At 41.1% G+C, this 144,179-nt stretch overlaps 2 protein-coding genes across 4 annotated transcripts; one reads left to right on the forward strand and one right to left on the reverse strand.

Moving 5' to 3' along the window:
* Window positions 1-6,456: 6,456 nt before the first annotated feature.
* On the reverse strand, window positions 6,457-35,940 carry NUDT5 (nudix hydrolase 5). Of its 2 annotated transcripts, XM_075208646.1 has the most exons (11): window positions 35,836-35,940; window positions 31,854-31,916; window positions 31,471-31,538; window positions 22,051-22,103; window positions 20,612-20,719; window positions 20,131-20,226; window positions 9,338-9,439; window positions 7,982-7,990; window positions 7,835-7,888; window positions 7,103-7,230; window positions 6,457-6,739 (listed from the first exon to the last, which is right to left on the reverse strand). In XM_075208646.1, the coding sequence occupies exons 1-10, from the start codon at window positions 35,860-35,862 to the stop codon at window positions 7,121-7,123; spliced, it is 690 nt and encodes a 229-aa protein (XP_075064747.1). In that variant the 5' UTR covers window positions 35,863-35,940; the 3' UTR covers window positions 6,457-6,739; window positions 7,103-7,120. The 2 variants fall into 2 exon arrangements, with proteins under 2 accessions (XP_075064747.1, XP_075064748.1); XM_075208647.1 differs by lacking the exon at window positions 7,982-7,990.
* Window positions 35,941-36,066: 126 nt separating this feature from the next.
* CDC123 (cell division cycle 123) lies at window positions 36,067-90,455 on the forward strand. Of its 2 annotated transcripts, none has more exons than XM_075208645.1 (13): window positions 36,067-36,413; window positions 37,335-37,406; window positions 40,641-40,695; window positions 44,004-44,036; window positions 44,165-44,260; window positions 46,982-47,088; window positions 71,691-71,739; window positions 74,413-74,488; window positions 76,751-76,873; window positions 78,888-78,916; window positions 84,415-84,531; window positions 85,833-85,970; window positions 89,853-90,455. In XM_075208645.1, the coding sequence occupies exons 1-13, from the start codon at window positions 36,271-36,273 to the stop codon at window positions 89,886-89,888; spliced, it is 1,074 nt and encodes a 357-aa protein (XP_075064746.1). In that variant the 5' UTR covers window positions 36,067-36,270; the 3' UTR covers window positions 89,889-90,455. The 2 variants fall into 2 exon arrangements, with proteins under 2 accessions (XP_075064746.1, XP_075064745.1); XM_075208644.1 differs by having other exon boundaries at window positions 36,072-36,413; window positions 40,641-40,701.
* Window positions 90,456-144,179: the final 53,724 nt, after the last annotated feature.

Raw genomic sequence — 144,179 nt, forward strand, 5'->3', positions numbered from 1 at the left:
CACTAGATATTGTCTATACCCAATAACAAAATATAAAGACATTTTTACACACCCAATTTAGTTTACCATAGAATTTATTTATTGCATATAAAATGTAATTTATTTCTTTTTAAACAAAATTCAATTTGTAGTCAAATTTGCAATTAAACACAAACCTATCGAATTTGGTCAAAATGTCTAATTAAATGATTTCTCTGGCACTTCGACAATTGCAGTTACACAGCCAATTGTGTATGTACCATGACATGCATTGTTATTATTATTATATAGTATTTATACAGTGGATTTTATATTGTACTGTAATTAAAAGGTGAATAGACCTAACATTCATTCACAATGGATAAAGAGAGCCCTGTTCATGAGAGCTTACAATATAAATGTAAATCTGAAATGAGATGTGGGTTGTGGAACAAGCTGGCTTGTTTCTATTTTTTATTTTTTAAAGGTTGAAGCCCCAGAGCAGAGTCTAATTGAGTGAAAGATAGTTGCCCATTTGTGAAGCTCTAGTATTGTTCTACAGATGCCTGTAAGAACGTAGCAAGAGGTTACATAGCATTGATTCAACCATATTGTTCTATTGGGAGATCATGATATACAAAGTGGGGTGGAATTGTGTATACCTTTGCATAATAGGGGTGTAAATTGTAGTGTACTCAATGTTAGCAAGGAGCCAGTACAAGAACTGAATAAGCGAGGTAGCACAGGGTGTGCAGTTGGTAAGATGAATGTCCTGTCAATAGCATTTCTACAGGCAGGAAGGAGGTGACTGTAAAGATCAAGGCTAGTTCTTATAGAGCCATATAGTAGTCTACAAGCAGCATTAGAAGAGGGAACCAATAGTGGAGAACTGTGTAAAGAGAATAGTGCAAAATGTGAAAATGGCCAGATTGACTCTGACGTATTTCAAACTTTTAAGCGTGGAGTTAATTCTTGCAATCTCTGAAGTTGTCCATTCACCTACACTTTGTGAAAGCCTTGTAGTTTCCATGCTATTTCCCATGTTAAAAAGCTTTAAGTCTAATGTTCACAATTAAATTCAATGCAAAGTGATTCACCAAATAGATGTTAATTTGATTTCAGATATACGAGCACTGGTGCTGCAATAACTCGCTCAAATAGAAGAAAACAAAGATATTAAGAGGACATCACTTTCGGACACAGTAGTGCTCATTGTATAACATTCATTTTGTCCCACACAGGAATGAGATGCTTCTACACTCTTTATTTAAAAGGAGGTTATAACCTAACCAGTTGTGGACACCCCTTCCTATGTATACACCATATAGAGGGGGAGGTTCCCCCTAGGCCGTTCTTTATTTGAAGCAGAGTGCTGCTTTCTGCTACTGTTCTCACCATCGGCAAGCTAAGCTCTTCAATATAGCTATGGACTGCCTGCAGTGCAATTGTTTTCCCCTATTCCATCGCAAAGACACTGCAGTGTTTGTTTGTTTTTTATCTCAAAAGGTTTTTATTAAGCTTTTAGTAAAAGAATATGTAACAAACATAGCAGTTACCACAGAGTACAGTGCATAATGTAGATCCAATAAATCAGACAGAACTGCCCATACACAATCAAAAAAAGTAACAAAAAAACAATAACACAGGAAACATTCAAATACACAAAAGACAAAGACATCAAGAGGGAGGAGGAGGGAGAGACAGGGGGGGGCATGAGTGGGACACTGGCCATATTGAACCCAGTCAACCATAAAAGCACATTTTGAAGGCAGGACATCTACCCTCCAGAGGGGTATACAGCGTGGGAGAGTAAGGTGGCAGACACAGGTCTATACGTACCATGTAAACCATTTAACCAGGGGCGAGAAAGCCCTTGAGGTATAGTTATGTTGAACTTTGCTGATAATTTTATTAGTAAGAGATGGAATCAAAGGGGTTTTCCAGCTTTGAGCTATTGTGGCTCTGGCTGAGACGAGTATGTGCCCAGCCACATAGTGGTTATGACTCTGAAGATGAGGGGGGTATAGGTTCAAAAGCACCATGACCAGGGATGGTGATAAATCATCTTTAGTGACCTGGGTAATTAGCTGGAAAATTTCAACCCAAAATGGTTGTAGCTTAAGGCAGTTCCAAAAAAACGTGTATAAGCGTACCAATTTCCTCACAGTTTCTCCAACAGTACTTAGTTTCTGACGGCCAGATTTTATGCAGTTTGTCTGGCGTAAGATACACCCTGTGAATCATTTTAATAAGCATTTCTGAATGGTTAATACACTTTTACATTTTGTATATATTCTTACAGATTTTCGCCCAGACCTCTGGTGAAATATCTAAGTCAAGTTCTCTCTCCCAGATCCCCTGCACCGAGAGCTCTCTGCTGTCCACAGGAACCATCAAGAGTCAATACCAAACTGAGATGCCTCCCGCATGAGAAGTGGGAGAGAGAGACGACATAATACCAGGGGGAGCCGGTTTCAAGGCTGGTGGGGATGAGGGATGAGAATGTACCCAATGTCTAATTTGGAGGTACTTGTAAAAGTCACGTACTGGGACATCATATCTCTCTTGAATTTGGGAAAAACAGAGAAGTGAACCTCCTTCCATAAGGTCCTGCACCTGGCTAGCCCCCTGCCTATCCCAAAAGCCAAGGCGCAGTTCTGAAATCAGTTGGGACAGTGCAATTGTAGAAAGGTTAGAGGAGGGGAGATGAAATTCTGGCAGGAGGATCAACATCTTGTCCCAGACAGAGAGAGAGTCTCTGACACTTCTCAGGGCTTGGGAAGGACTCTTTCTACTTGGCTTATCTAACCATAGCAAGTCTAGTAGTGGGAATGTGAAGAAACTATGTTGCTCAATGTCAACCCAAGGCTTCCTTAGCTGGGGAGGGGCATGCCAATCCCTAAGCTGGCCTAGGATAGCCACAAACTGATATGTTTCTAGTTTAGGGGCAGCTAATCCACCCTTTACTTTAGCCCTAAACATCCTATCTCTTGAAAGTTTAGGACGTGTTACTCCAGCTAAATTTAAACGCTATAGAATAGATTTTTTTAAGCAAAGACATAGGCACCAAATAAGGAATACAACAGAATAGGTATAGTATCTTCAGAAGAAGCATCATGTTTATGGCTGCTACTCTCCGCACCCAGGAAACCTCAAAGTTAATCCAGGATTGTGTGAGTTTATCAAACAAGCCTAACAGTGGTTGGTAATTAAATTGGCTAGTCAGGTTAGGGTCAAACGGTATACATATGCCTAAGTAAGTTATGGAGAGGGAACACCAATGAAATGTATATGTAGACTTAGAGCTTCAAGGCGTCTCGTTGTGAGGGCCACACCCCCAAAGCTTCCGATTTGGTAGTATTAAGCTTATAATAAGATACCACTGAGTAATCTTGTAAAGCGCGGGATAGGGAAGACTCAGAGTTTGAAACAAAAAGGACATCGTCAGCAAATAAACAAATTTTATGCTGTCGAGAACCAATGACCGTCCCAACCACATTTTGATCCATTTTAACTTTAGCCGCCAGGGGTTCCATGGCAAGGACAAAAATCAGGGGGGATAATGGACAACCTTGTCTGGTACCATCGCTAATCTGAAAGGCAGAGGAGAGGAACCCATTACTGAGGACTCTAGCAGACGGAGTAGTATATAAGGTAGCTATAGCTTGCAGAAAGGAGCCCCCAAAACCAAATTTAGTAAGAACAGCCATCATATACTTCCAGTGGATTGTATCGAATGCTTTTTCAGCATCCAAGGAGAGCAACGAGAGGGGCACAGAGCTAGCTGGATGCGTCTCTATAATGTTCAGGACTCTCCTCGTATTGTCTGGAGCCTGTCTACCTGGAATGAAACCTACCTGATCCATATGGATTAATTGAGAGAGGATAGGGTTTAAACGGTTAGCAATCAGCTTGACAAAAATTTAAAGATTTAAGTTAAGGAGCGCTATAGGCCGGTAGTTATGACATTGTGTGGAGTCTTTCCCCGGCTTTGGGATGGTGATTATCTGCGCCTCGAACATTTCTGCAGGTAGGAATCTATCCTTAGTAGCAGAGTTAAATAGGCTAGTTAGTGCTGGGGACAGTTCAGACCGGAAAGAGAAGTAGAAGTCTACTGTAAATCCATCGGGGCCCGGGGCCTGCCCTTTCTTCATGGATTTTATAGCAGCGTGGACCTCATCCTCTGTCCAATCCGAACATAGTGCTTCAGCCTCCTCCGGCGGCAGGGCTGGGAGTGAAATAGAGGCCAAAAAATCATTAATATTCTCCTGGGTGGGCTGAGTCGAGGTTACATCTGTCTTTAGATTGTATAAACTTTCATAATAGGAAGCAAATCTATTAGCTATAGAAAGAGGATTGGATAAATGGGTACACCGTGCTTTACAAATGGATTTGATTCTATTAATAGCATTCTTACCATGTGGTTTACGGGCAAGCAGTTTAATAGCTCTATTCCCCAAGGTGTAGAATTTTTGGTTGAGCTTAGCTATTGCAATGTTAATTTGCAACAGAGTAATTTCGATATCACTTCCTAGGAAAATTACTAGATCAGCTTTAACTTTAGTATCCTGAGGGACACTGCAGTGTTTTTAAGCGTTCTTGTCTGTCCATGTATGAATTTACCAGTTATCGAGTTATTTATATAGCACATATCTTGCAGCGCTTTAAAAGGGCTAGCACACATCAAGGTTAATTTTGCCAGAAACCAATTAACTTATCAATGTGTATTTGGATTGTGTGACAAAATCCATACAGACAGTGCCACCAGGGCCATCTTTCTCATTGGGCATGCTGGGCAACTGCCCAGGCGCCCCTCGGGAAAGGGGGCCCCATAGGCAGGGCTCTGAAATAAAAAAAAAAACAAACAAAAAAACAACTTACCTTTTTGCAGTCATACGGTGGCAATCCAGCTCCCTCCTCTCTGCTGCGCTCGCATTGAATGTCGGGCGTGACGTCATCACGCCCAACATTTTCAGTGAGGAGCCACGACGCGACAGAGAAGCAAGCGAGGAAGAAAACAAAAGAAACAGAGAAGAAGGTGATAAAAAGGTAAGTGACGGGGGAGAAATCGGAGAATAATGGAGGGCACAGTATTTGATACAGGGGCAGACCAGAAGCATGATGAAAGGGGACAAATAGGAGCATAATGGAGGGCACAGTTTGTGAAATAGTGGAGACTTGAAGGGGAACAAAACCAACTGATGGGGACGTAAGGGGCATATGGAGAGATCTGATAGGCATGCAAAGAACATTTAGTTAGGTTTGTTGGCATGTGGAGTGATGTTATGGGTATGTTGCCCATTTATGACTTTTTGCAGGTAACAAATATAAACTTACTTTTATTGCCAATTTACATTTTTATTCCTGCGAGTGGTTGTGTCGGTAGGGGCCCCAGTGCACTGCTTTGCCCAGGGTCCCATAATGTTGTTAAGATGGCTCTGAGTGCCACAGAAATACACACCTCATTGTCCCAGAGCAAATCAAGTCAATTACTTTGTCTACTAAGTTACAAAAAAAAAAAAAAAAACCAAAGAAAAAACATCCTAAACACTGCAACCTCCCACAGAGGAGTGAACGAAAGCATTATAGCAATATTTAACCAAATATAGCAACACGAAACCTGCAGCTGACGGACCTCTGTTCTAAAAGGTCAGTTGTGGCAGACTAACAGCTGACATAATTACAGTTTCTGGACAAAACTATAAAGACTACCAATTTTTTTTTTTATTTTTAGGTTAACAAAATCATGTTAGCTTGTTTTATGCCAATACAGAAAGTTAGTAGTAGTTAAGTTAGTAGTTACATACATTGTCTAGCACATCCTTAATCTACTTCTTGGAAACAATTCTTAACTTCCTTTTACATTTCATAACATTTAGAGGTAGTGATTTTGTTTATCACAAAACTGAGTTTGTATGTAAACTATATAAAAAGCAGTAGCCCTACCCGAACCCTAATTGAGCAGTTTTTTATTGACTTCCAAAAGGGGAATTGTAATATGTATTAGTGTTTAAGAAATGTATTTTTCCCTTAATTAAACATAGAAATGTACAAAGTTATCCTAATCTCCACAAAGTGAGTGACTTTACAGTATGTTGTACATGGGGGTAGAGTACTAAATTCCAACAGTTAACCTGTTGACGAGAGAATGTCAGCAGTCTAAATCCGCTGGTCCCATCAGCATTGGTCTTTTAATGTGTTTAATTGTGACTGTCGACATTTTCAGGCTGTTCCCACAATGGAAGTGTCGGAATTCAGCCTGCCGACAGCTTAACTAAAAACACTTCCACTGTCGGTATTGTGACCGCATCCGGTAAATGAAATGCATTTCACTAAACTTCCTAAAAAACTGTAAGGGAAAGGGCACATCTTCTGCGGAGAAGTTCATAGATGGCAATATTGTAACAAGCTATGCATGTCCTGAGACATTTTATTTCAAGCAACCCATATGCATCAGTTATGCAAAAAAAAAAACCCCAAAAAAAAAAGCCCCACAAGTTTATAAGACAGTATTGTCAAAATAGTCTATTTCAGGAAAACGTCATATCAGATGCAATTAGGCATCCTATGGATAGGGAATTTTTTTTCATATTTTAATATAGCCTTACAAAATTTATTTCTACAACTGCATGCAGCAGTTACAACTTTTTAAAATACTTATGAAAGAGGCCATATCATATTGGCTGGGTCATGGAATGAAGGTAAAAATTAAGTGCTATACATAGATCATGGTTATACACTAAAGAATGATGTAAACTTAAGTTCCCATTTGGGGTACACAGATTTAGGGGCAGCACAGTGGCGTAGTGGTTAGCACGTCTGCCTCACAGCACTGGGGTCATGAGTTCGATTCCCGACCATGGCCTTATCTGTGTGGAGTTTGTATGTTCTCCCTGTGTTTGCGTGGGTTTCCTCCGGGTGCTCCGGTTTCCTCCCACACTCCAAAAATATATTGGTAGGTTAATTGGCTGCAATCAAAAAATTGACCCTAGTCTCTCCCTCTCTGTGTGTGAGTGTGTGTCTATAGTAGGAAATTTAGACTGTAAGCTCCAATGGGGCAGGGACTGATGTGAATGAGTTCTCTGTACAGCGCTGCGGAATTAGTGGCGCTATATAAATAAATGATGATGATGATGATGATGATGATTTCTGAGAAACAGCCTTATCCCTTCAGGAATGGTAATTCATAAGGTTTAGCGACGGCATGCTCCAGAGCCAAGGCATAAGTATAAACTCTGGCATCAACCACCAACTTCTCCTTTGCGATGAGTTCTGGAATTACATATAAAACATGTCGTTAGAATAGATTTCAGTATCATACACCCAATTGCCAAAACTGTCACGTTTCTTCTCTTACAGATGATCATGGCAAATATTAAAGCAAAGTTTTTGGGGAAAGAGTTTACCTGTTGTTCAGCCCATGGACGTTTCCATTCTATGTGGGCAATGTGTACTTTGCCATGCCAAACTAATTTAACACTATGTTAAGTTTTAATTATCTTCTGTACAAAACACACTATTTAGAAAAATACTCTACATATAGTGCAATCTGCCTTCAAAAATGTATATAAAAAGCCAGAGATGCATTTTAAGATTGTGAAGCGCAAAACAGTTTGTGGCACCTTCCAAGTCAAAACATAATAAGTTTTCATTAGATGACAACCGCTTTAGATCTCCATTTTAGAAGAAGTGGCATTATTTATTCTCACAATACTTTTTAAAAAAAAATAAATAATAATAAAGTTTTATTAAGATTTTTCAGAATAAATCAGGGAGGGGAGGGGGTACAGGAAGGAAAATTGGAATAAAATTAACATTACAATTTTAGATTTCTTGAACGTGAAGAGGAAACACAATTTATGGGACCAACACATACCATCAATACTTTTGCGCAGTTCAAGTTTTGGTACCAAAATAACCTCTGTAAATTCTGTAAATAAGGAAAACATTCAGAATTTAAGCGTGCAACTTTTTTTTTTTTTTTTAAATGTATAAAGGGGTTTCAAATATGTGACATACATACCTCCATGTGCTAATAGGGTAAAGGAAGAGAATATGAGGGGGGAAAATAAAAGAACATTTAGTATTGAATTGTCAGCATGCAATTTATGTAAAGAGTCTTCTTCCATAATTGTAGCATTGTGTATTACAGTAACTGTAAAGCTCCTGTATTTTTTGCTTATTCCAAAGTACCATCACGCTAAAACTATTACCTTTATTACAGTAATAGTGCGCATAATTACCATTATTACAGTAGTTCTAACACCGACATTTTGCTCGCAGCTCCCTGAGTGGGTTAATATTACCGTAATAACAGTAATAGCTATAATGCGGCGGTACTTCGGGGGGAATTCAACTGGCCACATTCTTGCTAAAAGGAATGGGGCCTGCGTTCTATTACAGTTAATACTTTAATATTAACCCAGATTTCTGAACATTTCAGAAATCAGCATTAAACATAACCATATTAATGGCAATAGTGCACAGACCGCATTATATTCGGCAGTAAAACGGCCAATTGAATTTTCCCCTATGAGTTGGAAAAACAGATGTTATCTTATTTACATTTTAAGACATGCATTTTCTCAAATACTCTATATGGAAATGACATCTTATGTTTGCTTGTAGTTTAGTTTTTTTCCTGTCCAACATAACTTCACAAAGCATGTGATTTCATACAGGTATTAGCCAAACACCCCTTAATAGGGCGTTAGATTACCCCAACAGCATAGTACAGCTTGTGTGCGCTATGATATTGAGTCTACCAATTTCTGACTGATGCTGCTATCCTCCTGCACATTCTCTCAAAAGAACGTCACTCAAATGATGCCTGCTTGGTGGTGGACATGCTGCAACAAGGAGTAAATATAAGTACTTTGTACCATTAGATAGGGATTAGCATTGACCCATTTACAATGGAATGTGTTACACTACATTACGGGACCACAGAACATTTTAGTGTAGGAAACAAACATTCAGGACTACACTCGTTCATTTGTCAAGAACATGAAGGATGATTGATCAGAGAAGATCACTTTTTTCCACTGCTCAGTAGTCCATTGCCTGAGCTCTTGGCAAAAGTAAAACTCAAAATTGTGCATTGCCTGGTGCAAGTGGTCTATGCACTGCATTTAACCAGATTTTTCCATTTTGGTGCCCACCACCCCTAGAACATAGATGCACAATCTGCTAGAGTCCCACAAGGTCATGTCTTGTGGCCTGCAGGACCAGCCTTGGGAAAAGCAGGTGCAGTGCATGCTGCCTGAGAGAAGAGGTGTGATCATGAAGACCAATAGGAAGCTTTTGGCCTGAAGTCCCACCTCCTTTAAGATTGCATATGCCCCAGCTATAGCTAAGGTATTACCAAATGTTTACTCACCAAGCTTGGGTTTAGGTTTGTTGTTTACAGAGTTATCCCCATTAATGTGCACAGTTACAACATATGTTGTACAATTTGACAATCCAGGGTCCAAGCAAGACACTAAAAGGTGCAAAAAAAGGACAATGGATTGTATAAGTAAGTGAATAGCTGCCAAATCTTAAAAACTTTGAAAAAACAAACAAAACAAACTTAAAGTCAAGATTTTAACACTTTTAATTGAAGCCACCCTTTATATTGTGTTTCTGTCACATGGAATTTATACCAATTTTCTAATGCAATATCTTTAAATAAATGGATTTACACTTTTCCAAACTTACCCACCATTCAAAGCATTAATTGAAATATTAGGCGAGACAGGACCCCATTTTAGTCAAAGAGGAATGCATTACATTTACTACCTAGAAGCTATTTTATTTAAATGTTTTGATAAACAGAGTCATTGCATTACCCCAAAATCGCAGTAAGAAGTACTAAATACATATCATCTGAAAATGTCCAATTGAAAAGAATACAGACCAAGAAATCTATGTATATCACAATTCCAAAATAAGGTCCAGGTGTAAAGATCATATGTTAGCCATACTAGTAACTCATCAATCAGGTAAAATAAGCAATTATACAAATTGATAAATTCATTTCCTTTAAGTACTCCACCATTTCGAGGTTAAACGTCCTGGTTTCCTCTTTAGTTTCTCCTTCTACACTAACAAATGACTCCTTCACAAACTAATCCATAGATTCACATGAAGAAAGTTCTTGTATACTATCCAAATCTATACCCATCTGAGACCCAGCGGATTTGAAAAGTGGAGATGTTTCCTATAGCAACCAATCAGATTCTAGTTATTTTGCAAAATGTACTAAAATGATAACACAAATCTGATTGGTCTATAGGCAACATCTTCACTTTCCAAACTTGCCGGAAAATCGCAGCTTGATACATTTATCCCCTGGTCTTATTAACCCCTTGACATATTCATATTGTTCAGGGAGTTGCAATGAATTTTATGTTAGAGGAATGCAGTCCACACCTAAAGCCTCTTTATAATCAACAGGTAAATGCTTATCACATGTTCCATAAATGCAAGCAAGCTGCAATCAAACTCATCACTTTCCATTAAAGTGATGACCTGGAAGGGATATCCTCCATTGGGTCAAGTTACTTGAGAACGCAACAGCATGCATTGTTTGAAATTCCTCTGTTAAACAGAGTACCAAGTTACCCGCAATAACTACCTATTGGTAGTAAAGAACTGTCCAGGGAGTCACCCCTGTCCCGGTGGGCATTCCCATAGGGAGAGACAACGGGACCTTCCAGATCTTTCCTGGAAATCATAAGTAAGCCCACATACGCAACTAAATAAAAAAACAAACCTCACTACTCTCACTCACTCTGCCTTACTCAGCTTTGAAGACACAGGATAAAATAAATAAATAGAGCCAATGAAGGAAAGAGTCACACTATACACCTTACAACGGTATGCGCTTTCATTCCTGTTGTCACGCAGCTGACCAAGATCAACCCATTCATTAGGACTGCCATAGTGAAGGAAATTGGTGCAGTATAATATTTGATACCTTATGGGCAGATTACCTAGTCACCAAATTGAAATGTTACTATAATGCTAGTATTGAAATTAGTTTTGGCGACTGTACCATGCTTGAGACGGTGTTGCAAATGTGTGATTAACACCTTGAATAGAATGCCATTTAAATATACAGGCAGTAATTCATTCTGTACTCTACTATAAACAAGAACTCCACTAAGGAGAAAGCACACCTGATACATTTGTGTCTTCAGCCTATAGTGAAATAAGAGGATTTATGTACTTACGTTAAATCCGTTTCTCTGATTCCGTCTGGGGGACACTGCTTACCATGGGTTGTGGAGGGGAGCTTGGGAGTTGGCACCTAACTAGTTAATTTTAGTACTGCTGGCAAACCCCTCCACTCTACAATCCCCCTGCCTCTTCCTGTCCAGTTAGTTTTAACAAGCCCAAAGATAAAAAGGGCAGTCACACAAGAGCACACAGAAGAAAAACAGAAGGGAGGGATCGCAGTGTCCCCCAGACGGAATCAGAGAAACGGATTTAACGTAAGTACATAAATCCTCTTTTCTCTTTCATCCGGTCTGGGGGACACGGCTTACCATGGGGACGTTCTAAAGCAGCCCCTAAGGGTGGGACTACTCTGAAAGCCCTGCTCGTAAGGCACTACGAGCGAAATTTGCATCCGCAGAGGCAAATATATTAAACTGTTAAAGGTGTGGACAGAGGACCAGGTGGCTGCCCGAAACTGATAATGAACTGATCCCACCGAAAATCTGAGAAGGGACTGATGGTGGATCCAAATGGGAATATGGAGATACGCGTCCTTTATATCTATGGCCGCTATGAACTGATCTTTCTCTAGGCCGTTTATCATTGACCTTAGAGATTCCATCCGAAACTTGTCCACCCTTAAGTGAACATTGAGGCCCTTTAGGTTTAGGATAGGGCGAAAAGGAGCCGTCCGACTTGGAGACTAGGAATAGGTTGGAATAAAACTCTGTTCCTATCTGGCAATCTGGAACCTTGCAGATGACCTTCTGAGCTAGAAGAGAAGCTACACAATCCTGTATAGCCTGTCTTTTTAATGGATCTCGGGAAAGAGGGGCCTGGAAGTAACGGCGTGGAGCCGGTCCTTGGAAAGGTCTATTTTGTACCCCTCTGAAATAATTTCCCGAATCCAAGGATCTTGGGAGGACGCTGCCCACTGTTCGTAAAAACAGAGACAGACGTCCCCCCACAGGCGCCCCCTGCAACACATGGTGGTCGTCAGGACGCAGGCTTCTCCTGAGATTTAGGGGCCTGGCGTTTGGATGCAAACGAGGATCTCCCTCTGGTAGAGGAGCCTCTGGAATTGGATTGCCTGCCTCTAAAGGGCTGTCCTCTATGGGGAGAGGCCCCACGAAAGGGCTGACGAAAGGAGCTATTCCTTGGGGTGCGGCTCCTGTTAGCATAAACTGGCAAGAACGTGCTCTTGCCCCCCGTGGCCTGGGAAATAAGGATATCTAATTCCGGGCCGAACAAACCGGCAGCCGAGAAGGGGATAATTTCAACGGACCTTTTCGATTCCGCATCACCTTCCCAGGATTTCAACCAAAGCGTCCTTCTGGCTGAAATGGAGGCCGCCTGAATGGAAGAGGAGACTGCCGCTGAGTTATGGGCTGCTTCATAAATATACCCCGAAGCCTCCTTTAAGTGTAAGGCTAGGGGAAGAAATTCGGAGTCCTGTAAGGCCTCATCTAGCTGGTCTGCCCATGCCTCCATGGCTCTAGCCACCCAGGCCGAGGCAAATGTGGGTCTAAAAGTAGAACCCGCAGCCGCAAATATGGATTTGAGCTGGGATTCAACCTTGCGGTCATTGGCGTCCGGAAGGGACACTGAACCCGGGGCTGGGAGCAAAGTATGTTTTGCCAAGCAAGCAATAGGAATGTCCACCTTGGGAATACTTTTCCAGCGAACCACTTCTTCCTGTAAGGGATACAGGGAAGAGAACCTCTTGGGGATAGAAAATCTTTTATCGGGATGTTTCCATGCCCCTTCAGCGATATCTCTAAGTTCCGCGGAAGGGGGAAAACGGCTGGCCTTCTTCTTGGCCTTTTTAAAGAGACTTCTGTCTCTGGGGGTTACATCTTCCGGTTCCGGGAGATCCAACGCCTGTCTTACCGCTAAAACCAAATCGTTTACAAATTGGCCCCTAGACACTTCTCCCTGCTCTGAGGAATGACCTTGGTCAGTGTCCGAATAAATTTCCCCTTCTTTCTCAGACTCCTCCTCAGAATCTGAGAGGGTCAATAGGGGATTAACATATCTAGGCCTCTCTTTTAGCAGGCGGGGTACTAGAGGGGTCAAGTAGCTGGTTAAGCTTATTCAGCCCTCTGATAAAAGCTGTAGACCATGCCGGTTCTGTAGCAACCAGGGCTGGGTCAGTCTGTAATGAGGATGGTCCCGGCAAACTCAAAGCACTAGAACCTGAGGAAGCCGGGAGGTCTAACTGCGTATTAGCATTACTAGTCACCGAAGTTGCCACAGTAGTCAGCAACTGGTTAGACTGAAGGACCATTTGAGCTAAAGAGCTAACCGACTGTGTAAGGGAGGTTACCCAGGCCGGTTCCACCGACGGTGGGACTGAAAACTGCTGTGTCTGTGCAGTGGAAGCCTCTGCTTCACATGTCATGCAGAGCGCCAACGGGTCCCTCTGGGCACATAGTAATGTAACATTACATTTAGAACATGTGAAATATTTTGGCATAGGGCCCTTTCCCTTATCTGTCATATTTATAAAGGAAGGCACACCAAGCACACAGACTAAACAAAAATCTAGCTGAATATACAGATAGATAATAGAGAGAGAGAGAGGGAGAGAAAAATACGTAATGAACAGAGTAATACCAAGTAATCAACTGATATATTTCTAAAAGTTGTACTTGCAAATAGTAAACACCAAAAATATCTATGGCTAGCAGGAAGCTATAGTGTAAACCTGCTAGCCCAGTATTACAACATCAGATATGTGTGTAATTAAAGGTGATACTTAGCCCAAGGGCCACCAAGGGGAGAAGATCTGACAGCAGTCTGTGTTTTCTCCTCAGCTCTGTTCCTCTTCCCGGGCTTGTGCTGGCGCCAAAAGACCTGGGAAAGACCATCTCTCTCTCTGTAAGGAGAGGGGGAACTCTATGTATTAGCTCCCCCTTCCTATAGTTCTTTTCCATGTTCTTCTCCTCAAAAAACTCCAAAAGAACTTGCATAATTGTGGCAGAGTGGTGGAGACCTCTAGGACAGAGGTCTCCGCAGCAGAAGGTCTCCGACGCCCCCCTCCTATGTCTGAGGGGGGAATCTGGTTTTGCCCCCTTCTCCTCGGCGCTGCAGCCGAAATCCAAGATGGCCACCGCCATTTCATTATCCGATAACCGGCGCTCTATGCCTGTAATGGCAGCGCCGGTTATCGGGGAGGCTATAGGAGTGCAGCGGTCCATGAGACCGCTTGTCACTCCCTTCAATCAGGCACTTTGTACTTCAGTCCCTGTCAGTGAGAACCGCTGGCTCTCAGCTGACAGGGGAATGCCTGCGCTGCCAAGCTGTGAGTGTGTTCTCTATAGTAGAACACACTCCAGCACTGCCGCCTGAAAAAAAAAAGTAAAAAATAAAAGAAAAAAGAAAATTTCTTAACATTAAACTAAGCACTAAACAAAAAGGCTGCCCAACTCCAGGGCACCTAAAAAAAACTGACAGGAAGAGGCAGGGGGATTGTAAAGGGGAGGGGTTTGCCAGCAGTACTAAAATTAACTAGTTAGGTGCCAACTCCCAAGCTCCCCTCCACAACCCATGGTAAGCAGTGTCCCCCAGACCGGATGAAAGAGAAATGGGAGAATTACACTTCCTAGTTTATATATTATGCAGCATGGGGAAGCTAACAGGCTAAAGAATAAAAAGCCCAAATTCCTGATATCAGTGTGATAAAGGGACCCGATACAGACATACCCTGTATTTGCTGTGGGGAAGGACATTTCAAACTATATACCTGGAGGCGGCCTCTCAACCTGTCAATCATGAAGAATGCACCAGTCACACAATAGACATGCTGATTAGACACCACTATATTTAAAGACGGTCCAGCCCATGCCTGATATTTGTTGCCATTCATCCCTGAAGAAGCCCTGTTAGGTTGAAACGCGTTGGTTACAACTTATACTTCAACTACGTTTATTTCCATCACAGCCACTTATAGTACGGACTTTACTGCACTGGCCGGCGAGAGCAAGTACGGCTCACTTCCGCATTATACATGCGCACCGGACATGCCAGCCAGCCGGGAACTTCAATCGACAGCTGTTAGGAGAAGATGGCACTGCCATCTTTAGCAGGAAAGGAATTTGAAGACCGCAATACCCGGGGAATCTACTGAATCAATGGTCCCAGACCACCGATCAGAGCCGTAACTTAGAATTCTAACTCCTGGGGCGAGAAAGACAAATGTTGCCCCTCTAAGCACTCAATTTTATCCAAATGAACCTAAAATATTCCTAAATTGCACCCCCCTTAAGTGTTGCGCCCTTGGCGATCGCCCCTGTCGCACAGCCCTAGTTACGTCCCTGCCACCGGTAATCGCCATATCTTACCTGGTTGTTATCCATGTTCTGGTTTTATTCAGAAATTAATTTCATTTACTGGATTAACAGTTGTGCAAATTTGCGTTGTTTGAGAACAAACTGTAAGCTCCGGTCTTATTTCAGATTAACATTTTGGACTCTCTTCCTATCACGACTAATTGATGAGCTTGAGGAATATTATCCACATATTTGTTTGTTTTCCTGTACTTAGTACGGCATATTCATCGTTTGTGTGTAACAAGATCAACTGCTTTGCTGGATTGGCTTAATACATGCTGTGTATTGGTTTGTTTTTATTATTTCAGTGATGACTATTGTATATGCATATTTTATGTATTTACTGCATGTTTTTGTTTATAAAGCCTTTTCATAATTGCTTCAACTCTCGCATTCCTTCATTGCGCCAGGGACTCATATTTTTCCATATTCTCTAAATGCAGTTTAATCTACTTCGATAGGCTTTTAGGAAGAATAAGAAACATTTACCTTCAAACTTTACACAATGCTGCTCTTGTTATTACATATATGTCTGGGTCTTTGTTGTAGTCATATGACTTACACTTTATAACAAACTAGTATGGAGGTGGCCAGTAACTAAGAAAGGATTTGTGTACCAATAGGAGCCCATGCGCATGGATTCATTTTTTTTTATATTGGAGTTGTGACAGATTACTAAACTTCCATGAACAGAATATTCCTTTTGTCAAAACAACAAGTTCAGTTTGGTCCTTCTATTAAAGAAATAGACTACTCCTGCTGATAAAAACAGTGTTGTACCTCCTTGCGGACCTCTAGAGACTCTCGTCATCTCTGCTCCCTAATAAAGCTGTATGATCTCTATGACTCTTGGCGGGTCTTGAACTCTTCTGCTCGTGCATACACACATTTCTCCGTCCCCCACAACGTCCATACACGCATTGACATGATTTTCACAGATAAATCTTCTACCTCCTCCCTGCGCTCTTCAGATATAATCCCAGTTATCTGGTCAGATCACGCTGCGGTCTCTCTTAATGTCGATATCCTTCCCGCAGTCCGCCCTCATCGATCCTGGCGCATGCATGACACCCTTGTCACCAAACCGGAAAACTTACAGAAAGTGTCTCAGTCAATCGAGGAATTCAAGAACTTCAACTCCTCCCCGGATATCTCGCACTCTGTTATATGGGAGGCACATAAAGCCACTATCCGAGGCCTCTTAATTAGCATGTCATCAGCCCAGAAAAAAGTTCACTTAGCTCGGATTCAAGGTTTCGAATCTGAACTTCTCTCCCTCACCAAGAAGCATCAACGCTACCCAAAACGCAAAACTTATCTCAGAATCCTAGCTGTAAAAGCTCAGTTACAGCAACTCTTGTCCACTAAAGCAGCCAATACCCTGAAATGGCTCCGCCAAAGATTCTACGAGAAAGGAAATAAAGCTGACGCCCTCTTGGCCCGTAGTTTACGTACTAAACGGACTCGCAACAGAATTATTCATATTCTAGACGCCTCCTCCTGTAAGCAATTTGATCCACAAAAAATAGCTAACCGGTTCCAGGAATTTTACTCCAAACTGTACGACCTTCAATCTGACGCTCCCCCCCCTAGAGACCTCAGATTTCGCATTAAAACGTTCTTAAATACTTGTGGTCTACCAGCGCTAAGCGTATCCCAGTCTACCTTACTTAGTCAAGATATATCTGCGGACGAATTGAAACTTACGGTCAAATCTCTGAGAAATACCTCCGCCCCGGGCCCGGATGGTCTCACGGCCATATATTACAAAAAGTTGCTCCCTGTCCTTTCACCCATGCTCCTAGATCTTTTTAACTCGATCCTCAAGGGCCAAAAGTTTGACAGCGCCACCACCAGAGCCAATATAGTGGTGATCCCGAAGGAGGGTAAGGATCCTAGCCTGTGTGCAAGTTATCGCCCAATATCATTACTAAATACTGATTTGAAACTCTTCGCTAAGATTTTGGCAAACCGCTTGGCCGGTGTGATCCCCTGCTTGGTCCACCCTGACCAGGTGGGTTTCATTCCCAACCGCCAGGCAGCCGATAACACAAGGAAAGTCATCAACTTAATCCATGCTTCAAATAAACTCAAAACCCCGGCTCTGGTGCTCGCGCTTGACGCTGAAAAAGCCTTTGACCGGGTTTCATGGCCTTTCATGCGCGAGGTTCTCAAAGCATCAAACATTCAAGGTCCCTTCCTCAATGGAATTGCCTCTCTCTACTTCAACCCCTCAGCAACGGTCCTGGCTAACGGATGTGCTTCTGCGGCTTTCTCAATTCGGAATGGTACCAGACAGGGATGCCCCCTCTCTCCCCTCCTCTTTGCCCTGATGATGGAACCTCTGGCCTCCAGGATTCGCCTCAACCCTAATATATCCGGCATTTCCACAGGTTTAAGATCGGCAAAACTAGCCCTGTATGCAGACGACGTCCTTCTAACTCTTACAAACCCTCATGTCTCTGTCCCGTCTGTTTTTGCTGAAATTAACGAGTACGGTCTCCTTTCAAACTTTAAAATCAACTCCGATAAGACTGAAGCCTTAGCCCTTAATCTCCAACCGAACACCCAAACTCACTTACAAGACACCTTTAAATTTCACTGGCAACCCCATAACATTAAATACCTAGGTGTCAATCTCACCAAAACATATGATCGTCTATTTTTGGCCAACTTTCCCCCACTAGTAGCCGCCCTGAAGCGCGATCTTAAGTCCTGGTCCCCAAGGTATATTTCTTGGATTGGTAGAGTGGCTTCAGTTAAGATGAATATTTTACCAAGGATTCTTTACCTTTTCCAGACTCTCCCTGTACGCGTCCCATCACTCTTTCTGAAAGATCTCCAGGCAAGTATCTCACAATTTATATGGTCCGGCCGTCGTCCTAGAGTTCGTCTCAAAGTTCTCTTTCGTCACGCCCGGAATGGTGGTTTGGGGCTACCATGCCTCCATAAATACTACCTGGCATCACACCTCACCCAAGCCGTTCTTTCTCATTCTCCCCCCCAAACTAGGCTTTGGGTCGACACAGAGGCTGACCTCCTCCAGATGCTATCTCCCAGCATTTTGTTCTGGTTAGACCCTAAGGACCTTCCTCCCCTGCACTCCCTCCCCCCTACAGTTCGCTTCTCTATTGAAATTTGGAGATATAGCACCCGCACTTTTAAACTCTTGTCTAACCCCAAGCGGATGTTCCCTCTTTGGCATAACTCCTCTTTCCCTCCAGGGGTCAACCCAAAATCTTTCTCCCAATGGACAAAACAGAATATTTTGTTTCTTTCCGATATTGTCCCAATGGGTTTTTTTCCGACCTTTGCTGATCTTCGTAAGCGTTTCCATCTCTCGTCCTCCGTGTTTTACCAATATCTTCAAATTCGTCACTTTTTCTCCTCCTTAATAGACCCTCGTGCTCCTCACAATCGCTCCCCCCTAGAAACCTTCTGTAAAAACAAAACGTCTTCTAAAGGTTTGATATCTACCTTCTATTCTCTACTAATGAATCATAATCTGCCTGACAAGGAGACTCATGAGCTTCGCTGGGAGGTGGAGATGGCCGAGTCTCTGGATCCTGAGGAATGGACTGAGATACGCGAGGCAGTCGCCAAATCCTCCATCTGTACTACCGTTAAAGAAAACTCCTACAAACTATTATTCCGGTGGTATTTAGTCCCTTCCAGACTGAAAACAATCTATCCGGCATCTTCGGACCTCTGCTGGCGCAACTGTGGCCAGCGTGGCTCCCTGTCCCACATCTGGTGGAGCTGCCCAAAAATTATCCCCTTCTGGAAAGCGGTAGCTGACCTTATTTATAAAGTGTCAAATCTAAGATCTCCATTCCATCTTTCATACTTTCTCCTCCCTCGACTACCCCCCGACACCCACAAAACTATGTGGTCACTCCCGGGCCATATCCTGACCGCAGCCAGATGCTTAATAGCCAAGAAATGGAAACAATCAGAGAGCCCTTCTGTTTTGGAACTAATTCAAAGTGTTTGGCAAATACACAATCTAGAGCACATGACTAGTGTAGCTAATGATCGCCCTTACAAATTTCTCTCCACATGGCACAGGTGGCAAGATTACTTCTCTGCTACACCTTCCCCTTCTTAAAAAATGAAAATAATGTTTCCTTGGTAATTGTCTGAGCTAAGTCTTGCTAGGTTCTGCCTCCCCTTTCTCCTTCTTCTTTGCTTTTCCCCTTACTAACATTCCTTCCTTCCCCCCCCTCCCAAACTGCCTCCCCCCTATGTTTCTCTTCCTCTATTTCCTCTCCCTCTCCCCCTCATGGTACTACGGATATCTCATAACCATATCTCTTGACTCTCGTTTATTTGCATTTTACTAATCCTGCGGACCATTACGTTTGTGGTAGTTCCGAGTTCTATGCCTCACCTGTTTTGCAAACTATTGTTGTTAATATTGTTATGAATTTTTTTTTTTTTGAGCATACCAAATACTGTACCATTTATACTTGACAAAAATCTGAATAAAAATATATTTCAAAAAAAAAAAAAACAGTGTTGTAATATCAGCAAGGGAAAACAAATAACCAGTTAAGGTCTGTAAAACATAATACTTTGTACAAACAACATTTAAAAACACATTATTGGTGACCTGACCACAAACAGCAACTCAACCCACCAGGGGAGCATTCCATGACTTCTCCTTTGTACCCAGTTTCCTCCTCCAGTTCCCGAAGTGCTGCTTGTTCTACAGTCTCATTGTCATCAATAAGACCTGGCAGGAGGAATCCAATTACACATACATACAAATGGGGAAAAAAAGAAGAAGAAAAAAAAAAAAAAAACACATCAAAATTAAAAACAGTCACCTACAAGCCTCAAAAGTAACACAAAAACAATACTTTGCAAAATATTGGTGAACGTGTTTAGAAAGATGAGCAAATCAGGAAACGACCAATAACAGGTTAGTTTTTCTACTGAAGAAAAAGATTACTTTAAATTAAATCGTTAGTTGTGTCATATCATATTAACACTATTGAACATAGGCGTCCTAAACCAGGGTACAAAGTCTTATCTATGACAAAGTATTATATAGCCATAATTCATACATTGTAAATAAGGAAAAGGAAGCAAAAACAAACTACTTTACCAAGACTGACCTGCAGGAAATTCCAGACAGTAGCAACCCAAAGGAGGTCGAAACTGTTTAATGAGCACCATACATTCATAATGGAGTGTTCTCTGCAATACTGATATAATTGCTACACCTATCGAATAACAAAAAAAGAAATATCCATATTATTCTCTCTCAAACGTAGCAAGTACGACACTGCTGAAAGCAAACAAAGGTTGATCGAGCCAATCCAGACAAATGCTTAGTTTTTGCCTCACAGTCTAGATCCAGCAAGACAGCGCCTTACCTGTCTGGTAAGTAACTGCGGCCTCCCTGTGACAGACACCACACATATTAACCTCATACACAAGTGCAGTCTGCATAACATACACTAGTACTACCAGCTATAATACTAAATAATCAAAAAACAGACATGCCTGCCTGTATGTTTTGTGCACTCTCTCTCTGCCTATACTCCCAATGTCTAGTTACCAGATCAACCATGTAAAATCAGACACGCATAATGACACACTAATTGACTGCACCGCAGTTAGTTTACATGCCTGCAGTTTTTTGTTTTTATGTAAGCAAATTGCAGTTCACTGAAACAGCATGTATAACTGATGCGTGTCTGAAATTACATGGCTAATCAGATAGCTATGTTTAAAGGGCACTGTTCACCCCATGTCAGCTGAATGTACTGTGACCCCATGTCTGAGCGAAAAGAATGCAATACTAACATGCACACATTGAGACAGATAGTCACAAACAGCCAAAACAACTATATTAATACAGGAGGAGAGAGATTACATGTTCAGTAACACACACTTATGGTTACATACAGAGTAACGAACATTCACACACACACACAGTGACACAAGTTTATACCCACCAACAGCGACTTATAGAAGCATAAAAATATTAAAATAGAGGCACAGATATAAATGCTTGCATGCATATATACACCATACTTGCCAATCTTTAGGATCTCACCTCTGGGAGATCCCAGTGAGGAGACCCTGCTGCTGACTGCGGGGTGTGTGGCTGAGGTGATCACATCATTAAGCCCCGCCCCCCGTTGCTCAAATTCCACGATTCGCTTCGCAGGAGAATACAGCCGGGAGCAGGGCTAGGATGACAAGATTCACAAGTGGGCAGATGTAGGAGTGAATACTGCTCATCTGGGAGTCCAGGAGAACTCCTGCAAATTCAGAAGTCTGCCGGTCACACACACGCAAAAACTCAGCATTATAAACCTACAAAGAAATAGACACTAGGCACACATGAACAAAGCTGTCACTTGTGCTCACACGCTATATGAAACACACACTTGCAAAGACACACAGATAGATACAGACCAAGTTCAGTTTCTCATTAGAAAAAAACTGGGTCCATTTTGCGAATATACTTGGAAGAAGAAAAAAATTACTTTGTATGTAACAAAAACTAAAATCACTTAAAAAAAAACAAAAAACAGCTGCTCACCATCTGCTGCACTGCCTTCTCTTCGTGTTGTACGTTTCACAGTTTCCCATGTTCTGGTGGATGGATTACAAAAAAAAAAATAAAAAAAAAAAATGCTAAGCATAAAGGATTAAGAAAACACAAACAAAAAGTAGAAAAACATCCTTATCAGATATCAGAAAACTTTCAAAATGTATACAAATAGCATCAGCAAGATGTAATATGTTTAAGTGTTTTTTTTTTCTTTGATCTATTCGTATTTGTGACACATACATGTACTGATATTGTTATTATCATTTCTTTCATCAACCAGATTCCTGTAGGACACCCCTTCTATTGATAAAAACCAGCATAATATGGGATAAAGATAGCGGTCACCATGCTGCTATTAAAACTCATTGTGATTATTTATTAGAAAATGCTGCAATTGTATCCATTAGGCAAACTGATAGCTTACAAAAATGGCACTAGTTATAGCAAAAAAATAAAAAAATAAAAAAGAAGCCTACTTAGACTTGGCTAGATAATTTGTATATGACAATGCACCAGTCATAATTTAAATAAAAAAAATAAAAGCAAAGGTCAATTGCAAGGAAACTTGAGAGTGATCATTGTAATCCCACATCAACTATTGCAAGTACTTCCTTACTGGTCTTCCCAAAATCAGACTTGAACCCCAACAATCGATTTTACACACAGCGTATAGATTGATTTTCCTTGCAAACTCCCTCTGCTGAGCCACTCTGTCAGTCTCTTCATCGGTTGCCTGTTTTTCAACAAATATAATATAAAATTCATCTACTAACATACAAGGCCATCAACAAAATTGCACTAACATACATCTCCTCACTTGTGTCAAAATAGCTCCCTACTCGACACCTCCCATCTGTACAAGATTTGCGTTTCTCTTCCACCCTCATCACATCCTCCTATTCTCGGTTACAGGACTTTATTCAGGCTGCACCTACTTTGTGGAATTTACTCCCTTGCACCACAAGACTTTTCTCTAGTCTTCAAACCTTGAAGTGCTCTCTGAAAACCCACCTCTTCAGACAAGCTTAGGATATTCCTCAACCAACATCTTAATCTCCCTAGGTTACCCTATTATCACTCTCTACACAGCGAACACAAGACAACAATTGCTGTGTGACTGATTACACAGCCCACTCAATATTTTTTACCTTTGCATTCTAGCTGAACCAATGTGATTATTTATGAATTATCAGGGAATAAAAATGTATAAATGACGTTATTTATCCAATGTATATTTTACAATGTAATATTTTTATTGAATTTTTCCAAAGGTATATGGGGTACTGAAAAAAAAAGGGAAGGGGGGAAAGGAAGTACAGACATGGGGAAAAACACATGGGAATCCCCACGCAGGGGGAAGGAGGATCACTAAGTTAAGATAAGGCACATAATATTAACAGTATACAATTTAACATAGAGAAATGTTGCAGGGCATGTCAAACTACATTTTGGCATTTTGGAGGCTTCTCCACCATGGATAGACTAACAGCAGATGCGGGCTGATCGGCTGGCCGGGGGGATTCTATAAGAGCCGCTGGAGAGTGGTCTGATGGGAAACCAGAAATATCCTGAGGAGACCCAGGGCCACCTAAACCACTTCATGATGGGAGCTGATGCAGATGAGGCGTAGGGCGTGTCTGTTGTTTCTAGGGATGTGCACCGGCGACTTTTGAGGTCTCGTGTTTTGTGTTTTGGATCCGGATTTTCGTTATTTTTGGGGTTCGGATTTGTCTCGCAAAACACTTGACGAAAGGTCTCGGTTCGGATTTAAGGTTTTGGATTCGGATTTTTTTTGAAAAAAACATAAAAAGTTTAAAAATCAAGTTTTTGGGCTTATTTTCACTCCTAGGCTATTATTAACCTCAATAACATTCAATAACAATCATTTCCACTAATTTACAGTGTATTCTGAACACCTCACAATATAGTTATTAGTCCAAAACGTTGCAACAAGGTATCTTTCTGGACTGCGTAGAGGAGTGGGTCACCACAATATATATTAAAAACCCTGAACTTTTATGAATCGCACCAATAAATGTACCTGGACTGCGTAGAGGAGTGGGTCACCACAATATATATAATAAGAAAACCATCAACTTGTTTGATTCGCACCAATAAATGTACCTGGACTGCGTAGAGGAGTGGGTCACCACAATATATTAAAAACCCTGAACTTTTATGAATCGCACCAATAAATGTACCTGGACTGCGTAGAGGAGTGGGTCACCACAATATATATAATAAGAAAACCATCAACTTGTTTGATTCGCACCAATAAATGTACCTGGACTGCCTAGAGGAGTGGGTCACCACAATATATATTAAAAACCCTGAACTTTTATGAATCGCACCAATAAATGTACCTGGACTGCGTAGAGGAGTGGGTCACCACAATATATTAAAAACCCTGAACTTTTATGAATCGCACCAATAAATGTACCTGGACTGCGTAGAGGAGTGGGTCACCACAATATATATAATAAGAAAACCATCAACTTCTTTGATTCGCACCAATAAATGTACCTGGACTGCGTAGAGGAGTGGGTCACCACAATATATTAAAAACCCTGAACTTTTATGAATCGCACCAATAAATGTACCTGGACTGCCTAGAGGAGTGGGTCACCACAATATATATTAAAAACCCTGAACTTTTATGATTCGCACCAATAAACGTACCTGGACTGCCTAGAGGAGTGGGTCACCACAATATATATTAAAAACCCTGAACTTTTATGAATCGCACCAATAAATGTACCTGGACTGCGTAGAGGAGTGGGTCACCACAATATATTAAAAACCCTGAACTTTTATGAATCGCACCAATAAATGTACCTGGACTGCGTGGAGGAGTGGGTCACCACAATATATATAATAAGAAAACCATCAACTTCTTTGATTCGCACCAATAAATGTACCTGGACTGCGTAGAGGAGTGGGTCACCACAATATATTAAAAACCCTGAACTTTTATGAATCGCACCAATAAATGTACCTGGACTGCCTAGAGGAGTGGGTCACCACAATATATATTAAAAACCCTGAACTTTTATGATTCGCACCAATAAATGTACCTGGACTGCGTAGAGGAGTGGGTCACCACAATATATATTAAAAACCCTGAACTTTTATGAATCGCACCAATAAATGTACCTGGACTGCGTAGAGGAGTGGGTCACCACAATATATATTAAAAACCCTGAACTTTTATGAATCGCACCAATAAATGTACCTGGACTGCGTAGAGGAGTGGGTCACCACAATATATTAAAAACCCTGAACTTTTATGAATCGCACCAATAAATGTACCTGGACTGCCTAGAGGAGTGGGCACTGGGCACCACAATAAAATATATAAAAAACCTTCAACAGGTCTGCATTACACTACACATACGGCTGCTCCTCCATCCTCTCCATCATATACATGTTGGAGTTTTAGCGTGTGACAACCTCTTGTTTTTGATAATGTCAGTGCATTTTGAATATTTTTCAATTTGCCCCACACCACTGAATGTACTTTATCTATGATACGCATCTATCTATCTTGACTGCGTAGTGTGGTGGCCCCGGTACACAATTTGGTACCGAGGCCACAATATAATTAAAAAATTGGGCATCAACTGTCACCCTTGTTTAATATCTGATACACCTAAATATGGACTGCACAGTGGAGTGGCCCCGGTAGTAAATTTGGTGCCGGGGCCACAATACCTCCTCCAACTTCCAAGTGTAGTGTTTATAAAGACAGACAGCTTCAAAGTGTTATTAGTTGGCTTTCTTAACCCTAAAATTGTCCCTGTTGCAAATATTCGTGCAATGGACAGTTACTTTTTTATTGAAAGACTCAAGCTTTCAAGTGTAGTGTTTATAAAATATAAACAACAATACTGTAGTTTTAGAGCACGTCAATACCTCTTGTTTTAAATTATGACACGGCATTTTACTTTTGGTTTAATTTCTTGAATTTTTTAAAATTTGGTTTTACTTTTTGAACATGGCAAACGACTGTTGATTGGTCATATAATGCCAAAAAAAAAGTTCCAAGATGGAATTGTCCTTGGGCCCTCACACCCACCCTTATGTTGTTGAAATAGGACATGCACACTTTAACAAACCAATCATTTCAGCGACAGGGCCTACCAAACAACTTTGGCTGAAATGATTGGTTTGTTTGGGCCCCCACACCAAAAAAGCTATTCATCTCTCCCTGTACAGACTAAACAGGCTCTACTGAGGCAAGATGTCGTCCTCATCCTCAACCTCTGATTCCTCTCCCCCTACAGTGTGTACTTCCTCCTCATCACACATTATCAATTCGTCCCCGCTGGACTCCACAACCACAGGTCCCTCTGTAGTATCTGGAGGGCAGTGCTGTACTTCATTGAGGAATTGATTATTCATTTTTATAAACATCATTTTTTCAACGTTGTGAGGAAGCAACCTCCTTCGCCGCTCACTGACCAGGTTCCCCGCTGCACTAAAAACTCTTTCCGAGTACACACTGGAGGGGGGACAACTCAGGTAAAATAGAGCCAGTTTGTACAGGGGCTTCCAAACTGCCTTTTTTTCCTGCCAGTAACAATATGGACTGTCTGACATGTCTACTTGGATGGTGTCAGCAAAGTAATCATCCACAATTTTTTCTATTGTGACAGCATCCAATGCAGCGAGAGTAGACATGTCTGCAATGGTTGGCAGGTCCTTCAGTCCGGACCAGATGTTATCAGCATCCCCCGCCAGTGCCTCTTTTGGGAAAACTGAGCTTTTTCCTCGCAGCCATAGATGTGGAAGAAAATGAGGGTGGAGCTGTTGGCATGTCACGGTCCTCTTCAGAGGACAATCTCCTGACCAGCAGGTCTTTGCACCGCTGTAGACTTGTGTCCGCCGGAAACAGAGACACAACATACGCTTTAAACCGAGGATCGAGCACGGTGGCCAGAATGTATTCCTCTGACTTTAAAAGAGTGACCACCCTCGGATCCTGGCAAAGCGTACGAAGGGCTACATCCACAAGAGCTACATGCTTGGTGTAATCGCAATGGCTTACCAGCTCCTCCCTCACTTTCTCCAGCTGCTTCTGCAACAGCCTGATCAGGGGAATGACCTGACTCAAGCTGGCAGTGTCGGAACTGACTTCTCGTGTGGCAAGTTCAAATGGCTGCAGAACCTTGCACAACACGGAAATCAGTCTCCACTGCGCTTGACTGAGGCGCATCCCCACTCCTTTGCCTATGTCGTAGGTGGCTGTGTAGGCCTGAATGGCCTTTTGCTGCTCCTCCATCCTCTGCAGCATATAGAGGGTGGAGTTCCAGCGCGTCACAACCTCTTGTTTGAGGTGATGGCAGGGCAGGTTCATGCTTTTTTGATGTGCCTCTAGTCTGCGGTAGGCACTGGCTGAATGCCGAAAGTGTCCAGCAATTTTGCGCGCCACCGCAAGCATCTCCTGCACACCCCTGTCACTCTTGAGGTAATGCTGCACCACCAAATTAATGGTGTGGGCAAAACATGGGACGTGCTGGAAATTGCCCATATTTAATGCCCGCACAATGTTACTGGCATTGTCTGACACCACAAATCCCCATGAGAGTCTAAGTGGGGTAAGCCACTGGGAGATAATTTCCCTCATTTTCTCTAATATGTTGTCAGCGTTGTGCCTCTTATTAAAGCCTGTAATACACAATGTTGCCTGCCTTTGCATGAGCAGCCATTTTGTAGATGCTGCTACTGATGCAGCTGTTGCTGTTGCTGCGGAAGGGGATGCATCTACCCAGTGGGCTGTCACAGTCATATAGTCCTTCGTTTGCCCAGAACCACTTGTCCACATGTCCGTGGTTAAGTGGACAGTGGGTACAACCGCATTTTTAAGAGCACTGAGGACACTTGATCGTACTTCTCTGTACATTTTTGGTATCGCCTGCCTAGTGAAGTGGAATCTCGAGGGGATTTGGTACCGGGGACACAATACCTCCATCAACCCTCTAAATCCCACTCCACTGATGGCGGACACCGGGCGCACGTCTAACACCAACATTGCAGTTACAGCCGCAGTTATACGCTTTGCAATAGGGTGACTACTATCGTATTTTGTGGTCATGGCAAACGACTGTTGGACGGTCAATTGTTTTGTGAAAGACTTAGCGGTCTTACGACTTCCCCTCTGGGAAGATGACCGACTAACAGCAGCAACAGCAGCAGTGGCAGTAGTAGGCGTACCGCTGCAGGATTCCTCGGATGAATCCCGTATTGAGGAGGACTCAGTCTGGCTGCTGACTTGGACTGCAGGACTGAATCTGATGGAGATTGTGGAGGAAGTTGACGAGGAGGGTGTTGCTGGTGTGTATCCAACTGGACCACGGGATTTAGGTGTCCCTGTACCGATGAGGGTCCTAGCCCCAGTTCCTGAACTAACCACTGAACTATGAAGGTTATTCAGGTGACGTATAAGGGAGGATGTTCCTAGGTGGGCAAGATCCTTACCCCTGCTTATTTGAGCTTTACATAAGCTACATATGGCCACACATTGGTTGTCTGGATTTGGATAAAAATAACTCCAGACCGAAGAGGTGCATTTTTTGGTCTTCTGACCAGGCATGACGATGGGCTTTTTCATCCCATGGACATCAGCTGTTTCCCCCCCTGGTGCCTCATTTACAATAACCACATCACCATCCTCATCATCAAGTTCCTCCACAGCGCCAGCTACATCATCAATAGCCTCCTCCCGAGCCACCTCTTCCCGTACAGTGATGGGAAGGTCAGGCTTGACAACCACCAACATCCTTGGACTCGCCTTGTGGATTTGTGATAATTTCTCTTTAGAAGGCAGAGTTGTTTGCTGTTTTGTTGCTGACAGCATAACTCTCTTCAATTTTTTGTAGGGGGGGGGAGGAGGAGGAGGGCTAAGATCCGTGGGTGAAGCTGAACCACTAGTCATGAACACGGGCCAGGGCCTAAGCCGTTCCTTGCCACTCCGTGTCGTAAATGGCATATTGGCAACTTTACGTTTCTCCTCAGATGATTTTAAGTTTCTCTTTTTGCTACTTTTTCTTAACTTGGGCTTTTTGGATTTTACATGCCCGGTACTACGAGATTGGGCATCGGGCTTGGAAGACGACGTTGATGGCATTTCATCGTCTATGTCATGACTAGTGGCAGCAGCTTCAGCATTAGGAGGAAGTGGGTCTTGATCTTTCCCTACTTTATCCTCCAAATTTTTGGTCTCCATTATATGTAGCACAAGATACTGCAGAATGTGTGAACTTGGTAATATTGCAGTACCAATGGACTTATACTGCTGTATTGGTTTTGCAAATTTGGTTATAATTATTATATTTTTTTTTTTTTTTTACTTTTTTTTTATTTTTAAAAAACTTGGGAATAGTGGGGAAATAACTATGCCCTTAGAAGCACAGAGCACAGGACACAGCACCACTGGACTGAACAGGACACGGCACAGGACCCAGCAGCACTACGGAACTCAGCAGGACAGAGCACAGGACACAGCACCACTGGACTGATACTGCAGAAAAAGGCACAGCACAGCACAGCACAGCACAGCACGAGATCTACCAGGACAGAGGACCACCTAACACACCCTTCCTCTACCCTGATCAATGCCCGAGTGAAGATGGCGGCGACTAGCGGGGAATTTATAGGATCCGAGTATCGCGAGATCCGACAACGGGATTATGAGTCAGAGCCTCAGTTTCACATTTGAATTTGGCGCCAATACCCTGATCTGTCTCGGATCCGACTCGGATCCGCAACGTTCGGGTGGGCTCGGATTTCATAAATCCGAGTGCGCTCATCCCTAGTTGTTTCCATCTCAAAGCTGTATTGTATCTTTGAGATGATACGAGCAGTGGTAGGGGGGGTCTGAGACTTCCAATTTTGTGCTATTGCTGCTCTAGCAGCAATCAAAATGTGTCCCAATACATAATGATCGTGCTTTGGAATAGAAGTCGGGTAGATGTGAAGGAGAGCTAAAGCTGGGTCTGGAGCAACAGGAGTCTTCAAAACTGAAGAAATCAAAGCAAATACCTCGCTCCACAGTGGCTGGATCACTGGACATAACCAGAATACATGGAAGATATCTGCTATTTGGGCACATTGACGCCAGCACAATTTTGATTGGCTTGGCCAGAACCTGTGTAGCCGTTCCGGGGTAAGGTATAGCCTGTTGAGAAGTTTAACCTGCATCTCGGTATGGTTAATACATTTAGACATACGATGGGACGTTACATAGATTCTCTCCCATTGTCGCTCAGTGAGCACTAACTGCACATCCGTCTCCCACTGGGTTTGTGTAGGTGTTTTAGTTGGGGGGGGGGGGGGATCAGGGAGTAAATGTAGTGGTACCAGAATGTTATTCCGCCTCTCCCACTACCCTTCGTCAATCTATCAATGACATGTGTTGGGAGTGAAATAAGGGAGTGGGGGGTCCTAGAGACAGTTCTGACCCAGTGTCTGATTTGCAAGTACCTATATGTCTCTGAGGATGGCAAACTATAACGAGCTTGGAGCTGTGGAAAGGGAAGAAAGAGGTCTTGGGCAAATAAATCTGACATGGAGGTAATCCCTCTAGCTTTCCAAACAGCAAGATTTAGGTCTGGGATAAGCTGAGCCACTGCCTGTAGGGAGAGATTACGAGACAGGAGAACAAAGTTTGGATGCAGCCCTATAGTTCTATCCCACACCTGCATGGCATCCGAAATGGACCGTAGCCTGCATAGAACAGATGGACGGACCGGCCTAAGTGTCCAAAAGAAGGTCCAGCAGCGGGTAGCTGGGACACAAGGCTCTCTCCAAGTCCACCCATGGCTTAGAGGTGGGGGGGAGGGCCCAGTCTCGCAGATGGCTCAATATACAAGCCTCTTGATAACTAGATAGGTTAGGAAGCATCAGCCCCCCACGTTGTTTAGATAGGGCCATGCGTTTATGGAAGAGGAGGGGGCGTTTCTGCTCTGTGGTAACTTTTAATGTTGGTTTGATAATTTTCTATGTGCAACTAAATAATGGGCATCCACACCCAGCCTTATTATAAGCAGCAACATATACAAAAATACATTTTCATCACCAACTCCACTGATTTCTAGTCTAACATTTACTCTGATTGAAGAGCAACAGAAAGGGATTATGTTTAAAGCCGATTTTTTTTTTCTTAACCATGTATAATTATTATCAGCTAACTACTATTAAACCATAACACTACTAAGCATATGATGTTAATTATTCTCTTATGATCTTATTCATGGACCGAGTGTCTATGCATTTACTAAGGTGCCCTATAAGCACGAGACATCAATGTGAAAGTAAATATGTGAGCTCTGGAATTAGTAAATGCAAAATATTGTGTATTAATGATAAACATTTTGTATTAGTGATGTTATGTTAATGTTTTACACCAACCTGGTTTGACCTTCATGATCCACATATGTTGTTTCCTGAAGTTGTATCCACTTTCCTTTCACAAGTGTCTAAAAGACAAACACACTACTATATACTGAAGGCTGCGTTTGTGTGGCGTTTTCCACTTTCAGAAGACTGTAATTGATTGGCTTATTGATATCTGCCTCCTCTCTAGTATCTAACTACCAGATTTTGGAAAACAAAAATAAAAATCCTAATTTGCTGCCTCAAGGGCAACCTAAGAACAAAGGGTACACCTCCATGCCCCATTGCCAACAAAGATACTATTCACAAGGACATCAGCAGATATGCTGCAATCAGAGTTTGTGTATAACAAATAGGTTAGATCAGTTTTCAAAACATGCAATAGCACAAAAAGTTACCTCTTCTTTTATTATGGTGTCTTTAATGTTAGAGGGGTCGTCCGATTTCTGATTTTCCATTATCTAAGAGTTAAAAGTGAGTCATAAATACCATCAATAAATTACAGTCAGAAAATAAATAACTTCCATCACCCAAGATATTTTCAGCTTTAAAGAAAACTATGAATTGGGAAATGATAAACAAAATTTAAAGTAAGAATAATCCCTTTAAATAAGATTTATTTTCCTTCTAAGTATGGGCATATTTTATTGGACAGAGACCCTCTTGTTTTCCTATTTACAGTAACACAGGGAGCTACTATAGGAGAGATAGAACTGGTATAGCAGCTTAGTCACTAGCACGGGTTTCATAGTTCTCCTGCCTGGAGAAAGCTTATTTGTATCAGTACCTGGGGTACCTTCAAAAAACTGAAAGGGTCTAGGACACCAGCCGGCCGGGATTATACTGGCTGGTAGGAAGGGGAATTTATCTTTAAATATTTATTATGGGTGCATCTTTCTATTTACATAAGTCACATGTGTCATGGTAATTTTTATAGTGTCTCAATTAAAATCAGGAACTGTTCCCTTAGTAGCATAATACAAGGGTTGGTAGCTGTAGCAACTGCACCAGGGCTTAGTGCTGTTTGATTCTTTGTAACCACAGAAACTCCTTGCAGTCTTTTTAGCAGTAATTTGAGGCTTTAGAAATCAGGAGAACTACGTAGTGACATCACCACATAGCAATTCTATGAGAATTCTAGATCAGGAAGTCTCCAATAGTTACAGCCCCCACTGGTGTTTGCCCATTTTTAGGGGCCCCAGCTCAGATTTCGCTTTACGTCATAGAGCCCTTTAGCTACACCACTTCCTTGCAAACAGGTCATTAAACCATATACTGAATTTATATGTGTATGCAATATAGCCTTCCACTTGGGTGACTGAAGATTCATTCTGGCATTAATCAGTAGACTAAATCAACAACTTGAAAGGGCACTAAATACAAGGGTTTTTGTTGTGATTTCACAACAGTTGTCAGACTTCACTAACATCTTGATTAGTGGTGGAGAACCTGCTACACCTCAACGACCTCTAACTTACAAAAGCACTGCACATTACCCATGATCAATAATAAGTTTAACCAATACATTGAATGAAAGAGATACCAATCCCCAATAACGTATTGCAGCAGATATTTTAATATAAGGTAAATAAAAGTTACGAGCCATCACAAACATATGCCAATCAAACATGTTCTGCACCAGCTTTTGAAAGCTATGTTTAAGGATTGAACAGGCACAATGCTATTTTTCACAAATGTTTCCATCCGCTAACCTGTTGCACTTGTTTTTAATGTGCAACATGATGGAGATTGTCTGTGGAACCAAAAACAGCCAACTCTGCAACACACTGATGCACCATAGGACATGCCTGAAAATACCTTACCATGCTTTAAAGCAGGAATAGCACAGCTCTTTATTGCAAAGGATAGAGGGAGATCCTGTGATACAGACTGCACATCTCTCCTTCTTTGATGTGCTGCTGGCACTGTGTGATCTCCCCACTTATGCAGAGGATGTTACATAATGTGGTGCTGGGTAAAGAATAAACTCAAGTTCAGTCTTGTTCACCTTTTTTGACCCACCAACCTGCACCCACTGCTCCAGGTTGTACTTAACAAAAGCTGAGGCCATGGGCGAAGCTTAGTGGGGCATGCATAAATGAATGAGCGATTAGGCCACAGTATATACAGCAGAGAAATGGACCGTCCGGTCATAATTCAGCAATAAGCTGGGACCTGCTTTTAATACACAAAAGTTGTAGAACAAGCTAATTAAAGTTTTGGTCCGAGAAGCTATCTTGCATTAGTGTATGAAATGTTTTAAGCCACCCCATAGGTACAGAACTAGTGCCAGAATGGCTATACCCCACAGGAACATTTTTTTCTCTCATGATACACAAGTCTGAAAGCTTATTTCGTACACTGGAACATACAGCTGAACATGTTACCAAGTATAAGAATGAGCATGGAAACGAAGTTAAATAGATAGATAGTTGTGCTGGCTAGAATGACTGAAGTAATGGTGTTTGAATGGAATATGTATAGTTTGGAATTGTATGCGATATTAATACCGTTCTAGGGATTTGTCTTTGCGATTGTATCATTGACGAGAGCAGTGTTTGATTTAATCCTTCCATGATTTCAATGTGGCTGACATAGTGCCATTCAGTTTGTTGAGCCCTATGATGCTGTATGCAATATGTTGTATTGTACCCATTCCTAAACTAAACTATTGGGGAGATTCAATTCCCTGCGTTGTTCTAAAGAACAACCCATTGTACGCATCATTACTGTTACTACGGTAATTTCCCTGAGCCACGAGCAGAAATCTATGTTAAAAATACCATACTAACAGTAATGATGCGCGCCCACGTTGTTCTAAAGAACGCAGGTAATTGAATCTCCCCCTATATCTCCTTCAAAGGTGTATAATCATGGCACTGTGCATATGGTCATGTGGAATTTGTAGTTTATGTGAGTTAATATGGCCACTATGATTGGACAAAATGGTTCCTGTGTGAGATGCATAATTTCTTTGCTGTAGTGTGACGTTTCTATGTGTGAATATATGATTATCTAGAATGTAGTGTATATATGAGCACAATGTGGACAGTGTGTAAGGCCTCCCTGCTGCAATGCATGATGGTTGCACTGTACATATTATGGCGTTGGTGATATTTGGAATTAAATAATGTGAGAATATATGGTTTTGGGTCATGTATAATGAATGTGAGTGTTAGGAGATCTCAATGGTATTTGAGATTTATAGTGTTGTGTTTTGTTGGATTCCAAAATGTAGGAATCTGTATACAGTTCTGTTCCATACAAACTCTTTTCCCACACAAAATACAAGAGCACATGCACACTCTTATAGGTACACACCCACAATGGGTAACACTGATTCAAACACACACAGACAAAACTTATATATTTATAAAACTGGCAATGTAATGTATTCTATTAAAATTATAATATAAAACAATATTACTCAATGATGTTATGTATAAGACTTAAAATTTAAATGTTAATTAAGAAGACAAAATATTTTAAATGAAGCCACATTTTGTGTAGTCTCATGAAAATATAAACATAAGATTATGGTATAAATATTTGTCCTGAGAATTTAGAGCAGAACAAGAATTCTATTCCTTGGGCTAAACCTAAACTACCTTTGCAAGGAGCTTGTTGACCGTAATAGTCTTAAATACATTAATAAATGGTCATGGGCACATTTGCTAGACTGTAAGTCCCTTGATGCCACAAAACCAATTAGATATGGCCAAAATCAGACACTAAGGGGAAAATTCAATTAACCATGAAGCATCTTGCGACCATTCCGGAGACACATTGCGGTGGAAATTTTGATAGAAATCTCCGCTCATTTTTACCTTGTGCCCCACAGAGGTGCAAGGAAAAATGAGTGATTTCTACTGTAGTAATTGAAAAAGTGCACAGAACATCAAGGCTAATCGAATCTACCCCTAATGGGGCAATTCAAATAGTTGTGTGGTTCTGTTTACATGTGTGCATTACTAGCAATTACAGTAATGAAAGCTTCACACATTTTTGCTTGTCAGCAGTAAAAGAGCAAAGATTTTTGCGAACCATTGAAGGCAGGCAGACCAAATGATATTAAGATAACATTTTTATTTTATTCTTCCATTAAATGCATCTCAACACAATTTTCTGCGCCGCTTACTGTGCTAATCTAGTAACATAGTAATATATAATAATAATTTAAAGCAAAAAAAACCCAAAAAACTAATGTATAAGGGTGCATTAAGGAAAATGACAAGATTAGAGGAACAAGACTGCAGAAAATTAAGATATTGTACGAACATCCCGTGCTTATGATAAGAGAGAATGAAGGACGTTAAACCACTCTGCTGGTAGAGATCCAAGAATTAAACACCTATCCCTTGTTACCGCATGCTCGCTTACCTGTACAGAGAGCAGAGAACACAACATGCAATAACAACGTGCAGCCGAAGCCAAGGGATTGACAGTCACTCCTAAGCCACGCCCCTTTCGGTGACACCGTCTAAATAACAGCCAATCATTGCCTGAAACCCTGTGCGTTGCACGCCTCACTTCTACCCTGGACTCCCTCGCATACAGAAAGAGCTGTAATCAGAGCGAGGCGTGGCACGCCCCCATAACCCGGCTGTACGGCGAGCAGGCTCGGCCGGCTGTGTGTTAAACACCTCTGTCCTGCTGCGCCGGGGAATACCCCACAGCTAGAGAGCAGCACGCTGCGTGGCTCTGTGTTATATGTGATACACAACATGGACAGGGCTATACATGATAGGCGTCGTCATCACTTAGCAATAACACAACCCCGTGACCCGTACATTTCATGAGTCGAGTTTGTGCTTTATGTTCCTAATTGGTGTTTCCCCCGGAAGGTGTTTAAGACAGGACACTTCCTGTCCTGGTGGTTTCAGCATGAAGAAGGAGCAGGTTGTGCACAGTCAGTTCTCTGTGTGGTATCCCAGGTTTAAGAAACTCAGTATCAAAAGGTGAGGATGTGAGTCCGCAGCCTCCTATATACAGCGTGACTATAACACTACATTGCCACTCACTGGGTTGTGTTATTATCATCCATGTTACTTAACACCAGATCATCACAATGAAACATTGTAAATAATAATATTGTATGTGTTACTAAGTATTAAATATACACGCCTTGGCAACAACGTACATTCATTTCTCAAAAACTTTTGGTCAAGCAACATTATTCTATGAAATCACAAAATACAGTTGTAATAGAGGGCATACAAGTGTACCTGGTCAGACCCATGATATATAAGCAAGAAACATATTTAACAATTTGTAGCAATGTATAATGTGTTTTCATGACACCAAAGACCGTGTTCATTTACTAATAAAAAGGAACAAATTACCATTAAGTTATGATTCTCGTCAGTTACCAAATTGGATGACATCTGATTATTCTGCATCCCAAATTTGAGAAGCTGGATCACTTCTGGAGTCTGTTAATGTGGTTAGAGATGACCACACACACAAGCTAACATCTGCATACCACATTATTATGGGAGTAGAGTAAGCTCTAATAAAGAGGTGGGTTTAAAGATTTGAAGACTGGGATATTGTTTTCTGTAGGATCATTATTTTTGTTTGGGAACTCAGTGTAAATAAATAAACATGTAATGTCTGTTGTACAATAGTAAGCAGTGTCACTTTGCAATGTGCCTTGAGATTTTAGTAATGTAAGTGCTATCTAATAGGGCAATAGTGTTCAGGTTCTTTATTAATGGATTACCATCTAGTATGTTTTCTGTGACAATCTCCTGCTTACATTTTCTGTCAGGTGTGTTAAACTCAAATGTGCCAGTTATTCAGAGCAAGTCTGGGCATACGTTTGATTATAGACTTGTTTCTGATGCCACTTGATTTTTATTTGTTATACTCTTTTCTAGCATTATAATCCCTCTGCCAGAAAATGTGAAGGATTACTTACTTGATGATGGCACTCTTGTTGTCTCTGGAAGGTAAAGTGCATTTTTTAATCTAATGTAAAGACAAAAACTGGCAAAGCAGTAGCTTTGCTCTGTAAAGTATGTCTCTTTGTAGGATGGACAGTGGCATACAATTTCAGCAAGTGTTTGCACATTATCATCTATATCTCCCGTATTTCATTTGTTTATTGTTTGACTGACTGACTTCCATGTACAAGCTGAAATAAAAGGATAATACAAACATTTATATTGAAAAAAAATAATGAAGACTCAAAACAGATTTGTTTGTTTTTTTTGTCTTTGTCTGGTCACTTTCACCCTAATTCATGTGTGCTTTTGACACACTCTATATGCCTATTTAATTGTATATGGTTATATACTTAGATCTGCAATTTTAGGAACCACTACTCTGATTGATACAGGGGATTTCTAGTCTTTTAAGCATTTTACACCAGACACACAGATTTAGATTTAATCATTTAGCCTAATTGCACAATGACTACATTTTGGCCGTGTGTTTGTTTGGTTAATTTGCACAGATGTGTTGGTCAATCCTTTTTACCAGCCAAAACTTTAACAATATATGAACATTTTTATTTTTTATCTGTGATCATTTCAATGCATGCAGCATTCTCATACCACTTTATTTTAATTTGGCTGATTTTACAGACATCTATATATGTGCCAGCTTTAGTCTCTGACAGTTTTTACAAATATAACACAGACTACCCTAGACTGTACTACATACAGTATAAGGCTAAACAAATTAAATGCAGGTTAAAAGGATTATTAAATCTAGAATACAAGTTAATACAATATAATAATATATATAATATAATATAAGACAACATTTCAAATAGCACAATGTGCCTGAGTCATTAAGGAGAGCAAGGCAAAAGAAAAGGAGTAAATTTGAACCTGAACAAACCGTGTTACAATACAAGGGGTGCAAATTAGTTTATTATTTTGCATGTAAGGAAAATACTGGTGGCTTTTTCATGAAGTACACAAATACGTGATAGCTTTATTTTTACGCTGAAATTTAAAGTTGATCTAGAACATGCCCAATCCCAACTATAAATCTGTCCCCACTTTTTACATTTTCCTCTCCTTCCAATGCAACAGGGTTTTGCCAAGGTGCAAAACTACTCCTTTTTTTTTTTTGCCTTGCTCTCCTTAATGACTCGGTCCCGGGGGTAAATGTATCAAGCTGAGAGTTTGCCGGCCGGTTTGAAAAGTGGAGATGTTGCCTATAGCAACCAATCAGATTCTAGCTGTCATTTTGTAGAATGCACTAAATAAATGACAGCTAGAATCTGATTGGTTTTTCAAACTCGCCGGAAAACTCTCAGCTTGATACATTTACCCCCCGATGTTTTTAGAAAAACCTTTCACAGGGCAACGTGTATCTTATGCCTAGTGCTCATTCAAAGGGATAAGCTGTTCTCCCTCACTTTTCCCTTTTCTTGTTTGACCCTAATATTTCCAGATTTTACTCTACCTTTCTCCTACTCTTAATTGCTATTTTCTTTACAGCCATACTGTTTTCAGATGTGTTTGTATCAATCCTTGGATCCCTACCCAGACATGGGTTAAGTACATTAACACTTGCCATGCTGACAGGATCTTTGTCAAAACTCAGTTATTTCTGTTTTGTCTATGGCTAAATAACAATATTGCACAATTGTTACAAAAAAAAAGCCAAAAAGATGCAGCGCTGACTAAAGCAATTCTATCTATAAATGGAAGTGGATCTTATTGCATGTTAACTTAGATATACCCTCCTTAATAAGAAACACTTTTTTCATCAAGGCAGAATAAATTAGGAAGAATGGTTCTCTATAAAGAATATAAAGTTTATCAACTGAACTAACAAATATTATTATATAAAAAATGGATATCCATTTACATTACAAGATAAATAATACACTCAAATCAATATATAACAAATATTAAGAATCAAGAGTCAAAGGCTATAATTATAAACATATTCAACACTTCAAAAGCAAATCATGTTAAAACTCTCATATGTTATAAGCAGTTCTCTATCTCTGTTCAGCAACAGTATGCCCAGCAAGAAATGTATACATTTTTCAATGTTACTAAATCATGTCCAATAAAAAGGAGAATATGTCCAAACTTTGGATCCCAGGAAAGGAACTGACTTATAGTATGTATTTAGGCACACTCCTTATAGGATATCCGTTAATTCAATAATGAACATTTGTATATTCAGAATGAAAAGAGTATTTTACCGACCGACCTTAATCCCAAATGTGGGTAGATTGAAAATACTTAGTCTACACTATAAATTCCTACACACACACACACACACACACACACACACACACACACACACACCCTGGGTCCAAGTTAACTAGGATCTGAAATAAACTGTCTATAAAAAACAGTAATAAGTCAACCCCACCTTGTCACTTTTCCATACTGTACTGCTTTTTGCTATCATCCCTTACTCAAGCTTTTATCTTGGAGCCTTATCATATACCTACTGCAGCAGATCATTGTCTGCTATACAGTCTCGTGCTCTTCTTTGATCCCTGTAGCAGAAGGATTCCTGCTCCACTAGCATGTTGCTCCCTGCCAGGCTTTAGTAACGGACATGTGGACAATTGAAACTGCCTCCTACCGGTGTGGTACTAATATACTGCACTGATATGCCCAACACACTTTAGACCGGCTAAATAATAACGATGAGGATGAAAGCGACAAGGTGAAAATATCCACTTTACCATATAATAGCCTTCTAGTATATCCGGCAGTTCTAAGAACCTCCTCATGTTAAAACCGACATTCCCGAATATCTACAGTCAGAAGTGACGTCACTTGTAATGGACTGACTGAAAACTCTGCTTTTAAAGTGGCAATGGCTGGACTGACCACTTGTATAATGTAAAGCAGGCGGTGAGACCTCATTCCTATTTTAATATAATAATTTTACTTGCAGTTATCTCCAATATGTATATTTGTCCTACACACTAAAGCACTTCATGTATTGTCTGGTTCCATATAAATGAACTACTATATACATTGATGCACTTCCTGTAAAGCAGTGCCTTCTTGTGTCATCCTACTACTTTCAGTTTATAGAAATATGTTATGTTAAGAGCTTGTTTTTTTTGTCTACTCAGAAAAGTCTGCTTTTAGACATTGACTATTTGATTTTCTTAATGCCTCAGACTATTTTTATAAGATATGTTGATTTACAAGATGTAACTCATGGGTTGTCTCTCTTATTTTCTTGTTCAGGGAAGATTCTCCAGGATGTTCTCAATCAGACCTCAACATTAATGAGGAAGAAGAGGTGCAGGTATAGGGTAGACCTTTACATACTGAATAAATGCAATGTTTATGGTATAGTTTCTTGCTTTTCAAAACTAAAGGAACACAAGTTAATTTTGTGTCAGTCAGCTATAACAGTATTTAAGATTGGAATGTAGCACAATAATTTGCTTTAAATTTTTTTTTTTCATTCTTATTTAAATGTAACCCTGCAATTTATTGAATTCATATTTTAAATAACCTAAAACATTATTTATGAAAAAAAAGTTTCTTTATTTTAAAAAAAATCTAAAGATTATCTATCATCAGTAAACAAACATATTGGAACCTTTGCTTCATAGTCCATATACCAGTCTGAAAATATTGGAAAAGTAGATGAATAAGCACTGCAGGTAGAGTGTAATAATAGGCTCAGCAGTAGATGTTACTGCTGTGGGATCTGGCAGTATAATGCGACCCCAATAATATCTGTTGTCAATTTAAACACAATTGCTAAGGACTTCAAGGGGATGTACAAACAATGAGATTTGATCTGCATGTATTGAGACCCTAGTGCTGAGTACTATAATTGCAGTTTTAGTGATTTGTCTCTAGATCTTTATCATATAAAAAGTACTTGTCCAGATCCTGGACAACAATAGGGGTGACATGTAGTGAATGAAAGGAGAATTGTAGGAAAAGCAAAGGAAAGCATGCAAGTTGGAGGATATTATATAAATATGACAGTGGGTTTTAGGTTACAGATATGTATATGTAGCTGTGGGGGTGCAGAATTGGGGGAGGTACACCATCCCTTGCCAGTACTGCAGTTGGCGGTGGGTTAGAAAAAAATTAATGTTCTTTTACTGCCATATAGGGAATCTTGTAATTGATTGTTTGTGATTAACTCCCCTTCCTATTTTCAAACTTGCTGTCAAAATCAGCTTTGGCATTTGATAGTTTAATTCCCCTGCAAGGGGATCATTGGAACAATATTTTTTCAAAATAGGGAAGTGAGTTTGGAATGAGTTGGAGAAGAGAATTCATGGCGGGAACAGAACCATAGAGTATTAAATGTAGAGGACAAGGAATTTCTTGAGGGTATTAAAAGCTAGATTACTATAATATCTAGCCACCGGTGATTTAAGTAAGAAGGAACACGCAAGTATAAAGCTTTTGAATTATTAATGGTATTTTTAATGTATGCCTGGTGGTTACTTTGGTAATGGAAAAATTTACACGATTGAACAGCCTCTTTAGCACTCTCGCTAAAGTGTATTTTAATGAACCTTCGCAATAATGTGGCAATCCTCTGTGTTGGAAGGACAGTAGTGTAAGATCTCAAAAACAAATACCCTATTGCAACCACATAAACACTGCTTACATAAATCTGCAGATAATAGTCATAAAGGTGTCTGCTTCATCTGCATATATTGTCTCCAAATGCACAAACTCCATCAAAGTGGCGAGACTAAGAGGTGATTCTAGTAAGGCTAGGTACACACTACAGTGTTTTTAGCCGATGATTGGGTCAATTAGACAATAAATGTACATTCAGCCCAATATTGCCTTAGTGTGTTCAGTGAAATAATGACCAACAATTGTTTCAAAGGCACTGAAATCGTTGATCAATATTTTCAAACTAACTTGAAAATCTCATTCAGCAATGGAACAACGTTGTTCCAATCCTGCAGTGTGTACAAACTCACACAAAATTGTCTGACGTTATGCTGATAGTTCATCCAACTGCAACACCTTTCTGGACGTGTATATTTAAATTTATGATGTTGCATCTTCGTCTCCCATGTGGTGCGGTGTCAAAACAGCAATAGTCTTTAATGGAGAAGCAATAAGAAACCTGTTTTATATAGTCCATATGTCATTTATGTTTTCCTGTATGCAAGTGTATGCAACATGCCTCTTTAACACGTGATTAGTCTCATTAAACTTTTGTCTGTTTATCTGATGAAATGTGTGTCCATATCTTCAATTCTGTATTATTAAATTAACATTAAGAACAAAGATTGTACCTCTGATTTTTTTTTTACGATGTAATGACATAGTAGGAATCTATTTAGAAATGTATTTCTCTTTCCTACCATACGGGGATACTGCGAGACATTGGGGTATAGTAGTGGGTGTAGGAGACTAGGCACTTATCAAGTCCTTTGATCTTTACTCTCCTCCCCTACTATGCCCCTCCTCTCCTGTGGATACCTTAGTTTAATTTAAGTGCCTAGGGGATAGGTCACTTCTCTAAAGGCCTCTGCCTATACTTTTATTCGTTATAGTTTGTTTTTTTTACATTTTCCTGTACCTCAGTGAATTTGTTTTTTAAATTTAATGACATAGTAGGAATCTATTTATAAATGTATATTGATATGTCTAATTGTATTATTGTACCTATTCTGCTCAGTAATACCTCTATGGGTAAATAAACCATAGTAAATGTTCAGTTGCGAACATACCTATACTATACACAAACGTGCTACAAAATGAATGACGATGATGAATTTCCTTTTCAGGAATCTTTATTTGTGGGAGTTTTATACCGTTGAGGTTCTGCCCTCTATTTAAATTTATTGAGCATATTGCTGCTGGGAGGTCACATATCGGTTCAGTGTGTACAGAGTCACAGTCTTTTCAAACGATGTTAAAGCAGTCAAAAATGGCTGCCCACATGATAAGTCGAGCAAAAATCGCTTAAAACGTGTATAATGTGTACGCATGAATCTAAGACATATTATCATCCTCTGGTGGGGATTGTAATGTTTATCTAACCTGAACCTTCTAAAAATGTAAAAGTATTTTCTAAAGAAAACACTTATATTTATCAGTAAGTCAGTTAGATACATGCCTAGGGCAACATAAAAACATTTATATTTTTGCTTCCTTTTAATTTGTATTTGTCTGTATGGTCTTTACCAACCACCTATTTTTCAGCACTAAAAGCAATGAAGGGAAGGATGTAGAATGGCATGTACAGGTGTGATTTATAATGCCAGTTTTGAATATTTGCACTCAATGAATTAACATTCTTACAGTGTTAAGACTGCAAGGTATCTTTGTTAATGTAGTTTTCTGAAATTGAAATATTCTGCAGAAATACTGTTCCCCACCTAGACAGTGAAACTTGAATGTGTTACACACATGTGGACCAGGCACATAGCTTTGTTTCCCTTAATGTATTTTTTTTTTTCTTGAAATAAAAGGAAGAGATTTTCCAGAATTCTCTCATGGACAATATTTGCACTATGATAACATGGACATATACTGTCTGCTGTCCATATGTTCCACAGATTGCCCAGTTATCCACACACATGCAACTAAATTTTGTTTGTATTCCTTCAGTGGTCAGACGATGAAAACACAGCAACTCTAACGGTAAGGGCCTGTTGTGGAAATGTTTTCATTGATATTGTGTGCCTAAAAATGTATTTGGATTTAGAGGGGTATCGGGTCTGTGGAAGTAAATATAATCATATCTTGATTTGAAACTGCTCTCTTTACAGGCGCCAGAATTTCCAGAGTTTTCCATAAAAGTTCAAGAGGCTATTAATTCCCTTGGTGGCAGTGTATTTCCTAAACTGAACTGGAGTTCTCCCAGGGTAACTGTGTTTGAATTTTTGCATGCCTTTATGCACACAAATCATTCCTTTAAAAGCTGAAATAGCACAATTCCTTGCATGCAAAAAATGACATCATCTGTAACCTGAGTCTGAGGAAATATGGCAAATGTGACAGCTGGTCGGTACTTGGGCTAAACAGGCAGGTCCTATAAGGTGTACAAGTAGAACAGAGAGAAAAGAGTGTAATTGGGGCACTCCAAAGATGGTTAAAAATAATCTTTAATGGTATACATTAAAATCAGGGTAGAAAAAAGGAAGCGAAATATAAAACAAACATATAGACATACAGTGATACAATACAAATTAAAAATGCAATCTATGTTGCAAGAGCTCCAACAGTCAATTGAAACACACAGTTATGTGCATGAGGGCTACAATAAGCCTTAATGCAATTAAGGGGTCATAATGAACCCCATCAGATAAAACTGGTGTGCCTCCTGCACAATAATATACTGGATATAGAAAGAAACCCCTGTATTATGATCTGCATATAGTACCAAAATCAGGTCAGTAAGGGCATCATAAGTCTATGCCTCAATCAAAATAGAAAATATCCTTGTAAATTGGAGGCATGTGCAGAAAATGAAATGAGGTCAGTAACATATTATTCCCCTCTGATTGCGGGATTTTGTGATTTTTTTTTCTCAAGGCCTTTTTAGCCTTGAGAAAGCAGCCGAGCGAAACGCGCGTTGGCGTTTCAGGGCTCCCACACTTCTCCTGCTTTGGTTTATTACTGGTTCTTTATCCCCCTGATCGCTTCCGAGTTATATTAGGTAGGGACTTATCACAAAATCCCGCGATCAGAGGGGAATAATATGTTACTGACCTTATTTCATTTTCTGCACATGCCTCCGATTTACAAGGATATTTTCTATTTTGATTGAGGCATAGACTTATGATGCCTTTACTGACCTGATTTTGGTACTATATGCAGATAATAATACAGGGGTTTCTTTCTATATCCAGTATATTATTGCGCAGGAGGCACACCAGTTTTATCTGATGGGGTTCATTATGTCCCCTTAATTGCATTAAGGCTTATTGTAGCCCTCGTGCACATAACTGTGTGTTTCAATTGACTGTTGGAGCCCTTGCAACATAGATTGCATTTTTAATTTGTATTGTATCACTGTATGTCTATATGTTTGTTTTATATTTTGCTCCCTTTTTTCTACCCTGATTTTAATGTATACCATTAAAGATTATTTTTAACCATCTTTGGAGTGCCCCAATTACACTCTTTTCTCTCTGTTCTACTTGTACAATTAATATTGTGTAGGGTGCACCCCCTGGGTTGGTATCTTTATATCCCAGGCTTGTTATGCAACATTTATTTATTTTTGGAGGAGATTAATCTATACTTTATATTATCTTGTGCGGTGGTATTTTTCTTTGTGTTTTTCGAGGTCCTATAAGGTGCATTTAGTGTGGTCAGGATCTGACCGTATGCACTGTCACTGTCCGGTTGTCGTCTGACCTCATTTTCAGCCAGGTCAAATCACCATCTGATTAATCCCAAGTTCTTTTTTTTTTTTCAGGATTGACAATTAATATAAAGCATCTAAAATAACCAAATATGTCACTAGAATTGCTACGTGTATGTGTAGTTTTTAAGTAAGCCATGCCTTACTTAAAGTATTTTCACAAATATATAAATATTTCCATTGCGTAAAATTCAAAGTTTAACATTATTACACCACTTGCTGTGTTTGGTTTAACTGTATAGCTTGGTATGTGAAAACTCATTTGATTTAAACTTCACATCTTCCCAGGTGCATGCTATTCAACGTAAAGACATGGAAATATGTTAAGAATGTTTGAGTAGTCCACGGAGCCCTGTGCATTCTGCCAGTTTGATGGACACAGTGACATGTTATCAGGAACACTGATGAAGTGACAGCCAAGTGTGCTGCTTGTGTTAAATTCTCTTTTTTTCCCCATTAGCAGCACTGTTGGAGCCAGAGATTAACTGCTGCATAACAAGCAGTCTGCCGGTCACATCATATTTGACAAGTTGTGTTATAAAGCCAATCTCTCTTTTCACACTCTAAATTTGCATATCAGTGATTTTGTGAGATGTGTTGCATCACATGTCTATCATGGCACAGCACAGTGCATTGCAACACTTAAATGTGAGGTTAATTAGCCTATATAGTGTTCTAAACTTTGATTTTATTGTGACACCGGTGAGGCATATATTCAGATTTTCCAGAATAGTTTGGAAGATCCTAGTTTCCTTTACGTATTTCATCTTGCCATGCAAAATATTGAGTACCATGCACACTAATGTAGAAAGTAAATGACGCTATATGCTGTAGGTTTATGCAATGCTCATTTACTGATGTTAATTTTATATATGGGAAGCAGCTTCTCTGAATTCATAGATGAAAGTAACCATTTTAGTCTCATTGTTTAAAAAATAATATGTAATTCCACCATCTAGACTTACGTATATAATCAGGCATCTATCAGAAAAATGTATTTCTTTGCCCTCGAATTGTTGACTTACAAATACCTTTTTACACGTATGCCAGACCACCAAAAACTCAACCATGTGTAAGTCACAAGTCTGGATGATGCACATTTTCTTTTATCTTACATTAAAAGCATGTTTTGTGCTTTAACTGCAAAGTTATTTAATGGACACATTTAAATACCTAAGTGCTTTAGTTATGTTTAATTTTCTTCTGCACTGCCTAGGATGCCTATTGGATTGCATTGAATAGCTCATTGAAATGTAAAAGCCTCAGTGACATCTTTCTACTCTTCAAGAGCTCTGATTTTGTGACACATGACTTCACACAACCGTGAGTAACTAGGATTTTAATTGAACATTTTCTGCTCAGTGGAGTTCATGGTCTCCAGCTAATAACTTCAATCCCTCACAATTGTTTGTGCGGTTGAATTTTACACTCTCAGATGATTTCTTGTTGTACAGCTTGGATGCAGCTGTTCAGATGTATCATTTGCTGATGTGCATTGAATAATCAGCTAGATATGGTGCTTTGTTGTAACATGTACCTGCATCAGTCTTTTAATAGATGTGCTAAGTAGGAGTGCCACCACTGTTTGTAAAAATAAACCAAAACAGCAGCTCCTAACCTTCTCCAGCAGATGGATTCTTGTTACATTACAACATATTCTCCCTTCTCTCTATGTAACTTTAACACTTTATGATCATCACAAATTGTTATCACACATTGCTACTTTATATCCATTGTAATCTTAATCCATGGATGTGCCTGCATGGAAGAAATTAGAAACTAGCATGTAGAGTTAGACGAAGGAATGCAGAATATTCTGGACTTTATAAATAATTGATTGCATAAGTGGTTATGTACACCATAATGTTAATTTAAGGCATAATACTGTAGATGATTCTGGTTCTTATAAAATGCCAATGATCCCAAGTTGTCATTAGAGGTGACTTCACTGTGAAGCATCAATTGTCTGCAGCCTAACAGCTAATTCCTTATCTCTGTATCATCTTGAGGAGTCCAAAAAAGCCACTTACATTAACATTTCTCAAGTTTTAATTTAACATATTTTCTCAATAATCGATGGAGAACACTGGGGTATAGAGTGTGGTAACAGGAGCTCCTCCCCCTCTATATCCCCATTGGCTGCCTGAGACCCCAGTCTTTTGTAGTGCTTTCTGGAGCCTGGCACTTTTTCTGTTGATTTTTCCATTGACAGCCTATGAATGTGTATTATGTATTATTTTATTTTGCTTGGAGTAGGTATCCCTCAGCTTTGCTGGCTCCTCCTTCTGTTGACAACCTTTTCCTATTGTGGGTTCACCTCCGGGGAGGGTGACTGGTCACTGCCGACACATGTAATGCCCAGAATCTCTGTGCCTCCAGCTCCATCAGGCCGACACCGGACCACGCAGCAGAGGCAAGCTAAGTGGCTCCACACTCGTTCAGGCTTTAGTCTACATTCAGCCCCTGGCACAAGGAGCTATTTAGGCGGTGTGGGTACAGGGTTCCGGGTGTCGAGGGGCAGTGACGTGCGGTCTGCCCCTTTTAACAGCCCCTCACTAAGCGCAGGAAGGCTAAAGCGCTGGGCCCTGGGAGGAGGTGATATCCCTTTAAGACCTCCTTCTTGGTGCAGCTTCCCAGTTAGGAAAAAGGACACCACGGACATCTTGGAAGCAGCCAGAGATAGCAGCTCCTTCTACATCTTCTATGTCTGGAAATGGGAGTACTTCTAAGGCCAAGCCTGAACCTGGGACAATGTCACAAATTTTTGCCTGCTCCAAATGTCACTCCAAATTACTTTACTCCCAGTCTGGGGTGAATACCCTGTGTGACGCATGTGAGGTGGAGGACCGGCGGCCGCGCTTGCCTGTGATTTCACTCACTGAGATAGTGAAGCCAGCCTGGGCCAGGTCTTTAGTCATAGGGCGGTAGTTTTTGTTATGAAGAGCTGTCAAGATTGGAGATTGGACTTGGCCACTGCAGTAGTTTACCTAAATCACCGGGCAGGGCTACTAAGACACGAGAGAAACTAGAAGGATTATGTGATGGGCAGAGTAAAACGTTTTCACTATTGCAGGCCCTTTAACCCTATGAATGGTCCATTCATCCGGAAGTTTTCCGGCAGATAGGTGGTGGCTACCCCATGGACGATTGAGAAAGTGGGCTTTTTATATTTACGTTAACTTTTCTCTGAATCCAATAGGGGACACTGTGTACCCTTCCTTTATACTCTTTGCTCTTTTGCTTTTTTTTACTGTTATCATTGTTAGGATTCTTGTTCTCATTGGTGAACATTGTTCTCTTCCCTCCATCTTGCTCGTACTCCTGCTTCTTTGCTTTAGGTTTTTGTTGGAAAAATACTGAGATCTCAGGAAGCCAATGGGGCGGATAGAGGGGGAGGAGCTTGAGTTTGTGCCAGTAAATTTAAATTACCCAAGCTCCTCCCCACACCCTATACCCCACTGTACCAGTGTCTCCCATTTGATCAGAGGAAATTATTTAACATAAGTTCAAAAATCCTATTATTTTTACTGTGCAACATTTTACAGTTTAAAAGAGAGCTTCAATTTTGACACCACTGCCATTTAGACACAATGGGTCTGATTAATTAAGGAAAGTAAGGCAAAAAAAGTAGTATGTTTTCTCCTAGACAAATGAGTTATTAGTTAATATTTTGCACATAAGATACATACTGGCTGTTTTTTCATGTACCACATAAGCTCTTGATAGCTTTATTTGTTCCCTAACATTTAAAGTTGATCTAGAACAGGCCTTACCCAAATTATAAATCTGCCATCACATTTAAAATGTGCCTCTCCTATGCAACATGGTTTTGCTGGAGTGCAAAGTTACTCATTTTTTTTTCTTTACTTTTCTTAATGAATCTAATGAATAAGGCCCAATTAATGTCATTATGACATTGACAAGAATTCCCTCTGTGAAGGCAGCCCCGGTAACAGTGTAAGGAAGATCCTGATCGGATCACCCCTGATACTGATATTGTTATAGATCTAGAGTAACCTGCAACTGTTTGAAGCCTCCAGTTAGCTGCCATCAGATCCTAATAACACTGGATCTTAACACAGTTTGTGTACACGGGCGATCCATTAGACCTTCAACTCACCATTAAGGCTCCCCAAAGTGTATATATAAAGTAAAAATGTAAAGCTTTTTTTTAATTAATGTTAATAAACAATTTAAAAAAAATTAATATAAAAAAAGAATAATTCCTTCATTCACCAACCTCCTTCCTATCATATAGGAAACAAGCGCCTATAACCTCTCAATGCCAGACCAATAACCTTGATCTGCTGAGCAAACCATTTGGTGTCTCTCAGGAATGTCCAGACAGAAAGCTCCCTCCCACACTCCCTGCTATTTATTCTCTCCCTCCTCTACTTACTTCACCAAACAGTAAGGAAAATGTGTTCATGAGAATCACTTGCTGCTCTGCTTCACTGATTGGCTGTGAGCAGAACACCCCATCGAAGGCTGTGAACACACCCAGTATGTTGATGGTCTTAAAGGGATATCACCTCCTCCCAGGGCCCAGCGCTTTAGCCTTCCTGCGCTTAGTGAGGGGCTGTTAAAAGGGGCAGACCGCACGTCACTGCGAGAAACAACATATGTGATACCAGGAACATCCCCCCCATCTACCCACTGCTTGTATATCCTAATAATATTTTAGCATTTTTTTTCTGTATATAATGCCCATAAGATAAAATATATTTGTCAGGCGCCGTCCCTGTGCTGCGTCCGTCGCACAGGGACGGACGCCTGCTACTACCTGTGAGCGCTCGGTTGCTAGGCAACCGAGTACACTTCCGGGTCAGCGGCCACGTTCCGCTGCTAGGCAACGGAACGCTCTCTAGTAAATCCGGCGGTGGTGTTCAGCGTCACCACCGCCGCTAATTGAGGCGCTATTTAAGGATCACTCTGGCACTAGGAGAGTGCCAGAGTAATAGGTCCCACCTAGCTCCAGCGTTCTTGTGTTCTCTTGCTCTCTGTGTATTACCCGGCTTGCTGACCATTCTACTGCTGTTATTCCTGTGTACCGAACCCGACTTGCTGACCATTCTACTGCTGTTATTCCTGTGTACCGGACCCCGCTACTTCTGACTTTGGCTTGGATCTTCCCTGTGGCATATCCTGATTCTCTCCTTTCTGACCCGGCCTGCCTGACACCGTTTTCATCTCACCGCTTCACTGGCTGCTCCCTCTGAGGACCGCGACCTGCGTGTCTCCCGCAGCTAAGACCATACTCCCTTGCGGGGGTTCCAGGTGAATACCTGGAACACGTTAGACTCCGCGCCTCTTTGGTGAGTAGTGTCAAAACCAGTAAGCACATTCTCAAGTTGTGACAGTTTACTCTGGCCATGACGTCAGATGGAACAGGTGAACCCTCAGCTCGGGATATCTGCTCATCCACCTGGTCCGCCGAGTGGAACAACAAGAAGCCGATCAGGGTCGGTTACTTCAGTGTGTCCAAGGTATACTGTCTCGTCTAGACTCCTTACAGGCGGTCCAAGCACCTCCGGTGGAACCTCCCGCTGTTCCGTCTTTGGCCGCAGTTGCTCCGGTGGCTCCGTCCCCTTCCCCGGCTCATTCTACTGGGCTTAGAATTCCCTCTCCAGAGAAGTATGACGGAGATCCTAAAAGATGCAGGGGGTTCCTCAATCAGTGTGCAATCCATTTTGAGTGCAACTCTACTGCCTTCTCATCTGAGCGCACCAAGGTAGCCTTCATGATTTCCTTGCTCAGCGGACAAGCTTTGGCCTGGGCTTCACCGTTATGGGAGCGCAACGATTCTTTACTGGAGAACTCCGCAGCATTCATCGACATGTTTCGCAAGGTCTTCGACGAACCAGGTCGGGTCTCCTCAGCTGCTTCTGGTCTATTAAATCTTCGACAAGGTTCTATGTCAGTCAGTCAGTATGCGGTACAGTTCCGTACTCTTGCGTCAGAGCTGCGCTGGAACAACGAGGCTCTCATTGCTACCTTTTGGCAGGGCCTTACGGACCGAATTAAGGATGAGATGGTCACCAGGGAACTTCCTTCTGACCTGGATACCCTCATTTCTCTGTGTATCCGGATTGACCTACGTTTTAGGGAAAGAACATCGGAGAGATCTTTCTCAAGACGCCCCATCCGCTTGGCACCTACCTTTCAAAATCCTATTCCAGCTACAGAGGAACCGATGCAGCTGGGTCGCTCAAAATTGACGCCTGAGGAGCGTGAGCGGCGATTCAAACAGAGACTGTGTCTATATTGCGGAGAGTCCGGACATGTACTAAGCCTCTGTCCTAAAAGACCGGGAAACGCTCCCTCCTAAACGGTAAGAGGGAGGCCGCCTTAGGAGTAGCTGTTTCCACTCCCTACTCAACTTCTAACCCTGAGTTCCTTATGCCTGTTCTACTAGTCAGTTCTAAGGGACCCCAGCAGATCCTTGCCTTCGTGGATTCGGGTGCGGCCGGGAATTTCAGCTTGGCTTCTCTTGCCTCACAGCTTCAGTTATCCATTCTGGCTCTTCCACAGACGTTAACACTAACCGCTGTAGACGGTAATCGTGTCAGCAACGGCACCATTTCCAGCATCACTAGTGCGGTTCAATTGCGGATTGGAGCCTTGCATCAAGAATGGATTCAATTCCTAGTGTTGCCTCAATCCATCAATCCTTTAATATTGGGTCTCCCCTGGCTCCGGAACCACTCTCCACAATTTGACTGGGTTTGTGCCGAAGTTATCTCCTGGGGTCGGCAGTGCCATAATCGGTGTACTTTTTCTCCTCGCTCCAACGTTTGCCTCACTCAAACCAATTCGGAGACATCCACATTACCTTCGGTCTATCTGACTTTTAAGGACGTCTTTTCCAAGCAAAGATCAGAGATTCTACCACCTCATCGCCCTTCGGACTGTCCGATCGATTTAATTCCGGGAAAACAGATTCCTCGTGATAGGACTTATCTCCTGTCTCTGCCAGAAACCCAAGCTACGTCCCAATATATCTCTGAAAACCTAGCCCGAGGGTTTATCAGAAAATCCTCCTCTCCGGCCGGAGCAGGGTTCTTTTTCGTCAAGAAAAAAGAAGGATCCCTAAGCCCCTGCATTGATTATCGGCAATTAAATAAAATTACCATTAAAAATCGTTATCCTCTGCCCCTTATAATGGATCTTTTTGACAGAATCAGTGGAGCCCGAGTCTTCACTAAATTGGATCTCCGAGGGGCATATAACTTAGTACAAATTCGCCAAGGGGACGAGTGGAAGACAGCGTTCAACACGCGGGATGGACATTTAGAATATCTAGTTATGCCATTCGGGCTTAGTAACGCTCCCGCTGTCTTTCAGTCCTTTGTAAATGAGATTTTTCAAGACTTATTATATCATTCCAAAGTCGTCTATCTGGACGACATCTAGATTTTCTCCCGAGATATCTCCTCCCATCGTCTTCATGTCAAAGAAGTTCTATCTCGACTACGAGCTAATCAACTCTTCTGCAAATTAGAGAAGTGTATCTTCGAAGTTGAGCAACTCCCTTTTCTAGGGTACATTGTTTCAGGATCAGGATTACGCATGGATCCAAAGAAGGTATCCGCTATTAAAAGTTGGCCTCTTCCTCAAGGCACCAAGGCCATTCAAAGATTTGTTGGGTTCGCCAACTATTACAGGCAGTTTGTTAAGGGGTTCTCCTCGATTATAGCCCCAATAACCGCTCTGACCCGGAAATCATCCAATCCCAAAGAATGGTCTACCGATGCCTTAAAAGCTTTTGATTCCCTAAAACAAGCCTTCTCGTCTGCACCAGTTCTTTCTCAACCTAATCAATTGGAACTTTTTTTCCTGGAAGTTGATGCGTCTGCAATAGGTACTGGAGCAGTACTCTTCTAAAGATCTGAACTTGGTACTCATCTTCCCTGTGGATTTTTCTCTAAAAAATTCTTGCCACATGAAAAGAATTATGGTATTGGCGACAAAGAGTTGCTTGCAATCAAGGCCGCCTTGGAGGAGTGGCGACATCTCTTAGAAGGTTCCCGTCATCCAGTAACCGTTTTAACTGATCATAAGAACCTGCTGTATATCAGTGAAGCTCGGTGCCTCAACCCACGCCAAGCTCGATGGGCTCCATTCTTTGCACGTTTTGATATTATTTTAACTTATCATCCTGGCTCCAAGAACATACGAGCGGACGCCTTGTCTCGATCTTTTGATAACACGGATCTTTAAACCTCTCTGAAGCCACTGCCAATCTTAACACCTACCAAGGTTATAGCCCTTACCAGAACCTCTCCCAAAACACCTCCTAGGGGTTGTTCTTTCTTGGAACCTAAGCTACGAGCCAAAGCTCTACGGTGGGCACATTCCTCCAAACTGGCGGGACACGCCGGGGTGAAGAAAACCTACGAATTTCTTCGTCAAAAATATTGGTGGCCGGCTTTGCATTCTGACGTACGGAAATTTGTGGCTTCATGTTCCACGTGTGCTCGTTGTAAAAACCCCAGATTGGCTCCACCAGGTCTTCTACTCCAGATTTTCCTTGGCAAAGTATATCCATGGATTTCATCACTGACCTTCCCCCCAGTAATGGGTTTACTGTCATTTGGGTCGTCGTTGACAGATTTTCGAAAATGGCCCACTTTGTAACCTTACCTGCTCTACCGTCTGCCACTCAGTTGGCCCTTATCTTTATTAAGGAGATATTCAGAATTCATGGTTGTCATCATGAAATCATTTCGGTTCGTGGAGTGCAGTTCGTTTCTCAATTCTGGAGAGCCTTTTGTAAGATTCTTGGTTCTGACCTCAAGTACTCGTCCGGCTATCACCCACAAACCAATGGCCAGACGGAACGGGTCAACCAAGACCTCAAAGTATTTCTACGATGTTTTTCTGCAGACAATCAAACAGAATGGGCCAATCTCCTACCTTGGGCAGAATTTTCTCACAACTTTCATCATCACGAATCTTCTGGTGCCTCTCCATTTTTTGTTGTTTATCGAACCCAACCCACCCTCCCAGATTTCTCCGGTCAGATTTCCTCACCAGTTCCAGCTGTGGAAAATTTAACACGGAACTTCTCTCAGATTTGGTCAACGCAATCTTAAGCTGAGAGTTCCTTCTCAAAAATTGGCTCCTCGTTATATTGGACCTTTCCCTATAACACATGTTATCAACCCGGTGACCTACAGACTTCAGTTACCTCCCTCCCTTAAAATCCATAATGTGTTTCACATCTCTCTTCTGAAGCCATTTATACTCAATAAGTTTCATCGCTTGCCTCATCGCCCAGCCCCTGTACGGACTACCATTGGCGAGGAATTTGAAGTAAGCCGCATCCTGGACTCCCGTATTCTCCACGGACGACATCAATTCTTAGTCCATTGGAAGGGCTTCGGTCCAGAAGAGAGATCATGGGTGGCTAAAAAGGATCTTCACGCCCCACGACTATTGAAACAATTCTTGGACCAAGGATCTATCCAACAAAGTAGAGGAGGGGATACTGTCAGGCGCCGTCCCTGTGCTGTGTCCATCACACAGGGACGGACGCCTGCTACTACCTCTGAGCGCTCGGTTGCTAGGCAACCGAGTACACTTCCGGGTCAGCGGCCACGGAACGCTCTCTAATAAATCCGGTGGTGGTGTTCAGCGTCACCACCGCCGCTAATTGAGGCGCTATTTAAGGATCACTCTGGCACTAGGAGAGTGCCAGAGTAATAGGTCCCACCTAGCTCCAGCGTTCTTGTGTTCTCTTGCTCTCTGTGTATTACCTGGCTTGCTGACCATTCTACTGCTGATATTCCTGTGTACCGGACCCCGCTACTTCTGACTTTGGCTTGGATCTTCCCTGTGGCATATCCTGATTCTCTCCTTTCTGACCCGGCCTGCCTGACACCGTTTTCATCTCACCGCTTCACTGGCTGCTCCCTCTGAGGACCGCGACCTGCGTGTCTCCCGCAGCTAAGACCATACTCCCTTGCGGGGGTTCCAGGTGAATACATGGAACACGTTAGACTCCGCGCCTCTTTGGTGAGTAGTGTCAAAACCAGTAAGCACATTCTCAAGTTGTGACAATATTTAATTTAATGTGTGACTAAAAACAGAAAGCCCTGTCCTGAAAATAACTGTATAAAATTTACCTTCAAATAAAAATAGCAGAATATAAAATTTAGTCTGGTTATGTAGGGACGAAAACCTTGCTGCCTTGACCTTGTTAACCCATACATGTAAATATGTTTGCATAAAAAGTATAGGCAGACCATGCGATTACCATATGAATATTCACCTATTACAAGTATTCATTGACAATGAACTCCTTCAAGCCCAATTATCCACTTATGTGATTGTGAAAGCAAGACCTGGGCTACGTGTGACAGTCCGTGTCATGATGTGAGGAGAGGAATGAAGGCAGGCAGGAAGCCACGCACTGAAAGATAGTCAAATGAGCAGTGTCCTACAACAGAAAAGTAGTGTTGTGAGGCTATTGTTAAATGCATTTTTACTTGAAACCAGGTACTTTGTAGTAAATCTCATTTTGCAAGGGTTATGTAGAGAAGTGTCCTTTCTGTATGTAATTATGGATTTTATGATGCATCATTTTCAAAAGATGGCACTGCTTCTGTAGAATGCATCTAACTTCCTAATGCCATTCATTTATTATATGTTGAATGACTAATTTGTTGTCCACCAACATACAAATATGAATATTTTTCCATACCCTGTGTTCTGTTATGTAAGTTTTCCTTTTGCATATTTTTAGTGTTGAATAAATGAAATCCCTGATGGTTAACATAATAATAAATAAGTATCTGCTGAGTAAAAGACTTTGTCAATTGCATTATTGATTTGGCTTCAGGGTAAAATATCTCATGCAATCAGAATGTGGCACAGAATGCTGACACTGCATAAGAGTACATTTAAGTCATGAATATTTGTAGAGATGGCTTTAGACGATCTACATGTTATCTGAACATGTCTGGTTATAGATATTGTGTAAAAAGATAAAATTAATGAATTGTATATGAGACAAGTAAGGCCTTGCTAAAAGATTAGTAGACTGTGCATAACCTGACAAGAAAATGGCCCCTCATCTGTAAAGAGTCAGTGAGCTTCAAATCAAAGATGCACTGTGTAAGATCATTTGCCCAGACAATACTGACAGTTTACTCAACCACATATCCATTCTCTGCAGTTGCTAGGTACTCCTGCAGTGAAACCCGACCTGTTATATTTGAGCACCAGCTTGTTTTATTGTTATACATTAATGTACTTTTTATGGTCATACTATCACAAGTAGAGATTTGAATAATTAGTAGATTATAAATATTCTTCAGCAGTAAACCCTGCCATCAGTAGTTTACAAGGGGTTTTCTTTTTCTTTTTTTTCTTTTTTTTTATTAAGGTAGAGAATGCAATATACATAATTAACAGCATGTGTAATCAAGCAAAGGTATAGCAGTTGAGGAACAGTTAGAAAACATGGTAACAACGAGTCGTCTACCAATAGTGCATTTAGCCATCAAGAGCAATTACGGGAGTCCATACGTCGATATAGTATAACTTTTCCCTAATAAGTGAAAGTTGTGGGGAAAGATTCTGGGCCCAGACCTGGAGGACGCTCTTTCTAGCCACTGCCGATATAGCCAACAACAGTTTCCTGCAGCCTATCTTTTGGGTGGATCGTGGTAATGCCCATTTCACCCCAGGTCTCAAAGGGATAGGAAGCTATGCAGTCTTCGAAGTCAGGGTTGCGGAGCAGGGGAAGGTATGTAGAGGCGTGTGAGTTTAGATGATATTTATGACAAAGTCGATGTCAAAGTTTTCGCGTAGACATTAATAAAGAACTGTACAAAATATGTTCAGGTAATTCTTGGTCATGATGGTGTATAAACTCTAAAAGATGAAGGTCAGGAATGAAGTTCTGATCAAGCGCAGTACAAGTATAAAATGTCAGTGTTGTGTAACCAACCTCTAAGGCGACGCATCAGAGCTGATTGATTGTATCGTGTCACATCCGATAGGTTTAGTCCGCCGTTCACCCTGGATTGCTGTGATTTAATTAGGCCAATTCGTGGCTTTCTGGATTTCCAGGTACATTTTCTAAAAGATTAACCTATTTTAGCTGAGTCAGAGCAGGACAATAACAGTGGAAGCACCTGAATAGGATACAGAAGTCTAGGAAATGTGATCATGTTAATTAAGTTTATTCTGCCCCCGTAGGAGAGACACAGATGATCTCATCCCCGCAACTCCCACTCCACTGCGATGATTGCCTTAAAAATATTGAGGTCTTACAGTGAAAAAATATCTTTGGTGAGCTGGAGATGTGGCTTGCCCGTGATGGTCTCACAGTTCCTTTCCGAAGATACATAACCACTGACTTGTCAAAATTTGCCATAAATCCCAAAACCAATCCAAATGCCTTGATTCTGTTCATTACAGGCTGAAGAGATAATTCCCGTTGGATAAGTATATCATAACATCATCGGCATAGGCCGTGAGTTTGAGTGCTCTCCTGCCAATTTTGATCCCCTCTAGGAGGTCCCAACTCTACAAAACCGTGAGCATTGGGTCTAGAATCAAATTGAAAAGTAATGGAGACACAGGGCATCCCTGGCGCACGCTCTTAAAGATCTCCAATTTAGGTCCCGTTAAACCATTGACCAACATTGAAGTAGTGATATATGTGTAAAACAATGCAAGTAATGCCCTAAAATCTGTGTCAAAACGTCTGTGGGATAGAAGTTCATGTAAATACGGCCATGCCACAAAGTCAAAAGCTTTCTGGGCTTCTGGGCTCAGAAGCATGTTCGAGGTAGAGCAAGACGTCGAAACCTCTATCTTCGAGATCGCTGAGTGAATGCCTTTAACTGAATAACGTCCAGTAACGAACCCAATCTTATCATAAGTGAGAAGGGAGGGGAGCATGACCTGCAGTCTGTTAGATTACAAGTTGATGGCAAAAATTATGGCTAAGTTGAGAAGGGTAATCGGGCAATGGGAGTTTTCTAATTGAGGGTTTAAGAGAGTTTTAAATTCGCAATGGAAGAGTGTATTTTCTGAGGTGGGATGTCATCTGCTAGAAGCCCTCTTTGCTTCGGTGTAAGTGTGGATAACTTTGCCTCTGTCAAAAGTTGGGAAATTAGTTGATGGTCAGGTGGACCACCTTTTATATAAGTTAGAATAATAATTGTGAAAGGCTGTGAGGATCTGGTCTGAGCTTGTGAGGGGCAGAGAAAAGTTGTTGATTTAAGGGCCACAATGTCTCTTCTGCGTTTCTGAAATATAGTCAAATTAGAGTTTGCCAGCTTTGTTCCCCAACAAAATAATTTATAATTCATAAAGTCTGTGGTTTTTTTTAGCCTGGGTGGTCAGAAAATTTTCAAGCAGTTGGCGAGCCTTTCTATGTGCAGTAAGGTTGGCTTCCATCCGGACAGAGACCTAGTAACTGCTTATGCTCAATGAAGAGCCTCATAAGCTTCTCTCGTTTCTTTATGGTGATTGGAAACATATGCAATTATGTGGCCCATCTTTACTGCTTTCAAGGTCTACCAGAAAAGTATAGTATCATCCCAGTGGTCAGTGTTATCGTCTAAAAATTCTGCCCATTTGTGTCGAAAGTGTTGATGAAAATGCTCGGAGCTATGCAGATATGATGGGAATTGCCAATAACGTGTTTGTCGGGTTGTGTTCGGTATTTGAATCGAAATAGAGACCACAGAGTAATCCAATATCACTATATCTGCTATGTCCACGTGACCATAGCATTAAAGAGTTTGCAACAAAGACGTAGTCAATTCCGGACAAGTAATTATGTGCACTAGAATAGTAAGAATATGTTCTGTAAGTTGAATTTAGCAAACTCCAAGGGTCAGTCACCCCACACATGGCGGCCAGTTGGGAGACATGTCCAAATTCCATAGACCATGATGTTTTAGAAATGTTGGAACTATCAAATTTCAAGTCCATGGCCAAGTTAAAATCATTTATCAAGATGGGAGCATCATGTTGCATAATCAGCTGGATCAGAGACTGTAAAAACAGTTGTTGTGCAGAACTGGAAGCATAATTGTTAACAAACATGTATTTAATACCATGAATCTGCATTTGTACCAAAAAATAGCGGCTATCGGGTTCTGCAATTGTATTTGGTACTGAAGAATTTGTGCAACCCCTCTGGTTTTAGAGGTGTAAGGAGCCGAGATACAGTCCCCAATCCAGCTAGCACGCAAAACGATACCATCCACATCTCTCAAATGAGCTTCTTGTCTGAAAGTTATATCTGCCTGGGAGCGATTGAGATGAGCAATTACTTTTTTACGCTTAATTGGGGAGTTGAGTGCTCCAACATTCCAGGAAGCTAGCGTGAGACATTTCAGTCGTGTCAGAGGGGAGAGGTCAGAATGTGAGGACTGCATGGCTATCCTATCTTGTACAGCAGGGTGGCAGATAATTGAGAGCTGCAGGAGAGGGGGCTACATCTAGTCTTCCCACCAGCCATCCAAAGATATGAAGAATCTATGATGTTGGACACTGTACTTTCTGGCTGACGTACTACATTTTCAACACATAACACCAACAGAAAAATATGCACGGTAAACAGTGCATTGCAATGATCAAACCTTAAATCATTTCCTGTCATTTTTCTAACTAAATCCAATAACTGTGGATCTCTTGAGCTAATTCTAGAGATCACAAGACATATAATAAACATTGTATGGAGCTATCAAGAGGAGAGAAAACATTGAAGAGAGAGTTTATCAAATCAAATTTAACAGTTATTGTTATAGGATCCTGGGATCCGCCATAATAATGATACAATACCTTTGATCTTATTAATAACCAATCTCATTAATTATTGGGATATAATGCAATTTGCGTCTTTTTCGCTATTTTAGTCACGTCGAATAATACGCACCCGTGACATCTCAGATGTACTTTAGAGGCATTATTTCACTCAACCTTTTGAGGTTTCGCCTAATACCATGGCAACCATAAACAAGGTGTCCCAGTTGTTATGCTTGCGCATGACAACTAGAAATCCGTAAACTTACGCGATTCCTGTGTTTGACAAGGCTATATATAAATATATATTTATACATATATAAACATCTTGCCTAAATATTACACAAATATCGCACAATTATGTGTTAATCGCTAAATAAATACCAATCTATCATTTACCTCACTATAATGCATTATCTATATAAACATCCATTCATCCTATTCATTCCAGTTATCTAAACATACAAAACAGGCATAAGGATACAAGTCTTTTACTTTACAACATAAATGCATACATACAATTACAGATAATACATTATAGATTAAACAGACAATGCTACAACTTCAGAAGTAAGTACATATCCTATTCTGTTGTGTGTGTGTGTGTGTGTGTGTATATTTACTAGTGTATATGCTGTAAGAGAAATGTATAGGAGTGAGTATTTCATCAGTATTGCTTAATCGTGTTGTGAGTGTGTATAGAGACAGAGAATGAATGTGTTTTAAGGATGCATTGTGTATGCCATGTGCTCTTGAAAGATGGGGGATGGGATTAGAAGTTGCAGGTAAAATAAACAGATATATGTTTAAGTGGTAGATGAAGAAAGATTAAAAGAAAGAGAGAGAAAGATATAAGATCAGAACATAGAGGGTGAAAGAGAGATAAGGGGGATGGAAATTCATTGTAATGCAATTAGCAAACATTCCTGAGGCTGCTTAGATCCAGAAAGTTAAATGGAAAACTTTACATATAAGGTAAAGGATTAGTTGTACAGACAGACATAAGAAATTAAGAGTTACAGATAGAAGCTTACTAGGTATGTCTTCAGGGCTCCAGGTGTGAGAGAGGTCCCCAGGTTCCAAGTATGTGTGTGTGTGGAGTGATGGAATGAGAGTGATATGTTTGCCTCAATGGCTTATAAACCTTTACCCACAATGCATTGCTTCAGATGGGAGGGCTTGACCTCTGCCACACTCCCGCAACTAGATACGGCCTGTAATTTATGACTCAAAGCCCTGTGTTTCCTAACAAGCACATGGCTTTCAGGTTCAAACAAAGAACTTATGAGAGACAGTTTCTTTGGTTAGAATGCTCTGGCTTACAGCCAGTTCATATAAACGGTAGTGAAATGCTAGTGTCCATTATGCGTGGCTCAAGCTCCGCCCACCACGACTGTGTCATCAGCGGCGATATAGGCGCTCCTTCACAGTTATATATAATATTGATTACCCAAGTGACTCGGCTCAATTGCCTATCGTACCAAAATCAAGGCAAATACCAATATCAAGTTGAGGTGTGGGGCGAGATCTCGAAGGAGAACCAGATGGGGGGGTAATCATCTGGATGCAGCAATTAGCATCAGATGGGTCATCAAAGTTATATAATACTGTGCAAAAGTTTTAGGCAGAGAGAAGATAAATCTAAATCAAATCAATATTTGGTGTGACCAGCCTTTGTCTTCAAAACAGCATCAATTCTGCTTGGTAAACTTGCACACAGTTTTTGAAGTAAATCGGCAGGGAGGTTGTTTTTAAACATCTTGGAGATCTAACCACAGATCTTCTGTGGATGTAGGCTAGCTCAAATCCTTCTGTCTCTTTATGTAATTCCAGACAGACTCGATGATGTTGAGATCAAGGCTCTGGGGGGGGGCCATATCATCACTTCCAGGAATCCTTGTTCTTCTTTACGCTGAGGATAGTTATTAATGACATTGGCTGTATGTTTGGGGTCGTTGTCCTGCTGCAGAATAAATTTGGAGCCAACCAGACGCCTCCCTGATGTATTGTTTGATGGATAAGTACCTGCCTGTATTTCTCAGCATTTAGAACACCATTAATCCTGACCAAATCCCTAACTCCATTTGCCAAAATACAGCCCCAAACTTGCATGGAACCTCCACCATGCTTCACTGTTGTCTACAGGCACTCATTATTGTACTGCTCTCTGATTAGTACCTACAAAAAGTGATCCAAGGAAGGGCAACCAGTAAACTAGTGACAGTGTCATGGGTGACTAAGGCTCATTGATGCACATAGGAGGCGAAGGCTAGTCTGTCTGTCTGGTCCAATCCCACAAAAGAGCTACTGTTGCACAAGTTGCTGAAACCGTTAATGCTATAATAGAAAGGTGTCAGAACTCAAAGTGCATTGCAAGTTGCTGCGTATTGGGCTTAGTGGCCGCAGACCGGTCAGAATGCCCATGCTGATTCCTGTCCAGCGCCTACAATGGAAGAAGGTGGCCTGGTTTGAAGAATCTCATTTTATTTTACGTCATGTGGAAGGCCGGTGTATCTGCGTCATTAACCTGTGGAAGAGAAGGCACCAGGATGCACTATGGGAAGAAAGCAAGCCCGTGAAGGCAGTGGGCAATGTTCTGCTGGGAAACTTTGGGTCCTGGCGTTTCTTTGACACGTACCACCTACCTAAACATTGATGAAGACCAGTAAACCCCTTCATGGCAACGGTATTCTTTGATGGCAGTGGTCTCTTTTAGTAGGATAGAGCGCTTTGCCACCCTGCAAAAATTGTTCAGAAATAGTTTGAGGAACATGGCAAAGAGTTCAGAGTATTGTCTTGGCCTCCAAATTCCCAGATCTCAATCCGAATGAGCGTCTCTGGGATGTGATGGAACAACATGTCCGAGCCATGGAGGCACCACCTCGCAAGTTACAGGCCTTAAAGAACTGCTGCTAACGTCTTGGTATCAGATACCACAGAATGCCTTCAAAGGTCTTCTGGAGTCCATGCATTGACGGATCAGAGCTGTTTTGGTGGCACAAGAGGGACCTACGCAATATAAGGCAGGTGATTTTAATGTTGTGGCTGCTCTGTTTATGACCACATTTTGCAACCTTGGTTTATATATAATGTAAACGCAAGTTCTACTCCTCAACTGCCTTCTTGTTAATGTAGAAATTCACCTTAAATGTAGGCCATGCCTCGCCATCAAACTTTTTCCCCCCTTCCCCTGATACCCTTTTCTCTTAGTCTTTTTTTTTTCTTCACTGCCCCCCTCCCTGTTAATACTCTTTTAAATGCTGAAAAAGGAATAAAATATTATAAGGATGTAGACATTGTTATATGGAAATTTATTATTTTCTATTGGATGATCATAATGTTACATGTACATCCTGTCTTCAATATGTTGTCTTGAAATAAAAAAGTAAACAGGAAACAAAAAAACTTCAGGTATTGCCATTACTGAGATGTTGAATGTCTCGGAGCACTTTTTTTTTCTTTTTCTTTTTTTTTTAAATCTAGTTCCACTTTGACACAGAAAACCTCTCTGAAAATTCTGCAAGCTCTAAAAACAGGGACTACAGAATTTCCTTGTTTGTAAAATCACTGTTTATACTGTTTTCTGTGTGAACAGCAGACACTATGGGACAGATTGAATGCGGCGTAAGGTCCGGCGGCATTTCATGGCCAATTGAATCTGTCCCATGCAGTCAAAGGGATCAATGTTAACTGTGACTGCAATATTTTCAGAGCATTATTTTTTTATTTTTTGTTTATATTTTTTTGCATCTAGCTCTAAATGGAATGCACTTTGACAAAATGCTCCCAAAGGACTTGTCTGAACAAGCCTTATAAAAAGCATTGTTGATTGGCAAATGAGGGGAGCCCATCGTTGCACCATTTCTGAAAGGAGTGTAAATATTTGTTTCATATCTTATTCATAAGAAAAGAGATAATGTGTGTACAAAGCATCTACACAAATACCAAGCCTTCTTACATTTTTACATTTTGTTGGTGAACATGTCAAATAAATGAGAAAATTAAAGAACCTGTATCTTAGCACAGTCTATAAGTTTGAAGTCCACTTATGAATTAGAGAAGTTTATATCATTATATAACATGGAGGTAATGCATCTAAGAAAGGGCATCAATGTAAATGGTGGGGCACGAGGGGGGATGTGGTACGAATTAACAGAGGTGGTGTAAACGACAGTGACAAACCCACAAAAACGAAACTCATTTGCCCGACTCATAATAAATGATGACTGACCTTAACAATGACACAACAAGTCCCCGACAGTGTGATAACAAATCCCGATCAGCAGTAAGAACGGCAGCCTGTTTTGACGTCAATTTAATTTGCGACCTCTATATCAGTATTTTTAAAGCGGCAATGCCGGGTCCCTAAACCTAACCTTATTCTTATTCCTAAGCGTAAGAGTTGGGTCGTATGAGAACCGGCATTTCCGCTTTAAAAAGACTGATATAGAGGTTGCACTTTAAAATGATGTCAAAAGATGCTGCCGTTCTTACTGCTGATTGTGATTTGTTATCAGACTGTCGGGGACTTGTTGTGTCATTGTTAAGGTCAGTCATCATTTATTATGAGTCGGGCATGTGAGTTTTGTTTTTGTGGGTTCGTGGTAGTCACTGTCGGTGTTGTAAAAAAAAAAAAGTGACTACCACCGGGAGGCGGTGAGTGTTGATAACTTACAGTGGCAGTTTGAATCAGTAATTTTGTAAAAGCGAGAACATTTTTGCAGGGGAGCTGAAAGCTTGGAATTATTGAAACAAGCGGAGAGTGGCAAAAATGGACAACCTAAGTAAGGGATGAAGGGTCAAGCTCCTTTCTCTTTTTCTTAGATATAAAAGAGTAAAACTATGAGAACGGGTAGGTGAAAATGATTTGTGGGGGATGTTTTTGTAATATGCTTCCCCACTTTACAGAGCTGCAGATTTTGTGGCATCCTATAAATAAATAACAATAATACCTACTTCCACTGTAGGTTCACCCCTTCGTTAATGTAATTGTTAATGTAAAAGTTTTTCTCCTAAATTACTGCCCAGTTTAACCTCATTTACGTCTTAAAGTAATCATGACAGTGAGAGGTATTTTGGGATTTTATTATTTGTCTCACTTTATTATGTGTGAAAGACTTTATTACATTGGTTGAAGTGGGTCTAGAAAAAAAGCTTTCCCAAAGCACTGCAACTGGAAGATACAAGCTGCACTCCATTAAATAGTTAGGGATGAGGTTTGGTTTCAGTCACTTCTGAACAGCCTGGGAATTTAAGTCCTGTTGCGGGAAGGAAAAGCCTGTGCGCCTACTTGTAAAATGTGGAACACAACCTTGAATGCTCCCTCTCGATATCCGCCAGCTCATTTAAGTCATTTTGTCACACCAAAATAAAACCTTGTCTTTTTTTTTTATTTCTGTTACCACTCGTCTAGGAGCCCAACTCTTACCATCAATGGTACATAATATTGCAACATTACAGATACTGTCATATTGGCCTGTAAATCCAAGTGCTAGCCTGTAAAAACTGATGCATTAAAGCAAAATTAGGTATATGATGCTACAAAACAGTATTTGTAATTTCATAAATGAACATTTACAATTTGCAAGTTAGAGGGACACCCATTTGATATATACATATTGTTTACATTTTATAGTGTTAATTTTGCTGAATAAAGTGTTTTCTCTTTAGTTATTTTCTATAGATCTCAGTGTCTGTGCACATTGTGTGCCTTAACCTAGTTAGAATTGTAATGTATGATGTAACTTTATTTTTTAAGCATTGATGTAAAAAAAAATAAAAAAAAATGATATGTTGGAGCCTCTGTTACTGCAGTATAGTCTCTAGAACACACAGTCCACAAGTAAAGTTGGGCAGCTTGATTAAAAAAAAAAACATAGCTTCTCTCTATATTCTTAATTATTCAATTCAGTCATTTTAGAACGCTCAGAAAATAGTGTTGGAAGGGTTTGGTGGGTTTGCATCCTGGGCTACAGAGACCTGTGTGTTCTCACTTTGCTCGCTTATCAGCACAGAAGCAGACCAGTATTGCAAGAAGGATTTAATCTGGTGTAATTACGGACTGCCTAATGACATAATGTAGTACATCCATATAATTAGACCATGAACTGTGCAATCACTTCTGACTTTAAAGGACACTTAATTAAACTCTGTGAGCAGTTTAGTTTCTCCTAAATTACATATTATAATTGATGGAACAAGAAAAAGTACTTGCGGGATTTACTTTTTTGTGGAGGATATGAAGGGGCCAACAGAGATCTATGTTCACTTACTGTTGTGGCTCATCTCATTGTATATTTGTTTAGTGCTGAAAGCTGAGTGTTCTGATGATAGATCATGAAGTGGAAAAACAAGCATGTGACAGTGGCAGCAAGATGAATGTTCCTAGATAATATTCAAAACGGACTATTCAGTAAATTTTTTGGGGGAGAAAACATGTTTCACGTATGCACACACACACACACACATATATATATATATATATATATATATATATATATATATATATATATATATATATATATAATTGCGTGAACATTCTCTTGGATCTGAGAGGTTTTGTGTAAAAGATATTGCTTGACAAAGATTCAAGAATTGTATATGCATTGTTTGGCCACTGGAGGCACTATTACCCTGCAAGTCTGGTTTAGAGATGCTCCAGTTTGGTTTTCCGAAAACCGATCTACAACTCCCCCCCCCCCCCCCCCCCCCCCTCGAACATCGCCGATCCGAGTACCGAGCTGGCTTGGTACTTTCCCGCTTCCTCGGATCTGAATAGAGTTAAAATGTCATTGTTGCGTCGTCGGATCTCGCGGGTTTTGTATTCCATAAGTACCTCCCTCCCCAGGAGATCCAGCGCCATTGCTCACACAGAAACAGGGGACACTCCCTATTCTTCAGTGCCATTGCCTTTGCTCATACAGAAACAGGAGTGGTAGCACTTGTCACTTACAAAAATTGATTGGAAATGACTGGAACTTAATGTTATTGAGGTTAATAATAATGTAGGAACAAAAAAAGATCGTCCAAAACCAAAGCACGTGAGGGCGGCTTTGCCAAAACCAAAGCATGAAGTTAATACAGATCCAAAACCAAAACAAGCTGGTCAGTGAACATCTCTAGTTACAGTTACAGTTTTATTTTGCCTTGAAAACATGATTGATGGCTTTGGTGGTGTACTTTTCTACAAAATTAAAAGCATTTAGACTCAACTTCAGTAACTATAAAATGGTATATTTTCCACTTAATGGTATTGCTCATGGATCGCCTATGAATAATCCATGGTTAGGATAGGCAAAAAATGTTTATCAACTGCTTTTCATTAAATTCTATTTGATGTATCACCATATTTTATATAGATGCCTTCCCTTTCCAGTGTAACTAAATAGCCGTTTTCTTGATTTTGTCATCGTCAATTGGGTTAAGTGCATCTGTGTGGGGAGTGATAAATAAGTGACCATTCTTCCGGATACTTCCTACAGAGCCGGACAACATGAAGCTTAGTATATTTTTAGAATTATTTAAGTTGCATACTTGCGATCCATTTAATAATGGAGGATTTATTGAAGAACATCCTGGTAAGCCATGAGATGTCTTTTCTAAGGAGTGGGGTTTATTTGTATACTGAGATAAACCAAGGATTATCAGTTGTTTATGTTGATGTTCTGCCTGAAGTCTCTAAACACTACTTTATTCTGAAAAATTCATGATTTTGAAAACCTAATGTGTTTTATATGACTGAATAAAACGAGGGTAGCCCCTAGTTTCTTTGTGAAATGCATGGATACAGAAAAATATATTTATAAGACAAACAAATAAGAAGTGCACACATTATGATAGGAAGTTCTTGTTCTGAAGAGGCCACAACCTAATTGGATAAATAAAAGAATATTTAGCGCTATGTTGTGACAACACATTTAATAGAAATAGTACAATAAAAATCACTGTAAAAACAATAGCAATAAAAATAACTGTCCAATAGACAGCAATCATCAAATCATAATAGCAACAAACCCCTGGAGCAGATGGAGCAAATTGAAAGTCCTCATAAACAGGGTAGATTGAGTCACCTATTCCACTGATAATCAAACTCTCCTAAACCTAATTGGACAGCTCAAAACTAATTGGTAGAGAAGATAAAATTGGGAGAGTGCAGGGGCCACTACAGGTGTCCTGGAATTATCCTAAACTACAGTTACACTTTAACATGTTAATAAAAACATGCACACTGGTCTACATTACTCCTAATGTAGACCAGTGTCATTTGTAGGCTTTTTCATAGCAAAAAATATACTTGGGGATATATATACTCATACTTGCTAACTTTGGCAGCCAGATCTCCCGGAAGGGGCTCCGTCCTGGCGGCATGGCCACACAAATTGCATTTTTATGCCCCAATTTTGGCCTATTACAGCAGGGGCAGGTCAGTACGACCAACCAAATGAAATGACAATCTGCACTTTGGAACAATTGTCGTGCATCGTATGAGCATACACACTAACGTGATATGTTTCCGAGCGGTCGTGTATCGGGTGATTGGGCCGATCATTGTCTTAAAATACCTGCAGTGTGTATTTAGCCTTACAGATTAAATGTTATGCAAAAGGGACATAAGTTTAGCCTCCATTCATTAATGTATACATTACAGTTTTAGTGAGAGAGTCCGTTTAAAGAGCAGTTCTCCACTGGACAAGCAATAACTTAAGAACAAAATACACTCAAGGGATGAGAATACCCTTAATTTACTCAGTAAAAAAGCCATATAAAATATATTTAGCTTGTTATTTGAACACTTTTCTAATATACATCTTTCCTGGTTTGATTCGCTTAAAAGAAATCCAAAGTAAAATGGTTAATGTATTTATAACAAATACATGTATACAAGTATTTATATGCATACACAAACTATGAAATCCAGTGTTCTCCCCAGAACATGTTGCCAGCCAGGTGGTATTAAGAATCAGCCTGGTGGGAGCAGCGTTACTCTTTGCAATAATAATGAAAAATGTTGGAGGTTATTGCCCACACTTGCCAGTACTGGTCAGACTGGTGGTCAGTGGTCTAACGCATGCTGTTGGCTGTAGTGCTCACATAGTGCCAGTTATAAAAAATGGTTTATTCTATTATAATAGGACTCTGTTGGGCTCCAAGAGCTGGGTGGCAAGTAAAAACAGCCGGGTGGAGCACCAGGGAAATAAGTGCTGGGGCGAACACTGGGCAGAAATCACTAAATCATGACAATACATTTTTATGTTGCCAAGTACTATCTATAAAAATATGATTTTGTGGAGTATATCATTCAATAATGACAGTTATTTAATATCTTATGAATTATTAGTCACATTTTATTTGGAGTTTGTGAATTCCATTTTTTTAGAATATTTTTTGTCAACTGGGTTGCGTTGGCACGAAGTAGGAAGTGATTAATAGCCGAATGAGAGGGAAGAGATGTACCATACATCATACCCGTCTCCTAGACCATTTTATACATGTACATTTTGTGATCTGCACATGCTGATAGTTAATCTCACTTTGTTTCATGGACTGTTCATTTAAAAGCACTTAACATAACCTTGTACTATTGCCCGTCTGTCAGCTTGTTTTGACTCTATTTGCAGTTTTTCTCTTATAAAAGGATCCTATAAATACATGTCTTGACAGCAAATGTTTGGGCTTTTTTCATCTGAAATAAGCCACCCACATACAGCAATTTAACAATTTTACAAATTTTAATGAAACCATCTTATTTATAAAATATCTTTTTATTGTATGCTTTGTACACACACAGAATAATGTAATTATGACATACTTATGTTTTTTAGCGCACACAGAAAAAAGAATCCTTTAATTATGGTTACACATACTTATACAATCGTTTTAAAATACTGGGTGATTGCAGTTATCAAATTTGAAAATGTAATTCTGAACAATTCCTTAGATCACATCATTTTAGATTAGTCTTGTACCACAAACCATAGCAGCAATTGTATAACCTAATTAAAAATGATCACATTGCAGTTAAAGTTGTGAGTATGAGCCCCATATCATTAGTCAAGCTAGAAAAGTAATATTTGAAAATAATATCATTGTAAGCATCATAATATTAATAATTTCCTTAAGGAAGGTTTTGAAAAACTATTGATGTGTTCATTTGTTATAGTTGTTGCACCTTAATGTAAATAGTTAAGCATATGGCCTTTTTAACATCATGGATGGGTTTTTGTGGCAATTCCTTTGTCTCTAATGTTACTGAGAGAGCTATATTAAATACATTCTTCTTCCTCCTTGTAATTATTCGCATTATTCTTATTCAGAAATTGCATTTATTTAGCAGATGGTGTAGCTGTTAGGGAGTAACCATATATTTAGTTTCATGTATTGAATTTTAAACTATAGACATTAGACTATATGGGAATAAAACCGTTTGCACAAGCAAATTTGCAAATGAGCCACTACAAATTAGAATAGACTTCTTTTTCGTCTGTTGATTTCAGTTTTTCGTTCCGTTGATTCACTTTACTCATAATAAATGTCATTTCTCAGGAGTCTAGTCTGCATTTCTGTTTATTGTCTCTAGGGAATGCAGCTGGAAATCTCTCTACTGTTTTATTGTTTTAGTGAGGCTATCTCTACAGCACTTCCTAATGTTCACCTGGACAACATACTGTGGATTGAGAACACTTGTACAGTGTCTGCAGATGAATGTTCTGTGTCATTCTCTAAAAACGTAGGGATTGGACATTGACTCAAATGGTTACCATGGTATATTTCCCATTTGAAAAGTCTTATTTGGATATTACCCTTTAAGAATGTAGCTTTGCAGTCCTTCCTATATCTTCTCATTGTTTTATTAGAGAATTTAAAATATATCTAATACATGGGACAAAATGTGTAAATGATGAAACATAGGGTTTCTTTGAACATTAAACATTGTTATTTACCAATCAGAAATATGTATTACCATTGTCTTCATTTTGTGATACAACCTAGCAGTCTCAACCTGTTTTACTTTAAACATCTGCTCAGCATACAGCAGGGGTACATGACCTGCAGCTAAGAGTTCCAATTCCTTGTAATTTATATGGCCTCTATTTTGCAGTATTTTCTTTCTGATAACACTATAATTCTCTTACATGTGGAAATGTCTTTTACAGGTTTATTCACTGTACAGATGATTCTCCTGATCCCAGTGTAAAGTATGAGGTAAATAGCACATACTAGTTAGAATAATGTTTTCTTCCACTGTGTGTAATATTGATGAACTACAAAATATTGCAGTTATCAACATGATTACTGATAATATTAATATCTACTTCCTGAAGCCACACAATCGCTGCTAGTTCACCAATGCTCCATTTCTACCCAATATTGTAGTTTTACTTTTTGGTAATAAAGGGATTAGAAGATAGATAGTTTTTGTTTTCCCATTCATTCATTTTAATTTGACTTTATTTTATAGTTTTTTTCTGAAATTTTACATCACCTACACAAAGGGGATGCTGTCATTTTTGTGTTTTGAACCAATAGTCAGCCTATCAATTCACTGAAGTTTTATGAGGTTTGAGACTTTTTGTGTCCAAGTAATGTCACCAGTTCCTAGTAAATGAAAAGGTCTATTCTCATTAATATTATTCAGCCTAGAAAATGACTTTGTACAGGTGACAAGTCCACTTTAGCAGTTTCCCACGACTTAGGGCAAAAACATGTAAAGATGTGGAATTGTACAATATCTCTTTGCTATGTACAAACACTACTTTCATACAGTGTTCCCCATTAGAGATCGCCTCAGGAAGCTAGTTTGTTTTCTGTTTTTTTCTACTTGTGACTTAGGAATGCTCCAAACTGGAACCATTTTCTGTGGTGTCAGTCTGTTTTATAATAGATTTTAGGAGTGATCTGTAAATGTATGTGCACCCTTAGGAATAATGTTTAGCTCTGGATAGAGAGATTGTAAAAGACAAGAATTCTCCCATGATCAACTGGGTGGAAACACCTCGACAGTCCTCTTGACTGCTTGTACTAACTGACAATTTACACAGTTTATTAATCAAACAATTTAATTCATTAGACCCTTTTCTTAAATGAATTACAATTTGATGACCTTTGCCGTTTTGTTCCTATTAAGTTTTTTTCTTCCTAAATAATATAATACCGCTTTCATACTGCCGCCCCGGTAATATCCCGGGTTTTTGCCGGGGCTCGGAGCGTCCCAGCTCAGAAACACCATTCTTACTGCACCTCGGACCCGGGAATTTCCCGGGTTGACCCCATTCATACTGCACAAGTCTGTGCCCTGGCAATTTGTGGGAGTCCTCACCAGAGCAGTTTTCATTGGCTGAAAAATGGTGATGTCATAATTGCTGTTAATACAAACTTTTTCAGTGAAATAAAAGCAATTTTCTCCAACAAACTCCGATTCTGCTTCAGCTTGATCTGCACTCCACCATCCACCATTTCTCCTAAACTCCTTCTCGAATCTTCCACGGACTCCCACCGATGACATCATCCTCCAGAGACAGGCAGACAGCCAATCAGCTTGTTTTCTGTGCGGTTGCACCATTCATAGTGCAGGCAACCCGGGTCCGACCCGGGAATTACCCCTCTATAAATCCCGGGTTGAAGACCCAGGATTTTTGACTTGTACCATTCATACTGCACCAAGACCCGGGTCGTTTGAGCTCGCCCCGGCAAAAACCCGGGAATTTGGTGCAGTATGAATGGGGTATTACTCGTACCTAATCCTCTTTTGGAAAATTCATCCCATCAGTTAGTGGTTGTCACGGTTGGCTTATGGGAAATTGATCCCTATGCTCTGCTGGACATGGCTTAGCCCACCCACAGGCGCAGAGTCTAACAGGCAGGTGGTTTTCACCAGGAACCCACGCAAGGAGGTATGGATTTAGCGGCACCAAACCTGCAGGTCGCGGTCCTGTGAGTGGGTGAACAGCAGAACGGTGTGGAGGAGCCAGGTAACATGGGTAGAAACAAATGAGGCACAAGGAGAATAGATGTCCTGTGGTACAACGAGGAAAAGCAGAGGCTGTCACAATGGTGTATCCAATGGTGATTAGTAGAGATACTGGAACAGCGGGAGTACAGCACTTGAGTATGCTGAGCACACGCGGGAAGGCAGAGGTAGCAGAGAGGGAACAGCTAGTGAGTGCAGTTGCGGCTCACAGTGATAGCGGTTAGAGAACTGGAGCTGTCACGATGAAGTTCATCAGAGATGGTATAGAAGTACTAGAGCAGCAATAGTTCAACACAGCAAGAGACTGAGAGCAAACTGAAGTAACGGAGGTAACCCGTAGTAACAGCTGATGAGTCACAGGTGTAGTAGCAGCTCTGAGTGGTAGCAATGAGAGAACTGAAGCTGTCGCGATGAAGTACACTGGAGATGGTAGTAGCAGTGCTGGAGCAGCAATAGTGCAACACAGCAGGAGACTGAGAGCAGACTGGAACACAGGCAAACGACGAGGAGAACAGGAACCAGAACCACAGGCTACAGGAAGTGAGCTTGAAGAACAGGCGTCAGACAGGTGAATCCAGGAGGTTTAAATAGTGCTCCAGAAGTGCTTAGCCAATGAAAAAGAGGGAGGAGATCCTGAAGTGCAATAGGCTTGCACCTGCACAGGTCTGAATATAGCTAAATGAATGAATGAAGTTAGTCTGATGCTGGAACATGGCAGTTTCCAGATAAATGAAATGCGGGTAACGGGACAGGTACTACTTGTGGGACCGAAGCGTTACAGTGGTCCACTTTTAGGAGTAAATGCTGACCGTCGCTCATCCCTAACAACATAATGATTGTACTGAACTCATATGCTAAAAACTGTCTAATGAATTGACTAAAGTTATTGAGATTATTTTCTTTTTCAGCTTGTTCTTAGAAAATGGTGTGAATTGATCCCGGGCGCAGAGTTTAGATGTTTTGTTAAAGAGAACAAACTTATAGGTAAGATTTGGCTAACAGTGTGCAAATAGTGTTTGCATGAATAGTTTATATAAGTTAGTTTTTAGAAACTTACAGCCACCTTTAGCTTGTCCTATCAATTAAAGCCATCTGTATTCTGATATGAATGTCATGTAGTCCTCTTACATAGTGGAGGAGACGTTATCTAAATCTGCTGCATCAGATCCTTTTTGTCCGATACATGTTATACATATAGGTTGTAGTGTTGGTTCCAAGTTTTATTTCTTTGCTTTTACTTTGAATATAGTATAGTCAAAAACACATTATAAAGTCTGCCTATACCTAATTTGGCTTTTAAAACAGACTTTCTGAAGTTGTATATGAGATATAAAATGAAGATAAATGACAAAATATGAAGTTCAGGAATATATTAGTGTGAATGCTGGAATTAACGCCACAGTTGAGCATGTGTCTTTTTATTCATCTTGCATTTGTTATGGGTTAAAAATGTGTCACACAGCCAAAATAGCCATCATGAAAAAAAATTGCGATATAAATGTTGTAAATGCATAATAAAAGTAAATAGATAGCAAGCACTGCAGACTCTGGTGTTTTAAGTATAGAGTAAATATTTAATGCTTGTGGTATGCCATAAGAAGTATGGTGTACTTCATATCCAAATATCTCCTCGTGCCACCATATACCCTTATCCACTATAGTCTATATGCATCAATATAGCCTCACATACTGTCATACAGTTTATATGCCATAATGTAGCGTCATATGCCACCTTAACCCACGTCCTTGCATGATACCATATTGGGGCGGTGTACTTGTCAAACTATAATGCAGAATTACTAAGGCGAGCTCAGGGAGGATTGCTCACTGTTAAACAAAAAAAAAATACCTTATTGGAACAACCTTCTCTTTGCTATGGGTTTAGAGGCTTTCTTGAATATACCTCAGAACAGCCAGTTAGCAGTGTCTTCACACACAGATAGCTGGCTTATTTGCCTGATGCTGCTCCTACTGACACTGCACATTTTTAAAGAGCAAAGGTTGTGTTGTTAAAACTACATTATTCAGCATCCTGGTGTGAAATTCTTTTCAAGTGACACATCTGACATGCATTTATAAAATTCACTGGCTTAGACTAAGACTGATGATGTCTTTGCACTATGAATAATATTTTAGTCAGACTTTTGACAACTGACAAGCAGTACCTGTAGTTAGCATTTGCATTTTCCTGTCAGTATATCATCACAATCTTGCCTATTCTGATGACTCAAATATGAACTTTTCCTCTGAGTTTTGCAGAATTACATTTTGATTAACCAAAACATGTGTTATTATTTAACTAACTTTACTTTTGACTAAAATTTAAAGCTGCACTACAACTTATGTCATAATATTTTACTAAGGTAAAATATTTCTCACTCTTGTCTCAAAATATTTCCCAACTCGCCAACTCCGTTCTGCACTAGATCTGCGTCTCTCATCCACACTCATTACATCCTCACATTTCCGGTTACAGGACTTTTTTTCGGGCGACACCCACTCTATGGAATTCTCTCCCTTGCACAATAAGACTCTACTCTGGCCTACAAACTTTCAAATGTTCTCTGAAAACCCACCTCTTCAGACAAGCTTAAAATATTCCTCACCCACCATCTTAACCTCACTACATTACCCTATTACCACCCATTACACAATTTCACATAAGACAACTACCCCTTGACTAACATTGTTGTGTGACAGGATCATTTAGCTTATGAGTCACTTTTAACTTTGCAGTCTGGCTGGGCAGAAATACAAAATGTAGACTTAACCTCATGTGTCAAACTCCCATTGTCCAATAGATTGTAAGCTTGCCAGCAGGGCCTTTTCACCTCTTTGTCGTTTTACCCAGTTTGTTTATTAGTTTACTATGTTTGTCCCCAAATGTAAAGCGCTACGGAATATGTTGGCGCTATATAAATAAATGACGATGATGAAATAAGAAGATGCTATTTAATATACTAAAATTGCACCATTAAGATAACTAAGCAATAAATATAATCAAATCAGATTTGTTTTTTTACACAGCAAAATGTATATCGCGAACAGCAGTTCTGAATCAAAAGTCATCTTTTTGTATTATATATAAATTATATTATTATAAATGCTAATTTTCATGTAATCATGTTATTTGTTGTAAGAGCTGTTCTGTGGAATTTAGTGCATTTGGGAAACTTAATGTCTGTATTGATCACCTGAATTATACCATATCCATCCTTGATCATAATATGGTCTTAATTATTCTAGGTATATCACAGAGAGATTATACACAATATTATGATCACGTCTGTAAGCAAAAAGAAGACATCCGCAGATCAATACAGGATTTCTTCAAAGATCACATTCAGTACAACTTCCTGGACGAAGACTGTAAGTAGGTAATTTCAAACTTCTTACAAGAAGTTAACAGCATCCAGTGACACTGTGATGAGCTGTTTACACTTAAATTTCTAAGGTGGCCACACACGGGCCAATTTTGCTGCTTGGATTACGTGACAGGATCACTGTCCAAATGGGTGGCGCAGGTGAATGATATCTGTCCGTTCAACACTTGGGCTGAGTGCTTGGATCACTTCCAGCTTCAGTTTGGGAACATTAGAACAGTTTAATGATGCGCCTACACATAGGGCAATCTTGGTCATCCACTGTTATTGCTGATAATGTACAGAACGATTTCAGCATGATCATTATTTGACATCACGCTTATTTCTGGGCCACATACATGGCGATTTATGGTCATTGTACTGCAGTATCATAGCAGTTAGGCAGCATCTAGGTTTTTATCTGTTTCAGAATTAATAATTTGTTTTGGTACAACTACATCAATATACAATTGAAGCACACATATTACAGTCCATTTGTTTTCAATTTGATCATTTTTAATTGGACTGTAAATCAAAAAATTGGTTCTCACATTATAATTTTGATCTGACAGAGCAGAAAGAAAATTTACAGTATATGCACAGTGTATGGAGAGTTCTGGGATCATTATATCTTAATTGCATAATTACATAGTTCAATAATCTCAATCTCATCAATTTTGGATGAAAATGTCTACCTAAAAGATCTCATTATCCAACGATTTGGCCATCTACATACATACTAAAAAATGGATTGATGGGTTTATAAAGTGTGCGGCCAGGGTTACTTGAAGTCCTCTTTGAAGTAATTTGTCAAGCAAATGAATACAAAGGAAATATTGTTTCTGTTTACATACAGATGTGTTTAGATTACTGATTATGGTATTTTCTACTAACGCTTTTCTTGTTATGTACTTCCAACATAGTTTTATTGCTACTAGTGAATCGCTAACTAGCTTATGTACTGTATTATAAACCTGGGCATAGTGCAATCATAAAACTCACATAAAATATCAATGTCTGTGCATTACTAGAAGCTTCCTTACATGCTGAAAGTTGCCTCTTTATACCAATTTAAAATTAAATGAATGGAAAATTACTTGCGTAATTATTCTAAGTATTCTATATATTTTTTTTTTGCATCTACTGCCTCTTTTACTACTTTCTTCTCATGTGTTCCTCATACTTGCCTGGTTGTTGGCTGTGTTTTCCTGGTTGGGAAGCCATAGTTCTTGGCACACATATGAGCTTATTGCTTCAAATTCAACTTTGAGAGGCTTGCAGTAAATAACTGCCTGCTTTCCTTGGTAAAAGACCCAACATATACCATCATTCACTGAAACAGATCCCACCTCTAGTTATCTTCTTCAACCCCAGCTGTCATGTACATGGCTTAGATTTTACTCATTGACCGAAAATATATGCATGTACTGTTCCTTCTTCATTCACCAACATTGGGATATATAAGTAGACTACATATTTAGTAAAGTTGAAAAACAACACTGGTCCAGGAAGTTGGACCAGAGTGAGACACCTCACAAACTTGGTAAACCCTGTTGCAATTTAGCCTTGCAAGAGGAAGAAAAATCCTTCTTGTCCCCAACAGTCTGATACATTCCCTAGATAAATCAATCCCATTACCAACTACAGAGGTACAAATACCATTTTGTGTAAGAAAGATATCCTATCAGTTTTAAACTGTTGGTGCGTTTGCCATCGCCACCTCTTGTGGAAAGGAATGCCACAGGTTAATACCCCCTTACAGTAAAGGACCCTGTTTGTGGTGAACAGTTTATTTTTCATTTGCATTCTCAATAATTCTTAAATAGGTTTATATGCCTACATTGCATTGTAAAGAGTGCATATCATAAATGTTAAACTTATCCATGCAGTTTTCTGTAAGTGGAACATAGAAATCCGCTAAATATTTCCCAACTGGTAGGAAATAAACAGTTTCTAATATTAGTTCTATGTATATCACAGGTACTGTACATTTTAACAGATCTTTTGTTTTTGTCTTCTAGTTGTTTTTGACATATACAAAGACTGTGAGGTAAGTGATATGTATCTCTCCTAAACTAGTGTGAAAAAACGGCTCCTAGATAAATCTCTAGATGAAAGGGCATATTTTACTTGGTAAACAAATTATTACCATGGGAATATATTTTGAGATTACATAGTAACTAGTTTTATTGATATCATATTTTATTTCTGTAGCTCCAAAATATTCTATAGTGCTGTACTATCATACTTTAAATGGGATGCCAAATACTGTTACAGACCTATAGAGAGGTAATTAGGGATTAAAAACCATTTGGTAGTTATTTAGCTGTAAATTATTGGGCGTCCGTGCTGGTTTAGCTTAATTATTTTTAATTAATTTTTTTAGAAAGGTAAATTAACTAGCAAAATAATGCTTGGTTTTTGTTTGTTTTTTTAAATTTAAATGTAAAAATGTTTCAATACTTTTATAACCTTGTAATATGCTTAATATCTTCCTAGTATATTTACATTTATATATTATGAGGAATGTTGTATGGTGAGGATACATTCTTCTTTTTTTTTCTTCTTTTTTTTCATATATGTATATATTAAATACAGGCTGGTTTATCTACCGATCAAGAAAATACATTCAAGCACACACTAGTGGAGATATCTTTTCATATATTTATCTTTCACCTGCGTCTCTCATCACAAATTATTGGCCTCTAACACCATTTGGAATTTTTTAAAAGCAGTGTGCAGAAAATTATGTTTTATACACCTTACCATACCTTCTCTAAGATTATCAGCCACACAAATTTCATTATTCTATTTGATCTTTTAGATAACAAATTTCTTGTCCTGTGATTAATTCAAAGCTCCCTCCATCTAATAACTCCCCACTCTCCAACTCAAAAGATAGTGCTAGAACTCTTTACATTCCCTTATCAGATATCAGTAAGCAAACAGTGATGCATCCAAAACTTCATTTTGGTGTCAGGTCTGTATTATCAGGAAACCCAGAAAGCTGAGGAAGTAATGTAAAAATAACACTTAAATTGAGTTTCGGACCATGACACAGACTGGCTAATCCGTAATTAAAGAAAAAACAAAAAACAGGTTAGAGCGCCTCTATGTCATTATTGATTCAGTGACTCTAGTTCCAGGCTAAAGCTACTGATGTATTATAGAGGTGTAAAATATTTTCATGGGGGATGCATCACCTTCAGACAATTTTATTGTTTTTTTTTTAAATGCCATCCTTTGACTTTTGCTATATGCATTGATCTTTTCAGCTTTATTTCTGTTTCTCACCATAGTCTTTCAAACATCTAGGCAGAGTTGTTTAGTTGTGTTGCCCTTGGAAATAGCTGATTGGGCAAAATTATATTCCTCATGTCCGAAGACATTAAAATAGATGTTATGAAGACTTTGGTTAAACACAGAAGAAAACCAGAAATATGGTATGTAAGTGGTCACCGTTAGGTGGAATTTCAATTTAAATTAATAAATCCTGGAATCTATCACAGTTTGGAACTTAATTGAGTAAGTTTTCTTACTCAAGTGTTCTGGACAAAACCATGTTGCAATGCAAGGGGTACTAATGAGTTTATTATTTTGCACATAAGTTAAATACTGGCTGTTTTTTCATGTAGCACACAAGTGCTTGATAGCTTATTTGTACACTGAAATTTAAAGTTGATAGATGATATTTTGGGGGGTACAGGTTGGTCTGGTATGAGGCAATTTTTGTCTGGTACAACAATAATGTGTGAGCCATAAAAGACCATTTATAACATTAATAATAGGATAAAACTGTTGAAAGATTTCTGGAAAACTTGGAACTAAGGGCCTGATTCATCAAGGCACGTATCTACCAATTTGGAGTGGATCTTACACAAAATCACTTTCCGCACACCCAACAACCGGACCATACGCCAGTAAATACAGCCATGTTCGCTCCGTTTTCAAGCATAAAGAACACTTTCTGCAGCCTACAATTCCGGGAAATAAACAGGGTGGGGAAGGGATGTTTTTTCCGTAGTCCGTTTACAGTAAGGGTGTGCAAAACTCAAGCGCAAGAAACCACATCTGATTCAAGCTCTGGGCATTGCAAAGTTACTTGTTTTTCTGCTCTGTCTCTTGCTTCAGCTACAGGGCTAGTCCGGAGTACTAGTGATGACAGTCTTGTATGCACGCTATAACGTGTTTGTGAACAGAAGCAACTTCAAAAATGTATTTTATGTTCAGTAGGCATTAAGAACATAGTAATGTATTTAATGGCAATAATAAAAACTTGTTGTTTTTTTTTACTATTTTATCATTAATACCTGTAATGGTGACATTCTATTTTTTTTTCTGTGCGTCCTTTTGCGAATTTATAATCCACTTAGGCATTGGACGTATCCTGCGGTGCCTTGTGTAGTAGAGCACTTCAGACCTGAATTCATCAGCGCACGTATCTACAGATCCGTTCCTTGTTGAATTCGGGAGTGCGCAGAGCCGATTTATGTGCATTTTAAAAGAAACGCACGTTGCTTTCATTATGCCCTAAGAGTTTACAAAACATATTATTTATTTTAGGAATGAACATTGAGGGCTTCTGGGACCTCTAAATGGTCAAATGATCATTACATAGAGAATTCCTAAAACGTGCTGGGACATATTTTGATTTCCAGGAGGGAGACCCCTTTGGTCATGCAAGATGACCTTAACATCTGAGGTTGCCCTAGTTAGAGTGCAGAGCTTTTGGATGGCCATGGGCATATCCTGCCTGATATTGGTGTGATGGGTAAGTTAGGTAAGGTAGCTAGGGAGTTTATGTTACTTTACTATGCTTCCCAGTTTTTAGCTAATCAGCAGAAAAAGTTGTAAAAGAATTGTCACAGCTGGTTAGGAAGCTGAGTTTGCATCTGCTGGAGCAAGGGCTATATAGGGAATGGAAGTTGAGCTTCCAGAGCATGATCCTGCCTTTGTCTACATTCCTTATCTTGTGTTGACATCCTCCGATCTCCACAATCAGTAAAATGGGAGAGCCCCATCTATATTTATATCCTTGATTGCTCAGGGTGAGGGTAATTTCTCTCAGGTCTCTCCTTTTTGCAATAGTTGTTGGAGCCAGATCTTGAAAGTTTTGGAATTTGACCCTTTAAAGAGAATGTGGTCGGTGCTTCTGCTTGTAGCCATGATCTTCTCTTTGGTTAGTAGATTTAAAATAATGCCTCTAGGGGGGTCTGTATCAATGAGATTGAGGTGAAGAACCCTGTGTGCTCTTTCTATGTAGATATGTTTGTTAGTTAGAGAAGGGACTAGTAGTTTTAGAAGATAAGGTTCGCGTTCACTAAAGTCATCCATTTCAAGTATGTTTCTTATGGGAAGTTTGTTCCTCTTTTCACAGTTTTTCTCCTTGATAATCTCATGTTCTCTGTTTAGGTATTGCAGATCTCTCCCAGTTTCAGCTTGGAAGTGTTTGATTTGGTTAGACATTTTCTACAAGTCTAATGTGCGTTTGGAGATTATAGCCTGTAGGTTGAGATTGTCACCCATTTGTTGAGGGGGGTCCCTTCTGAATCCCTAACAGATTCTGAATATCCTTGTGGGGAGGCTGGAAGGGAATATTGCAGGTCCTGTTTTTCTTGGTGGGAAAAGTGGTGGGTTATTTGTGTGGCAGTATTGTTTCCGACTGTATTGTTGAGAGAGGGTGTTCTATTGATGGTATTTTATATGGTGGTTGTATATTCTTGTAGTTTTGACGGAACTCTGAGAAGTTATCCAGATGAGTTAAGGCAGAGGTGCCCAAGCTCAGTCCTCAAGAGCCACCAACAGTTCATATTTTTGTTGGATTGCTTTAATCATGCACAGTTGAATTAATCTATTTTTCTGGGTCAGTAATAATCCCACCTGCTTCTACAGACAGAAATCTTAAAAACATGACCTTTTAGTAGCTATTGAGGACTGAGTTTGAGCACCTATGACTTAAGGCATTAAGTCAGACTTTGACTTTTTAATTAGTTTTTTAATAAACTTGATTGTTCAGGTTTGAAACTACTTTCTTATTGGTGGCAGAGCCTGCTTGATTTTAGTGCTGTTTTTCCACACTTGGCTATTAGGTGGTGCTGTTGCTCCCTTTAGTGTCTGGTTTGTGGACGTACAGAACAAGCCTATTTATAGGGCTTTTTTTTTTTATGGGGGGTGAGTGTCATCTGGAATTACTATTTTGCTGAAGGGTTAGTCCACAGCTGCTTTGTTTTCTTTCTGTTATGAAAGCAGATTAGAAAGTTCTGCTCATAGGGGTGCAAAGGGGAACATGCATTCACCTGTAGAGGTCTGTGTTGGTGAGTTTGTGGGATGCCCCTCTTGTGTCTCTGACAGGTACTACAATATGGTGAGTATTTGTTCCTCTTTTTGCCTGTGGGTATTTCTGTAGCTTGTCTAGGAGTCCAAGATTGAGTTACAGTGCAAGATAATTTATTGCACTTTTTGTGGACAATGTCTATATCTGTGGAGCAGGGGAGAATGTGGGCTTTTCAAGCTGTCAGTTGTAGCCAGTCGAGTGAGGAGTGCAGAAATCCTCTGTGTTGCTGCTTGATCAGGGGATCCCTATGTAGTTATGCGGCACTGAGTCAGTCTCTGCGACAGTCCCAGGTCTGTGGGTGCTGACCCCCAGTTGTGTCCCTTGACAGCTGTTGCGGCAGCTGAACCCTTATTATTGGTGGTGATAGTTCTATGGGCACAATGGGGAGATGGAGGCAGCATGGTAAGTGTTGAAGGGGAACGGTTGGGGAATGCAAGTTCCTGCTGTCTTCCACAAGTAGCTCAGAGGACAAGCCCATAGCAATCGCACCCCCTGTAACCACTATAGTTTTGTCTCTGTTTATTTATAAATGAGGATAACATTAGCAAGGAAAAAAAATATTAGTTAAAATTTTAGGATAAATGTAATGTATCTTTGTCTGCTCTGTTTATCAGAATACTGAATGAACAATGTACAACTCTTTTTAGCGTATCTGTAAACCCACAAACGTGCTATTGTTGCAAGTAAAATGTAGAGTCATTTAGAAGGTTTCACAATTGGTAAATTAAGTGTTTTACAAGAAGTGCACTATAAAAGCGAACATACTACAATATGGTGATAATCTCAGGCTGATATGACTCTGATAAATGAAAAAATTAATGTATAGAATGAACATCTATTTTAATTCCATAACTTGGAAGGCTCTAAAAAATGTGACATACTTTTTTCCTTTACAGCAGTGAGATTATGCTATTGGTTTGTGTTTTACAGTAGAGTAACATTTTAGATAACGATGTGTAAATACATCCAGAAATATTAACATGACGCACACACACATTTTTTTTCAGCTGGTCCTCCTTTTTATATCATTAATGTGTTTTGTGTCTAGTTGTCCTTAATAGTGGAACAGATCTTTGGTAAGGTTGACATTTTAGATTTTCTTCACCCACTTTATTGCTTCTCAGTATTGCACTTGCGCTATCCATAGATGTACCTGCACTGCAGGATTGTGATGATGCTTTAATTATCTTGCGTAAAACAGTCTATGTTTTTAGGGTAAAATATGGCTGATTGATTTTAATCCATTTGGAGAAGTAACAGACTCTTTGCTGTTCACTTGGGAAGAACTAATGAAAGGTAGAAATCCAGGAGACGAGGAAGCTGTAGATCAGGTAAAAAATGGGGATCCTTATCCTGGTCCTCACATTTTATATTAGTTGCAGAATGATATGCACTCGACTAATTTAATGTATTCATCGTTAAATTTGCATCACCCAGTAAGTAATTGATATTCTTGGTTTCAGTTACATTAACCTTGTGCATCTTCTGCTATGTGGAAATATTTGTTTATTTTATCTTTCAATATTTGGTATTATTGTTTAATTATTGGTAATGCTGTCAACAGTTCTCTTCTAAAGCAGTGGACAGTGGCAAGACAATGAGCAGGGCAAGGACTGTAGAAGGTAGCTGTAGCTCCACCATATAAATTATACTTTTACAATCTAACCCACAGACAAGAAACCAGGTGTTGGGGTCCCACTGCAGTGCTAATCAATCAAACCTCTTACACTGCTAGTGTATTGTTTTAAGAACAAAAAATAATTAGAATAAATGTGTTCTATATAATTATATGCTACTTAGGACTTATGCTATAAAAAAGGTTAAACTTAAGCTAAAACTAACTTTTGAACTCGATTGGCACACTTGAAAACAAAAGTTTCAATTCTGAAATCAATGCACAAACTTTTTATTACAAATCATATAGAGGGAGTAGGCGCTAAGGCATTGTGGATTTAAAGGAATATTGTTAACACTGGAGAGCATTACAGTGATGATGTGGTTGAATTTATAGCTGTCTTTAAATAAAAACAATTGCACTTGACATAGCTGGATACATGGCTGGTTGGTAATGCACGTGTCTTCACGACACATCTGGAAATTAATATGTCTATATTCTATACTAATTTTAACATCTACTACTAGTATACTGCCTAACTTTTTTTTTTAATGTATATATACTCGCTTCAGCAGGCTTTCAGATACAAAATGTATAAGCTACAGTTTACCAAACACAGATATAAACCCTGCAAGGCACTAATAAATATAAAAATAAGTAATATGCATGCTGGATATTATTATAAACATTGGAGCCAAGCAGACTCTCTTTGGGGCTAATGGAGTTTATCTATATATCTATACATTAGACAGGAGGGACACTTTAGAAGAACAGGAGGAGAATGCAATAGCAATATATTGTTTTTTTTTTGCCCTATTTGATATTAGAACTCCATTACTGGTCATTTTTCATTTGCACATAAGAATTCTTTACTGTGGATCATCTACATTCCTAGCACTATATACTGTTGATAGCACATAGTTCATTTGAAGTCTGATTTTGTTTTCTTTCACATAAGAAATGTATGTGCTAAAATGTATTTAATAACATGATATTAAATGATGGTACATTTTCCAGGATTGCCCTACTTTCCGCTATACAACTAGTGAGGTCACAGTCCAGCCTAGCCCCTACTTGAGTTACCGTTTGCCAAAGGATTTTGTTGATCTTTCTACTGGTGAAGATGCACATAAGCTTATTGATTTTCTTAAATTGGTGAGTAAGCATTTATTTGATTCATAATCCATCTGTATAGGACGGTACTGATTGTTATATTATTATTGATATTTTTGTTTTTATTTAGTGTTTTTAAAGAACATTTATAAATAATTGTAGAAAAAAAAATTAGCCCATATCGGTAGCCTTTTCTACTGTGGACTCAAGTCCACAGATACCAGTATGAAATACTCACATGAACGTGTTTGGGAGCGGGATCTGTGGGAGACGCTGGACATTGAGGACTGGGAAGAGATGAGAACAAATACTTCCTCGAGCTCTATCTGCTTAAAAGTAAAAGATAATGCATATAAACTCCTGTATCGCTGGTACCTAGTCCCCACCAAACTGAATACAATTTATCCTTATAGAACTAGCATATGCTGGCAGGGCCGGACTGGGACTAAAAATCAGCTCTGGTATTTAAAGTACACAAGCCCACCTCAGTTCCAGCAGGAAAGAAACCTAAACCACCCCAGCATTAAATTAAAGGTTCCTTCACCTCACCTTAAATAATTAGCCCCCACCTACACTCCACCATTAAATAGCCTACCTTCCACACTATATTAAGATCCTCCCTTCCCTCACATATTACATTAAAATACTACACACACACGCATGCTATATTAAAATACTGCGTGCGCACACTATATTAACATGGCCAAACACACACGCACACTAATGCAACATGGGGCCACACGTGCACACTATAGCCACACAAACACACACACACACACACTATAGCCACACAGACACTTACCTTGTTAGATCCGATCCCGAGCAGCAGCATCTTGCTGACGTGCCGCCTATGCAAGTAATCATCAGGGACATCAGGGTGCTGCTGCTGCTCGGCGGGCATGCGGCCCGGCCCACCTAGCCATCGGCCCTTCTGGCATTTGCCAGAAGTGCCAGATGGCGGGTCCGTCCATGCATGCTGGAGAGGTTGCTTAACAGACGTTTCATTTCTCCAGATGTGGTGCCAGTATCCCAAACTAGCTTCATTCTGGCTGGAGCTTATAAATTTTGCATCCATCCTGCTACACCTCAATGTTCCACTCTCCCCAGTTTCTTTCTCCTCCTGGTTGAGATCCTGTTAGCCACAAATCACCAGAACAAGATGTTTAGGCATATCGTCACAACTGCCAAGTAGCTGCTGATTTCAAACAAACTACTGCCTCGTCAATGCAAATAGTAATCAATAGAATTTTGCATATATGTAAAATGGACCATTATTCTTCAGAATACCACTAAATCATTCAATAAAGTATGGCAACCACATGCCTCATATTTTCACATTCACCTTCCTTTCTCAGTTTAATCCCCTGTATGTGGTGCCCCAACCCCCTCACCCTTTTTTTTTTTTTCCCATACCCCACCTCCATTCCAAGGCGGAAAACCACCCTGACACCTTATTTTTTTTTTTTTTTTTTACTTTGTAGTTGCTCTGTCTAGTTCTTTGTACTTTATTATTTAAAACTGGATCTGCACACTTTATTTCCAACTTTCTAGACCAGTGTTGGCTAACCTGTGACACTCCAGGTGTTTATGAAACTACAAATCCCAGCATGCTTTGCCAATATATAGCAGCTTATTGCTGGAAGGGTATGCTGGGACTTGTAGTTTCACAACCCCTGGAGTGTCACAGGTTAGCCAACACTGTTCTAGACTGACAAGATATTTATATTTTGTGTAATTTTGCTTGTATATATTATATATGTTATATGTTTAATAATTTAAGTAACGCAATTGCATTATTAAAATCTTGTCTGTCCCCGTCAAATGTTGTAATAGGTGACTAAATAAAGTTTAAAAATAAAAATCTTAATCTTTGTTCTTCAGTTGATTGAATACAGTTGAGTTCTGCAGTGGTGGCTGGCAAACTGGTCTCATTACACCAACCCATGAATTATTGTTAACATTTATATGTATTGCGCCAGTATAATGCAGTACTTCACAACTGGGAATATTAATTCTGTATTTTAAAATGCTGTTTCTGTATGAACCTACATACATAATGTGATACAGAATAGCATGAAGAGTAAGTAGCGTAGATATAAAGGGAAAGGGACTCATAAATGTCTCTTTGTGAATGATTACATTGCAATTTCTCACATCTGACAGCGGGCCATGCCCATTGGTACTTCCAACCAGAGAGTTCCTGTCAGATGTGGCCCTATTTTGTCAACCAGATTTTAATGGCACTGTGCATGTTTTTACTTACTGCCTTTTTCACTTCTTGCTTTGCACTTTACATTTGCATATTTACTAAGCCGCAAATACAGAAGTGTAGAGTATGCAAATAGGTGTACATGGAGAAGAAACGAAGAGTAACATAGTTCTGTCTCCTAATAATATAACTGCACTAAAACACTGAAAAGACTTGGGAATATTGTTAAGAAATGCATTCATAACTCCCAGTATTTTAAAAAGCAAAACCTCCATCCACAATCTTCCCAAACTCTGCCCTGATCTTCCAAACCACATTCCCAGAAAGTCCTGCCTTCTATCTGATAGGCCACGTTCCTTTCAGAGTCCAAGAATTGACACTATTTGGAGGTATGGACTCCATAAAGTTAATATGCAAATTAACTACTTGAAAAGGAGAAGTGAGTTTTGGGTAATTCCTTTTACATACCAGCACCGTGAGCCAGTACCTCATCTACTGGGCCTAGGCCTTTAGAGCGTGACATAGGCTTGTTCTGACAGAATATTTACCTGCAGAAAGCCTATTTTGGTTTTCATTACCAACTTCAGTGCAATATAGGCTGTTGTGGTCAGCATTTGAAGAGTAATAGAAATCGACTCTAAGGCCATGTACATTTTATTACCCAGAAATCTATTCTTTTGGAGTGTCTTATTTCCTAATAATACACAGCTAAATATTAAGACCACCCAAAAGTGGAATAAAGAGTAATAAGAATCAAAGCTGATAAAGTACATTATAATATTTTGATGGAGAAGATGCTAGAGTATCAATCGACAGAAACCGATAGTAGGATGAGATCAATAAAAGGGAAGTGAATAGGATGAAAACATACAGGGAATTCAGTGATTGTAAACCGTGCACGCAGAATGAAATTATGTATAGAGGCAACTGTACTTGATAGATTTGTTTCTTATGCATAACTAACCGCTCAATAGAAGCAGCATTTTCTGACTTCTCCTCTATACATTTTATGCCTTGGGCATTGTGCCATGTCAGCAGTGAAGGTCTCTCTGACAGTTATACTGTCGGTAGTGTTATGTTTATGAGATCGTCATAAAACCAAATTATTCTCATATCAGTGATATACAATTGGTTTTGTCCCTGAAAGGCAGCGGTATTTAATGTTGAGATTCCTCTATCCAAATGTTAGTAACTTATTTAAGTAGCAGCCGTAGGATCAAAATATATTAATGTCATATGTGTTATCCAGAATATCACAGCACTTAAAACATTCCCTTCATTTGTAGATTGAAATATGTAAATGTAAGGAGCTATACTTAAAATAGAATTACTATACGTGAGAGGTTTTCTCTTTTTTTTATTTTTTACTTCCATTTCTCTGCAGTACATTTTTGTTTGACCTCCCCATTAAATATGTCACTACTGCAGCACTCTACAGCATGAACTGCTCATGTGGCTGCACATTAGAGGGCATGACCTGTAATTTCATGTAGTCATTCAAACAATCAGGCTAAAGCAATTCAGCTTTTGCCTAAGAAAAAAAGATCAACTGTATATATTGCTTCAATCTTTTGTTCTGAATCTGGATATAAGATAGAAATGTATTCTTTTATTCTAAAATACAAACACTGTTGTTTTAAAAAAAAAACAATGCTTTACTATAAATGTGACTACATCATTATAATGTCTGTGTGTGTTTGTTTTCTCTGTGACAGAAAAGGAATCAAGAAGAAGAGGATTCAGATGATTAGGGTAATCTTTAATCAGCTGTCATTGTCACGTTACATCTCCCTCTGGTGTCCTGCATATGTGACTTTGCTGTGTAAAGATATGCAGCCTACAGCACTGTCCATAAAAAGCTTTGTTGTGCAGCGGTCCGTGATTGCACTCTACAATTAAACTAATGACAATTAACTTTTATACCAAAAATAGTTTGTTCAATTTGTTGTTCCCTACAGCTTTGGATTTTAAATAAGAATGAAAATGCTTTGGTGCTTCTTCCAATACATATGTTTTTTTTACATGACTGAAGTGAGTGGGAGTGAGCTGGGTAGTGTTTGAATTCAGTCCAGTGTAAAATCATTTCCCTTCATGTCTGCAACCTGGGTGTTGAAAGCATCAGAAATTTCTAGTATAGAGTTTCTGTAAATTCTACAGTATTGGCAGCTGATTTTTCTTCCTATGGTTTGTCATTTAGCATTAATCAGTAGTTCATACTTGTCAGAGTTATTATGAAATGCTTACATTATGAAAAGATATCTGTATATATCTTACTGATCCATTTTTAACCATGAATAATAAATTTATCTTTTAGTCTCTCTGGTATTTGTGATTTAAGTCCATGCCAAGGTTGTATATTTGAAAGAAGTACAAGGTGTCTGAATTTTTTGATAAAGTTAATTAAGTATTCCACCACTTCCCATTATAATTGGACCTCTGGGGCACTGTTCCATTGGAGTCTATTAGAGATACTGTAGTCAAGGTAAGAAAACCTAACACATGTTGACTAAAATATATATATGTATATTTATATCGTTTGCTGAGCATTTTTTAAATGTTGTAGAGAAGTACATAAATTCCTTTTACAAAAAAAATATAAAGTAAATTAAAAAGAGCCAGCCACTACCACAATCATTGTTGTGTGTGGTACTCAAACTCCCAGGGTCTCTGCTAATACTGCTACAGCACCTGGAGAATTTTAAAGGCCAGGTATTCTGTGAGTCTATTGGGAAAAATGATGGGGATGAGACAGGTAAATTGATAGGGGCATAGAAGGAGCTACCTTATATAACCTACTTTATATAATCTACTTTTATGACCACTTATTAATAATAAGAGTAAAGTGCCAGGATTTGGGTCCTGTTTCCCCTTCTTTTATTTTGAGGAACTATTTAAAGGATGGGTGCGCAAGGGGAATCCCCATGTAGGATCACTTAAGTTCTCCAAGACCAGGATAAACAGGTTAGAGCAGTGGTTCCCAAACTTTTGCAGTACCCTTAGAGTCTCCATAATTTTTTCAAGGCACCCCTCCAAAATAATTACTGAGCAGTCCTGTTTTAGAAGTATTTAGGTCAGGACAGAAATATTTATTTAGTTGTATGCAAAAATGCCCCCTCTGCATCCAGAGACTCTGCCTCCAGACACGCTGTCCCCCTCCTCTGCCCTCTCTCACGCTGTCCCCCTCCTCTGCCCTCTCTCACGCTGTCCCCCTCTGCCCTCTCTCACGCTGTCCCCCTCCTCTGCCCTCTCTCACGCTGTCCCCCTCCTCTGCCCTCTCTCACGCTGTCCCCCTCCTCTGCCCTCTCTCACGCTGTCCCCCTCCTCTGCCCTCTCTCACGCTGTCCCCCTCCTCTGCCCTCTCTCACGCTGTCCCCCTCCTCTGCCCTCTCTCACGCTGTCCCCCTCCTCTGCCCTCTCTCACGCTGTCCCCCTCCTCTGCCCTCTCTCACGCTGTCCCCCTCCTCTGCCCTCTCTCACGCTGTCCCCCTCCTCTGCCCTCTTTCACGCTGTCCCCTTCTTCTGCCCTCTCTCACGCTGTCCCCCTCCTCTGCCCCCTCTGCCGAATGCCAGCCATAGAAAAAACAAAGAAATACAAAAATTTACCAATCCGCGCAGCGCCGGGACCCAGCATCCTCCTCTCTCACGCAGCTGCACTTTGTTTTTTCTATGGCTTGCCCGCGGCACCCCTGTGACAGCGTCGCGGTGCACACTTTGGGAACCGCTGGGTTAGAGGAATCTTGAAACCTTACTCATCAATAAGGCAAGAGAGAAAATAACATTTATTATAAAGCCTACGTACATCTGATTCATTTGAGTGCAACTACAAAAGGGGGAGGATTTATTCATTGCCCCCCTTCCGAAAAACAAAGGTATTTTGTTTCTCTCAAGATTGTAAGCTGACACATCTTTATTGAGAAATGTTTCCCAGGAGTAATCAAATTTAATGTTGGCAAACAACTGAAATCAAAAGAAGGACTTTAGGAGAAAATATTTAATTAATTTTGTTGTGTAGTACAATATTTTACATGTAACAGAAGTGTCTGGTTCAACACTTATTCTATCTTAGTTACCTGATAGTTCCCATCATTTCTTATAATGACAAAGGCCTAAAGAGTACCCACAGATGTAGATACAATGCCTGGATTATAGCAGAAGACATGCGACTATAGATTATTTGCAAGAGGGTCAAACCATAAAAAAAGTCATATACTCAAATATATTTTGCAATTATTCACAGGTTTTCAGGCCTCGTAAACATCAAAAACAAAAGGTTTGGTAATTCTACTCTACCCTCAATACATTCTCAAATGCACAATGTAATGAAAGTTCCACCCTTGAGAGATATTATTATTTTACAACTTTTACATTAGAAGCTTGTTACTCAGGTCAGCATTTATTTTCCAGATAAACACCAAGATAAAAAAAATTTCATAGTCAGGGATTGACTATTATCTTACACCACCAGCACCCATACTTATAGGGCGTGATGTTAATGTACCCCTTTATCAAATGTTGGATCATCCTTCCTTTTGGTGGTATGATGACCTGGAGTTTCTAAAAACTTTTTTTTTGAAGAAGAAGAAGTTCAAACATTTACAGAAGAGATGCAGATGAAAAGATACTTGTTAAATAAAAACGTCTATGAATTACAAAGCAACACGAAAAGGGAGTCCACATGAAAATGTAAAGTGTATCATTCTATGGAAGACAAAGCATAGAGTAATTTCTGGTACAATTTTAATGTTCTCGTTGTGTGAACCTAGTTACATATTCTACTTGAAGTATACATTTGCAAACTACAGCTGAAATCACTGAAAACATTTTATATAGTCTGTAACAATGTTTTTCAATCATTAAAGGTTTATTACATAAAAAAAACATAATTAAAATTGAGGAATGGCACTCTCCATCCTGAAACGTCTCATTATTGCAGTGTTTCTTGGACAAAGTATAGCAGCAACAACCATTGTATGCTCCTGTTACCCATAATGCCATAAATGTATCACCTGGTGTCACATAGCATTTAAAACAAGTAAATATTTCAAAAACATAAAAGTATAGTGTAGTGCAAGAAAATGAGTTCGGCAATAGAAAACAATATATTATTGTACAAGTTATATAAGATAAAGCAAGTTTAATTAGTGTCAGACAAACACAGATGGCTGACGCCTCCCTTTGTATAGGACAGGGGTTGGCAACCTTTTTCTATCTGTGTGCCGGAAAAATCTAGCAGAGCTAGGTATGCCATAAATTCATATTATGCCACAATAGTGCCCAGAAATCATATTATGCCACAGTAGTGCCCCCAAATCATATTATGCCACACAGTAGTGCACCCAATTCATATTATGCCACATAGATGTGTCCCCAATTCATCTTATGCCACATAATAGTACCCTTAATTCATATTATGCCACAGAATAGTGACCTCAGTTAATATTATGCCAAATAGTTGTGCCCCCTGTTCACATTATGCCAAAGTAATGCCTCAGCTCATATTATACCACATGTAAGTGCCCCAATTCCTATTATGCCACAGTAATGCCAATTCAAATTATGCCTCACATAAGTGTCCCCAATCACATTATGCCTCACTTAAATGCCCCCAATTCACATTTACATATAAGTACCCCTAATTCCTATTATTCCACAGTAATGCCCCCAATTCAAATGATGCCTCACATAAGTGCCCCCAATCACATTATGCCTCAACTCCAGGCTGTCTCTCTCTCTCTCTCTCTCTCTCTCTCTCTCTGTCTCTCTCTCTGTCTCTGTCTCTGTCTCTCTCTCTGTCTCTCTCTCTGTCTCTTTCTCTCTGTCTCTTTCTCTCTGTCTCTTTCTCTCTGTCTCTTTCTCTCTGTCTCTCTCTCTCTGTCTCTCTCTCTGTCTCTTTCTCTCTGTCTCTTTCTCTCTGTCTCTCTCTCTCTGTCTCTCTCTCTCTCTCTCTCTCTCTCTCTCTCTCTCTCTCTCTCTCTCTCTCTCTCTCTCTCTCTCTCTCTCTCTCTGTCTCTCTCTCTCTCTCTCTCTCTCTCTCTCTCTCTCTCTCTCTCTGTATACCCTCTTAGTATGTCTCTCCATGTGCCCTCTCTCTCTGTCACCCACACAAACTCTCTCTACGTCCTGGTTGCTGTCACTTCTATTCCACTTACTGCTATAGCCCACTCTGATTCTACCAGCCAACCGCTTTATCTTGTGCTGCCACACTGGCGATTCTGACTTACTACCCCCATGTACAGCTTCTCTCTTTCTGCCTCTCCCTCAATAATAACAGGCAGGGAATTGGTGGGAGACAGCACTGAATTGATAACTATTAATGCACTCATGTCCGTTCCTCAATGGTGCCCGGGAGAACTGCTGTGCATGCACGTCACTTCCGCCCATCTCACGGCCGCTGCCTAGGCAACGGCCGGTCGCTTCAGCAGCGCGGCGTCCCGGCGGTACAGAAAGCCGGGCGCGCGGGATTCACTTGTGCATTATCCTTCCCCCGCCTCGTTGGAAAGCCTTATGTAGCTTGCTATTAAAATTAACAGTAGAATCAAGAAGAGGAGGACAGAGAAAGAGGCATCTTCTTGTTTGTCTGCATTTATTTCAGCTTCCACGGATGTGGAGAAGCCTACGCAGTCAGGGGCGCTCCGCCTCCCTTCTGAGGAGAGAGACAGGAGACGGTCACAAGGCCTATGTCTTTATTGTGGTAATAAAGGCCACTTCTCCTGCTCTTGTCTATACAAACTTGAAAAAGGAGCATCTCTGGGAAAGGTCCACTTAGGTCTGCAAGTTGTTTCCCAAAGGAATGTGGTCCTGATTCCCGCACAAGTCACTTTCGGTGCCAGTTCCGTGGCCCTGTCGGCCTTCATTGATAGTGGAGCTGCAGGCAACTTACTTGACATTGGGTTCACCCGCTCCGCTGGGATTCCATCTGTAAAGCTCAAATCCGCTATTATAGTCTGTGGCTTAGATGGGAATCCATTGCCTGGAGGCAAGATTGAATGGGAGACTCCGTTATTACACTTGAACATTAAAGCGCTTCATTCAGAGTCCATAACGTTCCTCCTTATTGATTGCTCATCGGTTCCACTGGTCCTGGGCCACCCTTGGCTTTCTCGTCACAACCCTGTTGTGGATTGGGAGAAAGGAGAAATTGTTCAGTGGAGCTCGTATTGTTCACAGTCCTGCTTGACTCTGCCTCTGCGAATGATCAAGTCTATTCCGGAGCAACTTCCCTCACAATACCACGAGTTCTGGGATGTATTCTCCAAGAAAGCTGCGGATACCTTACCACCTCACCATGACTTCGACTGTGCCATCGAGCTTATACCCGATTCCAAGTTACCCAAGGGACGCTTGTATTCTCTCTCGGGTCCCGAGACCAAATCCATGCAGTATTATATTGAGGAGAATTTGAAAAAGGGGTTCATCAGGCCATCCAAATCTCCAGAAGGAGCTGGATGTTTTTTTGTGTTCACAAAAGACGGAGGACTAAGACCCTGTATTGACTACAGAGGGTTGAACCTCATCACAGTAAAAAGCACCTATCCCCTTCCTCTCATCTCTGTATTGTTCGATCAATTAAGAGGTGCAACAGTCTTCACCAAAATCGATCTTTGTGGTGCATATAATCTCATCCGGATCAGAGAAGGAGATGAGTGGAAGACGGCATTCAATATGCTTTCTGGCCACTACGAGTATCTGGTCATGCCGTTTGGTCTTAGTAACGCACCTGCGGTGTTCCAAGATCTGATTAATGAGGTGTTACGGGAGTTCCTTGGTCATTTCATGGTCGTCTATTTGGACAACATCCTCATATATTCTAAATCATTATCAGTACATCAGGGTCATGTCAGACAAGTTCTACAGAAATTGCGAGAGCACCACCTCTACGCTAAATTTGAAAAATGTGAGTTCGAGGTGCAGAAGGTATCCTTTCTGGGTTACGTAATCTCTTCTGAGGGATTTTCCATGGATCCAACCAAGGTTCAAGCTATCCTGGATTGGAAGGTTCATTCATGGCTTTGCTGATATCATGGCTCCCATTGTCACCCTGACTCGCAAAGGAATGGATCCAACTAATTGGTCGCCCCAAGCAGTAGCCTCATTTGAAAGCTTGAAAAAAGCCTTGGTGTCCGCTCAGGTCCTTAGACACCCGGATCCAACAAAAGCATTTGTTCTTGAGGTCGAAGCCTCTGACGTCGGTGCCGGTGCTATCCTATAACAAAAGGACCTTCATACTCATCGTCTACACCCATGTGCCTATTTCTTCCGTAAGTTCTCTTCAGCAGAAGCCAACTACGATGTTGGTAATAGGGAACTATTGGCATTTAAATGGGCCTTCGAGGAGTGGCGGCATTGGCTGGAGGGTGCTCCACATCAGATCTCCGTTATTACGGATCACAAAAACCTACAATACATACAGACGGCCAAACGCCTGAATCCCAGACAGGCCCGTTGGTCGCTATTCTTCACCCGGTTCAATTTTGTGATCACCTTCCGACCGGGTTCAAAAAATATCAGAGCAGATGCCCTGTCTAGAAGTTTCTTGGCACATCATGTTCCAGTCACAGATCCGGAGCCTATCATTCCTTCTTCCAGAATCCATGCCGGGTTGACCCAAGACCTGAGCATCACGCTTCAAAGGTTAGCTCCTGATGATACTCCGGTAGGATGCTCTTGTGAGGTTTGTGCCAGGAATAAAATCCCCAGGACTCGTCCAGTAGGCCAGTTAGTTCCTTTGGCCATTCCTGCAAAACCTTGGACACATTTGTCCATGGACTTTAGTGTTGATTTGCCACCCTCGGCGGGGCACAATACCATTTGGGTCGTGGTAGACCGCTTCAGCAAAATGGCACACTTCATACCGCTAACCAGGCTTCCTACCGCCCGAGATCTGGCCGTCCTGTTCATCCAACATATTTTCCGCCTCCATGGACTCCCTTCTGCTATCGTTTCCGATCGGGGTTCACAATTTATAGCACAATTCTGGAAATCCTTCTGTACCCTTCTCGGAATCAAGATCAGTCTGTCGTCTGCATACCACCCTCAGTCTAATGGGCAAACTGAAAGGGTTAGCCAGTCCCTAGAACAGTTCTTACGGTGTTATACTTCAGAATTTCATGACAACTGGTCCTCTTTGTTACCCTGGGCGGAGTTTGCCTACAATAACTCATCTCATTCATCTACTCAAACCTCCCCGTTCTACTGTAATTTCGGTTTTCATCCCAGGTCCAATTCCTTATATTCGCTCAAATCTGTTGGTGTTCCGGAGATTCGTTCCACAGCCGCTGATCTCAAAGTAATCTGGAAGAAAGTGCAGTCCTCCTTAAAGCGCTCCTCATTTTCTGCAAAAAAAAAAAATCGGATCGCCCCTGTACTACCTGCTCATTCAAAGTGGGCCACAAAGTGTGGCTTTCGACATGGAATATTAGGCTTAGACAGCCTTGTAAGAAACTGGGGCCTAAATTCATTGGTCCGTTCATGATTATCAAGCAGATTAATCCGGTAGCCTTCAGATTTAAGATTCCTGGTTCACTGAAGATCCCCAACACATTTCATTGTTCTCTATTTAAGCCAGTACTATACCCGAACCAATCCCAGCCTTCAAGTTTGCCAGTGAGAAATATGAACAAACCACAAAAATACATTATCCAGAAGATTCTCGACTCTAAAAAGATGCAGGGTCAGGTGCACTTCCTAGTACAGTGGAAGAGTGGCGGCTTAGAGGAGCGGTCCTGGGTCCCTCGAAGATGACTGCACGCTTCAAGACATTTGAATGAATTTTTCAGAAAATCTCCTAGGAAACCTGGTTGTCGGGGTTCTTCTCTCAAGAGGGGGGGGTACTGTCACGAGCCGCGGCGGTACTCACAGCCACCGCGGTTTGCTTACTGTGTTCCCCGGAGTCCCGGACGTCGCCATGACGACCGGGACGTCACTTCCGCCCATCTCCTGGCCGCAGCGCGGTGTCCCGGCGGTACAGGAAGCCGGGCGCGCACGCACATTAGGTAGTCTATTGGATTTAGCCTGTGGGCTGAATTAGCAGGCATTAGCCTGCACCTGTGCATGTTGGAGCCAAGCCCTGATTGGTCCTCGGGATAGCAGGCAATTAGCCTGCAAGTGTGCACAGTTCAGGGGCAAGCCCTGATTGGTCCATCTGCGTACTTAAGGCAGTGAGGTCTGCTGCCTCACTGCCGGTTATAGCGTCCAGTTTGCCTGTAAGCCTAACCTGCTCCTGATCCTGCTTGTATTGGTGAAAACCTGTTGGACTGATTGCCTGTGTATGACCCCTGGCCTGGATTTGGACCCTGCCTGTGTTTCTTGTGACCCCGACCTCTGGCGTGTTTACCGACCTTCCTGTTTGCTCGTGACCCCTGACCTCGGCATGTTTACTGGGTCTGCTGCCGGCCCTTGACTTCACTCTGCTTTCCTGGGTTCTCCCTAGTCGGTACGCACTTCACGACCCTCTGCTAGTCTGCGGCCAAGTCTGTCCCCACCACTAGGGGCTCCAGTGAACACCTGACTGGCAGAGCAGACTCCGGGTTGTGCTGTACCGGCTAGAGGGGTTCCTAACAAATAATAAAAGAGGTCTGTGATCAACACTTAGCAATTTATGCACAAAGATTTAGTGACAGGAGGTTCCCTGAAGTGAAATATGAATAGGGGTTTAAATAAAACAGTGCATACTTCCGCTTTATGTGTAGACACAAAGTCGGAAGTAGTTTTTTGGAGCAACTGCACTATGTGTTTACTACATGCGTATTTACAATTCACATCAGAATGCGCATCATCGTCATCAACATTTATATAGCGCTAGCAAATTCCGTAGTGCTTTACAATTGGAGACAAACAGTAATAAATAATACTGGGTAATACAAAGGTGAAAATGCCCTGTTTGCAAGCTTACAATGTATAGGATATACATGAATTATAACTTTTATATAATCATAAGTTATAATAACAACTGGTAACAATATAATAAGAAACCCACAGGAAAACATAGCAAAAACAAATTAAACTATATTTTCAATATAATCTATAAATTTAACATTTGTTCTTTGCATATGCTACTTGTGACAAAATACATTTTTATTGCATGCAGTTTTTCTGTGTTAAACAAAGACCATCTTTTCACATACCTCCTAAACAGCTATCAACCAATCGGAATTGAAAACAAACTTGTGTTGGCCATCACTATCATCCAGCATTCACACCTGCACTTCAGCAGGTTCAAAGAATATGGCTGAAAACATAAGTCCTTATGCTAAACACAGGATTTGAATTAGCCACTTTTGCATGAACACAGCCTCACTGTACAAGACCTATGTTAACCCGCCCCTCAAGTTGTAAGTTTCAGGTGTGTGCGGATATGAGTTCCATGCAATTATGTACGTTTGGTTTCTGGGTATGCACACGTCTAGACTTGCGTTGGGCTCACAGTGTTTTAAAAAAGTGAGCAATCTCAAGGATATTTTAGCACAAGTATGTTGAAATCTGCTTCTGAAACTTGATTAGGTACATTTGGAGAACACACATTAGGTTTTTGCATGTGTCATCTGTCATTTGCATGTTGGATCGCTCCTCTAGAGTAAAGTATGTGTACAAGACTCAAACTTACGATCTGGGAGGGGGGTAGGGGGGCGTTATCTGCAAAAATAGACTAGCACAAATGGAGGAGCTGTTTTGGATCGATAAACTGAAAACTTTAACACCGTCTGATATATATGTATACATGGAGCTGGATTAAGGCTTTGGTGGGGGCCCCTAAGATCCAAAATTAAGAGCATAGGGTCATCATGCACGAGAGAGAGTTACAAGTAGATGGTGAATGTTAAAGAGGTAGTTACAGACCAATTTTGTCATAAAATTAATATTTATTTATTATGTATCCAAACATAATAGTGCAAAAATAAAATGTTTAATACATTACATACATATATATATATAATATATATATACACACAAGTTAACCCGTGCATGATACTAATGCATTCTAGTCAAATCAAGCTACTTAAGGTCTTAAAAAGTTCTTGTCATGCATTTGGGCCTAGCCCAGGCCTCCTCAGGGGAAGAGCGTTACTTCCCGACGCAAGCGCCCTTTTTAATGTGTGTTCATGAGGTAAAATTACCTCACGAAAATGAGTTTGACCCCTCAACTCGTAAATGTATCCTTTACTACCCCTCCCATGGGGGGAAGGGGGGATGATGGAAGTTAACTGACTTCACTATTCTAATTTTTTTGTCAAATAATGTCAGTATACCAAATTTCAGGTCAATTGGATGACCCCCCCCCACACACAAACACACACAAACACACACACACCCCGTTGGAAAGGTATTCCCCAAAGTCCTGATTTCCTCTGTTATTGCACTGTTTATTGCCCTTTTGTAATTATGGAAGTTTTTTGATATTTAAATATAAAATATTATATAAAGAGAACCTATGAACAATAGACTGTTTTACTTATTTATTATTGGGTTTTTTTTTAGCACCAAGTAATTACACAGCTATGTACAATTTGTAATCATTCCTATCAGTTCCAGGAAAGGGGAAAAATACTACTTTTAGTTTTATTAAAAATATGTATTAAGCAGATTCCTCTTATCAGTTCACTTTCAATACTCAGTAGAGGTATTGCCTTTAGCTGCTCATTCTTATTTTTTTTATAAGAGTTAATTTGCAAAACGAACGATCTCCTGGGCAGTTTGTGACCATTAAACAAAGGTACTTTCTAAGAGAGTCAGATGCTTTGGGGAAAACATCCTCAATATTTTCTTCATACATTATCTTAGGTTGGAATGAATGTGTGTGACAGCTCATTCCTTTGGCAAACTGTACAAGCTGAACCATTTCCTGAGGATACAGCTCTTTGTCCAGATCTTGAGGACAACACTCAGCCAGTTTGGTAGCCTCTTCAATTATTTCTCTGTCCGTCATTCTGCAAAAGTTTAGCACAACCTTTATACGATTGTATATAACTGTGTATGCAGCAATTTTATAATTCAATGCCACTTTGAAGCTATCAATTATACGCAAGTACGTCTCCTCACAAAATTTCTCTCTTGCACACACTGTTTCTTCTGACACCACACTATTCACATTTTTTTTTCCAACTTGCAAAAGTTACTTCATAGTCTGATGTTCCACGTGCTGCTTGTGCTTCCCTCTCAAGTTTATCGAAACGTTCACGCAGCAATTCTAAAAAGTGACCAAAATCATGGATATGCTTTACCAGAAAAACATTATGCTATCAACTCTATACACCCAAGAAAATTACCTTTATACTTTGAACCAATAGTCTCATCACTTCCGCATAAAGATAACCCTCTCTCTGTTAAAAATTTCACAACTGCTACAATTCTATTTAGTACTTGACATCAGTATTGTTTTCTTTACATGAACTGACATTCCAAATTAGTTCCAGATGTTAATATCACCTGATTTTTCATCACATTCCCAGGCTTGCAAATTGCAGTTGAGGTGCGCATCATTTTCCTTGTGTCTTTTAATCTTCTTTAGAGCTTTTTTTTGTAATAAGAGAGTTCATCAGCATGTGAGAAATTGTCCATTTTACTTCCCATTAGTGTACAATAAAGGCAGTAAATTGATCCATTTGAAGTACTGTGTGATATCCATTTTCTGTGATGGACAACACCATCAGGGCAACGTTAACATAAAACGATAATGTCCTTTTGTTTTATCATGAGACTGTGTAATATGACTTGTGTGATTCATCAGATTGACATTTGTTTTTACAGGTCTCTAATCCTAGTTTTGGTCATAAATTAACTGTCACAGAGTTAATTGGAAACCACTGTCCAGGATCTGTTGATTGTCACTCACCTAGTCTATGGCCCACCGAGCAGCTTCTATCCTATACCGGGGGTTGCCAGCATTTGGAGTTTGCAGCTGTGTTCCTGACTTGCAGTCTCCTATAGGAGAGAGTGGGGCCAGATTGGACTCAGCCTGCTCCATTCATCAGCCTGATAGCTGGTTGCTAAAGACCTGTCCTGGAGCACCTTAAGCAACAACTGAAAGGAAACAGATTTTGTAAAGAGTCTGCAATTATTTCATACAACAGATGGCCCCCTGTAGCCTCTGTCTCCTCCACCATTGGCCACAATGGCCGAGATACACCACTTAAGAAGCACTGATGGGGACATTAAGGGTCCCATCAGTTCTCCTTCCAACACAAGCAGTGAGTATCGTCTCCCCTTACCCTGAAGTTCTCCCTTCCCATCTCACCAAGGCTCACAACTAGCCCACCACCTCTGGATTTCTCTCTCATTACTTTTTTCCATGTGCACTGGGCTGAACGTCCTATGCCAATTCCTCAAAAATCAGCTTGTAAGTGTTTTGTGTCTTTTACTTCAGTCATGACTGATACATGTTGAATCAATATTATGGATACCATGTTGGTAATATTTGAACAGCCAGTTTATGTTATTATGAGCACTGTGGTTCTCTGAATTATTAAGTATTCATATCTTATGAGTCTACACAGCTACTTTTTGGTTTTAATTATTTTAATCAATATTTAATCAATTATACAATAAATATATTGTTTACATATTTATCTGTGTTCCAGCACTCTCATTTTCTTTCTTCTCACACCTCGTAGTAGGCATTCTGACAAGACTAAGTCAGGGCGGAATGCCAGAATTAGTCATGAAGGAAATTGTGTGCTGATTTCAAAAATAATTCCATGCTATGAGGGCATTTTGGCCAACCAATTAAACAAAAGAAAGGCTAGTGGACAGAGAGCCTCGCTCTCAACTGGCCCTGCTGTCATTGATTTACTCTTCTTTCAGATTCACAGATGACGGCACTGTTGGCGTTTATCTTGAAAAAATGGCATCTGCAGCCGCTCCTCCCATGGGTTTTTGGGAGAAGAGAAAGTCTGGTGTCTGCAGGTGGACCTGTGTGCTTTCAAAGCCAGGGCAGATTTTTAGTCCCAGTCCAGCACTGGACCCTACTGTCAGTAAAATTCCAACTATGGGTAGGGGTGGGCACAGTTGTGAATGCAGTGGGTCCTTTAAAAAGGACAGTGGAGATCTGTTGCAAACAATTATCTGATATTAAAATTAGGTTAAATGAAAAGACTAGAGAAAAGTAGAGTGGCATCTGGCACAGATGATGGTTCCCCCCTAGTAATAGTATATGCCTGCTATAAGAAGGAACAAAAGCAACTACTAAAACAGGAAATAATCAAAGGGATTAATGCACAGGACACGGACATTTGACTGTTAAAACCATCAATATATAAATGTTTGTAAATATCACATATACCAAAGCCTAATACATGTTTTTAAATAAATGCAAACCTGATGACACATGTAAGTATTAGACTACTCCTAGTGTAAGACATAGGTTTATGTTCTGCAATAAAAACATTTTACATGCAAGACATAAATAATACATTCTTCCATGGTGCATTCAATCATCCCAAAGTCAGGACTCGCCAGCATCCAGAGAGCAAGTAACATGTATCATGGCACAAAGATTATGCTTACTTTTCTTTTCAGGACTCTTAAACCTGCATTCAGTGCTTTTTTTTCCCATTGAACGCTGGGAACGGCGTTCCGGCACCTTTTTTTTTAAACTTTTTTTTTTTCTCTGCGGTGCTGCTACAGTGCAGCACCGCATCTGTGTGTGTGTGTGTGTGTGTGTGTATGTCCTGCTTCCGTCGGCCGGAAGCAGGGCAGCGGGAGGAGCAGCGATTGAACTAAGGAGAGTGAAAAGAAGGTAAGTAATACTGACTACAGAAAGGGGGAAGGGGCGAAAGTAGAAGAGGGCTACAGAAAAACAAAGGGGGAGCAGAAAGAAGGCTACATAATAGAGGGGGAGCAGAAAGAAGGCTACAGAATAGAGGGGGAGCAGAAAGAAGGCTACAGAATAGAGGGGGAGCAGAAAGAAGGCTACAGAATAGAGGGGGAGCAGAAAGAAGGCTACAAAATACAGGGGGAGCAGAAAGAAGGCTACAGAATAGAGGGGGAGCTGAAAGAAGGCTACAGAATAGAGGGGGAGCAGAAAAGGCTACATAATAGAGGGGGAGCAGAAAGAAGGCTACAGAATAGAGGGGGAGCAGAAAGAAGGCTACAGAATAGAGGGGGAGCAGAAAGAAGGCTACATAATAGAGGGGGAGCAGAAAGAAGGCTACAGAATAGAGGGGGAGCAGAAAGAAGGCTACAGAATAGAGGGGGAGCAGAAAGAAGGCTACAGAATACAGGGGGAGCAGAAAGAAGGCTACAGAATAGAGGGGGAGCAGAAAGAGTGCTACAGAATAGAGGGGGAGCAGAAAGAAGGCTACAGAATAGAGGGGGAGCAGAAAGAAGGCTACAGAATAGAGGGGGAGCTGAAAGAAGGCTACAGAATAAAGGGGGAGCAGAAAGAAGGCTACAGAATAAAGGGGGAGCAGAAAGAAGGCTACAGAATAAAGGGGGAGCAGAAAGAGGGCTACAGAATAAAGAAAGGGAGCAGAAAGAGGGCTACAGAAAAAGGAGGGAGGTGGAAAGAGAGGGCCACAAAAATCCAGGTTGCAGAATAGGGGTGAGAATAGCTAGCGGCCATATGTGAGAAAAGTTGGTAGGCAGCCGCAGCAGGGGACATGTCAGTGTGTAACAGGTGAGTGATGTCCAGTTGTTATGTTTGTTTTATTAAATTAACATATGGGGCCTCCCCTCTAGATATCCTGCGTTTACTCCATCAGTCATCTGGACTGCAGCCTTGCCAGCCAACCAGGAGGAGGTAGGAGTTATTATTTTTATTTTACAATTGTCAAGTGTGTGAGGGGCAAGGAAGGGAGTACATTTATGTGTGTATATATATATATATATTTTATTTTTTTTCATAAAAGATTAATAAGACGTGAGTTCCGGCACCTTTTTTTTTTACAAAAAAAGCACTGCCTGCATTTGTGTCATGCGTCCCTGTATGATCCTGACCAACAGGAAACAGTGGATGAAACGCACAAAGAACTAGAAATAATCCTTCATTTTCTTGAGGATGAACTTTTACCAACTGCTCAAGGGAAAAAGCAAGAAAAACTGCAGCCTTCACAAACTGCCCCTAATCCAGAAAACGGTGCTGGGGTTCAGAGAAATGCCATGGACAGACAAAATGCACACATGCACAGCATTAATCAGTATATGCGCAAGAATCTGAAATTGTTTTCATCCATTGACATTACACAACCATTATTTTAGCCATTATTAATGTTAATATGTTATCACCATAGGCTGCATCTGTCTATGCTCAGTAGGGTTGATATTTGCATTTACACTACACATGCCAGGTTCAGGGTGACATTAGGTATATGCCACAGTGGAGCCTATTAAATTAATAGTATTCAAATTTAATAAATAAACCTATTACCCTCCCGCTAAACAGCCCCAGCAATAAATTAATAGCATTTACATTTAATATAACCATTTCCCACGATCGTCCCTGGCATTAAATAATTAATATACACATTTAATAAATAGCCCTCCTCCCCAAACTCAGTCCCACATTCAATTATAGATGCAAACCACACCGGCATTAAATTTAAACTTCTGTCACCCCATCTTAATTTAATAGGCCCCACCAATAAATGAAATTGTCCCACTATCACCCAACAAATAAAATAGCATCCATTAAATAATTAGCCCCACCTAAATTCCACCATTAAATTAATAGCCTACCTTCAAACCATGTACTATTAAGACAGCCCCCCCATCCCCTCACACATTTTAGCCACCCTCCCTATAGTTTGACATAGGCAGCCCCACCCCTCCCTATAATTTAGCTCCCCCATTGTTTAGCATAGGCAGTCCCACCCCTTCCTATGGTTTAGCATAGGCAGCCCCCCTCCATATAGTTTAGCATAGACAGACACCTCTCCCTATAGTTTAGCATAGGCAGTCCCCCTCCTCATAGTTTAGTATAGGCAACCCCCCCCTCCCTATAGTTTAGTACAGGCAGCCCCCCTCCCTATAGTTTAGCATAGGCAGCCCCCCTCCCTATAGTTTAGTATAGGCAGCCCCCCTCCCTATAGTTTAGCATAGGCAGCCCCCCCTATAGTTTTAGCATAGGCAGCCCCCCTTCCCTGTAGTTTAGTATAGGCAGCCCCCCTTCCATATAGTTTAGCATAGGCAGCCCCCCTCCCTATAGTTTAGCAAAGGCAGCCACCCCCTTCCATATAGTTTAGCATTGGCAGCCTGCTATAGTTTAGCATAGGCAGCCCCCCTCCATATAGTTTAGCATAGGCAGCCACACCCTTCACTATAGTTTAGCATAGGCAGCCCCCCATTCCCTCCCTATAGTTTAGCATAGGCAGCACTCCACCCCCTCCCTATAGTTTAGTATAGGAAGCGACCCTCCTCCATATAGTTTAGTATAGGCAGCCACCCCCCCCCCCCCCCACCCCCTATAACTTAGCATAAGCAGCACCCCACCCCCCTCCCATTAGTTTAGCATATGCAGCCCCCTCCCTATAGTTTAGTATAAGCAGCACCCCTCCCTATAGTTTAGTATAGGCAGCCACCCTCCTCCCTATAACTTAGCATAGGCAGCACCCCTCCATATAGTTTAGTATAGGCATCCAACCCCTCCCTATAACTTAGCATAGACAGCACCCCATCCCTATAGTTTATCATAGGTAGCCACCCTCCCCCCCTATAGTTTAGCATAGTCATCCCTCCAACCCTATAGTTTAGTATAGCCATCCGTCCCCTCTCCCTATAGTTTAGTATAGGCAGCCACTCCCCTCCCTATAAATTAGCATAGGCAGCACCCCATCCACACTCCCTATAGTTTAGCATAGCCAGCCCCCTCCCTATAGTTTAGTATGAGCAGCACCCCTCCCTATAGTTTAGTATAGGCAGCCACCCTCCTCCCTATAACTTAGCATAGGCAGCCCCCCATCCCCCTTCCTATAGTTTAGCATAGGCAGCACCCCATCCCCCTTCCTATAGTTTAGCATAGGCAGACCCCCATCCCCCTCCCTATAGTTTAGCATAGGCAGCCAACCTCCCTATATTTTAGTATAAGCAGCACCCTTCCCTATAGTTTAGTATAGGACGTCTCCATCTCCCTCCCTATAGTTTAGCATAGGCAGCCCCCCATCCCCCCTCCCCACAGTTTAGCATAGGCAGTCCCACACCACCTCCCTATAGTTTAGCATAGACAGCCACCCCCTCCCTATAGTTTAGCATAGACAGCCACCCTCTCCCTATAGTTTAGCATAGGCAGACCCCCTTCCCTATAGTTTAGCATAGGCAGCACCCCTCCCTATAGTTTAGCATAGGCAGTCTCCATCTCCCTCCCTATAGTTTAGCATAGGCAGTCCCACACTCCCTCCCTATAGTTTACCATAGCCAACCACCCTCCCTATATTTTAGTATAAGCAGCCCCCCATAATTTAGTATAGGTAGCCCCCCCTCCTTATAGTTTAGGATAGGCAACCACTCCCTCTACCTATAGTTTAGTATAGTCAGTTACTCCCTCCCTTTAGTTTAGTATAGGCAACAACCCCCCCTTCCCTGTAGTTTAGTATAGACCGCCACCCCCTCCCTTTTGTTTAGTATAGGCAGCCCCCCTCCATTTAGTTTAGAATAGGCATCCCCCTCCCTATAGTTTAGTATAGGCATCCACCCCCTCCATATAGTTTAGCATAGGCAGCCACACCCTTCACTATAGTTTAGCATAGGCAGCCCCCCATTCCCTCCCTATAGTTTAGCATAGGCAGCACTCCACCCCCTCCCTATAGTTTAGTATAGGAAGCGACCCTCCTCCATATAGTTTAGTATAGGCAGCCACCCCCCCCCCACCCCCTATAACTTAGCATAAGCAGCACCCCACCCCCCTCCCATTAGTTTAGCATATGCAGCCCCCTCCCTATAGTTTAGTATAAGCAGCACCCCTCCCTATAGTTTAGTATAGGCAGCCACCCTCCTCCCTATAACTTAGCATAGGCAGCACCCCTCCATATAGTTTAGTATAGGCATCCAACCCCTCCCTATAACTTAGCATAGACAGCACCCCATCCCTATAGTTTATCATAGGTAGCCACCCTCCCCCCCTATAGTTTAGCATAGTCATCCCTCCAACCCTATAGTTTAGTATAGCCAGCCGTCCCCTCTCCCTATAGTTTAGTATAGGCAGCCACCCCCCTCCCTATAAATTAGCATAGGCAGCACCCCATCCACACTCCCTATAGTTTAGCATAGCCAGCCCCCTCCCTATAGTTTAGTATGAGCAGCACCCCTCCCTATAGTTTAGTATAGGCAGCCACCCTCCTCCCTATAACTTAGCATAGGCAGCCCCCCATCCCCCTTCCTATAGTTTAGCATAGGCAGCACCCCATCCCCCTTCCTATAGTTTAGCATAGGCAGACCCCCATCCCCCTCCCTATAGTTTAGCATAGGCAGCCAACCTCCCTATATTTTAGTATAAGCAGCACCCTTCCCTATAGTTTAGTATAGGATGTCTCCATCTCCCTCCCTATAGTTTAGCATAGGCAGCCCCCCACCCCCCTCCCCACAGTTTAGCATAGGCAGTCCCACACCACCTCCCTATAGTTTAGCATAGACAGCCACCCCCTCCCTATAGTTTAGCATAGACAGCCACCCTCTCCCTATAGTTTAGCATAGGCAGACCCCCTTCCCTATAGTTTAGCATAGGCAGCACCCCTCCCTATAGTTTAGCATAGGCAGTCTCCATCTCCCTCCCTATAGTTTAGCATAGGCAGTCCCACACTCCCTCCCTATAGTTTACCATAGCCAACCACCCTCCCTATATTTTAGTATAAGCAGCCCCCCATAATTTAGTATAGGTAGCCCCCCCTCCTTATAGTTTAGGATAGGCAACCACTCCCTCTACCTATAGTTTAGTATAGTCAGTTACTCCCTCCCTTTAGTTTAGTATAGGCAGCAACCCCCCCTTCCCTGTAGTTTAGTATAGACCGCCACCCCCTCCCTTTTGTTTAGTATAGGCAGCCCCCCTCCATTTAGTTTAGAATAGGCATCCCCCTCCCTATAGTTTAGTATAGGCATCCACCCCCTCCATATAGTTTAGCATAGACAGCCTCCTTCCTTATAGTTTAGCATAGACAGTCCCCCTCCCTATAGTTTAATATAGGCAGCCACCCCCGTCCCTATAGTTTAGTATAGCTAGTCCCCCTTCCTATAGTTTAGTATAGGCAGCCACTCCCCTCCCTATAGTTTAAAATAGGCAGCCTCCCCTATAGTTTAGTATAGACAGCCGCCCCCCCTTTCCTATAGTTAAGCATAGGAAGCCCCCCTCCTTATAGTTTAGCATAGATAGTCCCCCCCTATAGTCTAGTATAGGCAGATCCCCCCCATCCCCATTCACTTATCTTCAGATGGTCTGTCCGGCGTCTCTCCTCAGATCAAGCAGACAGGAAGTGAGAATTCCTGTCTGCTGTACAGTACTGTGTGACCCCATACAGCAACAGACAGCCTAGCAATTGGCTGCCTGTTGCTGTCCACTGACCACCAATGTTTTTGATTACTTTCCTTCCTCCTCGGCACCCCGGCGGGCCAGTCTGACGTTGCTTACATGTAAAGTACCGTGGTTTTGTATGCTGTATTGTCCACATGAACTAATGGTTAGAGATCACTTGCCTCCTCAACAGTATTTCCCCTTCCTAGGCAGGGGCATAGAGAAGCACACCACCAGATTTCTCAAGCCAACTGAACCTGGCTGTCTGGCTCCAGTACTGGAGCTCGCCTCAAGTTCTTTTGTTTTTTTGTATTTCATTATTTTTATTATATTATTTTATTAGAGTTTTGTTTTGAACCGCTGGCCAGGGTTTTCGGCTGCCCGCACTCATCAATACCACTCTGCGTATAGTGTATGTATACAGTGTCCCGTTCCATGACTGACAGCCATCTAGAGCGCAGGACGTTCAATGCGAGAGGCTGGGAAGCTCCAGAACCTGACATATAAAAGGAAGTACACTATACATTTATCAGGACTTTAAGCCTATAGTTTTAACAGAATATAACATCTGATACCACTGGCCCTGTGGCTCTTCCAGCAAAGTAGACCCCAATATGCTCACCAACAAAATATAAATATAATAAAAATATAAAATCCCACCTTCAGGCTCCCCTCCTGACTAGCATCCTCTCCATGTAATAATTTAAATGGGACACACACAACAACTAACATTCCTCTCTGTAAACTATGTGAAACCCGTATACCACAAACCACTTTGGCGGTGAATGTATACGCTGTCATTTACTTAGAACAGTCTACAAAATGATAACTAGAATCTGATTGGTTGCTATAGGCCAACATCTCCATTTTTTCAAACCCACAGTTTTGTAAATATAATCCATTGTCTTTAACTTATCTGACCACTCTATGTAGAAGCAAAAGGTCTAATCCCTCCATAAGAGCTATTTCCCTGGTCCCTGCAAAACTTAAAGCAGTCCTGCATAAGAGACCTTGGAAAGAGAACATTGCTTGACTTGATGAGTGCAGAGAATCTCGGTATAAGAAGTGAAGTGATGCCTTCTCAACATGGAATAAGTATAGAAACTAATCTGTGTATCTTGACAATAAAAATAGTTCCTGCTATTAAATTATAGTATAGAGTGACTAACATGCGTGAATCAAAATCCATCCTTCACATATTTTAATACCCCAATACATAAATATTATATACATAAAAATAAAGCAAACACTCAATATAAGCAGTAATATATTTAATGTAGAAAACTTTCAACCAATTTTGTATAGTCTCCCGTCACCCATATTCACTTTAATGTGAAATAAATACCTGGAAAAGTAGCAGAGAGTGCAACATTAATAAAATTCCAATCTAAATGCAGGATATCCATATATCTGTAACCCAGATTGAAAAGGAGAGAGAAGAAGAAGAACAAATGCAAAATTACTATACTTTACAATCAAATGCTGCGAGTACAAAATATGACCAGTCATGCATAGTAGGCTAGAAATGTAAGGTTTGCTCTCGCAGAGTATTGCCCTGTACAATCATATACACTAATAAAACAGAATATATAGGATCTAAACATTATGATAACATGAGTCTATGGTAACAATCCATCTTAGATACCTGACCCCTCTATATGATGATAAATAACAACAAATACCTCAGTACTTGCAAACGTTCTCAACCCTTTATAAATGCTGATTCCCAGGTCCCTGTTTATGGTAAGTTAAAGGATGGGCCAAGAATAAAGGCATTTGTTATCTATTTAAATGTTTAATAGAAAAGATTCTGCTATTTCATTTCACTATCAACTTAAAACAGAAATCCTATTGGTATTTACTTGCTGGTGTTACAAGGTACAATGTTTCTGTTACGAGCCGCGGCGGTGCCCAGCCGCCGCGACTCACTCACCTGCGTCCCGGCCGTCGCTATGGCGACCGGGACGTCACTTCCGGCCCTGACCCGGCCGTTGCCGGGGCAACGAGAAGACGCTTCGGCGCTGCGTCCCGGCAATGAGAGGAAGCCGGGCGCAGCGCTCACCATATGTTCTAGCCTGTGGGCTAATTAATGCAGCCTATTAATTATGCTGGGGGCTGTGTCTAATTCAGAGCTAGGCTCTGATTGGTGGCCACTGGTATTTAAGGCAATGAGGTCTGCTGCCTCATTGCCGGTTATAGCTTCTGTGTTCCAGTCTGCTGACCTGCTAGTTCCTGTCCTGTATCCTGATATCTCTATTTGACTCCCCGTGTATGACCCTTGGCTTTGATTTGGACCTTGCTCGTGTTTCCTGTGACCCTGATCTTTGGCCTGTTTACCCGTTCTGCTATTTGCCTGTGACCCCTGACCTCAGCTTGTTCATCGATACCGTTGTCTGCTGCCGGCCCTTGACCTCTGCGTGGACCTGACTCCTCTTGCCTGGGTTCTCCCCAGCTGGTACGCACTTCACGACCCTCTGTCAGTCTGCGGCCCAGTCTGTCCCCACCATCAGGGGCTCCAGTGAACACCTGACTGGCAGAGTAGATTCCGGGTTGTGTTGTGCCGGCTGGAGGGGTTCCTAACAGTTTCCTGGGGTAGATGGGGCACTTTTGCACACAGTAACCATAAAAAGACACAGCAATCCAATGTCATGGTACAGGTAGCCTCAGCTACTTTTATGAAAGAGGAAAAAACTAAAAAAAAAACAACAAAATAAATCCTGGCCTGTCTGGCTCTAAATAAAACATTATAGAATCACTCTCTAACTATGGAAGGACCTATTGTATCACAAACAAACAGCAGTTCGCAAATTTTGTTCACTTGCAAACAAATAGCAGTTTTCTCTCTCTAAGGAGTATTCCAGCCTCTTTCACCAGGTAATGCAAGGGAGTGACTGAGCAAACTGACACCCATTTATACTAGACCTTTCAGATTCAACTATTAATTAGACTGCCGTCTGACTGGCAGGTCAGAAGACCCAAATTGTGCCTAATAGATGGAAGTCCTGGCTCTCTCCATTTACTTCAGGGAACCATTGATATGGCTCTCACTTGTGGCCAAAGCTTATTGAAAGCTGTCTTTCCAATGCCAACCATTTTCCCTGGAGATCAATTCACAGATCATAAACCTTGGGTTGACATACAATCCATCGATGACTTTGCCAGTATTTATGTCACACTGGGTATGGAGAGTCCCAGTAAGATGTTTAAGAGAACGCCTTCTCAACCATGATGTTGGAGATGGTCAGAATGAAAACAAATCCATGTACATTGTAAGGTAATATTGCTGCCCAATCTTAAAGTTACTAATAAATAACCATAAGAGGATAAGACCTTGAACCCAAAGCACCTACGCTTCTAGCCAAGGCTTGTTGCATTTTGGATAAAGCAGAATAAAGCAATTTCTTGTTATCATTGAGCAGAGCCTTAAGATCCTGCTGTTTTAGTCATCTTCCTCCTCTGATGGACACGTCCTGTCACCATCTTGATGCCACAAGGGAGTGTGATTTCCTTTTTTTATTTGGACACATGCTCAGTAAGTCTAGAAGTCTTTTCTAGATGATTAATATATGTTAAAAATGTTTTTAACAACCATGTTAGAAAAGACTGCACACCTGTGTTATCAACCAGCACATTTCAACCCATTTTAATGCAGTATGTGGTTTTCATGTGTTCAATTTTAAATTGCTAACCTACTAATCTCTCTCTCTATTTGGCCACATCTGTTAATTATTGAATTGAGGTGTTTCAATCAGACCCGATGCCAGAGGTGTAAAAAATCAAGCACCTAGCCATGCTGTCTCCATTTGCAAACAGTTGTGATACAAAATGGGTCGTTCTGAAGAGCTTATTGACTTCAAGCGTGGTACTGTGATAGGATGCCACCTTTGCAATAAGACGGTTCGTGAAATTTCATCCCTGCTGGAAATTCCACGGTCAACTGTGATATTATTACAAAAGTGGAAGCGTTTTGGAACAACAGCAACTCAGCCTCAAAGTGGAAGACCACGTAAAATCATAGAGAAGAGTCAACGGCTGCTAAGGTGCATGGTGCGTAAAAGTCGCCAACGCTCTGCTGATTCCATAGCTGAAGAGTTCCGAACTTCCACTAGCATTAAAGTAAGCACAAAAACTGTGCAGCAGCAGCTTAATGGAATCCATGGCCGAGCACCTGCATGCAAGCCTCACATCACCAAGACCAATGCTAAGCGTCAGATGGAGTGGTGTAAAGCACACCGACACTGAACTGTGGAGCAGTGGAAACCTGTTCTGTGACAGATCATACTTCTCTGTTTTGCAGTTAGATGGGCAAGTCTGGGTTTGGCGGATGCTGGGAGAATGTTACCAGCCTGACTCAATTATGCCAACTGTGAAGTTTGGTGGAGGAGGAATAATGGTATGGGGCTGTTTTTAAGGGTTTTGGCTAAGCCCCTTATGTCCAGTGAAGGGCAATCTTCATGCTTCAGCATACCAAGTAATTTTGGACAATGCTATGCTTCCAACTTTGTGGCAACAGTTTGGGGAAGTAGTGAGTACTGTGAAACAAATCAAGTTCCTTGGAAAGGGGGCTGCTATAGGTGAACATCTCAAGAAGTGGTTTTAGAAATTGAGGATCACATATACATTGCCCTTAACAATTGTATCTTGGGATGGACAGGTTACATACACACAAGTAACATGACATTAACCGGCACTTGGGTTGAACACCTGGATCTGTCCTGTATGGACACCTAATCACATAGTAGCAACATCATATTAATTTTAAGGTAAAATAATAATAATAATAATAATAATAGTTAATGTATATTTGTTGCAAAAATGTTGTGGCAATATTATACACTATCCAACAAACTTTCTTAAAGACGTATTCTTTAAATATTTTACCAGTTTATGAAAATGTTCTGTTTACTACTTGAAAGACATTTTTACTTCTCCCAAAGTGTTTCTCTTTTTTTTAATCTTCCACATAGGACAATAGAGAATGACATCACCAAATATTTTTGCATATACATCATTGCTACTTAGCATCTTATATCCAGTAGGCACCATTGTACCAAAAGAGTGTGCTTCACTGTGAGCTCATCTGTTACTCGTAAAATCCTGACAGCCAACAAACATTAAGTACTTTGATAACAATTATAATGAAAGCTCCAAACGTTTGTGTATTTATAATTTGTGCAATAAATCTCGTAATTATGCTCCCGGCATCAACCAAACGATTTAATGGCTTGTATCCAGAACAGTAGCAGATCTTGTTCAGGCTTGTATCTGTGTCTGATTCATAGTGTCTACATGTACCCTTATAAAACAGGACTGAGATATCATCAGTGCAGAATGCAGGGTAGCAAGTTTCACTCACAATTACACAACAATTTTAACAATGCTAATGGTTAAAATGGGACATGTATTTACATATTTGAATGGAGAGGCCTTTAGTACAGTAATAGGTGGGTTTTGCTAACAAGTTGCTTATTTTCCATGTATGGGCAGAATCTGGGCACCCAATTACCGGGTGCCTAGAATTAGGTTGCTGTTGACCAGCTGCCAGCCACTGTCTCCCTTTTAACACTGACTAATGTATCATTGCTAGACAAGAGCAGTGTTTCCACTTTAAAATTCTGGATCTGCTGGTTTCAAACTCAAAATACCTGAACATTGATGGTCAAAAACTCAAAATGCCAGTTAAAATTCAAAACAATAATAGAGGGAAATTAAGAGTTTAATTGTGGTGCACAAATCAAATAAAACTAAATTATTTTAATGTTTATAATGTTTCTTTTAATGTAACTTACAATTAATCAAGAGAAACAACTTTATTATTTAATTTTTATTTAAACTAAAATAAAATCAGCAAATCTATTAAAATCTGTGTAGTGTAGTGTATTAAAACCCACACTGGGAACATCTCCTTATTGTATATCATATGATTCAATAAATTATAGTATGAAAAATTATACTAGTCAGTCTGACTCAATACAATAACCTCTAGTTCTTAACTATTGCAATTTGATATATAACAAATAAATTGATTGTGAGGTTATCTCCCTTTACAGAATATGCCAGTCTGATATTCTCATGTTGGGTTGTAATAGCTCCGAATAAATATCTTACTGTGAAAAAGATCTCTGTTCTAGTAATGAGCAGATAATATTGCGCACACTCACTGCTTGAAAAGCAGTTGAGTTTGTTGATTCAACTATATTTGAGCTGTTATTAACTATTGTAACTATTTACTGCTCATAGAGTAACTTATGTTCTTAGTACATACGTGTAGCTATCTGTAACTGGTCTTAAATTTGTTACATCAACAGAAGAACTCTTTGGGCCTGATTCATCAAGGATTGTATCTGACGCTTTTGAACGCAGCGTATGAAAAAATCACTCTGCGCATGCCCAGAATCCGCATAAACGCCCACGAACGCAGTCCCGTACCATGCGTCTGCGATTGCAAAGGACAGTTACAGCCTATGATTTTGGGGAGTGAATTGGGCAGGGAAGGGGCGTTTTGCTGCAGTTAAATTACAGTAGGGGTGTTCCACACCCAAGCGCACGCTGTCACGTCCGAATCAAACGCTGAGCATCTAAAAATTACTTGCTTTTCTGCTGTATCTCTTGCTCCAGATGTAGGGCTAATCTAAGTCCCAATCAGTAGTGATGACAGTCTTGTATGAATGCTGTAACATGTGTTTGCATTCACAAGCAACTGTAAAAAAGTATTTTATGTTCAGTAGACATTAACAACATTCCGATAAATGTATTTTGTGGAAAAAACAACAGCAAAAAAACCCAACTTTTTTCACTGTTTTAAAATAAATGCCTTTATTGTTCTCAGGTTACAATAATGCAAGATTTGTTTTTATTTTTGTTTGTGTTCTTTTGCAAATTTATAATCCACATAGGTATTGGATGCATCCTGCTGCATCTGGTATAGTAGAACACAACAGACCTGACCCCGATTTCAAAAGCATGAATATCTTGAGATCCGTGGCTTGCTTACGTGCGTATAACACTGAATGCTGGTTGCACTCAGAATATGTTCCTTGATCAATCAGGCCCTGTGTGTTCAGTGATTGAGACTTGCTCTGCTTAAAGCTATTAGTTAAATTATTCGATTATAGTTCTTTTAGAATGTGTATAAAACACGATTTATGTAAGATTGTAATGAATTTATGTGCATGTTTTCAATACACTACATAGTATCTTTGAATTGAGTTTATGGTGCAGTTGCTTACTAATTTCAAAAGCAGCTAGTTTGACTTTTGGTCAGATACAGCTGACTGTAGATCTCTGCAACAGCAAGTGAGCTCTATATATAATAATCAGACACAGCAATTTAGCAAAATTCAAAATATGTTGTTAAACTCTGGGTTACATACACAGTAATAACTGTAACATGGAAACAAATTTAACTTCAGTGTGTTATTTCCTTTGTTCTTTAAGTCTGCAATTAAGCTACAATGCACTGTCCGTCAACATGCGGTGAAGTGGGCATGTCTTGCTCTGCCTAAAGGGCGTGTCCAGCACCACTCGTGGGCGTATCTAGTGCTGCCGAGAGTCATGTCCAGTTCCACTATGTGGAACCTAAAGTATTATGTGCAGCATGCCACCACATGAAGTTTGTGTATGGGTAGCACGCCATCAGAAACTGTATAGTGTAACAGTGCTGAAGAAAAGATTATTTTTATTTTACTGTAAAAAGGTATGGCAAAGTTGGCAATAACCAAGAAGCGCAGCAGTGAACTTACTGCCAAACTGCTTGATAAGTAATAAGGTCTCCAATGCAGAAAAGAGGGGGCTCAATATAGCTTGATAAATAGGCCCTAAATTATTTAACCCTTAGCCACTGACCCTATTTTGTCACTTTTTGTACTAGTTAGATTCCAACATCAATATCAGTCATTTTTGTGCGCAATACATATGCAAATTATACCATGTATTTCGCAAAAGACTTTCAGTTTTTGGGAAATGCCATTAGATTGCTTATACCTCTTGTCACGGCAAAAAATCTACTCAAAATGGCCAGAAAAAGTGTTCTTTTTATTGAAACTGTAAAGTAAACTAAAAGCAAGTGTGTGTATTTGTTCTAAACACTGCCAATACATACTTTGTGGTTCTTGCTTTGCCAACAATCCACCTTTCTAAAATAACAAATAACAAACAGCAGAATTCTGCACACAGTTTTTTTTATAGGGTCTTGAATGAAATACATAAATTGTGTAGGAACAATATAGGTATACCAACAAGGCATATCATTTTGAAAATTAGACAACCTACCATAAAAATTCAGTGTACCCTGAATTTATTGAAACCAGAATGAGGGAAATTTGAGGGCGAATTGGGAACTTAAAGTGGCTCTGGAAAAAATTCTTGAAGTGGCCTCCTGTGAGTGGGACCAAATCAACTGTAGGTGGGGCCAATACAAAAGTAGTTGTGATTTAGAACTACTGTAATTTGGTTGTAGTGACATTTAGTAAAACCTAGATGTGATGACTTAATATACAGTGGGTTATTACTAAAGCAATGCAGGGGAAAAGCTGTCAGTCCTGTGTTATAAAAATACATGAATCCTTTTGCATGATCTATGACTGGTTTATGCAGTTGTGCTCAAACATTTTTAGTTGCCTACTAACACATCCTTACAAAATTCCCTTCATAGAAACATATCTAACTTTGTTTAATAAGTTTAACTATTAGAAAACATGTTGGCACAATCATATCTGATCAGTCTGCCAGAGCAGCATATGAGCACCTCACCGCACTGTTGCATCTTTCCCTGACATCATGAGATGCAAACTACCAGTAAAATCTCTCTCTCTATAATATATAAATATGTGTACTGTATGTTTCAAAAAATGCATTAACAATAATCATTATAATAAATAGCTATCCAGTGCGATCACCACAAAGGTGAAATGCTTCAAGCATCTGCAAGAAAACACTTCTTTTGTAACAATTGTGTATGAGCCCTAAATGTGCCTAGTGATTTGTGGTGGTTTGAATTAATAACAGAGCAAGGAATGGTTGGCAGACAGCGGGACATACCTCCCAATTTACAGTTGGCAGACTGTCCTGCTCTCTCCTACCTGTTCTTGTCACTTTCACCACCTGTGGCCAGGGCCACCATCAGGGGGGTACAGCCAGTACTGCTGTGAGGGGCCCGGACAGACTAGGGGGGACAGACTAAATAAGCTCTTAACGCTGCCCATCTCTCCTTGTTCTTCCCATAACGCTGCCCATCTCTCCTTGTTCTTCTCATAACGCTGCCCATCTCTCCTTGCTCTTCCCATAACGCTGCCTATCTCTCCTTGTTCTTCCCATAATGCTGCCCATCGCTTCTTGTTCTTCCCATAACGCTGCCCATCGCTCCTTGCTCTTCCCATAACGCTGCCCAACTTTCCTTCTTCTTCCCACTCTCAGCTGCTTTCTATGATCGTTTTCCCTCTACAATTCAGGATTATTTTTTGTAATACATGCTTTATGTGTTAACTCTTGTTTATATGCCACTGGTTACATTATAAATCATAAAATACTAAAATAAAGGCCTGTACTCTCAGTGACATAGGTATGTGATAACTTGGTCATGAACATTCCCATCCCTACTGGCCACCCGGGGTTGACAGAATGAAAGAACAGAGTACATACAGTATAACAACAATGTTAATGTAAATACTTGGATAGCAGTGACATAGTCGATTATATATTATATTATATATTCATTTTGAATAAGAGTCTGTCCAGACTCACTGGACTGTACGGGCCCCGCAGTCACTGACCGTGCCTCCCATTATTTTTTACTTACCTACTCCGCGATGCTGCAGCTCTGCCTCCCAGACTCTGATAGGCTGGGAGCGCGGCACGCGGTGACGTCATCAACGAGCGCCCAGTGTATCCCAGTTTATCAGTGACCGGAAGGCAGAGCTGCAGCAGCGCGGAGGAAAGGTAAGTAAATAAGCTCTTATTTTTTTTGAGAGGGGGGAGAGGGAGAGCCTGGGGACCATAACTGTGGAGGGAGGGGGGAGAGGGAGAGCCTGGGGGACCATAATTGTGGATGGATGGAGGGAGGGGGGGGGGGGAGGACAGGGAGAGCCTGGGGGACCTGATCTGTGGAGAGAGAGGGAGAGGACCTGATCTGTGGAGAGAGAGGGGGGAAGCGGGGGACCTTAATTGTGGAGGGGGGAGGGAGAAGGGGACCTTAACTGTGATTGGGGGGGAGAGGGAGAAGGGAACCTTAACTGTGATTGGGGGGAGAGGAAGAAGGGGACCTTAACTGTGATTGGGGGGGGGGAGAGGGGGACCTTAACTGTGATTGGGGGAGAGGGGGAACTTAATTGTGGAGGGGGGAGAGGGAGAAGGGGACCTTAACTGTGATTGGGGGGGGGGGGGGAGAGAGGGGGACCTTAACTATGATGGGGGGGAGAGGGGGACCTTAATTGTTATTGGGGGGAGGGGGACCTTAACTGTGATTGGGGGGCAGAGGGGGACCTTAACTGTGGGGGGAATGTACTGTGATGAGGGATAGGGGGCGCATGTATGGTGAAGATGGAGGGGTGCATATGTATGGGGAGCGGGGCACATGTATGGGGAGGGGGGCCCCGCCTGATTAATTAGTACTGGACCAAGGGGGGGGGGCGCCAGATTAATTAGTACTGGGCCCCACAGTTTCTGATGGCAGCCCTGCCTGTGGCTGCTGGTTTCTTTAGATCAGTTGCTGTTTGCCTGGATTTTGGAATGTTGGGGGCCCTTTTTGGGAATAAAATGGGCACATGAAAGTTAGAAAACCATCCCCGGCATTAAATTAATAGCAGCCAAATTTAATAATTAGGCCTCTCTCCAGCCCCAACATTAAATTAATAGTACTCACATTTGATAAACAGATCTATTTCCCACCTTGTCATTAAATTAATAGTATACACATTTAATAAATAGACCTATTTTCCGCCAACCAACCCCAACATTAAATTAATAGCATTCCCATTTAATAAATAAACATATTACACTCCCTCCAAACAGCCTCAGCAATAAATTAATAGCATTTACATTTAATATAACCATTTCCCACAACCATTCCTGTTAAATAATTAATATTCACATTTAATAAATAGCCCTCATCCCCAAACTCAGTTCCATATTCAATGAATAGCCCCAAACCACCCCAACATTACATTAAAGGTCCCATCACCCTATAATAATTTTATAGGCCCCACCAAGAGCTCACCATCACCCCACAAATAAAATAGCAACCATTAAATAATTAGCCCCCACCTAAACTCCATTAAATTAGTAACCCTCCCACCAATGTACTACAAAGACAGCCCCCCATTCCCTCCCACATTATAGCAGCCTCCCCTTCTTTCCTTCACACATTATAGCAGCCCCCCTCCCTTTAGCTTTGTATATGGAGCCCCCTCTCCTGCAGTTTTCTATATGCAGCCCCCTCCATATAGTTTTCTCTGTGCAGCCTCCCCCTTCCTATAGTTTTCTCTGTTAAGCACCCTCCCTAGTTTTCTATGTGCAGTCTCCCCTCCCTAGTGTTTTCTCTGTACAGCCTCCCCCCTCCCTATAGTTTATTGTACAGCATTCACCACCCTATAGTTTTGTATATGCAGCACCCTTCCCTATAGTTTTCTCTGTACATCCACCTCCCTATAGTTTTCTCTGGGAAGCCTCCTCCTTCCTACAGTTCTGTATATGCGGCCTCTCTCTCCTTATAGTTTTCTCCATGCAGCCCCCCACCTCCCTATAGTTTTGTATGTGCAGCCTCCACCTCCCTATAGTTTTCTCTGAACAACCCCCGTCCCTATAGTTTTGTATGTGCAGCCTACCCCTTCCTATAGTTTTCTCTGCACAACCCCTCTCCCTATAGTTTTCTCTGTGCAGACTCCCCCTCCCTACTGTTTTATCTGCACAGCCCCCTCCCTATAGTTTTCTCTGTGCAGCCTCCCTCCCTATAGTTTTGTATATGCAGCCCCCCTCCCTATAGTTTTCTCTGTGTAGCCCCCCTCCCTAGAGTTTTCTCTGTGCAGCCCCTCCCTATAGTTTTCTCTGTGCAGCCTCCCCCTCCCTATAGTTTCTCTGTGCAGCCTTCACCTCCCTATAGTTTTCTGTGCAGCCTCCACCTCCTTACAGTTTTGTATATGCAGCCCCCTCCCTATAGTTTTCTTTGTACAAGCCCCCCTCCCTATAGTTTTGTATATGTAGCCCCCCTCCTTATAGGTTTCTCTGTGCAGCCCCCATCCCTATAGTTTACTCTGTGCAGCCCCCCTCCCTATAGTTTTCTCTGTGCAGCCTCCCCTCCCTATAGTTTTCTCTGTGCAGCCTTCCCCTCCCTATAGTTTTCTGTGCAGCCTCCACCTCCTTATAGTTTTGTATATACAGCCCCCCCTCCCTATAGTTTTCTCTGTACAGCCCCCCTCCCTATAGTTTTGTATGTGCAGCCTCCCCCTCCTTAAAGTTTTCTCTGTGCAGCCCCCCTCCCTATAGTTTTCTCTGTGCAGCCTCCCCTCCCTATAGTTTTCTCTGTGCAGCCTCCCCCCCTATAGTTTTCTGTGCAGCCTCCACCTCCTTATAGTTTTGTATATGAAGCCCCCCTTCCTATAGTTTTCTCTGTACAACCTCCCTCCCTATAGTTTTGTATATGCAGCCTCCCTCCCTATAGTTTTGTATATGCAGCTCCCCCTTCCTATAGTTTTCTCTGTGCAGCCTCCCCATCCATACATTTTTGCATATGCAGCCTCTATCTCTTTATAGTTTTCTCTATGCAGCCCCCTCACCTCCGTATAGTTCTGTATGTGCAGCCTCGCTCTCCCTATAGTTTTCTCTGTACAGCCCCCTCCCTATAGTTTTGTATATGCAGCCCCCCTCCCTATAGTTTTTTCTGCACAGCCCTCTTCCTATAGTTTTGCATGTGCAGCCTCCCCCTCCCTATAGTTTTCTCTGTACAGCCCTCCTCCTTATAGTTTTGTATATGCAGCCTCACCCCCTCCTTATAGTGTTCTATAGGTAGCCCCCCCTATAGTGTTCTATACTATATGCAGCCTCCTGCCCTCTTTATAGTCTTTTATATGCACCCCCCCTCCCTATAGTGTTCTATATGCAGCCTCCTTTTAATGTTATATATAGAAATCTAGAGGACATCCAGGAGGAGATGGCAGATAGGCATGCGGACACCCTAGAGAAAAGGGAGTGAGAGAGAGCAGGAGATGAAAGGTAGAGTTGAGTGTCATCAGCATAAAGGTGGTACTTGAGGCCGAAGGAGCTGATTAGTTCACCCAGTGAAGAGGTATATAGTGAAAAGAGTAAGGATCCAAGAACAGAGCCCTGTGGGACCCCAACTGGAAGGGTGGAGGAGGGGGAGAGAGACCCAGAGGTGGAAACAGAGAAGGAGCGGTCGACAAGGTAAGAGGTGAACCAGGAAAGGACGGTGCCGGAGAGGCCAATGGACTGGAGGGTGTGAAGGAGGAGGGGGTGGTCAACGGTGTCAAAGGTCGCTGAGAGGTCGAGGAGAATCAGAAGAAAGACGTGGCCCCTGGCTTTAGCCGAGAGGAGATCGTTAGTAACTTGAGCCAGGGCAGTTTCAGTGGAGTGGAGGGGGCGGAAACCTAATTGGAGAGGATCAAGGAGGGAGTGTTCAGAAAGATAGGTGGTGAGATCGTTGCAGACGACCCTCTCGAGTATTTTAGAGGCAAAGGGGAGAAGGGAAATGGGGCGGTAGTTAGAGAGTGTGTTGGGGTCAAGATTGGGTTTCTTGAAAATGGGTGAGACGAGAGCATGTGTAAAAGAAGAGGGGAAGATGCCAGTGGAGAGGGACAGGTTAAAGAGGTGAGCGAGGTGGGAGCAGGTGGAGGGGGAAAGGGATTGAATGAGGTGAGAAAAGATAGGGTCCTGTAAACAGGTAGAAGGGGGGGAGGATGAAATGAGAGGACAGAAGGAGTAAAGGAGTTGGTGGCTGGGGGGAGAGGGGGGTGAGTGATGGGGGGCGGAACATTGAGTGGGGGGGTGGCGGAAGAGTGGGGGGGGAGGAGATTTCAAGTGTGATGGCCTCGATTTTAGAGGAGAAAAAGGAGGCAAAGTCAGTGGCAGAGAGGGAGGATGGGAGGGGGGGGCGGAATAGGGGGACATGAGAGTGTTGAAGGTGGCAAAGGGATTAGAGGACTGGGAGGAGATGAGGGATTTAAAGATGGATTGTTTAGCAAGTGGGAGGGCAGAACTGTAGGAAGAGAGGATAAACTTGAAGTGGAGGAAATCAGCCAGGTAGCGAGATTTGCTCCAGTGGCGTTCCGCGGTACGGGTGCATTTTTTGAGGAAGCGGGTAAATTTGGAGTGCCAGGGTTGGGGATTGGAGCAGCGAAGGTTGTCGGGCTGGACAGGGGTGAACACATCAAGAGCGGAGGAGAGGGTTTGGTTATAGAGGGAGGCCGTCTGATTGGGGCAGGTCAGGGCGGAAAGGGGAGAGAGGAGAGTTTCGAGAGAAGAGGACAGAATAGCAGGATCAAGGACGTCGAGGTTGCGTCTGGACTGGGTAGATCTGGGCGAGGGGAGGGGTGCAGGAGTGTAGGAGTAGAGGAGAGAGAGAATGAGAGGAGATGGTGATCAGATAGTGGAAAGGGGGAGATAGAGAAGTCAGACAGACTGCAACGGTGGGAGAAGACAAGGTCAAGGGAGTGACCAAGGCAGTGGGTATAGGAGGAGGTCCATTGAGAAAGGCCAAGGGAAGAAGAAAGGGCAAGCAGCTTAATGGAGGCAGGGTCGGTGGGGTTGTCTATAGGGAAGTTGAAGTCGCCGATGATAATGGAGGGGAGGTCGGAGGAGAAGTGGTGGGGTATCCAGGCAGCAAAATTGTCAAGGAAAAGGGAGGAGGGACCAGGGGGGTGGTATATGACAGAGATGTGGAGATGGATGGGGTAGAAGAGACGGATAGAGTGGACTTCAAAAGAGGAGCAGGAGAAGGAGGGTTCAGGAGGCATGACTCTGAAAGTACAAGTGGAGGATAGGAGAATACCTGCTTCACCACCTGAACGGTCTTCAGGTCTGGCGAAGTGGGTGAGGGAGTTTAAAAAACAGCTAAGAGACCTGAGAAAACAAATGGGTGTGTCACATACCCCTGCAGAAAAAGCTTTGGAAGAAGAAGACAAGGAGATCACCGTCACTAGGGCTGGACTGGTCATCTGGCACTTCTGGCATTTGCCAGAAGGGTCAATGGCTGTGTGGGCTGGTCTGGCTCCTGGCGCTGTCGGGTCCCGGCGCTTTAAGTTTAGTGCGGCTGCGTGATGTGACGACGTTGTGCGCGGCCGCGCAACGTGACATCATGACGTCATGCGCGACCGCGTAGGAGCCCCCTCGCAATGAGCGGTTCAGCGGTTATTTGCCTTATAAGTTGCTGCCTTCTTAGTGTTGTATTAAGCCTTGATCTGCCCTTGGCAGTGAATCAGTTCATAAAGGAAAATGTCCTCTGTTAGCATATCTGTTTTTAGTTTAGCACGTAATCAATTACAACAAATGTTTTTAAGTCTTTAAAGAAACCATTTAGGGTTACGTGGGAATTATGCACTTTAAGATGACAAATATTCACAACTTTTACATAAAAATACCACATTTGTAAACTTTGCAAATTGTGTACTCTAGACAGCAATGGTGTAGGATGACACTCCATATTTGGAAGTGCCATGGTTTTCATTCAGAACAACAATATGGAACCATTAATCTATGAGACACAGTGTACGATTGGATATACTGGACTGGATGACATATTGAGGGCGCAGAGTAAATGCCAGCACGCTGATGAGGTAAGTGTTTTCGATTAAATGTTTTCTTTTTAGTATTTGAATTCCTTTCGGGGGATAGGGAAAATGGTGCAGGGGGACAGGGAAAGTTACTGTTACTAGAGGGGGGTGATAAGTGAACATGGCTGCGGGGGGAGTAAGTGAAAATGTATGTTAATAAAGTGTGTGTGTGTGTGTGTGCTATGTTAATATAGTGTGTGTGGCCGCAGTATTTTAATTAGGCGTGTGTGTGTGGACGCAATATTTTAATATGGCGTGTGAGGGAGGGGAGGATCTTAATATAGAGTGGGCAGTAGGCTATTTAATAGTGGAGTGTAGGTGGGGGCTAATTATTTAAGGTGAGGAACCTTTAATTTAATTTAATGCTGGGGTGGTTTGGGGCTATTAATTGAACATGGGGCTGATTTTTAGGAGGAGAGCTACTTATTGAATGTAAATATGAATTATTTATTGCCGGGTATGGTTGTGAAACATGGTTATATTTATTAAACGTAAATGCTATTTAATTTATTGCTGGGACTGTTTGGAGAGAGGGAAATAGGTTTTGAATAAATGTGTATACTGTTAATTTAATGTTGGGGCTGGTTGGAGGGAAATAGGTCTACTTATTAAATGTGCATATTATCATTGTTGGGAATGGAGGGAGGCCTAATTATAAAACATGAGTGTTACTGATTTAACACCGGAGCTCATTATAGTTTTCTAAATCTCATGTACCCATTTTTTTCAAAATAGGGCATCCAATATTCCAGGATCAAGGCAAGCAGGAACTGAGCTAAAGAAACCAACTGCCACAAGTGGTGAAAGAAACAAGACAGGTAGGAGAGAGAAGGACAGTCTGCCAACTGTCCTGAATCTGATGGGACAGCCCTGAATTTGGGTGGCTGTCTCGCTTAGTCAGGATTTGGTCCGACTGTATGTCCCGCTTCACAACGTACTGCTTGTGAAGGCAGAGCTGTGTCCATCTAACAGCAGTGCACACAGTATTGAACTGTGTATTTGTCTAAAATTTGTCTAAAATGATTACCATGTTACGTAATAGGGGCCCTGCTGTCTTAAATACCCTTGGTCCCCTGAGCCTTAATCCAGCTCTGGTTAGGGGAAGGGACACAGCCTGCAGAGCAAGCCGAGGAGCTCTAAGTATCACAAGATTTGGTAATCTCGTGAGACAAAGAGCTTCTCTGCTCTTTCTACAGGAAGTTCCCACCCTGATGGATGTCAACAGCACCAGAAGCATAGAGAAGTACAGTGGGCTGGGGGTGTCAGAATGTGACTGGGAGAGCATGATATATGTAATGTTTTATTATAATATATGTATCAATGCACCATGTTGACCACACCCCAGTTTTACAGTTTACAGTTTACTTGCTGGTCGTCTATGAGGGGGGCACCAATAGTTCCAAAATTTCTCTTGCTGGTCCTGTACATACCATTAGCTGATACTGGTAAGCTCTATGCTACAAATAGAGAGTCAAGCTGCATGTAATACATTTGTATCTAACGGGACACTGTATAACAGTGATCTTTGCAAAACATGCTGTAATATTATTATCTGGAATAGAGGTAGGCCTGTGTGCTTTAAATGCCAGGGCTGATTTTTAGTCTCAGTCCGGCCCTGACCGTCACCGAGAGCACTCCTATAACACAGCTGGTGTCACACATTGCACCAGCTAAACCTGCATTATGGTCACTGTTCTCACCTGTTTCCCTTTTTTTGCATTCACTTGCTGGGTGGAACTGAGCAGGCACACACACCTGTTCTGCTCAATACCTGCATTCTCATGATTGGCTAATTGCCTGTCAGCTCTGTCTATTTAAAGCACCTGCTTCTTTACCAAGTTGCCAGGCCTTCAGGTCTACTCTCCTCTTCAGACGTCCTGTTCCCTGAGGTCCTGTTCTCTGAAGTCTCTAGCACATCTATCCACAGGGCATCACAGCCTTTGTGACTACTTCACTACCTTGTGGTAACTAGAGATGAGCGCACTCGGATTTATGAAATCCGAGCCCACCCGAACGTTGCCGATCCGAGTCGGATCCGAGACAGATCCGGGTATTGGCGCCAAATTCAAATCTGAAACTGAGGCTCTGACTCATAATCCCGTTGTCGGATCTCGCGATACTCGGATCCTATAAATTCCCCGCTAGTTGCCGCCATCTTCACTCGGGCATTGATCAGGGTAGAGGGAGGGTGTGTTAGGTGGTCCTCTGTCCTGCTATATCTCGTGCTGTTCAGTTCTGTGCTGTGCTGTGCTCAGTCCAGTGGTGCTGTGTCCTGTGCTCTGTCCTTCTGAGGTCAGTGGTGCTGCTGGGTCCTGTGCTGTGTCCTGTTCAGTCCAGTGGTGCTGTGTCCTGTGCTCTGTGCTTCTAAGGGCATAGTTATTTCCCCAATATTCCCAAGTATTTAAAAAAATACAAAAAACTAATTTAATTTTTTTTTTATTACAACAAAATTTGCACAACCAATCCTGCAGTATAAGCCCATTGGTACTGCAATATTACCAAGTTCACACATTCAGCAGTAAAAATCCAGTGGTACTGCAATATTACAAAGTTCACACATTCTGCAGTATCAGTCCAGTGGTGCTGTGTCCTGTGCTCTGTCCTGCTGAGTTCAGTAGTGCTGCTGGGTCCTGTGCTGTGTCCTGTTCAGTCCAGTGGTGCTGTGTCCTGTGCTCTGTGCTTCTAAGGGCATAGTTATTTCCCCATTAGTCCCAAGTGTTTAAAAAATTAAAAAAAAGTTATAAAAAAAAATACAAAAAAATAATTTAAAAAAAAATTAATTACAACAAAATTTGCAAAACCAATCCTGCAGTATAAGCCCATTGGTACTGCAATATTACCAAGTTCACTGATTCAGCAGTATAAGTCCAGTGGTACTGCTATTACAAAGTTCACTGATTCAGCAGTATTAGTCCAGTGGTACTGCTATTACAAAGTTCACTGATTCAGCAGTGTATAAGTCCAGTGGTACTGCTATTACAAAGTTCACTGATTCAGTAGTATAAGTCCAGTGGTACTGCTATTACAAAGTTCACTGATTCAGCAGTATAAGTCCAGTGCTACTCTCCTGTGCCGCATATAATTTTTAAAGGCTTTGCCGAGTGTGTGTGGCTTAGGGGTACGCTCTCTTGTGCTACATATAATGGAAAACCAAAATTTGGAGGATAAAGTAGGGAAAGATCAAGACCCACTTCCTCCTTATGCTGAAACTGCTGCCACTAGTCATGACATAGATGATGAAATGCCATCAACGTCGTCTGGCAAGCCCGATGCCCAATCTCCTAGTACAGGGCATGTAAAATCCAAAAAGCCCAAGTTCTCAAAAAATAGCAAAAAGAGAAAGTTAAAATCAGCTGAGGAGAAAAGTAAAGTTGGCAATATGCCATTTACGACACGTAGTGGCAAGGAACGGCTTAGGCCCTGGCCCGTGTTCATGACTAGTGGTCCAGCTTCACCCAAGGATCTAAGCCCTCCTCCTCCCCCCCCCCTTACAAAAAATTTAAGAGAGTTATGCTGTCAGCAACAACAACAAAACAGCAAAGAACTCTGCCTTCTAAACAGATGACATCACAAATCCCCAAGGCGAGTCCAAGGGTGTTGTTGGTTGTGAACCCTGACCTTCCCATCACTGTACGGGAAGAGGTGACTCCATCCAGCATTTGCAGCACGCCCTCTGCATATGCTGGAAGGATCACCCACAGTCCAGTTACAGATTTGGCTAATGAAGGTGTGAATGTTGTACACCGGGAGGAGGATATTGATGTAGCTGGCGCTGAGGAGGATGTTGATGATTATGATGCAGACAGATACCAAATTGCCTTTCTCAATTTCTATGTATATTCTAGATTATATAACGGCTGAATAGTTTTCTGTTTTACTCCTAGTGGAGAGGGGATCTGATGCAGACAGATACCAAACTGCCTTTGTCCATTTCTTTGTATATTTGAATTTCTAGTTCTACAGTCTATGCAGGCTGCTTTATTTATATTCAACTACAAGTGTAGGGAGGGGGGGGGGGGGGTGGGTGGCATAGATAGCCACCAAAGTAACGTGGTCCATTTAATTACACTTTCTAGCTCCACAGTCTGTGCAGCCTGCTTTTTTTATCTTCAAAGTATTTATATTTACAAGCCTTGCAATCTAAATTAACTAGAGGTAGTGACGTGGTAGAACTCCAAAAGGCAGTTTGGAAGCCCCTGTACAAACTGGCTCTATTTTTTAACTGCGTTGTCCCCCCTCCAGTGTGTACTCGGAAAGAGTTTTTAGTGCAGCTGGGAACCTGGTCAGTGAGCGGCGAAGGAGGTTGCTTCCTCACAACGTTGAAAAAATTATGTTTATAAAAATGAATAATCAATTCCTCAATGAAGTACAGCACTGCCCTCCAGACAGTACAGCGGGACTTGTGGTTGTGGAGTCCAGCGGGGACGAATTGATAATGTATGAGGAGGAGGAAGTACACACTGTAGGGGGAGAGGAATCAGAGGTTGAGGATGAGGACGACATCTTTCCTCAGTAGAGCCTGTTTAGTTTGTACAGGGAAAGATGAATTGTTTTATTGGTGTGGGGGCCCAAACAAACCAATCATTTCAGCCAAAGTTTTTGGTAAGCCCTGTCGCTGAAATGATTGGTTTGTTAAAGTGTGCATGTCCTATTTCAACAACATAAGGGTGGGTGGGAGGGCCCAAGGACAATTCCATCTTGGAACTTTTTTTTTGCATTATATGACCAATCAACAGTCGTTTGCCATGTTCAAAAAGTAAAACCAAATTTAAACAAATTCAGGAAATTAAACCAAAAGTAAAATGCCCTGTCATAATTTAAAACAAGAGGGATTGACGTGCTCTAGAACTACTGTATTGTTGTTTATATTTTATAAACACTACACTTGAAAGCTTGAGTCTTTCAATGAAAAAGTAACTCTCCATTGCACGAATATTTGCAACAGGGACAATTTTAAGGTTAAGAAAGTCAACTAATAACACTTCGACGCTGTCTGTCTTTATAAACACTACACTTGGAAGTTGGAGGAGGTATTGTGGCCCCGGCACCAAATTTACTACCGGGGCCACTCCACTGTGCAGTCCATATTTAGGTGTATCAGATATTAAACAACGGTGACAGTTGATGCCCAATTTTTTAATTATATTGTTGGCGCTGTAAAAAATTGTGTTCCGGGCACACCACACTACGCAGTCCATACCCTTTTTTGGTGGAATTCTGACCCGTGGAGGGTTTTTTAATTATATTGTGGCCTCGGTACCAAACTGTGTACCGGGGCCACCACACTACGCAGTCAAGAAAGATAGATGCGTATCATAGATAAAGTACATTCAGTGTTGTGGGGCAAATTGAAAAATATTCAAAATGCACTGACATTATCAAAAACAAGAGGTTTTCACACGCTGAAACTCCAACATGTATATGATGGAGAGGATGGAGGAGCAGCCGTATGTGCAGTGTAATGCAGACCTGTGGAAGGTTTTTTATATATTTTATTGTGGTGGCCAGTGGCCAGTCCTCTACGCAGTCCAGATACTATTTTTGGGTGTAATTCTGACCTGTTGAAGGTTTTCTATATATTATATTGTGGTTGCCAGTGGCCAGTCCTCTACGCAGTCTAGATACTATTTTTAGGTGTAATTCAGACCTGTTAAAGGTTTTCTATATATTATATTGTGGTGGCCAGTGCCCACTACTCTACGCAGTCCAGATACTATTTTTGGGTGTAATGCAGACCTGTTGAAGATTTTCTATATATTTTTTATTGTGGTGCCCAGTGCCCACTACTCTACGCAGTCCAGATACTATTTTTGGGTGTAATTCTGACCTGTTGAAGGTTTTCTATATATTATATTGTGGTGGCCAGTGGCCAGTCCTCTACGCAGTCCAGATACTATTTTTGGGTGTAATTCAGACCAGTTGATGGGTTTTTAATTATATTGTGGGGAACACTCCTCTATGCAGTCCAGAAAGATACCTCGTTGCAACGTTTTGTACTAAAAAAAAAAATATTGGGAGGTGTTAGGTGTTCAGAATAGCCTTTAAATTAGTGTATTATTATTATTTTTGAATGTTATTGAGGTTAATAATAGCGTAGGAGTGAAAATAAGCCCAAAAACTTGATTTTTACACTTTTTAGTTTTTTTTCAAAAAAAATCAGAATCCAAAACCTTAAATCCGAACCAAAACCTTTCGGCAGGTGTTTTGCGAAACAAATCCGAACCCAAAACATCGAGAAAATCTGGATCCAAAACACAAAACACGAGACCTCAAAAGTCGCCGGTGCACATCCCTAATGGTAACGCTCTGCAGATTATTGCTACCTGTTCTCTGAAGTCTCCAGCACATCTATCCGCAAATCATCACAGCCTTTGTGACTGCTCAAGTATGAAAAGAGAGAATACAGGTTTCCTATGACAGTCTCTGATTGTAGAGCTCGATGGTGCACATTTAGATAAAATAATAAAGAGTATCTATTACCTCGGCAATCAGTAGAATGCATAAAAGCTTGTTTGACAACAATCCAATACAGATTAATTCTTTTTCTGTGCCATATAAAACTTCTTATCCCATGGACAACGGTAAATTACGATAATAATGGAACTTAGAGTACCTCTTGAAGTATTTGTATAAACTGGCTGCCCAGAGTTAGCAGTCCAGAAACCGCCTCTTATTTTAGATTGTACTCACTGAAACAGCCATCCAATTTCCCAGCTTTGTGGGTGACGTATCATCCGATCTCACAGCAGTAGAAGACAGCGGCTTATACTCCCCTCTCGGAAATAGAAGGTATATAGTACGATCCTTGATCAGCTGTCCGTAATGTGGGGGGTTGTTCTTTATGAGGCACAGCAATCAAGTCAAATGACTGAATCCAAAACTGTCTCACTTAATCCACAGAAAAAACAATAAGCGCAGGAAGGCTTGTAACTCCAAATAAACATAAATACCTGACGCATTTCTCCATAGTCACTTGTGGTTTCCTCAGTTCCTAGTTCCTGGTTCCAGACTCCCACAGTAGCTGTTGGTTGCTGCTTCAATCCTGTCTGCTGTATACAGATCTCAACCATCATCCTTTGTGGGAACTCAGCTTCACCCTGTTTGCTGTTCTATGGATTTCTGCCATTAACCCTCTGAGTGAGTACAGAGTCTTTGTGTATGCTGTTATATGGACTTTAACATTAACCCTCTGTGTGAATTCAGCTTCATCTTGTGGCTGTAATGAACTGCAACCATTAACCCTCTTTGTGAATTCAGCTTTATCTTGTTGCTGTTATATGAAATACAAACCATTAACCCTTCATGTGAATTCAGCTTCATTCTGCCTGCTGATATAAATACTTTGGTTATTTATTCCTTGTGTGTATTCACCTTCAGTTTGTGTACAGATTCTAGCTGTAATCTTCTGTGTGGATCCTCCTCTCATCAATCTATTCCTGTCTCTCCTACTGGCTATCTGGGGTAGTAGGTTGTTGTTCTGAGTCATCCACCTTCTGGAGCCATTTCTGTGTCTCGGGGTACTGACTTCCAGTTCCAGGCCTAAACTAGGTTCTGAGTTGTCCAGGGCCAGTTCCAGGCTTTGTCTGTTCAGGAGGTTGCAACCCCTGTATTTCCTCTGCCTGAGTTCTGAGTCTTCCCAGTCCCAGGTGGTACTATATTTGCCCGAGTCTCTGAGTTCTTGGAGGTATTGAGTCTCTGGTCGTGGGTTCAGGTCTCCCCTGTTCCGTCGCCCAGGTTCCAGTCCATCAGGTTCAGATTTCAGGCATTTATTTCAGTTTGGAGTCCAGTCCTGCATTCCTCCTCCTAACTTCCAGTATACAGGATTAGAGAAAGTTCTATGAGCAAGGCATTCATCCGGCCTCCCAGTTTCCACTACACTCCTGCCACAGCTAGCCCCAGGGGTCCCGTGATGGATCCCAGAAACCCTATTGCCATGACAATAAGAAGTTTTATATGGCATAGAAAAAGAATTTATCTGTATTTGATTGTTGTCAAAGAAGTATTTATACTTTCTACTGGTTACCGCGGTAATAGATATTCTTTATTATTTTATCTAAATGTGCACCGTCGAGTTCTACAATCAGAGCCTGCCATGAGAAACCTGTTTTCTCTCTTTTCATATCTGAGCTCTTAATTCATCAACGGCTTGTTTCTCCATTATTTTGAGAATTACCCATAATATGATTTATGGTTATATTATGTTATGTATAATTGTTCTTAATAAAATGTTTTAATAGGATATTTTGTTGGTGGTATATAATTGTGGAGGAGAGGTTTTGCTTACGCTTCCATCTTTTAGTTTATCTATTCTGCAATAAGATTGATCACACAACAATCTTTATGGGAAGCTGTATAAATTCTTCTCCCCGCCAATAGAGTGGTAGCTACATATTTTATATGATTAATGGTATTATCATAAGGATTATTTTGTTTTAATTTATTTAAATCAGCGCCCAGGGATATCCTCTTTTGTGTGGATACAGTGTTGTTGGGTTTGTGACTACTCCACTACCCTGTGGTAATGCTCTGCAGATTATTGCTACTTGTTCTCTTAAGTCTCCAGCACATCTATGCGCAGATCATCACAGCCTCTGTGACTGCTTCACTACCCTGTGGTAACGCTCTGCAGATTATTGCTGCCTGTTCTTGGAAGTCTTCAGCACATCTATTCGCAGATCATCACAGCCTCTGTGACTACTCCACTACTCTGTGGTAACGCTCTGTAGATTATTGCTACTTGTTCTCTGAAGTCTCCAGCACATCTATCCGCAGATCATCACAGCCTCTGTGTCTACTCCACTATCCTTGTAGTAAACGCTCCGCCGGTTATTGCTACCATTGCTACCAGCCTCCTGTGTTAATCAGCACACTGCTCTACTGTCTCCTAATCTCTCAGCCTTCCTGGAACTCCACATCTGAAGCATCTATAGTTATAGTCCTGGTTCTCTTCACAGCTTCGCTCATCACCTCCTAGGAGAACCGCGACCTGTGGTCAGGGAGTCTGATTGAGATACTGATACTCTGATTTCTCTTGACCATCGAGTGGACACCTGCTTTCGTGAAAGATCCTCAGAAAAAGACACTGCCCGATGGTCTGCAATCAAACTATCTCCATGGTTCCGGCCGCCCAGCCCTCCTGGAGAACCTATGCAATTAGGCCGCTCCAGACTCTCTCCTGAGGAAAGACAGAGAAGAATTACCAAAAATCTGTACATTTATTGTGGCGAGTCCAGCCATAGTCCATCTGGTCCCATAGTCTCTTGCCCAAAACGTCTGGTAAACGCCAGGCCCTAACCTGCTCTGGAGAGGTCAGGCTGGGGACATCAAAATCCTCTACAGATTTTCAAAAAACGTCTGTATGTTCCATTCCTGCCACCATTTGTGGACCCTTGGTCTCGTTCAACTCTTGTGCCCTTTTGGATTCTGGGGCCGTAGGGAATTTAATTTCTTCCACTATAGTAAAAACCTATTGTTACCTACTGAACTTTTGTCTCAGCCCATTACCGCTATTGATGACAATCGTATTGCTAATGGAATCATTCGCCGTCATACCAAGCCAGTCACTCTTCAAGTTGGTGCCTTACATTTTGAGACCATCTCCTTCCATGTTCTCTCCCGGGTCACTAGTCCAATTATTCTGGGCCTTCCCTGGCTTCAACGACATTCTCCTCACATTGACTGGTCTTCACAGATCTTAGCTTGGGGCTCTTCCTGCCATTCCCACTGCCTGGTCCAGCTCAAACCCTTACTGGCTTTGTCAACTCAGTCTGCCAATCCTGGGACGCTCCTGCCTCCTCATCTCAAGCCATTTTCCGATGTCTTTAATAAAGTCCGTTCAGAGATACTGCCTCCTCATCGTACTTGGGATTGTCTGATTGACCTCCAACCGGGTAAAACACCACCCAGAGGTCAGGTGTACCCATTATCCTTACCCAAGACCCAAGCCTTGTCCGAATATGTAAACGAAAATCCTCAGCGCGGTTTCATATGACCCTCTAACTCTACAGCAGGCTTAGGCTTTTTCTGTGTGAAAAAGAAGGTTAGGACTTTGCGACCTTGCATTGATTATAGGGGTTTAAATGCTATCACAGTTAAGAACCAATGCCCTATTCCACTCGTGAGGGAACTGTTCGATCATATAAAAGGAGCACAGATTTTCACCAGGCTAGACCTCTGAGGAGCCTACAATTTAATCTGCATTGGTAAGGGGGATAAATGGAAGACTGCTTTTAATACGAGGGATGGCTATTATGAATACCTAGTAATGCCCTTTGGGCTATGTAACGCCCCAGCAGTATTTCAGAGCTTCATGAATGAGATATTTAATGATTTACTTTACTCTTGTGTAGTAGTGTATTTAGACGATATTTTGATCTTCTCCAGTGATCTATCTACTCATCGTCTCCAAGTAACTGAAATGCTGTGAAGAAATCACCTATTCCGCAAGCTCGAGAAATGCTCTGTTGAGACTTCCCAGACAACCTTCTTGAGATACATTGTTTCGGTCTATGGCTTACAGATGGACCCAGATCAAGTCCAGGCTGTTCGGGATTGGCCCCTTCCAGTTGGGCTTAAAATTATTTAGCGTTTTCTAGGATTTCCCAACTATTATCATCAATTCATACGAGGATATTCCACTCTTGTAGCCCCAATCGTGGCACTCACCCTGAAGGGAGCTGAAACAAAAACTTGCCCTCCAGAAGCTATTGAAGCAATCAAAATCCTTAAAAAGGCTTTCTCTACAGCTCCAATTCGCCGACAGCCTAACCTCTCTCTACCCTTCTTTGTTGAGGTCGATGCCTCTATGTTCGGAGTTGGTGCTGTGCTCTCGCAGTATTTCCCACAAGATGAAAAGTCCCATCCCTGTGCCTTCCTTTCTCGGAAATTTTTACCAGCAGAGAAGAGATAAAGAGCTCCTAGCTATGAAACTAGCTCTATCCGAATGGAGATACCTCCTGGAAGTATCATAGTTTCCGGTCAGTATTATTACTGATCACAAGAATCAGCTCTATCTCCAAACAGCCCAGTGCTTAAACCCTCGCCAGGCATGCTGGTCCCTTTTTTTTTTTGCTTCAACCTGCACTTCACTTTTAAACCGGGCTCTCAATATAAGAAGGCTGATGCCCTCTCTCTTGAGCCTTTTCCCATGAACCCGAACCAGCAGACCTCTTGTTGCAACCTATTGTAGATCCTAACTGTCTGTTGGCCACATCAGTATCCTCTTCAACTACGCCGCCACCTGGGAAAACTTTTGTTCCTCAGACTCTCCGGAAGAAATTACTCCAATGGCTGCATGCCTTATGTTTCGCTGTTCATGCTGAAATCCGCAGAACAACTGAGTTTGTTTCCAGAAATTACTGGTGGCCTACCCTTCGTTCCGATACAAAACATTTTGTAACTGCCTGTAATTTCTGTGCGCAGCATAAGAACCCTTGTTTAAGTCCAGCGGGACCTCTAGTTCCTTTGCCTCTACCTACCAGGCCTTGTGTATATATCCCCATGAATTTAATTACAGAACTCCATACAAGTAAAGGGTTTAACACGTCTGGGTGATCATAGACCGCTTTTCTAAAATGGCTCATTTCGTACCTCTTGTTGGCATACCCTTGGCTGAAAGAGAAAGTTTCACTGCACTAGATACAGGAAAAATATAGGGTAACCACCTCCTAAATGTATTACAAATGATAATGGATACTGGGATATAGATGCAATTACCCAGGGGGTAATAATGATCTCAATTTAAAATTAACATCAGAGATTAATACATCAGTAATCAACTTTTTGGATCTAACGATTTATAGAACGGAGGAAGGTTTTCTAAAAAGCGATGTTTATAGGAAAAAAAATTGCCACCAATACAATTCTGCACAACAATAGTGCTCATTTTCCACCAGTAATTCGGGGTATCCCCAAAGGGTAACTTCTTAGAATTAAAAGAAATTGTTCAGACAAATCCACTTTCGAAAGAAGAGCCGATGAGCTATCAACTAGGCTCAGAAATAGGCGATACAGTAATAAGATACTTAAAAAAGCCAAGAAATCTGTCTCTCAAAAAGACAGAGAATCATTGATTTACCCCAAGAATGAACTTGGAAATAAGATTCCCAAGATTCGAATGGTCGGGACGTTCTGCGCTGAGTGGAGATATCTTCAGGCTATTTTCCAAAAACACTGGCACATTTTACTTTCTGACAAAGATTTAAAAACAGAATTGGATAAACATATCTCCTTCAGTTGGAGAAGGGCTAGGAGTCTAAAGGATAGATTGGTACACAGCCATCTACAGAAAAATAAAATAGCACTTGATAGACCTAAAGCTTTCTTTAAGTGTGGAACCTGTAATTTTTGCCAATATATGGTTATGACTAAATCATATGTAGACAAATTTAATAAGACATGGCATATAGAAGAATTCCTCAATTGTAATTCTACAGGTGTTATCTATTGCCTCTCTTGTCCCTGTCCTAAACTTTATATTGGAATGGCCTTTTAAAAAAAGGCTATCAGAACATGTATATAATATAATATAAAAAATGGGATAAGAGACCAAGGAAATTATAAAACAATCACCTCAGTAGCCAAACACTTCATGGTTCACCATGCGAGTAACCCTAGACTCCTGAAGGCAATGGAAAAGATTGATTTGGGTATTCGAGGAGGAGATATTCAAAAAGAACTTTTAAGAAGAGAAACCAAAAAGATCTTTCTCATGGGAAATATGATCCCAGATGGTCTTAACGATTATAACAGCTTTAAAAAAAAATTGCGAGCTTATGGGACTATAACAAGATGTGGCGAATTTACTACACCAATTACCCACAAATTAAGTTCTAAATTATATTCACCATCTTCCCTTTCAACCCTCCTTGTCATATTACTCATTAAATATTTACTCTGTGAATAGTATGATACATAATATAATTCAATTTATTGTTTAAATACGATACACAGAGATATCTTGCTACATTTAATGGTGTCATGGATATTTTGGTCTACAATTACTGCTTCTGTTTCCCCCTTTATCAAAATATCAACTTAGAAATTTTTATTCTCCTTGATTTCAATCCTCTTTGTTACCTTAGTAATTTACTCAACTTTACCATTGTAGTAGTCTCCTAATTCATCTGAACCTAAAGATGTGTTTTTTTCAAATGTATTAATGGATTCTAATACAGAATGTCATATCTGACAATATATATCTATGCCAGATAAATGGTACATCTGGCAATGCATACTCTATATTTAATCCCCAAACGAGTACTGTATACTACGAGCATAATGTGATCACAATACAGAGTCAGTATAACCTACGGGCTCTGATAGTATTAGCTATAGATTGATATGAAATGTAACAATGCACAGATGTGGCAAACAGCTGCTTCTTTTGGTGATATGTGCCTCTAATTTATTCCTTCGATCAATGCTGTATACTATTTACTTAATAGCATTGGAATTTAGAAGTAAAACTACCATCGGGTTAAGACAGTACTCGGCATAGATTAATGTGAAGTATGACTCGTATTTCCTTAACATATTTCCCCTTTATTTGAAACATAAAATTCCATAATTTTGACTCTTTAGGGAAAAGAGCATTTGTTAATTAATTTTATATGCTAAAATCATCCTTAGCAAGTCTTTAACAATGACCTCTTAACTATCGCGGAGATCTGATAAATTATCGGTAAAGCTGAGCTATTATTAAATAGCAATATTGTTCTGTATTGTCTTAAATGGCTTGAAATATTGGATATTATAACAAATAATGATTTTACATCAATGTCCGGTTTTATTTCGTACGGATACGGAAATCCGTATCAATGAAAATGAAATGAATTCAACCACTGGCTAAAATTTATGCCGATCAAAAGCTAATTACAATACTAGCTTTTTGATTGGGTCTGTAGGTCACATGACTTGACACTCCTACCAAAAGGCACTATATAAGAGCTGTCATTTGTTTCCCCGCCTTCAGCCTTGAAAAAGCAGCCGAGCGAAATGCGCATTGGCGTTTCAGGGCTCCAATACCTCTCTCCTACATTCGATTCTTTTTTCCCTCTGATCGCTCCCCAGTTATTTTAGGTAGGAACTTTTCACAAAATCCCACGTTCAGAGTGGATTATACTTGCAATGTCAGACTCCATGCCAATAATCAGAGACTCTGTAAGGTTACTTCTTACCCACCAATTTAACAACTATAATTGAGTGGATCTTTCAAGAGTACTGTAACGGAATACCTTTTGGCACCTAATATTAAGGATTAATTACAGTGGCATACTTATTGTATATTATTCTTTAGGAGATACACTCATCATATTCAACAGGGCTTATTATAGCCTCTCAGTATTTAGGCTCATTTTAGCCCACTGCTGCATTGATGTGTGTTTTGAACTTTGGAGCCCTTGCAACATAGTTTGCATTTTTATTTCACTGTGTGTCTATATGTTATTTTAATATTTCGCTCTCTTTTCTACCAAAATACAATTTTCAATGCATATCAATAAAGTGTAGTTTTAACTTAACTTTCTTGGAGTGCCCCACTTACACTTTCTTCTTTTCTCTCTATTTGCATACCCTTGGCTGCCCTGCTGGCTCGCATATTTGTGAAAGAGATTTTTCAGCTACATGGATGTCCCTTGGAGATTGTATCGGATCGAGGACTTCAATTTACACCCAGATTCTGGAGGTCCTTGTGCAAACTTCTTAATATCCAACTCAATTTCTCTTCATCCTACCACCAGCAGTCTAATGGACAAACCGAGAGAGTGAATCAGGAACTGAAGACGTTTATTCGGATCTATTCTTCAGCCTCACAAGACAACTGTTCTGATCTCTTGCCTTGGGCAGAATTTGTACACAATCTTTACCACAAATCTACCTCATCTACTCCATTTTTTATTACTCATGGGCAACATCCGAACCTTTCTAGGTTTGCTTCCCTCCCACCCACCCAGATGCCTGCAGTTGATAAAACTCATCAGAGTTTTTGTCTCCATCTGGGCCAAAACCCTTAAATGTCTCAGAAAATCTTCCTCTCGGTAAAAACATTTTGCCGTTAAGAAACGTTGGGCCATCCCTCCTTTAAAAATTGGTGATAAGGTGTGGCTGTCCACTAAGAACATTCAACCTAGAGTGTCATGTATGAAGTTTGCTCCCCGATTTATCGGTTCATTCAAGATATTCCAGGTCATCAATCCTGCTTCGGTGAATTTGAAGTTGCCCGCTGCTCTACGGATTTCCAACACCTTTCATGTGCCCTTACTCAAACCTCTTATCATTAATCGATTTTCCCCCATCAGGACATCTCCAACACCTCATCCTGCTACACATGATGAGGAATTTGAGATAAGTCAAATCCTGGATAGTAAGATTTCTCATGCTAAGCTTAAGTATTTTATGGATTTTATGGGCTTCTGTCCTGAAGAACGCATGTGGATTGACTCTTCTGACGTCCATGCTCCTATCCTGGTGAAGAGATTCCATTCTAGAAATCCTAAGAAACCACCACTTAAGTGTCCAGTGTCCACCTTTAAAAGTGTGTGTGTGGGGGGGGGGGGGGAGGGGGGTACTGTCAAACATTGCACCAGCAAAATCTGCAGATTATTGCTACCTGTTCTCTCAGTCTCCAGCACATGAATCCACAGAACATCACAGCCTCTCTGTCTACTCCACTGTCCTTGTGGTAAACGCTCTGCCGCTTCTTGCTACCATCGCTGTGTTAATCAGCACACTGCTCTACTGTCTCCTAATCTCTTAGCCTTCCTGGTACTCTTCATGCGAAGCATGTTCAGTTATAATCCTGGTTCTCTTCACAGTTTCGCTCATCACCTCCAAGGAGAACTGCGACCTGCGGGCAGGGAGCTGCGAAAACCAAGGGCAGAGCCTCCAACGTGAGCAGACTGCACGGGTACACTCCTCTGACCCTACTGGTTGGGACAGTAGCAGATGGTGAACCCAGTGAAAAACTATGGGTCACACGTACAAAAGAGAAGCAATTGAAAGGATGATTGAAAGCAAATTTCAGAAGGGTAAATACGCCAGTTGTCCAAAAATTGGCTGAATCACTCTGACATGAGTATATCAGATCTTGTTCCAGACAGTGCACTAAAAAGAGCCCATTGACATTCACAGCAAAAAGCAATGTCATCACTGAGTTTAGAATCGGCCCCATTCCCCGAAATATTAAAATATAGCTTGGTACCTTTGACGTAAAGTGCAGATTACAAACACTTTGTGCAATACTAATAAAATGGCAGCAAAGTGACTACTACATATACAAGTCTATTTAGACATTCATGCTTACATTACTTCTGCAAGCAACGTTGTTCTTTGTTGCTAAAACATCTAGGTAACATTGGCACACAGCGGTAGCTAAAAGGAAAAGTGGTGCAAGATGGGATTGTCCATGGGTGTTCCCACCGACCCTTATGTTGGATCTTAAAAAGGACATGCACACTTTAACAAACCAAGCACTTCACCGTGTCACACGCCGATCCCATAGATAGGTGCCTGCGCTGTGACTTTCCTTTAGTAAACGGTGATTGAGCCTACTCCTGCTTCTGAGACATTACTTTTACACAGATGCTCCTTGTTATCTTGTTCTGGACCTCCTCCTGATTCTCATTGGTTCTGGAGTATTATTTAAACCTCCCATGATTCTTGGCTCATTGCTTGTTCTTCGTGTTACTCACTCTGCACTAGGATTTGGCTACCATAGGTTGACCTTCCGTTTGTCCATTGCCGTTTGGATTTAGCTAAAACTCCTCTCCGCTGTTAACCTGCACGCTGAACTATTATTGTGAGTTGTTTGCTGCACCTGTGGCTATTCTTACAGCACAAGTTTCTATCTCTACCCGGCTGGTTCAACACTGCTATTACTTCATTGATAGATCTACTGCCGAGTTACCTGTCACCTGTAGTTCCATGCTTGGCTCAGCTGAAACTCCTCTCCGCTGTTAACCTGCACGCTGAACTATTATTGTGAGTTGTTTGCTGCACCTGTGACTATTCTTACGGCTCAAGCTTCCATCTCTACCGGGCTGGCTGAACACCGCTATTACTTTACTGATAGATCTACTGCCGAGTTACCTGACACCTGTAATTCCACGTTTGGCTCAGCTGAAACTTCACTCCGTTGTTAACCTGCACGCTGAACTGTTATTGTGAACTGCTTGCTGCACCTGTGTCTATTACTCAGCTCAAGTCACTCATCTCTATCCAGCTGGTTCAACATTGCTGTGGCCTTACTATTGAATCTACGGCTGAGTTACCTGTCACCTGTAGTTCCACGCACGGCTTCGATACACTTCGCTCCTCCGCTACTTCTAGTTAACGAACTGTTTGATGTACTTGTGTTCATCTATGTCATTTGGGATTGTTATCTGTAGAATCAACGAGTTCAACGCCTATTGCTTTTCTACAATGAGAATTACTGCGATACCAGTAACCCACCTGCTACGTTGAATCATCTTTGTTTTTGGATCAGCCAGTTCTATATTATTATTCTGTTTGGACTTTGCTGTACCAGTGATCCACATTTATCTGCCGTGTGTTACTTTATTGGATCCTAGCATTTTCCAGTCATCATCCTTGTTCTACTCATCTCCTGCAGTTGTCAAGGGTTACCAACTATGAAGTAACATGTTGTGATTCGTCTCTGCATTCTGACCAACTTGCCGTATGTTCAGTCTCTGCCGTTATATATATCTTCTCATTCTTATTATACCATCAGCCAATATATTATTGTGCAGCACATCCCAGCTTACTACTATCACTAACCTCCAGTGCTATTATTATCAGTGATGCTTGTGAGCCGTGAACTTTTAATCCTATGAATATCATCATTCCCATTGTCCATTGTGTTCCAACCTCCACTACCCTCTGCTAGTACTTGTCTGGGAGACCGCGACCTGCGGGATAGGAGCAGAGGAGTCCATATTCCCTTGCGGGGATCCCTGGTGAAGATCTCCTACCCATTAGACTCCGCACTCCTGGGCGAGTTCCATCTTAGCAGAGGCAAGGGATCTACAAAATCATTCAGAGTCGTGACAAAGTGACAAGGAGTACTACTTTTGTGGCCAAAGTGCTGGGTTTGCTTGGGCCCCCACAAAACAAGCTAACAATTGCCTTAAGGCACCTAAGCTAACAGTGCTGTTAGTGAACTCTACTGTGGCAAGATGGTGTTGTCATCATCCTCAGCCTCATCCTCACCATCATCAGTATGTACATCATCCTCACACATTATTAATTCATCACCGCTGGAATCCACCATTACAGAAGTCTCTGTACTTTGATGTAATTGGCGGTAAAGGCCTTCCTCGTGGAAATAGTAGTTCATCTTGATGAACATCATTTTTTCCACATTGTGAGGAAGTAGCCTCCTACGCCGATCATTGACAAGGTTCCCGGCTGTGCTGGAAACTCTTTCCGAGTACACACTGGAGGGTGGGCAGCTTAGGTAGTGCAAAGCGAGTTGGTACACGGGTCTCCAAATTCCCCTTTTTCCTCCCAGTAAGTAAAGGGACTGTCTGATGTATTAATTTCTATGCTGTCATTAAAATAATCCTACACCGTCCTTTGGTTGATCAGGTGGAGTTAAGGCAGAGGTGTCACATTTTTTGGTCAATTCTTTTAGACCAGACCAGATGTCAAAATGTTGTAATGAGTCATCTGCATCATCCCTGGGTCTCTTAGGAAAGCTACGTTTTTTCCAAGCAGCAGTTGACTGAGAAACTGAAATTGGAGACGCCGTCCTGTCAGGTAACACTTGAGCTGTCATGTTGCTCACCAGGAGCTCCTTGCATCTCTTGAGATCTGGGTCAGTTGGAAGCAAAGAGAAGACA

This window comes from Mixophyes fleayi, chromosome 4 (assembly GCF_038048845.1).
Source record: "Mixophyes fleayi isolate aMixFle1 chromosome 4, aMixFle1.hap1, whole genome shotgun sequence".
Classification (NCBI taxonomy): domain Eukaryota; kingdom Metazoa; phylum Chordata; class Amphibia; order Anura; family Limnodynastidae; genus Mixophyes; species Mixophyes fleayi.

What these genes read in the sequence shown, in the direction of transcription:
- NUDT5 (XM_075208646.1), bottom strand. Translation starts at nt 35,862, where the DNA reads ATGTTGTGTTCTCTGCTCTCTGTACAG. An exon ending in GATCATGAAGGTCAAACCAG is followed by an intron (nt 22,104 to 31,470) that starts GTTGGTGTAAAA and finishes TCCATCCACCAG; the next exon opens with AACATGGGAAACTGTGAAAC. An exon ending in CTGTCTGGAATTTCCTGCAG is followed by an intron (nt 20,227 to 20,611) that starts GTCAGTCTTGGT and finishes TCCTCCTGCCAG; the next exon opens with GTCTTATTGATGACAATGAG.
- CDC123 (XM_075208644.1), top strand. Translation starts at nt 36,271, where the DNA reads ATGTTCCTAATTGGTGTTTCCCCCGGAAGGTGTTTAAGACAGGACACT. An exon ending in AAGAAACTCAGTATCAAAAG is followed by an intron (nt 36,414 to 37,334) that starts GTGAGGATGTGA and finishes ACTCTTTTCTAG; the next exon opens with CATTATAATCCCTCTGCCAG. An exon ending in ATGAGGAAGAAGAGGTGCAG is followed by an intron (nt 40,702 to 44,003) that starts GTATAGGGTAGA and finishes GTATTCCTTCAG; the next exon opens with TGGTCAGACGATGAAAACAC.